General features: G+C 41.2%; 2 protein-coding genes across 11 annotated transcripts; both read right to left on the bottom strand.

Moving 5' to 3' along the window:
• Positions 1-11,781: 11,781 nt before the first annotated feature.
• Positions 11,782-62,028, bottom strand: LOC100700931 (regulating synaptic membrane exocytosis protein 1). 9 transcript variants are annotated; one of them, XM_019366957.2, is made up of 30 exons: positions 61,806-62,028; positions 52,901-52,941; positions 50,791-50,904; positions 50,561-50,660; positions 45,952-46,075; positions 45,025-45,042; positions 43,079-43,125; positions 40,701-40,816; positions 40,477-40,607; positions 39,744-39,915; positions 39,408-39,555; positions 39,107-39,163; positions 36,061-36,226; positions 35,507-35,611; positions 34,981-35,040; positions 33,119-33,196; positions 31,150-31,239; positions 29,874-29,957; positions 28,227-28,283; positions 27,827-27,892; positions 23,961-24,070; positions 23,751-23,869; positions 21,727-21,887; positions 21,421-21,635; positions 20,566-20,598; positions 19,424-19,589; positions 18,854-18,966; positions 18,650-18,751; positions 18,371-18,510; positions 11,782-14,180 (listed from the first exon to the last, which is right to left on the bottom strand). In XM_019366957.2, exons 1-30 carry the CDS (start codon positions 62,002-62,004, stop codon positions 13,962-13,964), a joined length of 3,351 nt encoding a protein of 1,116 aa, XP_019222502.1. In that variant the 5' UTR covers positions 62,005-62,028; the 3' UTR covers positions 11,782-13,961. The 9 variants fall into 9 exon arrangements, with proteins under 9 accessions (XP_019222502.1, XP_025753200.1, XP_025753201.1 ...); XM_025897415.1 differs by lacking the exon at positions 39,107-39,163; XM_025897416.1 differs by lacking the exon at positions 39,107-39,163 and having other exon boundaries at positions 36,061-36,223.
• Positions 62,029-62,101: 73 nt separating this feature from the next.
• Positions 62,102-128,330, bottom strand: LOC109204846 (regulating synaptic membrane exocytosis protein 1). 2 transcript variants are annotated; one of them, XM_019366967.2, is made up of 6 exons: positions 127,457-128,326; positions 123,343-123,417; positions 91,630-91,840; positions 87,897-87,908; positions 66,214-66,485; positions 62,102-62,499 (listed from the first exon to the last, which is right to left on the bottom strand). In XM_019366967.2, exons 1-6 carry the CDS (start codon positions 127,615-127,617, stop codon positions 62,139-62,141), a joined length of 1,092 nt encoding a protein of 363 aa, XP_019222512.1. In that variant the 5' UTR covers positions 127,618-128,326; the 3' UTR covers positions 62,102-62,138. The 2 variants fall into 2 exon arrangements, with proteins under 2 accessions (XP_019222512.1, XP_019222513.1); XM_019366968.2 differs by lacking the exon at positions 87,897-87,908 and having other exon boundaries at positions 127,457-128,330.
• Positions 128,331-130,483: the final 2,153 nt, after the last annotated feature.

Raw genomic sequence — 130,483 nt, 5'->3', positions numbered from 1 at the left:
CTCACCTGGACCGTGGACGCGCGCGGACAAGCATGTGTCCTTAAAGCGCGAGCTCGGAGGGTTTGAGGTGGGGGTGGGGAGGGGGGTATCAGACAGAGAGATGCATGTGTTAAAATGACAGACAGCAGCTATCCGGTTGCAGTGAACAGGACAAACTGGTCGGGCAGCTAAAGAAGCACAGGCACCGTCTATACATGCGCAAAGTGGGATGTATCAGTGCTGACCTCACGCAGTAATAATAATCACAATAATCATAAAACATACACTCCTGTTTTGGAACAGTGTTAAAGTGTCAGACTCCAAAAGCCTAAAAAGTTTAACAAATGATTTACACGAACGTTGTTTTATGACTGGTTAAGTGAGTGAGGCAGACTGTACAGCACAGTGATGCGCGATCATTTACACCAGCCTGACTTAACAAGGTCAGAGGAAATCAAAGCCTTCACTCCACCTTACAAGCAGGGTTTGATTTTTATTACTGATTGATTTTAAGAAACTGCTTCGTGTCCTGAAGATCATGCCGGGGTCATTCACGCGAGCGTCACACACACTGTGCAGAACTTTAACGGTGATATGAGCGTGTATTTTGAGTGGGGGTGTGGGGAGTATGTGCCCACACACGATGGGCACTACAGGGTCAACCCATTGCTTTCTTTCTCCCTATCCAAACTGCAGCCCCTCGCTGGCGGCGGGACAGTTAGTGCCCGCTGTAACAACTTTGAGATGAGCCTCAGGTTCGAGCTGCTTGCGGTACAGGGGAGGGTGTTTTGCTGCTGCTGCTGGTGGTGGAGGGTGGAGAAGAGGAGAAGGAGGAGGAAGAGGAGGAAGAAGAAGAAGAGGAGGAGGAGGAGGGGGAGAGCTTGTAAATACTCTGGTAATAAAGGGGGTTTGGTGATAGAAGAACGCGGGGCTTAAAACGGCAGCAAAGACGCGACTCCGGCGGTTTGTTCGGAGGACGCACAGAGGAGAGAGTACCGCCGGGGCCGGGCGGAGGAACCGGAGAAAGAGATCGTTGCGGTATACCGGGAGGGGGAGAGAGGCAGACGGAGAGGATCTCCCGGGGAAAAGAAGGTAGAAGCTCGCGAAGCACCAGCGGCTGCTGAGCGGGAGGAGAGAGGAGGATCTGGCGGCTGCTTCTGGAGACCCGGAGATACGCGCACTGACCGCAGAGGACGCGCACTTAATACCGAGGGGGTGGTGGAGGTGGAGGGAGGCAAGGCAGAAAGGAGGAGGAGGAGGAAGAGATGAGTGGGGGGTGGGGGGAGAAGAAGAAGAAGAGGAGGCGGAGGTTCAGCGTGACCAGTGAGTGAAATATTTCTGCAGGTTGCAACTCGGTGCGTGGCTTATTAGACCGACCGGTTGCGAGGCGAGTGTGTGTGTGTGTGTGTGTGTGTGTGTGTGTGTGTGTGTGTGTGTGTGTGTGTGCCGGGGGCGCGTGCACGACGATTATCCCACATAGGGTGATTATCCCGTTTGCGAGCGTGCGGTGAAGTTGAGGCAGATTTAAAGCTGAGCGGAGCAGACGGGTTTGATTTACGGCTCAGAGTTTGATACGAAACAGGAGAGCAGCAGTAAACTACAACATCTGCGTTATTATTTAAAAGTACAATAATAATATTTATAAAATAATCATAATAATAATCCGTGTTACGAGCTATTCTGTGTGAGTGTAAATAAGAGATTTGTGGATTATTTAATCCAGCGTGTCAGATTTTAACTGTAACCCGTGTGTGTATGCACTTGTGCGTGGATTTAAAATATCACATTAAGTGACATTTAGTTATTTATTTATTGTAGGTGGGCAGAGAAAAGCAAAGGAATCCAATGACGACAGAGAGAGGCATAAACCTTTCATTTTTCTGTCTTCACGGAGCGCGTTTTGTTTTGTTTTCTTAGACGTTACGTGGACGTTCATTGTGGATTCCCGGGTTTAGTCTGCACAGTTAGGGAAACGTTTGTAGCGATTTGTTGTTAGAAATTTACTCTTTTTTTCCCACTGAGGTGTGCATTAATCATTCAAAAGCTGCGTTAAAAAACAAAACAAAAAAAACTCCGTGCTGAATGTTTCCTCTCTGAAAGCGTTAAACACGGGTTAAAGTTGCCTCTCATTTGATAAATGACTTGGTCCGTTTCAAACTGGGATAAACCGGGCTGGGTGGGGTTGGGGTGGAGTGGGGGTGTTTCGCTCTCTGTCCGGGGCATCTGGTATCCTGGGTGGCCTGTTGCTCCTGTGCTGGCGACAGGCGGCCACCGCTTCCACTAAACCTGATCCTGTAACTGTAGAAGGTGACACGCGGAGGTGCACCTGAGTGAGAGAGAGAGGGGGAGAGAGAAAACACCCAGGAGGAAGCTGGGAATCTGTCACGTGACTGATCACTGCGGACAGGTTGTTCTAACTTCCTGATCAGCGTTTTTTTTGTTTGTTTGTTTTGTGGCGGGGGGGCGGGGGTGAAAATTGGCTCCGTGTGATAAACTCTTCAGGGTTGCGCGCGCACAGTGGGGCACGAATGTGACGTTAAAACTTGTCTTTGCTTGTTGTAAACAGGCCCGGACCATCAGCGTCCTCTGGCACCCGCACTTATATAAGGAGGTTTTGTTTTTGTGTTGTTTATTACCCCTGCGCGCAGATCCGAGAACGCCAACCTTGACCTCTGTCTACACCCATCTCCATCTGTCGGCAACAAAGAATGTCTCTTCCTCTTCCTCTGCTCCCGTACATACACTCTAAGTCACGGCGGGACATTGATCAAAGCCCGCAGAGCTGCTCGGACTCGGGGAGTGAGCCGGGGGGGGGGGGGGAGATATGTAAATGGCCGGCGCGTCGCCTGATTCCGTCATAAATCAGTCAGGCTGCATGTTTAATGCTGCAGCAGGAGTGTGTGTGTGTGTGTGTGTGTGTGTGGTGGTGGGGGGGGGAATGCTCAGGTGTGCGCGCGCAGATAAAGAGCAGACAGCAGGATGTTAGCTGCTCCGTATGTAGGCCACACTCCTCCTTCTTTAACTTCACAGTTTCGCGCTCAGCACTTTTATTCTCCGGGCACACCTCAGTACGCACACTCACACACACACCGGGTGACCGGACACTGGAGCACTTTGACGGGGGGGAGGGGGTACAGGGCGTCAGATCGTGGTGGTCACATGCGCGCCTTCCTCTGCACGCACGACAGCTCCGGGGAAATTGAGGTACTGGGGGCGCATTTCAATATATGGAAATGACCGGGGGTGGGGTGGGGTGCGTGAGTGTGAGTGTGGGGGGGCTCCGGAGATAAATCAGCTCCACACACACCCCCTGCGTCCCTTTCCACGCTCCTTTTTATCCGTTTCTCTCCTTCTGTCTCCTGCTTTGATGCTTTTTTAAAACAATCTTAATCTTATCCAGAATCCTGTGCGTAAGAACGCGCGATGTAAACCTATGTTACCCGCCTCACACACACTTACAAGGTTCCACCGGACACGTTCCACACGCGGATGCGGCCTAAAACGCTCCCGCTTGTGTAAATGAAAGGATCCGATCTCCATCCTGCCAGTAACAAGAGCACACACACCCGAACAATTCGCGCTCGGCTGTTTCTTGAATTTACACACAAGTGCGGATTTATTTGGAGAAGTCAAACCTTTCCATTAATTTCCATTAATCGTTAACTCGGTTAATACCTGCAAACCTGCTTCTCTTATTCGTTCTCTTCGTTCCTGATCCGACAAACCAAACACAACAAAAAGCTATAAGAAAAAAAAACAGAAAAAAAGCTCCAGATCCCTGTAAAATCTAGTCTCTGCCTTTTTTATAATTCTTTTTTTTCTTCCTGTCCTTCTTTCTTTCTTTGCGGAGGAATTTCAGGCTCTAGTCCCCACACATCCCCACGCATCCCCACGTATAGAGAGCACACACACACACACCTTTTTTTTTTTGATCCCACAAAGCTTTACAATAACGCGAGCGGGTTGGATTTTTTTCTTTCCACAGCGCGCCCATTATCACATCTGGAGATGTGCGCGCACGCCGTTGCGTCGGAGCGGTGGTATTAGATGAAATCAGGCGGGATTACACGGCTATAGGGCAAATTATCAGACGCCCCCCCATTACACGCACACACACCTTTATATGCTTTCGTCCTCCCAATCTCCTTTTCTTGTGTGTGATGTGACGGGAAAGACGGTTCTCAGTCAAATTAAGCGGAGATGAGAGATTTTAAACTTCCGGTCAATGTTTAGGAGGCTGTTATTAATGTGTGGCTCACACCGGAAGCAGACATTTATTGTGAGTTTTGCCGACCGATAAGGTCAACTGGGCACGCCTCAAAGGACCACAAACCATCCATCCACTTCCATTTACCCATCCTTAGCATACACAGGGGCGTTAATGGTGGCTAAGCCTAAATTGTTGTTAATTTTTCCCTAAATTGGTTCCTATGGGGATGAACGGCAGGAGGGGAACTGGGCACTCGGAACAGCCGAGTATTCGTCTGTCTCCGGGCCTGCAGATGCAGGGAGGGATGTCAGGATGTCAGTGATGTCAGAGTCTGGAGATTCCTGAGGGCATCACGGCTGCGAAGTAGCACCATTTTAAGACTCGACTGCAGAAAGCTGACAAATAATCCAAAGCCATTTGGAAAGTAATTTAGGACCAAGTATTATTGAAAACAGCTCACTGACTGAGTCACACTGGAGGAAACACACAAAACAAAACTCCAACAAACTTCAAGATCGCTGTGACATAACAGCATAAAGACCGCCATTCAAATCAACAAGCTTCCAGTTGCGGTCGCTCTCCTTCTTTATCGTGTCCAAACGCGGACTCTAGCGCCCCCTTGTGTCCAATTGCGATCAGTCTGAGCGCGCGTGTGAATATAAAAGGGACCCCCGCTTTACAAAGCGCAGAGGGCCCGGAGACTCAGGATAAAATATAATGGAGATTGATTTCAAATGAAAATAAATAAATACAAATAGTATTTGCTTTATTTATTCTTGTTTTTTCTCATATTAATAGCAGGAAAAAATACATTTTGGCAAATAATTAGGTGATTTTACTTTCTGATACAAACTGTTTTATTCATGTTTTTTTGTTTTTGGGGGTTTTTTTTAAACGTAATATAAATATAAATTCACTGATGCCTCAAATCACCGAAATCATTCAAAGATTAGAAACTTAAGAAGAAAAGCAGCAGCGTGAGAGCTGCTGTTCAAGCAAGAACAAAGAATCTCAAATGTCGTTTTTGTTTTGTTTGTTTTTCAGGAATTTTTTTAAAGAAAAAAACTAATTAATTAAAAAAACTCAGAGCCCAGAAATCCGGAAACAAATCCGCAAACAAGCTCACCTCTCTGCTATCTGCTCATCTTCACTGAAAACACAGCTTAACGGTTAAATGCGCCGTTTATGATCATATTATTCTTATTTGATTTTTTTTTTAAAGCGCCGAATTTAAATTGTTTTGAAGGATTTATAAATGAATATTTCAAGTAAAGGTACCTGTGCAGTGAGCTGTCACTGTGCTCTGAAAAATCTGTAAAATATTTTATTATAATAATAAAATATTTGCACATCTTTTATATATATTTTAAATCTTTTATATTATTATTATCATTATTATTATTATTATTATTATTAAGAAATCGTGATCAGAGGCTAAATGATAGCATACGCCATAAATCGGGCCGCTCATCGGAGAGCTTGAAATGATGAATCCTGCTTTTTTCCTCTTTCTGTTTTTGTATGAATATCAATATTTTGCAAAAGCCGCACAGAAAGAAGGGGTGTGAGGCAGAGGAGGCCAGAGCTGTACCCACAGTGAGCGGCGGTGCGGCCCGGCTGAAGGAGCGGGGAGCAGTGAGTAAGGACTGATCTCACGGCACCGACTTTCTAATGAGCTCTGAAGCGCTGACACACAGCCCTCCACGAGGGGTGGGTGGGTTTCAAACCATTAGCACCGAGTGGAGCAGTGTGTGTGTGTGTGTGTGTGTGTGTGTGTGTGTGTGTGTGTGTGTGAGGCTGGGACTGGGACTGGTGGAGTGAGGCTGCATGACAAATCTAATGTGACATGACACCCTTCTGTTTCAGTGTGCCTGTTAACCAGCGGCCGTCACACTTCCCCAATCAGTTGACTGCGAACACACAAAAAAAGAAAAAAAAAACTTGTGTGTTCGCAGACTGCGTCTCAGAGGACGACGCGCCACGGCTGACAACATATCATTATCATAAGTGCTCAATTATACGTTATATTGTAACATTCCACAGGACGGAGGCCCTCCTCCTCCTCCTCACAGCGGAACTGCGTCCAGCAGAAGAGGAGGTGACCACACTCACTCAGGTTAGAGCAGCAGATGGAAGCAGCCCAGTGTCCTGGTTATTACTGCCTGTGGCTCGTGCTGATTAAGGCCGAGCACTTTTCAACATGAAGTCACGACGTGTTCAATAAAAGCATAGAGAAACCACAGTAATATTATTAATAATAAAGAAAAAAAGGGGGGTGGGGGCGGCGGCGGCGCAATATTGGATCAGACCGACCAAATTTTAATATGTTAAATTTACACGTGGCTGCTAGTTAGCGGTGTCATTTAAAAGATTACCGGACAGGTGATCTGACTGGGACTTGTGATATGAAATTTCACTCCTTATCTTTGGCTTCTTCTCTACATTGTTATTTGTGCAGTAATAAAGTAGCTATTTATTTTATTACTGAGAGCCACAAACTTTTTTGTTTTTATTTGTGGAACCAGGAACCCACCACGACACTGTTCACGTGTTACAGATGTTCTGTAGTCGGTCTACAGTTCGGTACAAGAGCGCAGCAGGAATGGAAGATTTTACTTTTTTCGTTAAGTTTTTTGTCTCACTGCAGTGAGTGCAAACTGTAGACTTGTGTTTTGGGAAGCTAAATGGACTTTTCTGATTTGCAATATGTATATGAGACCAGTTTGTGCCATAACACCACAGATGCCACACTCGGTCATTTTAACAGAATAAAATGTAATGAAATCTTGTTTCTCTTGCTGTTTTTATTATTGTCTCTTTTTGTTTGTTTATTGCACTGAGTTTGACACATGCTACGCATATATGTCATATGGGATTGAAACTCAGTAAGTCTGTATTCCTGCAAACAAACGCTCAGAACAGTGGTATAAAAATAAAGATCACGAACAAAAATCTTTTGCTTTTTAATGCTTTTTGGCTCCACCTGCCCCCCCAGAGGTGAATCATCACTGCAAATGGGTACAAATTTGTTTGGAGCCATCACTTTGATCATTTCTGTCGATCATTTCCACATTGTAGATGTTCCACTTACGCGTTTTGGTGATAAAAAAAAAATACCTTAATGAGAGCTTGAGTATGTGTGAGTATGTCACTATATGAAGCATTTAGTATTTTGAATGAATTTTATGGGAGCTTTGGGATCGGGATTCACAAAGTAGCATTTTTATGTAAAAGAACAGAAAAAGTACTATCAAAAAAGCAACTATGAAAATGTACAGTATATGTATACAAGCTGGACGCATTCCTTCTGAAATATTTGTCAGGACAACAGTGCATCACCTGTCTTAGTGTAAACCACGCATGACAGAGGGAAAATGAGATCCAATGTTTCTGCCAGATTTGCAAATTGATTCGTTTCAAGTCACCACTAGATGGCACTAAACAGCTACAAATGTTGCACCTGGGGCTCAAGCGCTTCTTTCACTAACGTACTGTATGTGTGTCAAGTAGTTTAGTAGCTTTATGAGTTTAATTGTGAGATTTTTAAAAAAGCCAGAATATTTGTTTTTGTGGCCAGTGAAGACAAAACCCATGAGAAATAAAAATGAAATCATGACACAGGCTGAGTGTAAAGACAGTATTTGCTCAGGAGGCTGGATGTATTGTTTACTATCAATCAATCATAAATGCGTCAGAGAACTTTCCATCCTCTGTCTGCTCTCGTAAATGCACCTCCTTCATATCAGCTCACAGTTAGTGTGTAACAAGGTTTTTATACTTAACTAACACTAAACTAAAAACTAGAAGTGAAAATACATTTTTGTTAAATAAACTAGACTTTTGGCACTGTTGCTGTTCACAGCAGGTTTTTTCTGTGTGGATCGTGCATGTTCTCCTTGTGTTTGTGTGGGTTCTCTCCAGGTACTCCAGCTTCCTACCACAGTCCAAAGATATGCACCTAGCGGGGTCCTCCCGATTTCCATACACCTTTTGTCCTCAGGGGTCAAAAATGACCCGAGGACAACACAAGGGTTAACTGGTGATTCTAAATTGCACAAAGGTGCCAATAGTTATCTGTCTCTATGTGGCAGCCCTGCGACAGACTGGCAACCTCTCCAGGGTGTACCCCACCTCTCACGCTATTGTAGCTGGGATAGGCTCCAGTTATGGCAAGTCATCCATGTCCTGAAGGAGCCCCAGACCATCAGACTATCACAACCATGTTTGATGTTCTGTTCACAAAATGCTGTGTTAGTTTAACACCACATGTAATAGGATTTAAACCTTCAAAAAAGTTTGGCTTTATTTTACTGTCAGTCATCAGAATATTTTCCTAAATGTCTTGGGGATTATCGAGATGTTTTTTGTAACATGTGACATGTGCCATGAACTCTCCCATGGAGGCCATTTTTGCCCTGACACTGACCTTAGCTGAGAAAAGTGAGGCCTGAAGTTCTTTGGATGTTGTTCTGGGTTCCTTTGTGACCTCCTTGGTTGGCCACTCCAGCGAAGATTCAGCGCTCTTCCAGGTTTTCTCCATTTGTGGGTGATCACTCTCACCATTTCACTAGAGTCTCAAAACCTTAGAAATGGCTTTGAAACCCCTTCCAGACTGAGAGCTGTCAATGACTTTGTGTCCTAGCTGTTTCTTTAAAATGTGACACGGTGCATTGCTTTTGAGATCTTCTAGACCAGGGGTCGGCAACCCTAGGCACACGTGCCACCGTTGGCACGTGAAGGGTTAACTGATGGCACGCACGACCATAGCTGGACTGGCCATCGGGCATAAGGGCATTTGCTCGGTGGCCCGATTATTTTTTTATTATTATTATTATTTTTTGGTGGTGGATTGGCCAGACGCTGGTCGGTGTGTAAAAATAACTCAGTTGTTTGGTGTTGGCTATGGCGGAGCTTCCACAGATTCAGTAAAATTAACAAGTGGTGGAGGCCAGCAGGTGGATGAGGGAAGGGGAGGAAGGAGGAGGAGAGACCCTAGGCAGCCGCCGGTCGGAGCGTCAGGTGAACTGAACTTCAGGTAAGAAGTTATGACCTGCAGTCTATCTGGGTCAGATATAAACCGAGTTTAGGTGGAGTTTATTTTCGTTGTGCTGACTTTTTACAGTCAGTTACAATAACTCGTACTGCGTGCTAGCTAGCATGACGGAGTTTATATACTGCTGGGTGGGTGCTATGATTTTATTGATAGTGAACTTTATTTTATTCATAAGGTTAGTTAGTAGAGTTGCCAACCGTCTCGTACAAACGGAATCGTCAGATTCAGAGAAATTATTACGCGTTTCGTGTTGAGCTGAGAAGGAACACAGTTTGTCCCGTACTTCATCCAGGATGGAAAAAGACACAAAGCTGGAGTTATTGTGTCTTTGCTGCACAGCTGCCTCTTCTTCTCCTCTCATTCTCTCCCCTCTCTCCTGTTGCTACTTCAATCATGAAACTGATCAATGATCAGCTGATCGGCTTTTCTGTCTTGTTTATTTATCGCTCACTTTGCGTCAGAAAGAGGAAACCAGCGGATGTCGCGCTAAACAACAGCAGCACGTTTAAGCTTGGTCAGCTGTTGTTAGAATGTATTTAATATTAACTTCTAGTATCAGCTGATGTTTGCTGGAGCCACAGCTGTAAAAGCTGCTGGTCATGATATCGGTTTGTATATCTGGTGAGAGGGAAACATGAAGATGAAACCAGGAGATGTCCTTACTGAATCATCAGAGCTGAACAGGTGACGGAGAAACAGGTTTACCTTTTAGGTGACATGAATGAGTTGAAGGGAAGTTATGAACTGTTTCTGAGAGACAAATAACACCAGGATCCTTTTCTATGTAGCTGACAGCTGGTAACTGTGCAGGGGCGGGTCTAGCAAAGCTTTTGCCAGGGGGCCAGGTAGGGCATTAACAGGGAAAGGGGGGCACAAAGAAATACCTTCTTATTCTCATTTAAAATGTCTGGCTGTTATTAAATAATTATCTGAAGCTTACAACCAAAGTTTTTATCTGACGTAAAATGAATAGAAATCATACATTTACCAACAAGACAGTGTACATCACTGTCACAACAGCGTTTGTTTTCATTCAAAGGCTTTATGACTTTAATATCTGGGGGGCCGGTCTTTAGTCAAAATGCATCCATAGACTCGAGACACAATGCATTTTTGGGACTTTCAGGTGTATGGACCAATGTTTTATTTTCTGATCAAACCAGAAATCTTTAATGAGCAGCTAGATTTGTCTCGCATTAACTGGCTGAGTTAATGCCAGTTAATGCGACATCGAAGCAGCTGGAATCTACAGCTGTGTGTGTTCATGGAGCTTGCATTTTCACCTGCTGGACATCACTACCTGACAAGTTTAACTGTCTTCAGAACATTGCAGAGGCCTTATTGACAGTATTTGGCTCTACATATCTGTGTGAGCAGATTTTCTCTCACATGAGTGTCCTCAGGTAGCCGTCTGAATGTTGGACACTCGGAGACCTGTGTCTCTGAGTGGGAGACCAGAGATCACATTAACATGTGTGTCTCTGTATTAACAAACATACCCTACTGGCCCAGTTTATTTTTCTTATCATTGTTGTGAGGAGACCATAAATAGCATTTGTATTTTCTGTTGTACAGTTCATTTGCTGTTATGGAGTTCTTGTTATGAATAAAAAGTGTCTTTTTTTTGTTTCAAAATAGCTGATAACTACTCGCTGATAGCTGCCAACATTTGCAAACAAATATAATTCTATAAAGTGGTTCTATATAATGTGTAACTGTTCATATAGAGCGTTATTAAATTTATTGCTAATGCAATCATATGGCACACTGACTTCTGAGGAAATTTTAAATGGCACTCGCCATCAGAAAGGTTGCCTACCCCTGTTCTAGACGGCTTCACTTTATCAGACAGCTTCTATTTGATTGATTTCTTGATTCAACAGGTCTGGCAGTGTGGCTGTGAAAGTGAACTCAGCTTTCAAAAAAAACGTGGTTAATGACAGTTAATTCATCATTTAACAATGGGGGTGGCAATTAGGGCCAGGCTGCTGCTGACATCATTGGTCAGGTCCAGCCATCTTCTTGCCTGCCTTAGATGCCAATCAACCCGCACTCTGCATACTTTCTATCTCAGTGCTCCTCTGTCATTTTGTGCAACTCACCTCCTCAGTCTTTGCCTTGCCCTGGTCACTCAGAGCTCCATCCAACCCTCCATCTTCAGCTTCATCACCACCAGTAACTAGACCCCAGGGGGTCCTGTCCTAATTCTATTACCACTCGCATTGCATTGTGCAGTGATGGGTCAGTCTAATTGCCCAAAAGCTTAATTCATTTCTGCAACTCTATAAATTATGCTCAATAATTCCAAATGACCTCTCCTTATTGAAGCATATTTATAGCCACTTGGAACTGGATCTAAAAGTGAGACAGTTAAGACACAAGTGTACCATCATGTTGCTCATTACCATCATTCACCAAGTTTGTGCTTCGGAAATTGTGAAGAAATGCATAAAAAAAATCACATTCAGCATATGACATGTGCCTTTAGCCATCAGCTACACAATAACCTGGGAGCACTGGGTTCAAAAAGGCCACGCTCTTCTTCCACACAGTCTTTTATTTGTAAATAATAAAAATGAACTCTTGAATATAAAACATACACATCAGTAGAGCCACATCTGTTATACAAACAAGAACTGTTGCAGTGAATACTTCATCTTTCGTCTAGTATCGTGGTTTGGGAGTGGGGAGCCATGGGCTGTAAACAATCAGTATTCCTGGAGTAATACTGACAAAGGAAAGGGGCAGTCGGCCGTACCGCCAAGTGCTTCAACAAAAAAACATCTGCAAAATATGTCCGCAAAACCAGGTTTCTTGTTGGCTTTAGAAGTCCAGTCCAAACCAATAGTAATAAACGGGGGGAAAAAACATGGTTTTCAGGAAGAGAAAGTAAACTTTGCTCCAATTGGTTCTGCTTGTTTTTCTGCAACTGGGACAAAATCAAAATAAAGGCCTATTGGCGCCCACTTGTGTCTCGTAGCCACTCAGCAGCTCAAGCACTGGACGCGTATTCCCCTCAACAAGACCAGGAATGTTTGTGTGTCAGCGATGCTTTTGTTCGTTCATAACTTAAGTTCAAGCCTAATTTGTATGTACAAAGTGTGCATGTCTGCGTGTATTGGTGACGGGTGTACAGTCAGATACACTCTTTTTTATATTCATATATCTATATCTTTATAATTTATATCAAACTCATAATGATACTTCATATACATTTAGCTGTTATACACACATTCTCTATCTCTGTCTCTAGCCCCGACCGTCATAAACTACAGTTTAGACACCTACATCCTCGGATACGCCAGGGGTTCGAGTATGCTCAGTACTACAGAACAGCACTGTTGTTCAAAGGGTTCAAACAGAAAAATAATTCAGACAATTTCTTTTTTTTTTTTTGGGAGACTTCCTAATACGGATATTTAGACCCAGAGTGGTAGGCGAGGCCTGGGTGGAATTGTCACCCTCCCCCCCCATTAGATCCGCTCCTGTTAGGGGGCGGGGATGGCTTGGCTTTTCTCGGTTTGTATTCATATTCAGTACGAGCAAACTGTACAAGAACATGCAACATACAAGCTGGCCTAAAAGTATGTGGAACTAACACACATAGTCTAGTCTTTTTTTCTGTTTTTGTTTTTTTGAGAATTGTTCCTTAATTTGTCTCGTCTTTCGATTTTACAAAAAAGTAGAGAAACGAACCGAAAAAACGAAACGGAACGAAAGAAACGTGCATGCAGCTTGGGGGCCGGGGAGGGGGCGTCCCCGAGTCATGCTGCTCCCTCCCACAGGGGGAGTTCGAGGGGTTCGGGGAGGGGAGGAGACGGGCGGTGGCGGTCGGGCGGAGGGTATTCAAAGAAATGTGACCTGGCCTTTGTCATTGGCCATTGGCATGCCATCGCTCAAAAACCAAACATAGACATACACAGAGGGAGTCTGCACCATGTGGCACCATTCTGAACAGTAGGCAAAAACAAAGGCAGGAAAAAACAAAAGATCCAAAATCAAAAGTGAAATTCTAATCAGCAATTTGGTCTATGTTTTCTTTCCACATGGAAAGCATTTGGCCTCGATTCGAATGAACGAGTCCAGCTTTTCTTGTCAAGGCTAAGAATGTGCGAGTGCATGTGCAGGCTCCCTTTCCATCACGGTTAAACGGGGCCAAACGTCTGTCCCCTCGAGCTCATCACTATCGCCACGGTAAAACCTGAAGAGACAACAGCCGAACCTGTGAAGCCGCAACTATTTGCTACTTCCACACTTTTCCCCTGTGGCCTGGCTGTAAGCTCTACTCTGATTGGCTGGAGGGTTACTAGGCAGAGAACCCCACTTTGTTTGGGTGCTCTGATAGAGGATGCACAAGGAAATATGGAAAAAAGAAAACAATGTTGGACAGAAGCTTCCACTGCTGCAGGTCAGAGGAGAAAACAAAGAAAGCAAAACTTTGAACACAAAAAGGTGTAAGGAGGAGGGAGAGGGAAGGTGTGAGACGTGATTGTCAGACTCCAGCTAAGCTTTGATTGGCTAGTTCTATCTCTCCCTCTCTTTCTCGCTCGCATTCCCTGTCTCTCCGTCTGGCTTTTCATCGTTTGAACGAGGGCTTCTTGTCGACATCCTCGGGGCGTGTTGTCACCCCTCTGCTCAGTAGTGGTCCAGTAGCTGTGGTCCATTATTCTATTTTGTCACTTAAGGGGTGTTGAGGGGTAGGCGGTCACCGTCCGGTCACTAGGACCGAACGCCCGGCGGCGGTCCTGAGCTGTCCAGTGACGTCTGAGACGCCAGCCGTGTGAGCGGAGCTAATGTAGGGTCCACCAGGGAGGATGGTGGAAAAAGTTTGTACCAGCCGATCACCGTACTAGAGAGGTCCAGCTCCTCCAACAGTATCTGTGCTACACCCATGAAACATTTGTGGTCCAATCGTCCATAGTCACCCCACACTATCACCTGGAGGAAAGAATGGCAGATGAATTGATTTAGGATTAACTGAAAATACAAAGGTACAATTACCGCAACACATAACCTTAAAGATTTCCAGGTTCAAAGTGCAAAGGAAAACGAAATGCTCATCATAAAAGATTTTAAAATGCTTTATGCATCACTTTAAATGACTTACTTACCATTTCATTTTACTTACAGTTAATTATTTCTTTGTTTCCTGTAAAAACCTGATTGCAACTAAGTATTTGTAAGCAAATCAAATCACATTCTAATTTCTAATAAAATACACTGAAATTCCTTTAATTACAGGGGACTTATACCCGTAGTTGTGGCCCGTATCATAGTGTTAATGTGTTCAGTTCTAATCCTACTAATTAAGTCACTAAAAACAATGTACTTTCCCAGCACACTAATTTTTGGGGTTAAACAAAACCTTGTAATTCCAGGAGAAGGTTGTAGTTCTGGAAAGTTCTCTTTCCACAGAGGAATCATGGAGCTCTGTCAGAGTGATCATCGGGTTCTTGGTCACCTCCTTTTCTAAGTCCCTTCTACCTCGATCACTCAGGTTACCCAGGCGACCAGCTGTAGGCAGAGTCCTGATTAGGGATGGGTATCGTTTAGGTTTTATCCGATACCGGTGCCAAACCGGTACTTTTGAAACGGTGCCGGTGTTTAAACGGTGCTCAAACCGGTGCTTAAAGAATGGAGAACACAAAATTGGTCCAAAAACCTCTCATGTTTAGCTGTTTTTTGGTAAAAAGATAACAATGTTAGCCTTTTCTGCAGCTATAGGGCATATATGGTCTCACTCTTGGCTGGAAGCAGTGCTTAAACAATGGAAAAAACACAAACTTTGTCCAAAAACCTCTCATGTTTAACTGTTTTCCACTTTTTCTTTGGTCATTTTAGCCTTTTCGGCCAGGGTGAAGGGAGTATCTGCCATCAAACAAGAAGACAGCCGCATGTAACTACGACGGTGTTTGCTAGTTCACCTTACATGCATTAATTTAATAACGTGGTTAGCGTACTCAACGTTAATTACACGCGAACAACATGAAGCCACTCGCAGAGGAGAATGGCTGCTGCTGCCATCATCATCCGTCATCATTTCTGCTACGCTGACAGGGCTAGGGGGCCAGGACTCTCCTCTTCGGGTTTTTGGGGGATGTTGCTAACTCCAGGTCCGATAACAGGCACCACACCCGCAGTAGATGTGCATGGTGTGAGGTCTCGCAGCAAGCTATCAAACACGGCGCATTTCTCGGCTTTAAAAAAAAAACGCTATGCATCGCCAGGTGTTTCATCAGATTTGAGGTGTTACCTCCTTTGACAGTATCGCAGTATCAGCTTAAAGCACTTGTTGCAGGCTGCTGAGTTTGCATCTTTTGCTGTGAAGTACAGCCAGACTTTTGATCGCTTCGCCTTGGGCATTTTTAATCTGTAGCTCTGCTCTAAAAGAACGTACGTACCTGGCCCCGCCTACTATCCTCGGAAATGTAAAATGATTGGCTAGAATTGGCTCAGGAAAAAAAAAGCACCGAAATAAAGCACCGAAATGTGCGCTGCTTTTCGGTCTGGTTACTACCGTTTATGTCAGAACCGGTGCCATCATGGCACCGGACACCGGTACCCATCCCTAGTCCTGATGGTTCCAAACTTCTTCCATTTACAGATGATGGAGGCCACTGTGCTCACTGCGCCATTCAGTGATGGAAACATTTTTCCCCTGCCTGTACCCTGATCTGTGCCTTGATACAATCTCGGTGTCTCTGAGGCCTACAGACAATCTCTTGGACTTCATGGCTTGGTTTGTACTCACATGCACTGTCAACTGAAGCTGAATTTACCACCAAAATTTACCACATTCCCAATTTACCACTTCCCGAGCCTTCCCATAGGAACGCGAAAGGTAACCTTCCGCGTCCCTATGATACGCGCCGGATTGTGAATGGACTCCAATAGAATGACGCTCCCAGCGGTAACAAACGTTCCAGCCGTGTATTCCAGCCCTAACCCTAACCTTAATCCAAACCATAACCACAACCTTAATTGTATTAGCCAGTGTTTTCCAAAGCGATTCATGACAAAGTAAAATAATTGTACAAGTGTAGATCATTGCAAATGGTTCTCATGTTTCCGAACGCGTAACATACAGACGATTTGTCACATATCGTCAGTATGTTACGCTTTGGGATGAGAACGTGTTGCAGATGGACTGCAATCAATCAAACTGCTGACAGGTGATCAGTGGAAACAGGAGAGCGTCTCGGAAAAGCTTGTGAATGTACATGTTATATTTAGTTTTTTGTTTTCAGTAAAGCTGCAATAAACCTTATTTTACTTAGTAATTATGGGGTACTGTCTGCATGAATCTGAGGTGAAAAATGAATTTAATCCATTTTAGAATAATGTTATAACATGTGACGTGTACAATAACATTAATGTGGAACACGTTAAGCACTGTGAATACTCTCTGGAGACACTGTGAAGGCTAAAGACAATTGGAAAGTACCATAAGTCTATTGTTCCAAGAGATACTGTTGACCATAATATCCTATTAGAGCGATTAGAACATGCTGTAGGTATTACAGGTACTGCACTGCAGTGGTTTGTATCATATCTATCTAATAGACTCCAATTTGTACATGTAAATGGAGAGTCCTCTTCACCCACTAAGGTCAATTATGGTGTTCCACAGGGTTCAGTGCTAGGACCAATTCTATTTACATTATACATGCTTCCCCTAGGCAGCATCATTAGAAGACATAGCATAAATTTTCACTGCTATGCAGATGACACGCAGCTCTATCTATCCATGAAGCCATGTAACACACACCAATTAGTTAAACTGCAGGAATGTCTTAAAGACATAAAGACCTGGATGGCCGCTAACTTTCTGCTTCTTAATTTAGATAAAACTGAGGTTATTGTACTCGGCCCTGAAAATCTTAGAAACATGGTATCTAACCAGATTCTTACTCTGGATGGCATTACCTTGGCCTCCAGTAATGCTGTGAGGAACCTTGGAGTCATTTTTGACCAGGATATGTCCTTCAATGCACATATTAAACAAATATGTAAGACTGCTTTCTTCCATTTGCGCAACATCTCTAAAATTAGAAATATCCTGTCTCAGAGTGATGCTGAAAAACTAGTTCATGCATTTATTACTTCCAGGCTGGACTACTGTAATTCTTTATTATCAGGATGTCCTAAAAACTTGCTGAAAAAATGCTGCAGCAAGGGTACTGACAGGGACTAGAAAGAGAGAGCAGATTTCTCCTGTTTTGGCTTCCCTTCATTGGCTTCCTGTTAAATCCAGAATTCAAAATCCTGCTCCTCACATACAAGGTCTTAAATAATCAGGCCCCATCTTATCTTAATGACCTTGTAGTACCATATCACCCTATTAGAGCACTTCGCTCTCGCACTGCAGGCTTACTTGTTGTCCCTAGAGTATTTAAAAGTAGAATGGGAGGGAGAGCCTTCAGTTTTCAGGCCCCTCTTCTGTGGAACCAGCTTCCAGTTTGGATTCGGGAGACAGACACTATCTCTACTTTCAAGATTAGGCTTCAAACTTTCCGTTTTGCTAAAGCATATAGTTAGGGCTGGACCAGGTGACCCTGAATCCTCCCTTAGTTATGCTGCAATAGACGTAGGCTGCCGGGGATTCCCATGATGCATTGAGTTTTTCCTTCCCAGTCACCTTTATAACTCAGAATGTGTTAATAGACCTCTCTGCATTGAATCATATCTGTTATTAACCTCTGTCTCTCTTCCACAGCATGTCTTTCATCCTGTTTTCCTTCTCTCACCCCAACCGGTCGCAGCAGATGGCCCCGCCCCTCCCTGAGCCTGGTTCTGCCGGAGGTTTCTTCCTGTTAAAAGGGAGTTTTTCCTTCCCACTGTCGCCAAAGTGCTTGCTCATAGGGGGTCATATGATTGTTGGGTTTTTCTCTGTATTTATTATTGTGCGATCTACTGTACAATATAAAGCGCCTTGAGGCGACTTTTGTTGTGATTTGGCGCTATATAAATAAAATTGAATTGAATTGAATATAGAGTCTATGGCAGTTTCACTGTAATGTCCCCAATAACACTCTGACCTTTCACTATTGATACATTTTTAACTAGAGCTTCTTCTTTCAACGAGTTTTCCCATAAAAAAGTGATTCATGAAAAAATGTGATCATTACCTGAAGCACCTTGCCCTGGGGACTCTCATCGAAGAGCAGGTGCTGCTGGTAGAGCGGCTCCAGGGTCTTTCGTGCAATCTTAGTTTTCTTTTTGGCTTTACATGTTCCATTATCCAGCAGGTACACTTTTACATAGGGAGCTGAGAGAGTAGTGAGGAAAGGGTAAAAATAAGTTTTATGGGAAAAATCAGGGACAGTAGGAAGGTTGCTTTAGGTTGCATCCACCTTAATTTAACTGTAAGTGCTACAAGGAATTAGTTTTGTATGAAAGTGTGTTACCTGGGAGGGATTTAGAGCCTGGTTTGGGGGTAAGGCCTCGTGCCCTGATCACCTCCACCTCCAGCTGGCCTTTCTTGTCCATCAAACCAATCTGAACATCACCTGTGGAGGTTTTTACAAACAGACCATTTCAGAGAATACTGTGCAACACACAAAATCTATCTTTCTCAAGGGAGCAGCAGAGCTGATGAAGCTGTGACTAACCCATAGCTGGTGTCGCCAGCGTTTGTCTGCCCACTAGCTGACCGGGGCCTAATCCATCCAAGAAGTCGCTGAACTGACTGTCAGCACCCAAACGCATCCCTGAGAAGATCAAACTGACATACACAAACACAAATGAAACCTGTCCTCAGTTTTTGACTCCATCAGTTTTTAGAGAATCAGTAAAAACCTTTTCCAAAAATTGTTAACAGCATTTTGTGTTTGTTGTTTAGAAAGATAACTTTCTGTGTTCCCTGCAGCCAAAATAACAAAACAAAAATGATCTATTCTGATTGCTAAGAGTGCTACAAGTAAGTAGTAGTCGCAGAGTATTCACTGATGACAACTCAGACCTAAGAGGGTTAACGATCAATTTAATCATTATTCAGAGAACTAGTATGTTTGTTGGAGTTTAAATGAAAAAAAGACCCCCAAAATTGAGCTCTTAGAGGTTTGATAGCCCCCAATTCCTGCAGTGCAGACACAGGAAACATATAAATACATCAGAGGAACACTGACAGTGCCCTCTGTGTGTTGCCCTGTGTTTTGGCAATATTTTCAGCATGTACGTACTTCCCCTCAGAGCTGTAGCTGTTCATGCTGCCGTCGGTCGACTCTCTGCTCGCCTGTCGGTTCATGGCTGACCCTCCTCGTGGATACTCCACCGCCATACCCGTCTCCACACTCCTCTGGATGCTGCTGCTGCCGGCCTTACCCACCTTCTTACCTGCTGACGCTTCTGTTGCAAACACAGGAAAACGAGCTTTAGCCACTGGTCTTTGGATGTGCCATTCAACCCTAGGTCCTAGTAATCAGGCGTCTCTGATGGATTTCTCTTTTTTTTGTTGCAAAAATTCAACATGATAACTATAGCCTGAGATGTCTCTCTTTGCAGGCCTTCCCATGCAAAATAACATCCCGCGGTGACCTCACCAGCATTTCAGTAATACACTACTGTATGACAGACAAATCTATGCAAATCTTTAGACAACACTTTTATTTGGGAATTGTAAAAAAAGAAAATTAATGGTACTTAGGTGATGAGGTCACTGCAGGAAAATCTGACTAAATCTGACTCACACCTCAAACGTTTAGCAGGGATGGAAAGGCAAAACTCAGAGGGTTGAGGAAATAATACAGTGTGTGCATCAAAAAGGAAGAGTTCAGTCATTTTCAAAAGCCTGCTGTTTGTTCATTTGTTTTTATCATAAACACAAAGTTCTTTCAGACCCACTTTAATTTTAAATCTAAAATTCAAAGACAAATATTGAATTCTCAGCTCATGAGAACACTCTGAATTCACTGAGTCAGGCTTCTTCCACGACCGAACCAGCCTTTAAGCATAATGGTGAAACAAGAGGGTGGAGTAAGGAAGCGTGCCAGAAACAGGGTTCAGGAACGGCTTACGGAGTGCTGGGAACATTCATCCTTCCTAACTGAACCACTTCTCCTTATGCTTTCTGTGCCTGACTTTGCCCTGTTCTGCCTGGGTCTGTGAAAGTGGGACGTGAATGTGATGTTACATCTAACTGCTGCTATACAAAGTACTTAAGGACTAATGCTCCTCCTAGTGTACAATGTGGTGTCACGCTCTGTTAATGATCCTGTATTTACTATTCTGTGTGGGGCAATTACAAATCAATTACTATTATTACACAGTTAACCTTCCTCCTTGTTGTATCCTACAGTCTCTGACTTCCTGCCTTTTGCTTTACCTTTCTGTCTGTCCGCCGCCTTACCCGCCGCCTCTGAAATAACACACATAACAACAACAAAGCCAGTAAACAACAGCAACATCAGCACACTGGTTACACTGGTAAACTTGTACATATTTTTAAACTTATTCTTCAGGATTTAGTGACCACACTGTATTTATATATGTGTGCTTGCACACTATTTAAACCCTTTAAAATCAAATTACTACTTATGAAATCCAGCTTGCTTTGTGTAGATAAAGAAGCATCGGATTAAGGAATCGAGTTCAGTTTAAAATGTTATAAATGTTATAAATGTGTCCCTAAAGTCCTTGAATTGTGTATTGAAGCGATATCAACTAAAATTAAACTAGGGCTAAGCCATACTTTTGTGCAATGTGCACCAAAAGATGGTGCAGCAATTCATTGTAAGTCATTGTCATTGTAACCAGGTCCATTATTAAGAGTCTGTTCTCGTTTACAGTAATGCCTGGGGAAAGACAAAGCCTCTCGAGGAAAGCTGGGGCACGGCAAAAAGTTAAGAAAACCAAAAAACCTTCCAGTACACCCACCAGTACACCGCTGTCGTCTGGGGGTGAAATATTTAGCAAAATTCTGCAAAAAGGTAGCCTATTAGTAAGTTAACTTTTCTTGATGAGTTCTTGAGTAAAATTGAATTTTTAAGTGAAAACTGTTATTTAACATTCTTTCAGAGTTCATTTTTGTAATGTGGAGATGTATTTTGGTCATTTTTGAAAGTTAACAGACTCACAACACAGAAAGACAGAAAAAAAAAACAACATTCAAAAGCTTTTCCTTTTGGACAAATCTTTCCACGTCGTTTTTCTTGGACACTTGGTCAGTCTGTTGTCTGACCTGTCTGGCTGAGCTGCGAGGTACTTCGACTCCTTCTGGACGGCAGGATGGCGACAACACGCTGGCTCAGGCTCGAGCGCCGCTTCTTGATCCCGCTCCCCAGGCTCCCAAGTGCCGTGTCTGACTGGCTGCCGTCAGCGTGCTCCATGCCGTAGATCTCGCCACTGATGCTGGTGCTCTTCATCATGTGGCGACCCGATGCGCGCATGGCTCGGCTGATGGTGACATTATAAATGATTACACATGTTGTGATACCCTATTTCAAAACGTTTAAATGAGAGTGTGTGTGTGTGTGTGTGTGTGTACCTGAAGCGTCCCCGGGGTCTCTCTGACTGGATGGACATGTAGCTGGTGCTACTGATGCGAGAGGCACTGCTGGTTCGAGAGATGGCTGAGACGTCGCTGACATCACTGTCTGAGGACTTATGGGAAACATTTTCACTACTCCTCCTCTGGTCCTTATAGAGCTGCATGAACCACACATCATAAAACAGATATTTTAGAAAACTGCTGTGAAAATGAAGCAAGTAATTGTCAAGCCATTGCCATGGTGACTCGACACCAATCACATGCTCCAGGTTTAAAGCTGTAACAATACACAAGCAATAGATGGATTGTAATCACCTGCAATCATCCTCAATGACTAAATGAATGAAGCTAAATTTAAATAATTATTTACACTTGTCAATTTTTACACTTTCTTCTGGGAAAAACCCCCAAAACAAAACTGACATTTATTTTAGTTTTGACAAACTCAATCAATATGAATAAATTTAATATAAAACAACACGAACACTTATCTATGTCCTTATATGGAAGCCTACTTTCACTATAAAATGCTAGCACTCTGCTGCTGCATCCTGATTGGTGCATTTGCTGATAGCACTACACGCTGGTTGATAGAAAATTGCTGTTAGTTACAGAAAGGGATTTTACAACATTACATTTGGCGTACAAGCTATTAAAAATCTAAAACTTGAACCATATCTATTGTCTTAATCAATTACCAGGAAAAATAAAACTGCTGCTCTTTGGCTACAGCTCACACGCACGCTTTATAACACTGAAAGTGGTGAGAGCTCTTGACTGCCAGCTAGTAAACGGATCAATAATAGCACAGTCATCTTAGAAGGATTAAAGAAAATATTAAAGTGAGTTGCTACAGATAGTTGCATGTGCATTAAAGTACCTCAGCCATTCACCATAATATGTTAACTGCTAAACTAAAAGTTGTTTTCCATATAGACTGTGCATCATGATGCATCTTTTGGTCTGAAAAGTGAGTTTGAAGAGGAATAACTGCAATCTTTCTAATGACCAGGAGAGGGCAACTCTGAGGTTTTCATAAAGAAGTCTTCTTGTATGGACAGCTAAAGGGAAAGAACACATTTCACTCCATTTTTCATGGCCTCAGGAAACTCTTTCCTGACATGTTTATGGTCTCAATCACTAGTTTTAAGCTGGTTGTTTTGTAAATCATAGTACTCATTAGAGTGAAAAGGGAGGATCAAGCAGCACAAACCTACTGGTTGCTACCATATGTCTCCCTTGGTTTACCAGTCAGATGTGCTACTTGGGATCAGTGGGTGACATCACCTTAGCCATGCCCCTCTTTTAAATCTTTTTAAAGTCCATGCAAGCCTGTACAGTGACAGAGTTTGTCTGTTAGTGGTTGCAGTCAATGAGGAAGTAATCTGCTTCCAACTTTCCACCTGAACATTTACTTCATTAAGCAGCCAGACACTCATGCATTGCCATATAGGAGGATGACAAATTGCAGGGCAACCAGAAATCTGAGTTGTTAGGTGGGACGAGGCTACTGTACACTGGGAACTCCAGCTGCTGCTAATGTTTTTAGATGCTTAGATGCATCCAAGCTCTAATCACCTTCCACCTAAATGTTGTGTTTGTTTTGTCTGCTATATTAAAACAGCCTTTATTTTCTGATTAGCCTTCTGTAATGCATCACACAGGCAAAAAGACGAAGTTAAACTACTGGCATATACATATTTTTAAATGTCACAATATCAATATTAAACTATCTTTTCTAAGGGAAAAAAAATAGAGAAAGCAGCTGGTATGGATTATACATTTCAAGATTCCAAGCGTTAACTCAGGTCTTGAGTGGCTGCCCATTTGGAAATGATTCATTTTATGGAGTGGTCTTCACCATTACCGTACTGTAATTTATTACTTTCTCAGACAGTCAATGTAATTCGCTGCGATGCACTTGAGCAGCATTATGGTTCATTCTTTCTGTCTGGCTGGAACCTTTATTGTCCTCCTCCACTCTCCAGACGAGCTTGTTTTAAAGCGAACGGTCAGGCTACCTCTCGTTTATTCTTGAGCGCTCGGTCCAGGTCCTGTTGGCTGGAGGTGGCTGGAGCTGAGACCCGATTGGAATGAACCCTCATCTGGAGCTGACGGACACGCTCCTCTGCTACCAGGGCTGCATGGTGAAGAAAAGAAACTTGATAAACTAGTACTTAATCGGACACTGCACAAAAGTGAACCCTATGTGGATCAACCTTTATTTGTACCTTGTTCTACAGTGCTGCTCTTGGGGGGAAGCTGTGGGAGTTGCCTCACTCTGCGAGTTGACGAGGACGTCACCGAGGAGGAAAGAGACCCACCACTTTGGAGGTGTCCCCTAACACAAAACAACATGACGGAAAGCAGAAAACAGAAGGGAGAGGGGAAGGGGAGACATGGTGGAGAGAAGAAGTGTGAATACAAAGGAAGGATGAAAAGTGTGAGTATGGGAAGAAGGGAAAACGATATTAAAGTCATCACGTTTGCAGTCGAGAGTGCCATTCGCTGGTGGAATTTGACATGTCTTCACGTCATCCCATTCATACAGTGAACAAAATGTTGACAAGTACTCAACACCGGATGAACCTGCTGCAATTTCACATTTCTTGACGTTAGGCGAGTATCACTTAACATAAGGTTGCAAAACAAAGACATGACGACAGAAGCTATAGGAGGAACATCGATGTTGGAAACAAGACAGCAGCAGCAACATTTCGATCAAACATCATATTCACAGAGTGAAGCAAAGTGAGGCTTGTTTGGGGTTCACAGTGAGGGACTCTGTTGCCAGTAAGAGAAGCAAATCAAGATTTAAACAGTGAAACAACGCACTGAGAAAGTGAAAGCCTTCAAGCACAAATCCCACAATGACTGTACACATCCATCCATTCGACACATCCATTCTCACATAACACATATTCCCTCTCCTACTAGAAATCTTCAAAGCTCCTTTCCACTGGACCACTAAGAACAAGGGTTATTCATGACATTTTGTCATTTTATTTGAATTATAGACTGCAAAGAAGTGGTTTGCAGCTTTTGGATCTGGGAAGTGACACAAATGTACAAGTGCCTATAAACCAGCATTATTTCTAATGGCCAGCAGGGGGCGACATCTCTGATTGCGAAAAAGTCTGGCTGAGTAAAAGTCTCTTTTGACAATTGGATTGGCCGCCTTTTCACTCAATCTAAACATTTTCTTGATGAGTCTATGGTTTCATCCTAGTGTCAAGTCTTCTTGACACCTTCAGGTTTTTAAGTTTTATAACTTGGATTTTAGGAGACCTGGTATGTAAATGGAATGATTGAACACATTTAACACAATTTATTGGGCTATATGCTGAATTTAGAGGTTAGAAACAAAGTATCGTTCTGATACCAATACCAGCGTTGGTATCAATACAATACGCACCTCTACCGGGTTTGTCAATCAGAGGCACCCTTAGCTCACCCATGAGCAGATATATTCCTGGTCATTGATAAAATTACTGTTAAATGAAGCTTATTCATTGTCTGAGTATTAAAATGTTGAAATATGAACACTTACCACAAATTTCCACATCCACTCAGAAATTACACATACAAACAATGACTGCAGAGTCCACACAACACATATACAACAACTACACAAACAGCAGCAGCATCCGATGAGATGCGGCAAAGACATTTCACCAAACACACATACAAATGCTGACAGAAGGATGCAGCAGCAGCCCTGTGTCTTTCCTCTCCACGAGTCTCTACAGTGAGCAAACAAGACTCTGCCTCTGGTTAAATGAGTTAGAGGAAGGCTGATTTAAGGGGAATCCCCTTACCAAGGGGACACAGTGGGGCTTTCGTTCCCCTGGAGCCCATTTAAATGGAGGTGGACTTGTTTCTGGTGTACATACACACGAGAGCCATAAAATCCCAGAGCCTCAGCAATACAGTGTGTAAGAAGCAGCATGCAGGGACAGAAATGGGGTTGACGAATGGGAAAAATGCGGGGAAAGGAAGAATACATAAAATATACAAGAAATAATGTTAAATGAAGGCAAACCTAAGCAGAGTCGTTTTCTTATGAGTAACATTAGTTTAAATTTAATTAACATTTTAACAATACAAACTTCATGAGAAAAGCATGAAAACGTTTGGCACGAAAGCAATTTATACACTCTTAACCATGTCTCCAAACACAATGAGGACTATTAATAGTTTTATGCTTATGTGTTCGCAGTCTGAAGTCGCAAATGATTGCATGTCCCTCAGATAGCGCTAACCAGCATATGTCAGCTTTATGGTAGTAGACTGCACACTGGACCAGCTGGACCAAAATATATTAATGGATCTTGATGGAAGACAACAGCAATTTCAGATTCAGTCCCAACATTAAAACCAGGCAAAACAAGTAACACACTGATTTCAGGTGTTACAGTTTACAACCGCAGCCATCTCATTACGCTTTATATTGTAAGGTGAACATCCTATAACATTTATATTAGAGCACCCCAATGATGAGACAACCCTCTATGAGAAAGCACTTGATTGTTGATTATGAGAAGAAAGAACTCCCTTTTAACAGGAAGAGACCTCTGACAAATCTGGCAAAGCATCAACAGGAAGTAATAAAGAAGCAAACCAAAGGATTTGATGCCAGCATCCCAGTGCAACAGAAAAACTGTAGGGGCAGACTCCATGTCCCTACAGATCTCTCCCAAGGTGTCATAAAATTTTACAGGGTGGTTTTAATGTTGGTGTCTATATAAACATTACAGAGGGTAATGTATAACGCAGATGTTCTTATAATGAAAAAGTGTTTACATTATTTTTTAAATATGTTTAGCTGGGTGTGCAATTAAGGCTTTGATTCAGTGCATATTTCCATGTGCCTAATGAAGCCCTGACCCCTGGGTACTCTACTCAGTGTTAATAACTGGCATTTTTACACATTATCATGTATTATCAGCAGCTCCTATTTTTAAGAAAATATTAAACACAAAACCTAATTTCCTTTTTTATAAGCATTTTAGCACTTTCACTTTGGAGATGCTAATAGTAGCAATTATTCATCATATAAAAAACACAAAGATTTTTCCTACTACTTAACTGAAAGTCTTTAGTAGCCTAAACAAAGGGACATCTCTATGGTATACATGCAGTGGAAGAATCTAACACTTGTGTAGCACTGTCTAAAAAATAAAGCCCTGCAAAACATATGTGGTAAAACCAGCAACATAAATTCCTGGTGTGACACATAACATTTGTATCAGAATATCTACAAGGACCACATGGAGCCCTTGGGAAACATGTACTGACACTATGCTCCATATCTCTATCATTTATTGCACGATGATGTACTACACTGTCACTGCAGATCAGCAGATACATTCATCTCCACTGAAATCAATGTGCACTTACAGGCTCTTTCTGACTACGACAAGACAGAAACAGCCAATGAAAAAGGACCCTAAGTGATAACTGAAATTAAACTCACTAATTAGCTTGTGCTTGAAATTAGACAGTGGCAACCCCTTGAACTGAAAATCAAACTGTCAAAACTGCTGTTCCTGCAATGGTTCCTTGCATGTCCTACAATCTCCACAGACTCTCATATTAAAATGCTGATACAGGCAACTTTACTCAATCGGACTAGTGTCATTTGTGTCAGTGACCTGGTTCTCTTCATCTTGTTTGTGCTATTGGTGCTTTTTGGGATATTTTTAGTATAATTATATGACAAATAATATCACCTGCTGTCTGGTACAATCCATTAATGCTACTTTATTAGTCTGCTTACTTAGCTCTAATTAGCAGATATATATGATGCAAATGTGCCACCTTCTGGCTCTAGCAGCGAAACACAGTAGCAGCCAAGGTGCTAGCATTATGACTTTGAAATTTTAGAAATCCATGCTAGATTTCACAGTGGTTGTGTCTAACTGTGGCTAAGCATTAAGGGCCTCAAAAAATACTTGGACTTATTTATAACTTTCACAACTACTATCTGCTTCCAAGTACTAAAACACAGCTTTTTGCCAGCTGGTGAATGCATCTAACAAGCTTTGTGTGTAAACAAGCCACCTGAAATATGCTGAGCGTGCAGCACACGCCTTACCTGCCACTGTCAAAGAGCTTCCTGCCAAGAGTGTGACTTTCAGGTGTTTCCAGGGTCCGAGGCTTCCTGGAGAATGGTGGATGAGTAAAGAGGACAATACACCACAGAACAAAAAAAGATGGATGGATGGGTGAATGAGGGGATGGAAGAGAGCATGATGGTGGATAAATCATTTCAATTTAGAAGGGCCTGACTCTGTCTGGAGCAGTCACTGGCCTTATAAGTTTATGATCTGTAAAACAGGAAATAGGAGGAATCCTGTGATGGATGGTATGATGATGATAGGAATAAGGGGTGTTATACAGTCATGCTTCATCTGTAAGTGTGCCTGTGTGGGTGTGTGTGTGTGTGTGTGTGTGTGTGCGTGCGTGCGTGTTTGTGTTCATAAATGTGTGTGTACCTCTTCTTTGTACTGAGGTGAATTAAACTCTCTTGAGACGGAAGTAGCATCCATATTCTCCATTCACGGACATGAAGATGACAAGGATGATCCATGCACCGCCCCACGCACAAACACAAACACACCCACACAGACACACACACACACACACACACACACACGATCACACTTATGATGTGAATTGTGGATTGCATGAATTTTATACCACTAATGAGCAATACGCCTTCAAAAAGAGACTTCTCAAAGACTAAGAGGAGAAGGAAAGCACACAGAAGCTGCGGATGCAAATTCCTAAAACAAAAATGTAACTCGGAGAGACTGTGGGAAGCAAATGCATTTGGGCAGGATTTCACACCAGAGCCAGTACAAACTACCTTAACTTCAAACGAGCACAAACCTGATACTAAAAATCACAAAGAACAGAAAGTCAACTAAACAAAGATACAGCAACAACAATCACGACCAAAAACTGCTGCTACCACTCTTTGCATCAAAGGGCAAGCCAGAAAAACACAACCCACACACTAAAAGCCACACAAATAACCCTTTACACAATGTGAGTGACAAAGTTAAACAAAAAAATCAAACTTGTATATGCCTAGAGGACATTTTTTTCATTGGGACAAGTTCTACTTTGTAGATCGTATTCACTGTGATCAGCTCATCTATTACTAAAGTTTGCAGCAGAAAGGCTAAATTGCCAAAAGTGATAATAGATTGTGATTTTATCTTGTATTTGTCCAAATAGAAATGTAGTCAAAGTAAAAGGTAAGTCAATAGCAATAAACCTATATTTCTTGTGTATATTCTTGTCTGGTTGATGTGCAACTACAACTAGAAGGTTTTAGCGTAGCCTTGCATACAGTCTTAGATTAACGAAAAAGCTAGTCTGGCAAAGTCCAACCAAAGTATTACTGCTGGTGATATATTTTCATAAATGTTACCTAAAATATCCTTTGTAATTGATTTATGATGACCTCATGAAATTTGAAAGCCAAAACCTATTGCTCTAGCAATAAAGTTGTACTACATGCTACAAGTGTTGCCAATGTTTTGAAATCTTTTAAACTTTTTCCTGTTTTTAATTTTGGAAGTAGATAAAGTCATGTCCAGACTTCCCCTTTACTAAGGATCTAAACCTTATCCACCCACACCTCTAAAGCTCACTAATCAGTTGGCATTTGTTATTTATTGTATAATTAGGACAAAGTCAGGCTAGTTATTACCCCATGTACTGAGTTTAGGCTAGTTTGCGCTATATTTTACACTAAAATTAGTTTAATTACACTTGTTTTATATGATACAAGATAAAGTCACTTGCCAAACTTGAATTGTGGAGAGCTGAAGAGTTGGAAAGTTGAAAAGGTTAAATTGTAAAATCACTACTAGTCCTTCATAGAAATATAACAATCTGGCAAAAAGAGCTTGGCATTTGCCTCAACCCAATAGGGTTTGACAAAAATGTGTTTCTTACTAAAACTACTGTAAAAAAAAAAAAAGAAAGAAAGAAAGAAAGAAAGGAAAAGAAAAGAAAAAGAAAGAAACTCGGCAAACTTTTGTGTTTAGGTCATAATGGCGTGAGATTTTAAGGCACAAGTCAAGCTCCAACAAGAAGCAATTGGGTGAGAATGGTCCACAAAAGGGTACCTGTCATCTTCAGGGGAAGCATGTTGAATAAGAATCCTTGGACTTGCCGGACGTCTTCGGGGCAGGGAATGGGACAAAGATTTTCTATGCGTACACATACAAAATACATCACCCATAGGACCAAATTAGCAAGTCATTAAAAATTCAAGAGATTCATGCTTTTCCAGTGTCAGGAAAGCACACAATAAAAAGTTGTTTTTGCTTGCCATTGCTATGGGTACATTTTGACTACCTGGGAGTAACAGAACAGGCTGTAAACACAATATTAGCACGCTATCACCTTATAAACTGAATATGGCAAATTTGTTAGCAAATGTTTCCCCATTTTCACATTCCACATTAGCTTTATTTTGTGTTGTGTTTCTAGACACTTAAACGCAAGTCTATATTTTTCTTTTAGCTTTAGCTTTTCTTCTCATTTTCATGGACAGCAAAGATCATTGTTTGGGCATTTGTTTCTGCATTAAAAAGTGATACACGTATATGTGAATCCCATTGTTTACAGTGCAGTTATGTTATCACTTTACAACCAGAAGGAACAACATGAACAACACAGTGACTCTGAAGTAAATGGTCAAATGCCAACAGGACTTTTGTATTAAGCATTAAAAAGACAAAACTAACTGAAAAGACGGTCTACTACGAAGCAAGTTCAGAAGAACCAGGCTTTTTTTATCTTTGCTTGCAGGGTGGGTCTACCTTTGATTAATGCTTCGCCTGAGGTTTTACAAAGGGATTTCACTAACCAACAGGTGACATCACAGTGACTACGTCCATAACTTATATACAGTCTATGGGCTCAAGAGGTTTACTTATCGTGTCTCTTAGAATTAGTAAAACTGCATCATTTACACTTATTTTTGCTAACCAACTGATCTTGCTTCGTAGTACATCCTTTCGACCGTCTAATGTTGGGAATAATTTCAAGGAAGTGACAAATCAAAAACTGTAAGGTACAAGTAAGGTAAACTGATTCCTTTGTCTGATAGCTGGTTATGGAGTTGTCTTTAAACTGACCCGAATACTCAGAATGCTGCTTGCCAATGAGACTGTTGAAATGAGCGAAAATCACAACACCTTCATGCACAACCTTGAGGACAGAGGTAACAAAGGGGATTTGCTGGAATAGTAGAGTGGTGCATAATAGTGGTGTAGGTGGGGTGAGGAGGATATCAGGCTAGTGTAGGATCATTCAGAGGTGAAGGAACTACAAAGACCAGGGAAAGCTGAAGTGCAGGAGGACTACAGGAAGGGGGTTGGGTACAGAGGCTGGTACCTTTCAGTCTCTGGTGAGGGGGCATGATTGTTTGGAGCCAGACAGTTGGCACTAGCGCTCCTAACCCTGTCCAGAGAAGGCTGCAGATCACTAGAGGCACCACAGCACAACATGCCATCCAATGGAGGAAGAGGAGGAGGAGATGGAGAGGAGACAGGGTGGGAGGACAAAAACAGACACAAAGAGAAAAACAATGGACAAACAGAAAAAGTCTTTTAAAAGAAAGTCTGGTTAGATTTCCCAAATCATAATGTTGTTCTAAGAAATTAAACCATGACTGACCCAGCTGGTGTCAGGATGGGAGTGTCTGTACATTGTAATGGTTGACATGGAGATGGAGTATGGAGGAAAATGTGTCTTCTAGCTGTTACTGCCAAAACTAGACTGATCGATCTCTGCACTTTTCCCAACGCAGAACACTTAAAAATCCATGTTAACCATCAGCCATCATCAATGTGTGTGTGTGCCTTACCGATGTGTCACCTCATCATTAGACCACAGATGTGTGGTGGAGCGGCATGTCGCCATGACCATTTTCAGTCTCACTACAGAGTTACTTATTTAATATGCAAGCAGTGTGGAGCTACTGATGAAATGGAAATTTCAAAAAGTGGAAGCATTTGTTAACGAAACTAAAGAAATGAAAGAAAACAGGTTGGAAACTAATCAGAAGCCCCTGCTGTGATGGAAGGACTGAACCGTTAACCAATCCAATATAAGTTGACACTGGTACTACAAATTGTCTGATGGCTTCAGTATGCTTCAAATGGAGCGCGAAGAGCAAGAGCAACATCTAATAGCACCTCAAAGAACATTTCTGACAATGAAAATGTCATCTGAGTCGATTAGTTTGTTGTCTTTTTTCAATCTCACAGTCATACTTGTTCTCTGTCGCTCTTGGCTAGGAGTGCTCAAGTTATGACAGCAGACAAAAAGTAGGCACCATTTTTTGTAATCAAGTTCACACAAGTAAAGGTTCTGCAGAAACCCTTTAATAACTGCTGTTAATAAACAGTAAAATGATAGAAACTTTTATTAACGCCTTAATGACCATGAATGTTATGCTACATAACATTATACTGAAGCTCTTCTGGTTGTTTATCCAGTTATCCAAAAACTGCATTAGATCAGTGATCGCTAAAGTGTGAGTTCTGCAAGAGGTCATTTACAATAAAAGCTGTTGATGGTGAATCAATTTCAGAATGTGAGCCAAATGAATCTATGAAAACAAAAAGATGAATAATAGAATGTACTCATGTAATAACTTTTGTGGATGCTCCTGAAGAAGACATCCATGCAGGAAGCAACAAGGACTGATATGCTTGAACTTTCTCAACTTCAAGGCAAGTGATTGTATGAAATACCAAGAAGGATGCTGTTGGCTGGAATGTGAGTGCATATTAAATACAATATAGCGTTACTAAGGCAACTAAAGCCTGGATTGTCCTCAAGCGATTAAATGTCTGCAACAAAGCTGCAGGTGACGAGCAAATTGTTCCCTGTGCTGTTGCCCCTTTGGTATTGTGTGCTGATAAGAGATACTGCATTCTTTTAAATGGCCAGCAGGGGGAGACACCTGATGTCCTTTTGAAAAGAAACATATGGGGAAATGAGCAAACACATTCAAGTAAAGATCCTTCTGAAAACCTTATGGGCTCAAATAAACATCTGAAGTACTATATAATGCAATTAATATTTATTGGGCTTTTTTTTTTATTACGGTCCCCCTTAGAGGGATAACTTTATTTATTTAAAAAACAAAACGCAAAATGTTCAGCTTGAGGATTCACCAACAACAGGTGACAACTCTGGGCAGGTCAGTCTTTTACATACAGTCTATGATCTACCTTGGTAAAATACAAGTTTTCTAAAAGCAGCATGAGAATAGGAATATGACACAGGGAAAGTCCCTTCAGATTTGGACACTTTCTCCATTTGAACCATATTGAACTCGTAACTGAAGACTTACCTATTTGCCTGTTTGTGGAAACCGCTGAACAAAAGTGGCATCTTAGGTGGCAGTGTGTTATTGTGCCTAGTAGGTCTCCTGATGTTAGCATGCATGCAGCAGACACAAGCAGGAAAGGAAGCAGGAAGGAAAAGGAGGAAGAGCAGAAAAAAAGTGTATAGGTGTGCATGGACAACAGAAAGATACAAAGGGGGAAAGAAGTGGCATCTTATCCAGTGATTTCATTGATTTTTGATTTGTTAATTAATTAGATTTATTTATCAACATGTTTCTAGATATTGTGGTCATTGCAAAAATCACTGGCTAAGATTTTAGGGTGTTAAAGCATAAGTAAGCACATTATCTCTGCATTAAGAGCGTACAGTCAGCAGCAGCCAGATCTCTTCTCTACAGACAAACTTAACACTTTACACCCTCCTTCCCTCAAACACTTCTGTGTGTATAAAAAGTACAAAAAGTGTCCTAGGTTTAGACACTAACACAGCTACGGTTGTATATACCTCTAACAAAGGTATATATAGTGTAACTTACCTCTTTGGCTGTGTGCTCAAATGGCAATGTGAGAGTCATTACACTACACGTGAACTTAAAAATATAAATAATAATCAGTAAGAGTCATTACATGAAAACTGTCACGTTTGGGTTCCTAACATTTAAAGGGAAAAACAAAACCCCAGAAATATAGTTTCCAGTGACCAAACACACTAAATCCAAAAATGTCTCCTGTGTCTCATGTAATATATGTAATAACTATTTTGTATTTTGTTTAAGCAGCACCAACACTTGTCTCTTAATGAGAAATGTAGCAATCAAGTGTGAAAAAGAAGTATTTTTGGATGAAATAATATTATTCATGTTTTGAATTCATTTAAATTTTTCACGTAGAGCCATGCAGGTTTACATAGGTTTACAAACAGCACTGTATATGTGTATATGTGTGCATACTGGTGTTAACTTTGACCACATAGAGAAATTCAGACACATTATTTTGAATTTTTCTATCCTATTGATTCTACCTCGTCTCAGGCTATAGTGTTGGCTGTATTCCTGTGACTGGGCCAAGCTAACTAACTGACAAACGAGTGTATTAATAAAAAAGATATTTGACGAGTTTCTGAGCTTTCAAATCTTGCATTATTGCAGGTTTTAAAATATGCTATGAAACATAAAATTCATTGTTTGGCTTTGACCAGAAACAGGAGGACCAGTACAGTTTCCATGGAATGACCCAAAAGCCTTCAGACTAAATAAAGATATTGGAGCATCATGCAAAAAGTGCCCTAAATTGTTTCAGTCAGAGACAGAATTGGTGCATATTCATCATTTAGATGTATGAAAGCAGGTGAACACTGAGCAACATTTAGTTTTAAGTCTAGTCCCTGCAAACTGTACTGTTGGACTGATTCTTGAAAAGCAGTAAAGTCTGAAACCAAGCATGGTCCTGTAGTGTCCTCTTGTGGATCTGAGGCAGCAGTACAGCTCGATTACCACAGGATTTCAGCTCACTGGCCTCCTTTTAGTCTCGTTATTTAGAGATGACACATTGTGTTTTTCTTACAGTTAATACATTTAATGAACGGATTAAAACCAACTAATGTGTCTGTGTAAGGTCTGATATAACTCAGTTCTCTTTTGTAATGCTGGGAAGTCAAAGTTTGCATGGGATTTGTTCACATTTCTTTTTCTGTATACAGTTTACATTACACAGGATTTTTTTTACCTTGATTTCAGAGGCATATTTGTTTCACTCTTAAATCTTTTCCCAAACAGTCTTGAGCGACAGACTGCAATTAGAGACAATCTGACAAAAACACACCTCATCCACAACCAACATGTAAACATGTCACGATTGGCCAGTTTACCTGGTGTGCAGGCACTCAGCACTTTTGCCTCGCATTGATTGGTGGATCGTGAAGACCTCACTGTGGTAACCATGGGAATGGATGACATATGAGGAAATCAACAACAGTTAAAAAAAACCCAGAAGAGCAGAGGGGAGAAGAGAGTGAACAGGAAAGAGAGCTTTGGCTGGTTCCACACAGTCACACAGATTCAGAAATTCAGTTTTGCAACCGAGAGCTTTCAACCTAAACACTGCGGTCTGAGGTCACCTCGTGCAACATGAAACTCAGATCAAACAGATAGCTACGGCATCAAACACTTTTCAAGAAACAAAACAAAAACAGACAAAAAGCAGCAACTATTTAAATCTAAAAAAATAGAGACCAGTAAACAAAATTAGACTTGGCAACACTGATACAAGCACTCACACTCTGTGCACACTTTTTCAGCGGATGCGGATTTGCACAAAAAACTAGGGCCTCGTACAACATAAAGCAACTCTGATGACATTTACACTACAAGTGGTGACCAAACACAGGCACGCACCTGTCGTCCAGATACCCTTCCCCTTGATGGCGACCTCTACCAGCGTCGTAGTAGCGGGACGGAGAACGAGAACGGCGACCGTGAGAAAGCTCATCATCCAGGCTCCTGAAGGAAATGTAAATAAATAAATGGATGGATGGACGGATAAATGAGAGACTGACTTGTGAGGTTAGTGGTCAGGTGGTATTGCGGCACACTGCTGCTCGGCTTCATTTAGCTCAGTCACTAAAAGCAGAGCTGGCAGCACTGCATGTTCTGAGCCAGACAGACATTTCATTAGTAGATGGACTCAGTTTGCTGGCTTCCACAAACGCTCATGTCCTGTCTGCTTTTCCTGAATCTTGGTTTTGCCTCTTCCATGCATTCACTATCCTCTCTATCCTAGGCCGATATCGGTCTTTTTTAAGTAATCATCGTCAGACATGAATCGACAGAGCTCTTTCACAGGACTCAGCAATCAGTCCAGGGCAGTGGCGTTCAAGACAATTTATGGCTAAAATATAACCATTTGGGAAAATAAGGGGGAGTAAAATCCTGCCTTACTCAACCCTCACCTCTGGGGGGGGACATTGGGTGGCCGCGACCGGATGCGCCCCTGCTCCTCTCGATGAGGGGAGACTGAACGAGAACGTATGTGATGGGTGGGGGTCCTCTGCTGCTCAGGCACCTCCAGGGTAGATGTGGGCTCCCGCTGCCTCTCCCTGCCACGTCCATCTGCTGCTATGGAGAAATGGCAGCACACATGCACACATACATAAACAAGGTCATAGCAAAGTAAGTGCAATTCAGAGTCTATACTTTAATACTGACAAAAACTTTATCAGTCTGTTAAATTCATAAGAAAGGAACGGTATTAAGTAGTACTATATAATCCATATACAGTCTCTCGTTGAGTGAATAATATTACTAAAATGGGTTTGTTAACTCTAAGGTTTCCCATATGATCCTGGCAAACATTAATGATATACAATGACTGTCATTATGCATACATGGGAAGATGCGTGGGCCTTGAAGTTGCAAAAATGTGCTAATGGCTTTAAAATATGGCTGCTAGTCAAGATCAGTAGTGGAACATAGCCAATATAGCCAGGATGAATTAGAGTGAAATTTATTTCTCTACAGTATCTTTTTTTAATCTGCATTGTTCCTTATCCACCACCATATCTGCATGCCAAAAATTTATACCAAAGCCATACATTAGCTACAGTCAGGCCGAATTACATTTATCATTTGCCTACAAGACAGAGAAATGATCAACTTCTGAACTGTTTCCACTTATAAAGAAAAAGAAAATCATATTAAATCATAACATCTGTGACTAAATCTGTTAACAGTCTGCTGTTTTTATACCATGTACATTTAATTTCATTCTAGTCACCTGCTAAGTTCTGAACTAAACTAATGTCTATTACCCTTACAACATGCTATTAGCCTTCTACCCATTAGCACTAAAAATACAAAGGAATTCATGATACTGGCTTACTACCTCATATATGATATGTATGTAATGTCTGTGTTGTATGTGTAAGGTCGGGGGGATCCCATTTCACTGCAGGGCAACCTGCATGTGACGAATAAAGCTTTGATTGATTGATTGATTGATTGATTGATAATTAAATTCATGTTCATTTTCTGCTACCTTACAGCATTTGTTTATAACTAAGCTAATGTCTGCTACCCTCACAACACATTCTCACCAGAGTGATCATAGTGTATGTATGTCTGTTCCTTAACTCTTCCTCGATGCATTAATCAGTCTGGATGAAACTTATTAAATAAACCGTGTAGGGTACCAGGATTACATCTGTATAGCTTTTGGAATAAATCTGTATACATGAGGTTGACTGTTATTAAATTTAGCAAAAAGCCTTTTATTTCGGTGGCATTTTATGGTCACTGGAATGCGTTGTCATGCATGTCTGTAAATACCTGTTAATCAAACAGTGATGCTAACACTGCCTTTAATTGATTTGTCTTATTACATGAATATGTAGCTTGCAATGAACAAGAAGAAAGAAATATATGTAATTTTTTATTCATTTGGTGTTTATGTACAGAAGTTTTTGCATTCTCACTATATACACTGATATAGATAAAATAAAAACAACAATTTAACATACGCATCTGTGTTTTAGCAAAACACTGCAGGCCTAGCTAGTTTAAGTTACATTTTTATACCCAGAGAGGGTATAAAAAACACAAGAATTCATGCTCATAGCCCTCACAACATGGATGATTCACTTAATGTCAGTAACCTGTTAGATGCATTCCTCTCTATAATTATGTTCATGTCTGCTAGCCTCACAGAATGTAAGTTTAGCTTTATTCCACATGCAATTTACTTATATGCCAGTAGCATGTTACCTTAAAAATCTTATGTTAAAATACTTATAATTTTTAAAAATTTTGCTAATAGCCTATTAAATTACATTACTTGCAAGTTTAAAATGGATGTAGCCTCCGGATTCGAATAAAAAAGGCAATATGTGCCTTTGCCTGCCTTCTGAAGGCCAATACACCAAGGCCAACTGTGGTTGTAAAAACACTTTATTCCTACAGAAGGCTGTGGGAAAACAGCCTTCTAACTAAACACTTTCCTGATGAGTTTATGTGCTCAGTAAATAATTTTTAGTCATAAATAAAAAAATATGATTTATTTTGTAACTCTTGTTCATACTTTGTTTCACCATAGAACAATATACAGGGCATGGTCATTGGCTAATGACGTGTGAATGACTGATTGTCGTTAGCCAATGACTGAGACCCCCTCCTTGTCACAACACTTTTTCTGGAAATCAGTGTGGTGATGGTAAAAACGCTAAGCCCATGGCTTCAAAACAGAATGTTATAAACCTGTGGATGATCTCACAGTACACACATGCATCTTTTAAACAAAACACTTCTGTTTTGTTTGAATTTTTTTTGCAAGCTTTTGCAGCATTTTCTTTTTCTGTTTCCCCTGTGTTCAACTACTCTGCGGTTTTTTTTCTTAACTTGCATTTGACCTCTCAGGGGAATCATAGTTATCTCCAGTATGGTCCTTTCAAGCACACAGGCCCCACAAAAAAGCCCCACTCACCTCACCACGTGATTTTTCTGTTTAGCAGCCAGTAAGCTGGTTTTAAGGGTTTGCACTGGAAGCTAAAACCACTTATTTTAGACATAAAATAGGCTGAGGGACTGTACCAAATACAAGTATAAGATAAATGAAGATGATTTTAAATTGTAAATCTGACAGATTTGGTAAAGTACACAAATATGCAGTTATCTTTGTACACTACTAAAGTACTACTGCACCTACTATCCACATTGGACTTATTGTGAAATGACCACAATCGGTCCCTATTAATGGATAATTTAAAAAAAAACAACAACAACAACAACATCTGGTGCAATCTAAGAAGTTTTGGGGTCATTTTAAATCTCAAGTTATCACTTTTTAACCAAATAACTTAAATTCTGGATTACGAACCAAGTCTAAATGTAACCACTCTTCAGCAGCTCTCATTTTTTAAAAGCTATAGTTACAAATAACACCAAGAACAGAAGTGCAAGCTGCAGAAAACCTGCAAGTAAAACTAAGAAACAGTCCCAACCCACCTTTAGATACTACTGCTGTACCCTCATCAAATTCAGCCTCTGTTACACGCTGAGAACCTAAACAGTAATAGACACACACACACACAAAGATACCCACAGATGTGTACACACACCACAAACACATATATATGGATGCACACATCAAATGCAGTATGAGGGAAATGGAGTGAAAGCAGACATTTACATAGACATGCATGTTAAACTTTGCTTATGGACAGGATGCGTACACTTACAAGCAGAAATATATGAAATAGCTTATGCATGTCATGTTGCACACGACACGAGATCTTGACAGACTTACGCTGCAATTTCTTGCCAGGGGCGTCTATGTGTCGTCGGGGCAGGTATGGGGAGGGCTGGGGCAGTGGTATGGATGAGACATCATGAGTTTGGAGGGGATACCAGTGAGGCTTGTCATCCAGTAAGGCCGTCTCTAGCTCCACCAGGACCTGTTCAAGTCATCAACCACGCAGTAAATATGTGCTTTATAAAGAAGTTAGATGTTTAAAGGTTAGGGTTAGGCATTCGTTTTTGATGGTTAGGGTTAGGGTAAGGGGCTAGGGAAAGCATTATGTCAATTAGATGTCCCCACAAGATATGAATACCCAGCATGTGTGTATGTGGATGTGTGTGCTACCTCTCCCAGAAAGATGCTGTCCTCCTCTGGAGACCTGGGTTGGTCCCACACGGTCAGCTCCAGCATGTGGTTTCGGAAATCCCTGCGATGGACGTGACTGTAGACAAATGTCTGGTTCCACTTAGGCTCACAGGTCTTCTTCACTGTTTTTGTCCTTCGTTTGCTCTTGTCGCTGTGTTAAACAACACAGATTCTTGCCTTTAAAGTCAGTTGAATGTTGATTTTGATTCTAGTCCCATTTGTGCCTTATTCAGCTGAATGGAACTGCTTTCCTTAAATATAAACGAGATGCTAAACTCACAGTGTCTTTTCCCAAAAAACCCCTCTTTGATTGTGTTGTATAACATGATTACTGAAGATGTATTTTATCCATGTGAGGTCAAGGTCATCATCTGTGATCACCCTAACCCTGACTATACTATCAGAACATGCAATTTTTGTTCTTTTTCCAAACTGTTCTTCCGAGTCTAAGGGACTAAACAATACTCATTCAATATCAAAAACTTGTGCATATTGTATTATATAAGTATATTCGACCCCAAACTCCAATGTTTTACATTAAAAGTCAGGTGCATGATTTGTGCAGTTTGCATAAAAGAACCGTGTCCTAGCCTTCGTGTCACAAGGGTTGTGGGGGTTTTTCGCAGCTCTTTTGTAAATGGCCATAATTTTAATGCCAAATGAGGGCTAGGCATTGTGACTGTTCAGAGTGCCTGTGTCAGGGTTGGCATACCTGCGGTCAGGGAGGAAGTACATTTTGACATAGGGGCTCCTGGGCCGCCCATCAGGCCGAAGAGAAAGCTCCACAGCCTGCAGCACGTTCACTATGAGCTGGTGACCCACTTTATCGTACCACAGCTTCAACTGGATAAGAAGCAAACAAAAACAAATTCGATGCCATGTCTTCACATTTGGCAAACTTGAAAGGTCCGCCACAGTTCAAGTGCCCATACTCACTGAGAGTCGCCCTGGCATTAACTGCGGAGCATCTTGGAGCATCCCGGGACTGGAGGGAGACAGGACATTTAAGGATGGTCTCTCCATCTTCTGGGACTCAAAAGAACTGGAACCTGCTATGAAGGCAGGGAAAGCAATATGTTTGAAATCCCGAGCAGGAAACGCCAGCTGTCTTTCAGAAGGGAGTCAGACTGAAAATGTAATCTGCTCCAAATCCAAAACCAAAGGTGCGTTTGTTACAGAAACTCCAAACTCCTCAGAAAAGTTCACACAGAAACAGTTTAAAGTATAAGTCAGCTAACCTGTCAGCATGACAAATCACCACACTTCTGTCCTAGTTAGAGTCCAGCAGGCTTCAGTGTAACTTGGGTCACAAAAGCCTTATATTCAATTACATGATCAAATGTCATCTAACTAACTGCCTACAAGGAAACCGATCTTCTTCCTCTAACATTCATCACAGATGTCAGACATCAGTTAGTTTCAGGAAAAAATGAGTTGTCTAATTAGTCACTCCATGCAATATTAGAGGACATTATCAGCCACATGTTCAGAAAGGGAACAGAAAACATCTAGTACTCATCAATCTCCCCGTGTTTCAAGGGAACCGATTATGCTCATTTCAAACATGAGATTTTTATTCTTAGACTCTATTAGGAGGGGCGCACATAAGTGGTCCGCAGGTGCGCATTCGCTGTCAAAATAAAAGACGCGCACCAGATAAGAAGTTGCAACACGCGTTTGCGTACATAAGATTTTCTGGAGGAGGACAGACATTTGTTTAGGACTCTTAAAGATGTCGAAGAAGCTCCTTTAAGCAATTACTTTGGTGTTCCTCCACCTCCAAAGAAATGTCAGAAGGAGTCCAAACCGCAAAAGAAGCGCGTATTCTCAGAAAAGTGGTTGCAGGAGGTGAGCTGGCTTCAAACAGATGATGAATGCACAGAGATGTGGTGCAGAATATGCCGTGAAAATCCCACTCTAGCGGACAAAAACAGTGCCTTTTATATGTACGCAAATGCGCGTTGCAACTTCTTATCTGGTGTGCGTCTTTTATTTTGACAGCGAATGCGCACCTGCGGACCACTTATGTGCACCCCTGTCTATTAGAATACCTTTGCATGATTTATTATTTGAAAAAAATCCTTATTTATGTCATACTGGGCTTTCTGGGCACCCCTTCATTATCCTTTGTCTTAGCAAGAGCCGTTTGGCTTAGATGATCATATTAGGACTATCTGCCCTTAGTGATGTCTCGCAGAGCCACAGATAGAAAAAAACTGTAAAGCAGTCTGAATCCTGAGCTCTGCAATCAATTATACATACATTTACCTCATTATTTGATACTCTGGCTATGTTTAAGATGAGTGTCTGTTTTAAAGAAACCACTCAACATTTTAAGGGCCAATATTTATCTTTCTTGCTGGGAGTTAGATGAGAATATAAATACCAGGAAGCAATCAGTTTAATTTAGAATAAGAAACGAGGCAGGAAAATTTCACCAATAAATTAGCTCTTAATTTAAACAATTCCAAAACAGAAATAACTGGCAGAACCACTGGTGGATGTCATCTATTTAAAAAAGTATAATTTATCTATTAATTAGAAAAGAATAGGATGGGAAAAAAAGCACATAGTGTACAAATGGCAAGGCAACGCAACTAATAGTCTTTATACCTCACCTTTACAACTCTACTAAAATACAGAAGGCGATATTTTTTTAACCAGTGCCTATGGTACATTTGTCTGACAGTACTGTAAGTTCAAAGTATTATTATGATGACTTTTACGCATAAAAAGCTACTTTCAGGTGCCCATTCGTCACAAAGGGTCACCACAGTGGGCAGCTGTGCATGTTTTGATTTGGCAGAATTTTACACTGGATGGTCTTCCTGACACAACCCCAAAATGATCTACGTCTCCAGCTAGAATCAAACCAATAACCTTTTGGTTGCCAGGTAAATTTGTAAACCATTACACTATTGAAAGGACATTTATGACTTTTTTAATTAAGTGAATTTGCTCATTAATTTTTCCACTAATGAAAACCACAAATGTTAGTTTTTTACATTTTTGTGAACAGTTGAATAGTGTTTTTTAAAAACATTTGAGGTAGTTCTTTCAGTTTTTCTTGACTCATTCACACAAAACCTAATTCTTAGAAAGCAAGCAAATATTTCAAAATTTTGGACTATTCCTGTAAGTTTATATGACATAATATGACATCCATAACATAAAGTATATTAGTACATCGACAAACTTATTTTTTGCTATAATTCATATCATACAAATGAAATCAGCCAGATATACAGACATACGACATACATAGGTGGCAAACAAATACAGAGCTGTCTCAACATGTCAGAGGAGATACCTACTAGATTCTAATGGAGGGTGGGACGTGTCGGGGATTCTTGGGATATCACTGAAAGAGAAACAGCAAAAGCACATGAGTCACAGTTGTACTAGCACTGAAGTCAGACTAAGAATGTTGGATGTAAAAGTGACACACAGGTGTGCATGCATATTCAGACAGTAGTTACCACGCAGGGAGAAAGCAGCACTGTAAACAAAGGTTATTTGGATGTTGAGATTAAAGGATCATGTGGTTAAAAAAATGGAGAAGCAAAGGGAGATGTGAGTAGAGCAAAGCTCTTCCCGTGACTGCAGTGTTTCCCAGACTCACTCAGTTCTGTTCGACCAATCACAACTGGAAATTATAATGGGTGAAAACCATTAGCTCATTAGCGTCTATCCACACCGCCATCTTTTCTTATCCATCACCACAACCCATGGGAAACACCAGAATCCACTGCACCAGCTCAATGTAATGTAAAGGAAAAGAAATGGTAATCTGTGTAACACTTATCAGTGTAATTTTCTTTTTCAGTTGAAATTTAAAGTGTGCTAATCTTGGATTCACACCAGGTATGTGATGGTTTTACACATGAAGAGGCAGTGTTTTAGAGTTTTACTTACCAAACAAACCAGTATTCAACAATCAAATCCCTAAAAAACATTCTTTCTGAGAGAAATTCAATTCAATTCAATTCAGTTTTATTTATATAGCGCCAAATCACAACAGCAGTCGCCTCAAGGTAAACTAGCATAAAGTCTGGAAATAGCTAGGCTAGTCATCTCCTACCTTCAACTTTGTACTTAATGTATAACTGTCAGACTGAAATTTTCTTATTTCTATTTCAAGTTGAAAGAAAACTGCTTCATTTAGTAAATTTTTACTAGTAAATTCAAGTATTAAACTGATAAGTGTTTCATGGATCATAGGTTGCCTTGAAACACATTCCAAAATCAAAAATAGGAAACATGTATATGGAAAAAAAAATATTGCTTGCTTTATGAAACCCAACTTCAGTAATTCAGAATTAAGGTACCAGGGATACCGTGTGCTGGATTTTACTCATAGACTGTATATAAAAGACAGACATAGCCATCACAACATCCAGTCTTTAAGTGATAACGTGATGAACCCTGCTTCCGGGCCCAAACTACTGCGTTTAATAAGGCTGTTGTGTATTTAATATGTTTTAATGATGTCAGACTTAAAGACCAGATTGGCCAGTGCTTTGAAAAGTCCTGTTCTTCCAAGTCCTGAGGATTGCTTAATGTTGCCATCCTTAATTTTTAAAAACAGAAGTCGCAGCTGCGTAGTCATTCTAACTTGTCAATCACAAGGAAGGCTGTTTATCTGACATGCCATTCTTATCGCCCTTTTTGACTCCAAGTGGGACCAAAATTTAACAAAAAAACCCATCATGTTGCATTCTATAACAACTGACACTAGAGACTGAGACCATAAACCCGTCAGGAAAGTGTGGGCATAGAACAAATGAGCAGCAAGGCCATTTCCTCAAAGACTTCAATACAATAAGACTTTTGAAAGCCAAAGGAGTCGCCCTCTTGTGGCCATTTAAAAAAATGCAACTTTACTGGCTTGCTGTGACCATCTTTTATATACAGTCTATGAATTTATTCAAGGGTAAGACTTAATCAGGAGTTTAAAAAATAGGAATTCCAGATGCTGCACAAACAGCTTAAAAGCTTGCGAAAACACTGATACATTGATGGATGTTTTCCGCTGGCCGTTTTGCATCCCAACAGGTAAACTTGCAGTTTAATTTAGCACACAGTGCAGCTACTTTCATAAAACCGTATAGTGATATCAATTAGATTTTTCACTTAACAGTATTACAGTTAGTTCCTTTAGGGATGCAAAATGGCACCAGCAAAACCAAAATAGTTTCCATAAGCGTGGCAGAATTAAAGGTCCTAAAAAAAAAAATTTTAAAAAAAAAAGATTACTTACTGATATTTTCTATACACCCTTCGTGAGTGTTTGGAGAGAAATTCATATATTCAACTTTTTTTTCCATCAATAAGCAGAAAGGTAAAATTTGAGAGCTGCACCAGTGGGCACTTTACTTAACCCACTGGACTGACCTTATTACACACAACAACAAAACATATTCAAAATACCTGAAACCAGCTTGCACCCTGGTTTGTGTGACGTTTTTTGGAATGACAGCTCTTGAACAATAATAAAAAATGAGAGGGTGACACCTCAAAGTCCCTCTCTTTGAATTAAATTTTTCCAATGCTTTGCTAATGTTAGCAATGTAAGAGTTAGCGAGTCTGCTAAATATAAGGCAAAGTTAGTGTACCAGAAAGCATCAAATTCAAAGTATCTAGAGAAAAATGAACTTTTTTTTGTTTACTGATGACTTTTGATACTAATGATTTGAAATGATACACTTAGAGTTAAAAATAAATTTTACTCAGGGACGTCTACTGCCTTCAGAAGTATGTTCATAACTGTGCTTGTTGAGTTTTGCAATCCATCGACTAAAAACCTCACATGCAGCTTCTCTTGTCTTTAATGGAGCTTACAGACAGTTTTATTTGGTCAATAATAATTCAGCTTTTACCATCCGACAAATAAAAGCAAGTGCTTTTTTAAAGGGGACATATGAGACATGGCTATCTCCCATTCCAAAACTTGGCAGCTGCAGGCAATGGCCGGTTGTTTTTAATACGTTGAATGCAGCTGTACACCCACCATCAGAATACAAATGTGCATCATAACCTCCTGCTTTGTCTGAGGTCAACTCTGAATCCAAATAAATGTTGCCTAGTTAAATAAGGGTTTAAATTTACAAATAGACTAGTACCTGACAAACCAGGCAAAAACATATGACTCTGACAGTATATTGGACGTGTTTCATGCCTGACTTACCCAATAGGCCTGGATACCACCAACTCCACTTGAGGGTCAGCTTGAGACTCCAAGATGATGTTGTAAACCTCCTTCATAGTCGCTCCCGGTAACAGCTTCCCGTTCCACTGCAAAACCTCGTCACCTGAAATCAAATGTCCACATTGTCATAACTAGCTCAAAAGCCATGACAAAGTAATGACTGTTGACAGGATTAATACAAAACAAACTTTTTATTTGAAATTAACAAAACTAAATAAAGTTATCAAAGGACAAAAAACCTTAACATGACATATGTCAGTAAATGAGTCAGGAATATTGGCATGTTTGAACGTGTGCTAATGTAGCAAGTGAAACATTGTTTGGGAAAAGGAGAGCACAAAAGTCTGCAGCAATAATAGCTTAGGTGCAAAGTTATTCTTCCCCCTGAGGTAACAAGTGGAGCATGCTTTTATACAGGGGAACACTGGACCTAGGTGTTCCCAATCCATCACCACCCAACCACACCCCACTGGACACCTGCAACACAAAACACAAAGACAAATACAACCTCCCAGCCTACGAGTCAAAAGAGACAGTGTCGTCAACTGGCAACCTACACCACCACAGCCTACATACTACCTTAACCTTAGCAGCATGATCCCACGTAAGAACATCTGTCAATATGTGTGACCATGACCACTTCCACATTTTTAGATCTCTTGATTAGCACACACTAGAACTACAAGTTCAGAGACCACGCATCGTATACCACAGATATATAGCATGTGCCTTCCTCAGACTGGTAAGGGAAGTGACATCTTCCAGTAAAAGTTCCAGCAGAAACTGTGGTAATATCCGACCATGCCTAAGAATTACATCAGCTCTTTTTTTTCTTCTGTTCTCTGGCCAGCGCCTTCCCTTGGCACCCCTTGTTGTGGCCACAGCTGACATCGGCCAACAGCATGCCCGTTGTAGATTACTAATGGATAGCAAATTCACATTTAGCCAAGTCAGTGTTCAGTCGGACTGCAGACAGACATTTAAAAAAGGAATAAATACACAACATATGAATGCCACAAATGTGATTCTATACAACAACATCATCCAGACAGACAGTATAGCATTCCAGATTTTTAATCAATAGGACCTGCCAGTATCACTCGAACAGATAAACTTTACTCATAAACTTTGCACATCAAACTTGGTCAATACAGTCATCCAATCATGGAAGTGGAAATGTAACAGGCTTAGTGATACTGACCTTGCCAAAGGTCTAAACAAAACCTGAGAGTGTTGTCACATAATGGGACAAGAATACAAGGGCGCTAGAAGCTAGCCAGCTAGACGATGATGGGTCGATGATGTTGTTTTAAAGTATGAACTTGACTTCTGCATCCAAGTACTTACACTTGTCAGCTGACACCTAGTAAAAGTGCTGCTTAATGGGGAATATCAATAATCATATGAATCATCAAATGAATATGGTGAGTTTGTGAACGTGTGTCAGCAAATAAACGTTTGAAATTTTTCCAACTCGTCACACAGAACTAACAAATTATTCACATTTCTGAGAGTTTTGGTGCTTTAAACCAACCACATGCCTAATTCCCAGTACCAACCTTTTCCCTTTCTGTTACTACTAGTGACTGGGTAACCACAAAAGTGTGGTTTCAACAGACAGAGCTGTGTTTTCTTAAGCAACTCTGGTGTAGAAATTAAACAACTCTTTCGTGAGATCTGCTTCACCACTGTGGAAGGACCTGGCCTGAAAGAGGCATCCAACAACAGGCAGCACTTGATCATCAGGACTGAACTGGCACCACTCAGCCTGCTTCGTAAATGAGCTTCATCATTCCTTGCAATGCAGCCAACTTCTATTTTGCCAGCTGCCTTCCAATGTATAAACTATGCTGGAACTCATTCACATAGTCAGTTTAGTTTTTTTGGAACATTGTCATCCTTAACCCTCAACAAACCCTCAACACCGTATACAGAACAGGCAAACACCGTGTCATTGGGGCTAAAGCCAGTTCTCACTTGTGAAACGTCTCTGGCTGTCAACATTAAGCATTGAAAAACCCTTCTCCCAAAATCTGCCTAAGAATAGTGGCTTTAGCATCTGATGAAAATGCTCCAACAACCCTGACTTTGACCTGTCCAGGGTGTACCCTTCCTCTCGCCCTAAGACAGCTGGGATAGGCTGACCCTGATCCTAACAAGGATAAGCACAAGAGAATGGATGGACAGGCCCTGACTTTGTGCTGATAGGCTGATGACTGGAAGTGCTGCACCTGAACTTGTTTTAACAACTGGGCAAACATGGGAGGTAAAAAATAGAACCCTGATCATTTTTGGATCACTTTAGGGATTTCAAAGATAGAAATAAATTGTCAGCACGTCACTACAGACCTGGTTGTTACCAGTTGTTAAGGATATGCAACTGGGTGATATGACATATGACAGTAAAAAGATATTTTAGCTCCAACATGGAGGGAGGCAAAGGACCCACAAGTTAAGGAGCATATGCTCAAAAGGTTCTTCTGAGAAGGATATTGGGTATTCTGTCATGAAAATAAAACCATCCGGTGTAAACGGTAAATAAGCACCATCACAGGGAAGTTCTTCACATAAGGAACACAAGTGGAGTGTAGCCTGATGTGTTTCAAAACAAGGTAAGTTCGTAACCATACTCTCAACTGAAACAGCTAGTCTAGCAGACAGATTTACTTGTTTTTTTTCTTCATAGCTTGACAATATGCCTTCATATGCCCTTTTTCCTGACAGAACTTTTTGAAGTGTTCTTCCAAAACAACAAGACCCAAAAACTCTTAAAGAGATTTTATTTCTGAAGCTTCACAACACAGGTTGATATTATTCAACAAATCAAGCAAAAACTCCAGGTAGTAGCTTATAACCTTTCCTATCATTCCAAAACTCCTGACGATATGAACCATCCCAAAACAGCTGCTTTCACTAACTCAGTGAGTTGGGTTTGATGCCTACATTTGGCTTCCCAGGTACTTGCCATGAGCAGTATGTTCTAATATATTCCAACACGATTTTTGTTAGTTTTCTTGCGGCCAACAAAAGTATCGCAATATTCGGTCAAACTCCCACATACTCTGACTGGTCACAAGACAACTGCAGCACCAAGGTGTAAAATTTGGATAGAACCACAATCTGAAAGGCACCCACTTCTTTATCAGTAGACCACTGTCAAGGAAATAGCCAAGTGACTTGTTCCTAATCACTGCCACACAACTCTTCAAGAGGTTTTACCTCTGAAGATGCATGCCCAAGGCTGATATTATTTAACAAATCACATGGGAACTCCAGGTAGGGCTGCTTATTCTCTTTCCTACCATTTCTAAACTGGTGGCGACAGCCTCTGAAATGGTAGGAAAGCTAGGTATAGCCAAAAAGTTGCATCGCTTCTAACTGCCTAAACAACACCTAACTAACTCAGGCCTAGTCTTCAAATTGAAAAGGATAGAGCAAGGAAATAACTAGCATCTGGCAACAACCTCACACCGATGAACATGCACACAAGACAAAAAGTTAAACTGCATTCAGCCTGACACACAACCTAGCAAGAAACACAACCTAGTAAATCCCAAAGGAACGGTGCTGCTATGCCTTACAGGAGAAAAACTCCAATTCAAATTGTTACACATCAACATGTCAACACTTACGTTTCTTTGGTCAGGCAAAAACATGATTGTTCCAAACAACAGAAATTTTTCTCACCCTTAATCAATCAGGTGGAAGGACAAACCGGAAAACACCAGCTAATTGGGAAATTATCAAAGACCAAGGCCCAACTTGTTAAGACTGGTTCAAAACCCAATATAATTAATGGGACGTTACACCATTAGTCAAGTAAATGAATAGAATTGTTCTTTTTGAAAAACTACATAAAGTAACCAAAGGGGAAAAAAATGCTATATGTCAATCAATGAGTCAGTGGTGCTAGCATATTTGTGCTAGCGTGGTGTGCGAAATATTATTTAGGTAGAACAGCTAATTTTGGCTGGTCCTCCAAGGAGTTGCCACAACGGGTAGCTTTGCATGTTTGATTTTTTTTTACACCGGATGCCCTTCCTGACACAACCCACAAAGGGATTTGTGACTGGATCAAACTAGGAACCTTTTGCCTGTTAGCCAAATGTGTAAACCACTACACTAGAAAAGCAAAAAGGTCTGCAGCATATGGAGTTAAGGAACACACAGGAATACTGAGCCCAGGTGTTCCCAGTCACTGATGACACAACTACACCACACCGAGCACCTGCAACACAAAACAAAAAGATACTAGCTCTTCTAAACGTACTAGCGAAAAAGCGAAAAAGACAACCTGCAGCATGCAGCAGCTGAATAGACGAGGTCGTCAGAACGTACAGCGCATCAGAAGTTGTTATGGTAACAACAACTAAATTTTCACTTTGTTAGGCAGGATAAGTGTCAGGGTATCAGGTAAAAAAATTTTTTTTCTTATATCATCTATTGCAAGACATACAATAAGACTCTCTATGTGACAAAGCTTATTAAACAATAGTAGTTAAGACATTTCGATATTTATAAAGACCTTACATTTGACATTTGACTTCCCAGCATTTGTGAGAGGCTACTGTGACAATTTAGTGGATACCTGCTCTCAGATGTCCCACCACATCAGCTAGGCTTCCCTTCTTAACCTTGGTGATGAAGGCACCTAATCTCCCTGACTCTGTTACTCTGCCTCCCACCACCTGAAGAGAAGCAGACAGCAACAGTTAGTGAGAAACATCTGACAAATGGACAACACAGGATGTCTCAGTTAGAATTAATAGACAAAAAAACAATTTAAGAAACTGTTTGCATGTCTGTGTGACCTCTGACCTTTAACCCCAGTAAAGCGCCAGCTTCTTTAGGCATGGCAGCAGTTCTCTTGCTGAGGGTGATCCGTCCAATCAGATGGTCTCCCTCCTTGGATGGCTGCCAGGTTACAGGATGCTGCAGCAGGACACAGGAAATGGTAATAAAAATGAGCAAAGTGACACTCAGACATATTCACAAATATGCACACTTATGTCACTGGTATTTACTTCATATACACTTTGACACAACACTTTGAAAACTATCAATAATTCAAACTGATTACATAGCTAGAGTTAGCTTTAAAAGACATAAGATGTAGCTTTTCAATTCAAATTTTAAGTGCACAAAAGTCTTGTTTCCTAAAAGTTGTTTCTAAGAGAAAAGTGGATCCTACTCATAGAGCTAGGGTCTGAATGGTAAGCTTAACTAAGATAATTACCTCCTAGCTTCAACTCAGTACTTACTGTAAAACTGTGAGACTGAAATCAGTTTTTTATTTTCATTTTTAAAAACTTTGATTACCATTTTTTATTCTGGATTCATGTACTAAACTGATAAGTGTTTAATGGACAAGGCTTGAAGGCCATTCCAAAATCCAAAACAGGAAGCATGTATATGGAAAAAAAAAAAAAAAGTTTTGCTTTATTTTTGTAACAGGCTGAATTTCTGTCTATACTGTAGCTGTAAAAGATGCAAGCTCTGACAAACCAGGATTTCTTTTGGATTTTTATCTTACTGACTGAACTTCTACTGGCCACAGTACACAGACATTGCATTTAGCTCTGCTCTAAGAAGCCTCGATACACCAGAACTGACTCATTGCAGTGCAGCTATAACGATAATGAGTGTAACTCTCCCACAGGTACAAGAAGAAATCATACCACACTTAATGTTTTAATAATTTCAGGTACCATAATAAGAGCTGTAAGCCCATATTAGACTATTTAAAACTTCATAAATTATTTATCACTCTCAGTTAGCTGCCACACAGTCCAGATCAGTCAGGAGGACCTCAGACAGCTGAGCTGTGTTTATTCATTCAAATAATTCAAAGTCAGTATCTGCCTTTGTAATTATAGCATCATTGTTTTGGCATGGATATTTACCACAAATAGCATGACCTCTCTAGACTCAGCACACAGTGATTGTTTTTGACCAGGGTTTTTAAGTCACTGGTCACCACCACGGTCTTTAACAACATAAACATACTATCCGTGTACTTCACAACAGTAAAGTAACCATAGTCTTTCAGTTTTGCTCCTGCTGTAAATGCTAAAAATCCTGCTGTTCATTTTCTAATATTGTTTACACAAGACATCATGTGTTTTACATTAATAGATTCTTCAGAGTAATTTAAAAAACAAACTTTGCGGTAAGACATACAACCGACGATGCTAAACGAGGACAGGAGGATCAGACTGAAAAGAGACAAACACTCCATTTGGCACTATTTAGCACTCCAGTACAAGGAATCTTGACCGTCTCCAGTTAGTCCAGAATGCTGCTGCAAGGCTTTTAACCAAGACACGAAAAAGAGAGCACATTACACCAGTGTTACGTTCATTACACTGGCTTCCAGTACATTTTAGAATTCATTTTAAAATCTTGGTACTGACTTTTAAAGCTTTGAATTGTGATGCCCCTGCCTACATTTCTGATCTTTTAGAATCCCACACTCCCTCTCGCAGCCTGAGATCTTCTAATCAAAGGCTGTTGGTAGTCCCACGAACTCGTTTTAAGACTAGAGGTGATAGATCTTTTAGAGCGGTGGCCCCCAGGTTGTGGAATGCTCTCCCTCCATCTTTACGTTGCCTGGATTGTATTTATTCTTTTAAAAAGCAGCTTAAGACTCATTTATTTAGATTGGCTTTTAATTAGATTTGTGCTGTTAGTTTGATTATTAATGTATTTTATGTATTTCTGTTTTATATTACTGTGAAGCACTTTGTGGTTTTTATCCTGTGAAAAGTGCTATATAAATAAATTGATTTGATTTGATCCACATAAATGTAGACACACTTGGGACTTTAATTAAAATACAACAATAACACCTGAACAACTTCATGCTGATTTTCAAAACTAGCTTTAATGTATGAAAAAATATTAATCAGAAGGAAAAACACTGACTTACATGCCACACAGTGGGGTCATGTGGGTAGCATTCCCAGTCGCCTGCAAGAGAAAAGAGATCAGTTCAGCTGGATAGATGTGGAAGTCGCAGAGGAAACAATGACCTCCCTTATATCTTCTTCTTCTTCTTCTTTTCACACACACACACACACACACACACACAGACCCTGTATACACAGCACATACCAGGAGTCCTCACACACACAGCTCAGCCAAATTTGGGGGCTCTTCAGAAGGTACTTGTTTACAATGGGGAGGCTTAAGTTTATTGAAAATTCAAGCCTGGGCTGGAATTAGAAATGTATCACCACGGCAGCAGGTGGCCTAAAAAGTTTTCCACCGAGGCAGCGATGACACCAAAGGATGGTTAAGCCTTTTAAAACGCTTTAAATCCATCCAAGACACTTCAGAGATTAGGTGTTATTGATCTCCTCCAGGGGTAATGCAACAATGTAAGGCGAAATGAAAGTACAAAAGCGCGTCAATAACAGATCTTTTCTCACATTATTTAGGTATCAGGCATAGGTTGAGCTAATGAAACAAATATAGATATGTGGTAATAAATTATATTTGTTGATAAATATGTTTTAATAACCACTAAATTGATTAGCTTATTAGGTGATAATAATACTAACGATCAGTTTTAAAGCTGCTATACATCATAAAAGTTCTCAGATAACTTAATATTGTTAAAGTCTAAATCACGAAATAATTTCCAGAAAGTTCTATTGTCTTTTAACATGGAGCATTTATTCACCGTTCTGACAAATTTATAAAAATTAAATATTATTTGCACATTATTCGCACTTTTTCTACATCCAAAAATGTTTGCAGTTTATTGCTTAAAAATGTATCATGCAATTTACTTTTTTTTCTGGGCAGGCCAACCGGTCGCAACAGATGAACCACCCTTGCGTCATGTGATTGTTGGTCTGTTCTCTGTTGTCTTTATATGATTGTAGGTCTATGCCTTTCAACATGTTGCTGTGATTGGGCGCTGTATAATAAAAACTGAAGTGAACTGATGTAGTCTTAAAAACTCTCAAAAACTGTATGTATCAAACATGATACATGAGACGTTGAGGGTTAAATGCAAAGATATTGTTATGAAACTTGAGAAAATTGAGCTAAATAAATGCTAAAATTAAAGCTATGTAAATATTCATTCAAGTGCTTTTCAAAAGTATACAGTGCAAGAAACTGAGCACAAAAGTAAGAATAAAGTTATTAAAATGATCAATTAATGATTAATGTTTTCTTTGTGTCTTTAAAATGTAAATTGCAGAATCATTTAAAACTGAAATGCAAAATGTTATTTCAAATTAATAAGCACAGAGTTTAAAGGTCATTTTTTGTAAAAAAAAATCTATAAATCTTCCAAAACAAACCTAAGGCATCAACAGGTTTTAGAAAAATAACAGATATGACTTTATGCCCCCAAAAATCTATATATTTTGTTGAAGAGATATCAGCTGAAATCATGAAATCAAACTAGCCCCAGCCATACTTTAGTATAACATTTATCTATACCACAAGTAGACGTAGCACGTCAGTGTCACCTTTGTTTACGAAGGCAAGGCATTTACATATTCAGATTTACAATGGCAGCCTCCTAAGGCAAAGCCTCTTTAAGAAAAGGACTAAAAATAAATATCAGGAAAGGCAGCTGTCTGGTGTCGAAGGTTTTTGTTATACTTTGTGGATAAAACTTACAAAAGCAACTTTGAACCAAAAATCAGCGAGTGAGTAAGTTAAAAAGAAATTTTATAGCACTTTTCACAGATAAAAAGCCATAAAGTGCTTCACAATAAAACACAAGAAATAAAATCATAACATATCATAACAATGTAAAGCCACAGAATAAAACATAGTCTGTATAAACATGTGCTCAATTGCTTTGTGAAGGAGTTAATGGAGGCTATACAATGTAAAGACAGTGGAAGAGAATTCCACAACCCCGGTGCCACTACCTGAAATGCTCATTCTCCTTTTCTATTAATTAATTATTAATTTATTCCTAAGATTGTGTTTAGCTTCAGCTGGTGACGTAGACCAAAATCCAAAGTCTGTACACACGGGCTGCAGGGCAGTGCTGCACCGTGCGCAGGACCTCGACGACACTGTTATGACCCGGAGTAAAACAGAGCCGAGCATTCCTAGGAGCCGGGGAAGCTATGAGGTTAATGGCTTGTGACAACTTATAGTGATATTATGTAATCTTAAAGCAAATGCTCTGGTGATAGACAACCCAGTACTTAGTTTCATAATTTGAGCGTGAACATAATTTAATGCAGTGGGTAAGCCACATGGCTGAGTGTGTGTTTTTGTGTTTCGGCACTTTTAATGGCAACAAAGAAAGAGAAAACTCCACTACGATCCTAATAATAAAATATTTACAGAAACCCATCAGGGTGTTTCATGGCCTACAAGGAGCCTTTGTGGAGGGTGAATCCACACATAAGGTTTGTCCACGAAATTAACAGGCAAATAGTCTGAGTTACCGTGTGTTAATTTTATGACATTTCTGGAGATTTTACTTTGACTGTGGCTAAAAGCGCTTTGGGAAGGTGGCTATGCAGGAACAGCCTTGGCCACATGGCCTAAATAAAATTTATTCTTTATAAAGAAGAACCTGCACTTTGACCAAAACCACGGGAACAGAATTTATCCAGTCACAGCTCAACAAGACTTTGGCATTTTGTTTTTACAGTGTTGTTAAAACCAAACAAAGAGGAGAAAAAGCATTTGGAATGGAATGTCAAATAAAAGCTGCAAGTGTTACCATGCACGGTTAACTAGCTTACTATGTCTAATAGAGCGTGAATTGGTCCAGGATCAGTATTACAACTCAGCAATTACATTTTCTGAGCATTCTAGAGCAGGAGTCAAGAAGTTAGCCAATTCTTTTTAACTATCACTAGCAAACCAACATGAGTACCCTAAATTTGCCTAAACCAGCAAACCTAACTTAATAACATATTTATTATGTTGCATAAATTAATAAAGAAAACATTTGCAATGCTTACCATTTATTCCAGAAGAAAGTTTTACATAAGCACAGACTTTTTTTGTTGCAATGCTATAACATCATAATAATGTGATTGGTCAGTTGTAATGCTGATCATGGACAAACATTATTACGAAAATACAAGAACAACACCAACACAGGGATACAGATACACCCTCTAGTAGTACTGTAAGTTATAATGACTTTTTGACATTTATCCATAGCAAGGATTGGAGATTACCCAGATGGCCACTTGAGGACTCGAAACAATAAGCTCCGTTGGAGCAGCCTTTCAACGCCTCTCTCTGTCTCTCGCTAGCAAAGTTGACCCAGAAAACAAAGTAAAGCTAGTTTTCAGCTACGAGCCCGACACAGAATCCAATGTATTAGCCAGAGGTCCCTTTACTACAGTTCGGAGACGCGGACCTTTTTTATATACACGCGGAATAATTTTCTATACGAGATTGCTGCAAGTAAGTGCAGCCTTACCTAATGTCCACCCTACTGTTACTCATTTTATATTAATATTTAAAAATCTAGTTGGTATTGGTATGGCGAGTAACCTTAATAGTAATAAATCACACAGAAATAGCACATTCATGTAGTTGTAAAAAGCTTGATAACATATTAAGTAATCCAAAGTATTCAGAATACAGTACTCTAACGTAACAGAATACGTTACAAAATACATTTTGGGGCATGTATTCTGTAATCTGTAGTGGAATACATTTTAAAAGTAACCTTCCCAACACTGGTTTGTTAATTAGTACAGACAACATTTAGTACAAAGAACATGGAAATACCCTACACTGTACGAGTACCATCTACTGTTTATGACTGTTTATTCCCAAGTACCAACTACTTGACATTACTTACCCTATCACTCAAAAGTCAGTAAAAATCAAACAAGTACCAATATTGTACTTGTTGTACAGTGGCTTGCAAAAGTATTCGGCCCCCTTGAACTTTTCCACATTTTGTCACATTACAGCCACAAACATGAATCAATTCTATTGGAATTCCAGGTGAAAGACCAATACAAAGGTGTACACGTGAGAAGTGGAACGAAAATCATACATGATTCCAAACATTTTTTACAAATAAATAACTGCAAAGTGGGGTGTGCGTAATTATTCAGCCCCCTTTGGTCTGAGTGCAGTCAGTTGCCCGTAGACATTGCCTGATGAGTGCTAATGACTAAATAGAGTGCACCTGTGTGTAATCTAATGTCAGTACAAATACAGCTGCTCTGTGACGGCCTCAGAGGTTGTCTAAGAGAATATTGGGAGCAACAACGCCATGAAGTCCAAAGAACACACCAGACAGGTCAGGGATAAAGTTATTGAGAAATTTAAAGCAGGCTTATGCTACAAAAAGATTTCCCAAGCCTTGAACATCCCACGGAGCACTGTTCAAGCAATCATTCAGAAATGGAAGGAGTATGGCACAACTGTAAACCTACCAAGACAAGGCCGTCCACCTAAACTCACAGGCCGAACAAGGAGAGCGCTGATCAGAAATGCAGCCAAGAGGCCCATGGTGACTCTGGACGAGCTGCAGAGATCTACAGCTCAGGTGGGGGAATCTGTCCATAGGACAACTATTAGTCGTGCACTGCACAAAGCTGGCCTTTATGGAAGAGTAGCAAGAAGAAAGCCATTGTTAACAGAAAACCATAAGAAGTCCCGTTTGCAGTTTGCCACAAGCCATGTGGGGGACACAGCAAACATGTGGAAGAAGGTGCTCTGGTCAGATGAGACCAAAATGGAACTTTTTGGCCAAAATGCAAAACGCTATGTGTGGCAGAAAACTAACACTGCACATCACTTTGAACACACCATCCCCACTGTCAAATATGGTGGTGGCAGCATCATGCTCTGGGGGTGCTTCTCTTCAGCAGGGACAGGGAAGCTGGTCAGAGTTGATGGGAAGATGGATGGAGCCAAATACAGGGCAATCTTGGAAGAAAACCTCTTGGAGTCTGCAAAAGACTTGAGACTGGGGCAGAGGTTCACCTTCCAGCGGGACAACGACCCTAAACATAAAGCCAGGGCAACAATGGAATGGTTTAAAACAAAACATATCCATGTGTTAGAATGGCCCAGTCAAAGTCCAGATCCAAATCCAATCGAGAATCTGTGGCAAGATCTGAAAACTGCTGTTCACAAACGCTGTCCATCTAATCTGACTGAGCTGGAGCTGTTTTGCAAAGAAGAATGGGCAAGGATTTCAGTCTGCAGATGTGCAAAGCTGGTAGAGACATACCCTAAAAGACTGGCAGCTGTAATTGCAGCAAAAGGTGGTTCTACAAAGTATTGACTCAGGGGGCTGAATAATTACGCACACCCCACTTTTCAGTTATTTATTTGTAAAAGATGTTTGGAATCATGTATGATTTTCGTTCCACTTCTCACGTGTACACCACTTTGTATTGGTCTTTCACGTGGAATTCCAATCAAATTGAATCATGTTTGTGGCTGTAATGTGACAAAATGTGGAAAAGTTCAAGGGGGCCGAATACTTTTGCAAGCCACTGTATATTGTGCATTTATCCGTACCTGTTAAAGGTTATTAAACACAGAAAGATAAAAGAAATTCTCTTACATTTAACAATATGTAGTAATTTAAACTAATCCGTGATCATGTGGTTAAAAATTCTTTTTTTAACTGCTGGCTGCCTCGGAACTGAAGCTAATTTTAGCTTTACACTTCAGTAACTCCATTTAACTAAGATTTAACCACAAAGAGACAAAACTCCTTTTATTTTGTAGCCTTAAAAGGCTACTCTTTAAACAGACTACATTTTCAAAAACACAAATACGTATCTATGCTAAACAGGCTATGCTAGAACATGACTTTACTTGTTTATCTTAGCCTACATCTTACATAGGGCTAGCTAGCTCTACAGCAAAGGGGCTGTTTGTTTATTTCTGTCTGGTGCCTGGTACAAGGAGACTACATGTAGACATTGAGTACATAAAGGACCTTTTCACAAGGTTCATGTTTATAACAAGACTAATGGAACACCAGCACACAGAGTAACTATTAGTTAGCTTTTAACTGTAGCTGATAAAACCTGCCAGCAACAGTTATTTTACCTGGCAAACTTGACTATAATCAATAAGTCTGCCTTTATTTACATCTCTATAAAATCCAAGTAAAACCATTTAATCTAAAATGCAATAAATTAAATACTGCGTGACAGAATTCTCATGTGTTTGTATCATGTTTCCCTTTCTTCTGTTGAGAGTGTGAGTTGGTAGCGCGTGTTTGTATGTAGGACAATACTTGCACAGATCTACTGTGCCCCGAATTTACAATGATTTACATGCCTGGATGCTCCTTAGCTGCCAGCAACCACATCTTGGCGCTGACCTGGTCTCAGTCTCGAGCTAAAAAAGGAAGCAGCGAATTGCTGCCACACCAATGTGTTTAAAACCTGGCCTGACAGAACACTCTCATCCTAAACCTCCACATGATAAATGTCACAGCGGCTGGTGTGGGTCCAGGATGGCGCTCCACCCTTTACTCCACTTGACTCCACAGAATGCTCCACACTTTTGTTGGTTTCCAGTGAAAATAAAATTTAATGTAGCATGAGAATACAATCAGTGTGATTGTTGGGTTCTGTTAATTATTATTAGATGAGATGAGGAAAAGAGAGGTGAACTCTAAGAGTCATGAGTGGTCTTTAAAGGCCCAAAAACCTTTTTAGAAAATCTATGTATCCTTATGTTATCATTTAGCTGAATGACATTACTTAAGCTTGCTGTTACAGTACATGTCTCAAAGGGTCGAACTGCTATCTAACTGCTATTTATGACTAGCTACTAACTACCTAAGAACCCAACTCTCATCACCAGCTACGATCCTCTGGACTAAAATTCAGGTAAGTTTGTGAGAGGAGTTTGCTCTCTACGCAAATTTCTTGATCCATTTTGAAATGACAGGGCCCACAGGACGCTAAAAGTGGCAAAAATGGGACTCCCAGGAAGTGATATAAAAACAGCAGCTCTGAAATATGAGACTGGTCATATTTAAATCAGGCAATGCTTTTGTAGCACTGGTTACAAGCTGCTAAACAGTGAAAAATATGACTTCCTTCCAGCTGTGTATATTTATTTATGGCTTGTATTATTTTTAACACAGTTGGATACATAGCAGCCAGCCCAAATGCCTTGGAATGGTTAGTAGTGAAGTGACATAACCCAGCTTGGACATGACAAGGTTAGAGTGTAAACAGTTGTGTGTGCTCAAGCTTGGGGACATAGTTGGCTACGCAAAGCCACAGAAGGTCAAGCCTGGGATTAACTGGGGTCAAACTGCCGCTGTCACAAACACACTACACACACACACACACGTACATGTGTGCTCAGTGTGGGATTGTCCTCCCTCAGGGCCAAGCTGAAAACAATACAATATGACACACAGGAAAACGTTCAGATACACACACTTGTTAACGTGCATGGCAGTTTATTGGGTAGCTGCTCATTTTGACAACCCGGACTGCCGGCTACAGCCTGCTGCATGCACGGCACACAAAACATTAGAGAATATCACAGGACTTGCCACGTTTCTGCAGGCGCAGCCAGACCACGCCTCTCAAATGTTATCTTTGCAAAGCTTGTTCTCAAGCCGTTTGGTGTGTAACACATGAGGTTTTAGCGCTTCACTAAGCATTATAAAAAAAACTGATAAACGAGCAGTGCTTCTCCAAATCAGGAGGTTACATCAGAGTCGCCTCACCTGTGATCAGCAAGCACACGCTGTTAAAGAAGCAAAACGTTTGTAGACTCAGAGACTGACAAAGTGCAAGTGAGGATCACAGATGGAAACCAAACAACTCTCTGCACTTCTTAAATTCATTTCCCATAATATATTGGTCAGATGGGAGCGTTCATACACACTACAAGTGCAACACCAATACAATGAAATGCATGATGTGAAATAAATTCTGTTAGTAATGTGGGGATTTTTATGTGCCTAACGCTAAAGACCAAATACAGGTGACCCACACAGTCTACTGGGTGCCCTGGAGACTGGAATATAATAAAAAATAATATAACATTAACACAATGACCTCCAGGGATCCCACTCTGGGTTGTCCATCGGGATCTAGTTTGGTTTTTTTTTAAGTAATTGCTTCACATGTTACTTAGTATAGCTACAGTCCAGCATTAAACTCTTTACAAGTGAGAAAGCACTAAATGAAGATTTATGTTCATTCCAAATATTCTAACCGATGATAATCCAAAATCAGTGGATGAATGTGAGCTAAGAAAGTAAAAGAATATAAAGTTTTAATCTTTATGTGGTGGTCTTTATGGACTTTCCAGCTGATTTTATATATGCAAAACATAATAATAACAGCCGGCTAATAAAATATATAATAATAATAATAATAAATAAAATATATATATAATATATAAATAGGCTGTCAGGCTTATAATACATACTTTTATTGTGAAAGGCAATTTTTAAAAAGCTGGATTTTTTAAATAATTGAAAATGAATGATCATCTTATTTTATTTATTTGATCTTAACTTACATCTTACTTACTAAAATGCTTTATTATTTTGCATGACTATAAATTTCCATCTCTATATTATATTGTCTTCCTGGTTGATGATAGTTCACAGCAAGAAAAAACACATTAAAACACAGATTTTGGTTTTAAAATCTAAATCAAAAATGTTGTTGCTTGAAGAACAAGGCTAATGTACCGCTCTGACTTAAGATGCCATAAACAAAGGGTAGGATGGATCATTTCCTCATCTTCTGTCAAAATAAATATCTCATGTAATTGAATGGACGGATAAACAAACAAATGACCAGACAGATATCAATATATGCCACAGTTTCTTCATGAACAGAAGGTAATGATGGATATTCTCTCACCTCTCTCGCTGACACTTTCAATCTCAGCATCCTCACAGCTGCTGTACTCAGGCGTGGTCCCGCCCTCCTCCTCTGAACTACTGATGCTCGTTTGTCTCTTCCCTCCGGCCCCCTGCCCTCGTTTTGACTTGTAGGGCCGCGGTGGTGGCGGACGCAGAGATTCCGATTGGTCAGAGCTTAGCGAATCGTTACGCAGCATGCTCTCAGCTTTGTCCCGTTTGGTCCGTTTCACTGAGGGTCCCTGGCCCGGGGCTGAGCCAGGACCTGAATCAGGAGGTTCTCTGAGTTCAGGGGGAGGGGCTTGCTGTGAAAGAGCATGTTCATGCAGCCCGCCTACCCCACCCGCCGTCCTCTGTCCAGGTCGGGCACCGTCCCCGACCTCACCTCCCCTGCGCCTGTGCCTCGACCCTGCCCAGGCACAGGATGTCCCCTGCCTCCAGGAGGGATGGGCCCTGCTTGTCGAGGGGGCGCACCGGTGTGGTCCATGTGATGGTAATCCCCCTCTTCTGTCCGTCTTACTCCAACACCTCCCACAGGATCGTGCTCCAGAGAACGTCCCTTTGTCAGACGCCGACTTTCCCTGCGTTCCCTAGACTCCCCCCTGAGGTCCCGATCCATGGAGACTTGGGTCTTCAGCCTGGGCTGGCCTTGCCGCCGCTCTCCCCGACCAGCTCCTCCACCCCGTCCATTCCTCCTGAGGAGGGAAAGTATACAGAAGAGGGGTGATGGCAGACAAGATACTGGTTTGCTTAGAGAACTGTTCAGCAGGAAGCTTACAACGGCAACGTGTTAGTGACAATGTTACACAGGTTAATGCAAACTGAGTCATTGTTTTAGCCTTCACTGCCAATAATAATTAACCTGTAAATCAGTATCTGTCACTCAGGGTGTCACAGGGCATTACATCATCACTTAACAAGTCAGCGATAGGGTGTTTTGTCAGACGATCTGAAATTCCAAAGTTTTCTGTTCCCATTGAGCTAACAATAAATCATCACATTTGCGCGTAAGAAGGCGCTTCAATGAATATGATTCATTTGGCGGAAAGTGAGTCACAAACCGAGCATCACAGACAGCTGTGACAGCACGTGGAAGGTGGAAGACTTTGGTTAATGTATGTGGCTGCTTTTAGCTTCTGCTTATACAATGTATCCACTTAAGCCATGTGTGACAAATGCCACTGGTGTGATTTGCATCTGTTACCATTTCATTGTTAACATTAGTGTCCACTAATAGAATGTCACAAGTGAAAACTCATTCTACTATTAAGTGTGCTGGAAGTAGCCTCATTCTTCCATTACAATGAATGGCATAGGAAACAATGCTAAGAGGCATAATCCATCATTGTATAATGGAAGCAAATGAGGAATGTGGGAGATGGTGCTCAATAACACAAGCATTAGGACTGCTTTCTTTCTGTTGGCTGAGACAACACAAGATAAAATGGGCACTTTTTAACAATTTTACAAATTTCAATCACTTGCTATAGCTCTGAAAGCAATATTTTCACTTGCTCTTGAGGAGGTTTATGAAGTTTAATTATCTGCTGAATCCAGGAATTGATGGCTACCAGTACATTGTGGTTCTTTTGAAAGACATGGCTCTTGAAGAGGAGCATCTCAAGAAAAGCAGTATTAATCAGTGAACCCCACAAATCCCAAATTATGGAACTAGCAAAGGTCAGAATTAATAGAGTAGAAAATCAAGATATCTTTGGCTCTGCCTTTTAAAAAATGTATTGTATGTATGTATTGCTAGTTCTCCAGCTATACATAAAGGGAGTGCTGAAATGCCATTAGTGCAATAAATACAAAGCAAACATTTGGTCATCGAACAACCATTGGCTGGCCGTCCTTTCCACACATCTGATGTGGGATTTATGGTTGTGTGATGATGTCTGCTTGCAGACATCTCTGCAGAGATGCACTTATGTGCAGTGCTCTTGGAAGCCAGGAGTGTGATGGTGATGACAATATAAATAGGTCAGAGACTGACTGGTGGAGAACGCAAAAGGATCAACCATGAAGAAGAAGAAAACAAATGAAAAAGTTACAAGAAATATAGAGAATGACTGCCATGGACACTTTAGATAATAAATAACATTTTGCTTCACCTCATCTATCCATTCTCCTCCGCTTATCCTTATCAGGGTTGTCGGGTGGCTGGAGCCTATCCTAGCTGGCTTCACCTCATTACAAAGATTCTTTGCATAATATGACTCCTGTCTTCTCCACTCCACTCTGCCCCCTAGTGACAACTCTAAGATCTAGTTGAGGATCTGCAAAGCTCCATGAAGGAGTAATACGTTATGTAACATTAACATGTCTCTGCTAAATTTCAGACAGGTAAGCACATGTAGATATATGAACATGTTATTTTTAAATTGATTTTCAATACAGGTATCTGATCACACCTCTTCTTAACCAAAAAGGCTGTAAATCAATTGGGTTTTAGTTTTTTTAAAGAAAACAAAAAGACATGTTTTTGCTGTTTATTGCAATAATATGAGAAATATTCCTGGTGTTAGAGGATTTGAGTGGACCCACTGCTGTTCATGGAAACAATGTCAACATCTGTCTTTTTACAGTGTAGTTTTTATTGTTCTGTCAGCACCAGCTCTGGCGTGGGAGATGACGTCCCAGTAAATATTGTCAGTAAACATTGGGAAAGGATATACACCAACAGTATATTTTTACTTGCTTTACGTGTTTGTTTGTTTTTCTGTTTTTTTAATTCTTCAAAACAACCTAATGCAGCGATGTTAGTGGTCATTGTCTTTGGAAGTGATATGATCTGAAAGAGAGTACCATCACTCCAGAGTGAGTCCAGCGCGTGCAGCACCTTCTCATTTTTCAAATTAAGGTGGACCCCTCCATTACTGAGTCACAGTATCAGAGAGTGACAAATTAAGGGTGAATCATATGCTGTTGCCTTCACAGTACTCAGACCTTAGATGGATTGATCACATTCTGTGTGGGAGTTTTTTGAGTATTGAGCTCTTGTCACCTCATTATGTACATGTAGCAGCAATTTTACACGTTGATCTTCATCTCTGTATCTGCATGCTACCATAAAATCCACAGGGTACCTGCACAGATATTAAATGTTGCTGCAAACAGAGGAAATGTATAAAATTGAGAGGTGTACATAGACTCATCATGGGCATGGACACTTAATGGAAATATTGGGCTTTTAATTGTGTTTAATTAACTGTTCTTTTTCAGGGATAGAAAAAAATCGTACAGCATACAACGTTAATTACTTTATAAAACAAGAACTGGGTGCACATTTTTATTTATATTAGTATTATTATTGTCATTATTAATATTATTATTTTCTCTAATCCACAAAAGATCTAAATTATACACACAGTCTCAATTACATGATTCATGTAGAAAGAATGATTGATTACAACTGGTAGTTTCTCTTTCCAGCATAACGAGTATTTGTTTTAGTATTTGGAGTATTTGGACTGACCAATACACAAATGGAAAGTGTGCTGCCACATGAACAAGTCAAATGCCTGAAACGTTTTATGGTCAGACAAATTTAAGCTACTAACCACAATGACAAGAGGTATGTTTGGAGGAGTAAAAGCGACCCTTTCAGAGCTAAAAAAAACTGTACCAGCAGCCAAGCATGGTGGTGGTAGTGTTCTGCTCTGGGCTAGTGATAGCAGTACACTGTAAAAGTTAATAATGGAATAATGAAGAAGAAGGACTACCTCCAAATTCTTCAACTTCCCCACAGATCAACAGCTGGATGGTTGAAACAAAATTGGGTATTCCAACAGGACAATGATCCCAAACACACATCAAAAGTGGTTTTGAGATGGTTAAACAGGGTCATATTAAGCTTGTGGAATTCCCAATGCCCCAATCTGAATGTGGACTACATTTCAAAGCTGGGTTCATCCCAGGAAAACAACCAATTTGAGTAAAAAATATCAATTCTACCAAGATGAGTGGTCAAATATCCAGCTAGAATTAAGTCAGAAGCTTATTGATGGCTACCAAAAGTATGTGGTTGAGGGACAACATGCATATAATTAAACCTGTAAGTCTACTTTGACCCCATGTGGATTTGAGAAAATCCAAAATAAATGCAAACCTGTGCAGCCAATTCTTGTTTTGTAAAGAGATTAAATCAATCATTTCACCTTGGGAAAAATAACTTCTGACCACAACAGCATTTAAAAAAAACACTTAACACATAAACAACTGTTTATGAGGCTTTGTCAGGAAATTACTGTCTCTCCTTTATATTTTTACATTGAACATTTCATACTTTTTCAGTGATGTTCGTCGCACCCATTAGGTAAAAGAATAAAATATGTCTTTTGTTTGCCCATGTCTGCATATGCATTCTGCCACAGAAACACAGGTTCTACTTTATAGCTCTGCCTTACGTGTCTCGTGGTGGTTCACTGAGCGACCGAGCATCAGTGCCAGGTGTGGTCCCAGGTGCGCTCGGTCGGTTGGGGTCGTAGATTGCAGTGGTGGACCCCGGTGGTGCTTGGGAGCGAGATCTGAGCTTCTTATCCCCCGGAGCTTGGCACACTGACGGCTCGCTGACGGCTGAACCGAGTCCAGCGGGCTTCCCGGGCGGCCCGGTGAACCACTCCCCTGGCTTGGTCAGAATCTCCTGCTGCTTTCGGCAGTTATTGCACACCCAGATCACCTAAGATAGAAGGAGCACGGGTGGGGATTACAATGACAGCCATACGACACATATATCTTTATCAGCTAATCTGCCAACAAGCTGTCGTCACGGAGGTTCTGCACAAACAGATCAGATAATATATGACATATACTTGCATAACGCACCAGTGGTGTAGTGGTGAGGAGCTGAACGCTTTTCACATTAGTATCACAATAAGGTGTCGAAGAGAAAGGAACTATACTTTACTGCAGTTAGTAGAAATCATCTCAGCCAAGTATTTTGCCAAGCACTAATCTGAGGCACGGCTGTGACTGTCAAACAGGAAATGGAACAATGCACTTCCTAAAGAGCTGTTCTGCTGCCCAGAAAAAGGTTTTTATGGAAGCTTTTTAAGATCAACATCAAGGCAGTTATAGCAGGGAGCAGCTTTGCTTCCACTGTGGGCCGCTCTTGGCCTCCAAATGAGGAACACAAAGCCAACTGGATAATGAAAGGATATTCAAGTCGCTGCCAAACTGATATCTCCTGTCTTCTTTCCTTCTATTTGTCCCATCACACATATGCACACCGACTATACATTGGCTGTGCTGATGCACTACGGCAAAGAGTGAGTCCAAACGCAGACACGTGACACACGCATCAGACCCACACAGCTGAGTGAATTGCATAACCACTTCGGGATGTAGTGATTACTTGATGTTAACCCTTTTTGACAGTGACAGCTAATTCAGTTTCAAGCGACCAACAGACTTTGTACCACGTACAGTATGTGGCACACTCACGCTCCAAACAAAGCATCAAAGAAGCCTTTGACGCCAGTTTCCACTACTCAGCTGCTGTTAGATACTGCATTCATTCTATGAACAGACTGTAATCACTACGTTAAAGAAATGGCATCAAGTATAAATTGACACTTTTCCCCTCTCTGGTCCACTTGTGCTGTGCAGCTAATGCCTAAACCTGCATTTCCTTCTAATGGCCATCAGGCGGCGACTCTGGTTTCAAAAAGAAGCGTGATTGGAAGCTTTCAGCTACTTTGGACTGTAACCTCAGTAACCTTTATAGTTTAAAGTCTTGATGAGGACAACATAATGTTCATTTTGTGCACCGTGGTCCCCATTAAAGCTGAAAAGCTTTAGGACAGGCCTACTGAGTGACTGACTAGTCACTTCTATAGACTGTATATTAAAGATGGATGCAACCCACCACCATCCTAGCGCTTCCTATTTATCATGTTTTTGACTATATATGCTGGGTTTATAATTGTTTTTTTTAATTGTTTTTAATGATCATTTCTGCTGTGTAGCTATTTTATATGTTTATATGTTTTTTTGCATTTGTTGTGGACAGCAAAGAAAAAATATCATTGCACAGGGCAACATGTTTTCCACTGTGCATATAGCAAAAAACTTGAAAACTTATTCAGTGTCTGTTCCGGACTTGGCCTTTCTGTTGCTCTCCCCAACTTCAGCTTTCCATGTATCCACTATCTTCAACCGTCTTCTTTTGACTATATTTCTAGTCAAAAGAAGACTTCAAAGAATCTAAACTTCAGAACAGGGTATTGCGAAGATGAGTCAATCTATGGTGTTGAAGTATTCAATTCAGTTCTATTTTGTTCTGTGTTTACTATACCAACACGTCAGCTGTGAGTCTTCACTCATAACACTTTGGAGGTATTTCATACCTGCTACAGTAGCTTTTCTTTTTACATCTGTAGAGCTTGCGAAGCTTGCAGTCGTTTTTTGTGGTCAAGTGAAAAGCTCAGGAGTACACAACTCTTTTTCATGCTAGCTTCTCTTTCATTTTGGTCTAATACTTAGATTTCGATTTTGCATTATTATGGTAACATAAGGTGTCGTAAAACCACCTGATGCTATGTCATCATCAATGTCTCTTGTCAGCTCCACTCCACGTGCTCAGATGAGGAGGTGTTCTCACAGTGAGAGCAGGGAAAGCACCCTGTCTGTAAATGACAGCAGTAAACATTTAAGACTCTCACACTAAGACTTTTTCAAATAAATTAGGTGAAAAAGATTAACACTTGATTTATTTCGATCCAGTTCCCATTTATTATTTTATAAATAAATACCAGAGCGATACACATTTATACCTGGACATATTTATTTTACCTTAGAAAGTTGCAAAAACAGTATAACAGTGTAACTAAAGCCCGATGTTGCTTAACACATAAATTTTTAACAGTGCTATAGGACTGACACTTGGTATCTGCATGGTATCTTGGTATCAGCATCAAAATTGGAAAAAGTTTGCTACATTTTTGTACACCTGACTCACCTTTCTTGCTTTCACTGCTAAACATGGAGAGATCACTTTCTGATACCTTGAATAGTTTTTCTATCATTTCTTTTTTTTCTTAAAAAATAAAATGAAAAAGATTCAAGCTGAGAAAAGGCAAATGTAACATCTTTGGAGCTTCAGCTTTAGCCTAACTAGATTTGTCAAAAATTGAGCAGAGCAGCAGCTGGTAACATCCATCCACCCATTCATTTTCTTAACTGCTTATCCAGTTCAGAGCTGCGGGTGGGGTGGGCTGGAGCTTATCCCAGCTGTCACTGGACAGGTCGCCAGGGCATCACAGCAGCTTGTTACAGTAAACTTTACTCAAAAGGTCACTAACAAAACTAACAGAGGGCTCTGTTCTTCTGCTGTGCTACATGGCGGCTGGTCTTAAAAACAACAGTTTCTCTGTGCGCATTCTTCACCACCATCAGCTCATATTGATAAGAGGTGTGGGCTACAGCCCAGAATAGAAAGGCAGAGAGAAGCAAGGACGGCTCGCAGTGTGAATGTAGCCTTACTCAAAGTGATATGAGAGCCAGAATGAGGAAGAAGGAGATGACAGAGGAAGTGAGGCTGGGCGGGAAATAAAGAGACAGTGAGTGGATGGAGGAGGAGGAGGGTGAGTGGAGGTTAGAGCCGGTCCCACTCCTCCAGCCACCAGGGTTCTCATTACTCCTGAGCACTCCCCAATGACTCTTTAAAGAGAGCTAAAATAAAACACTCTGGCATCACCCCGCTTTCCCAACTCTTCTTCTTACCATCTCTCTCGCTCCTCTTCCTCCTCCCTCCTTCCCGCTCCCTCACCCCACCACTTTCCCTTCCATTCCTCCCTCCTCCAGATTGCTTTTGATTAAAGCTACAAAAGCCGAGGAGAAAACAGCTTTACACCAACGCAGCTATATTTATCCTGCCAAACACCCCAGCACCACCGGGGAGAGAGGGAGAATGTGTGCGCACACAAACACACACATATACACAGAGCAAAGAAAGCAAAGAAAGCAAAACACTGCCTCATGTGGGACATTATAGCTTCGGTGAAAACATCCACCAATCTGTGATTTTTCTGCAGCCAGACCGCCAAGGCTGATGGCTGCCAGATCGACACTGCAACGCTAGCCTATTCGTCCGTACATTGACAGGTGGGCCGACATGCCTCGCAGTCACACAGGGAAGTTCAGTGCTTTCCTAACAAATATTATTGGAATATCTTTATTTCATTTCTTCACTTGGTCAAAAAATCTTTTGATGTTAAAAAGGTGAAAAGAGAAATTTAATTTCAATCTCAAAATTAATGAAAAAAACCCAAAAAACACCTGAGTCACATTTGCCAGCAAAGCTATCGTTTATGCTAATGTGCTAAAAATCTCTTCAAACGGGACCAATTAAACTTTTACTTATTATCTGGAATGTAATGTTGTACTTCTAAATTCAGACATAAGTGATTCTAAGAAACACCATGTCTACTTGGTCTCCAATAACACTGTGAGAACATTAGACCCCACATTAACAAATGTTCATGATGTCTTTTTTCTTCTGCACAGTATTGCTAAACATCCTGTCCCAGAATGATGCAGCAGGAAAACAAATTTGAGCATTTGTTATTTCTAAACCACACTTTTGCAATTTCTTTTTATCAAGTTGTTCTAAAAGCTCCTAGATAAGCCTTTAGTAGAGGTGTCAAACTTATTTTTCATTGTTGGCCACATTGAGACCACTTTACTTTTTGGTCCCATTGTAAAAAACCTAAAATTTCTATAGTAGGTAGTAAAAAAAACTATCAGCAGGCTTACTTGTGGTTCCTAAAAGTAGAATGGGAGGCAAAGCTTCCAGCTTTCAGCCCGTCTTCTGTGGAGACAGCCACCCACGCTTCTTTTAAGGCTTAAAACTTTCCTTTCTGATAAATCTTAGAATTAGGACTGGATCAAACCAAACCATCCCTTAGTTATACTGCTATAGGTTATGTGCTAACCCAAATTTTGTTTCCTCTGTCATAGACTACAAATTTTAAAAACAACTTGCCTTTTAATTGGGAAATTGTTTTTGAAGCAAAGATGCTGTTGAGATCTTTCTCTCATCAGCTGTGTTTGGTACTGAAGATGACACTGAGACATTTTGCAAATTACCTTTGCTGATTTACTCATTCACAGGGTGTGCTTTATACTTACAATACACAATTCACAGAGAAACTTTTTTTTACACTTTAGAAAGTATGCAAAGAAAGCTTGATCAGAACAACACCATTAATACCTTTGGCTTGCTTCCCGTGAAAAGAAATAATATGGACAAGATGTGGACAATTGTCATTTTAGTCACATGACAAAAAACTATGGAAAAGTGAGGCAGGGAAAGGAAAGTAGAACAGAAAGTAGAACACTGGTGAAAATCTATTTCCGAATCCCCGTTTTATGTTCCAACTTTAAGTTTAACACAGACTTCTAAATGAGCATTGTTCATGATAAAACTAAAGGCCTTCAGACAAAGAGGATAATGCAACATTTAACAACATTCTGACAGAGACGCCTGCCGCATATTTTGCTGTCAATGCCAATTACATTTGCCTTGATTTTACAGTGTTTCATCTGATAAAACAGGCTCCTACACCACCAACTACAGCTGATGATGGGGTGCAAGGTAGAGGGCTGTTGTAACGAGGACCTGCAGCCGTGAACAAAAACAAGCAGTTGTGGTCAGAGTGCACCTGTGGGGTAAGACTTGTTTGTGATACTTTTTCTGACACAAAGTACTTCGAAATTTAAATCTCTGCAAAAGAGAAACTTCAGAAACAGTATTGTTCAGTGTATGTGTTCCACTTTACAAGTCTTTTTGAAGTCCTCCCCCACCTACTACCATGAACAGAATCCAAATCTGTGGGAAACCTGCAAAGATACATAAAACGTACCACAACTGATCACTTGAACAATTTTACACTCTTTCTCTGAGCGATCCCTTTTTTAAATACAGCCAAATTGTCAGCACAGATGCTGCTTTTAACATATACCAACAGTTAAAAACATTTCAGCGGTGCAGCATCGTGGTAAAAGCTTGCATGTGTTAGTGGCAATTTTAGGTGTAGCGCATGATACAACAACATAACGCGTTACTGTTGTCACTTGAGTAATCACGTTTTGTTGTTGCTAGTGTTACAAAAGTTCTTAAATGGTCTGCATGACTGGCAGATAGAAAAAAAACATCAAACATGCCATTTTCTTTCTATTTATACATTTACAGTTTGTGTGCAGGGAAGAGGAAACTAGTGACGTACTCTATAGTTTTTTAAGGGTGTGGAGATATGGATACTTACATTTTGTTTGCACTAAACCATAAGAGTGTGATGGTGAAGTGCAAACTGCATCAAGGACATGAACAACTGCATAATACTGCTAACATAACATCAGGCGAATCTACATGTGGCCCCTTAAAATAATCTCTTGCCATCCCTTGTGCCACCCTAGTGTTGCATATGACAATGCCTATTTAAAAAAAGCTACCATTAAGCTAGCATTAACACTTTGAGCCTAGTTACATGTAACACAGAATATGTAGATTACATAATGGTAACCCCCCTCCCACCCTCACCCTTTGAAAAATAGTCTAGCCTACAGTGTCCCCACAAAACTGCTTTATTAATTGTTGCCAATAGCAAACAGTGTCTATGGCTTCGGTGAAAAATATATAATTTAGTTCATGGCAGTACAGATTTATGATTTTTTAATGTAAATGTAATCATGTAACACACTTTTGAATATATATCTATTAAACAAATAGTGTGAAACTTAAATTGGGCTATTTTTAACTGATTCACCTTACGTTGTTCAGCTTTCTAGATGTAATACTTATTGGGCTTTATCCTTATTTGTAATGCTCTGAGATGCAGCTTCCGCATCTCTGCCTGTGCCACTTGGAGTAACAGTTTCTATATGGCATTAGACACAGGGGCACCTCACAACTCTGGCACATCTAAGCAATGTTAACTGGTGCCTCTACTGGACTTTGCAGTAGATGCACCGCATATTCCCAACAACCTAGTACCACTTGGTAGGCTCAGTGGTTACAGGAAGGTATCTTGACATCCATCTCCTGGGCCTGAATCCCTTGATATGTATCTTCTAGGCCAGTACCCCGTTGTTACATATATTCTAGTTCTGTATCTTCTTCGGCAGCAGCAGCATTAGCAGCAATGCCTGTATCCTAAATAAACAGGCTCCCTAGATGCATTATATCCTCTCCAAGGTTTTGACGCAGTAGCTCTGCGGACACTGGGCTCTGTTGGGGTGACAGACCTGGTCCTTGGGAGCCTGGCGGTGCAACGACACTGACACTTCTTGAAATGGAAGTGAAGCACTTGATGGTGGAAGCAGTTCCAAAGGGGAGGGGGGAGGAGCAGAAAGCCACCAGGCATCATCCTGTGACATCACAGCACCCTGTTTCTCTAGAGTTAAACTACGCAAACAGAAAGATAAGGTTTGAATGACTGGACTCAAACTAGCTGTGTACGGCTACTTTCATATCTCCTGAATTTTTAGCCTCCCTCAACATTAGAGAAGCACTGTGGAATCATTTTGACAGAACAAAAGGCAGCCAACATCCAACAAAGTGCTTTTGCTATCCTCCAAGCAACCCGGAAACTATTCCTGAAGACCACTTAAAGAAAATACAAGAACGCTATTCAGGCTGTGTTAAAGAATAAAGGCAGCCATAGCAAATATTGACTTTCAAGCTCAAATTGTACCAAACAATACAAATTCAGTTTCTGTCATATATGCTATACTTCACTGTAGGTCTTTTGTAGCTTTTGTTTTTTGTCCTGTAGATTTCGTGAGCTACAAAAGAAGAAAGTGCCCCTTCCCCCCAAAAAATAGCTTCTCTTCTTCATTCACATTTTTTTTCTCTAATAAGACCTTATATATCGCGAAGAGTGGCAAACACAACTCACTTTATAAAGCTTTGCAGATCAAATACTTCTGGTTACTCTAACATTAGCTGTTTAATATATAGTTGAATTCTCTTGTTAGCAAGAAATTTGATGTTCACCTTCTAGCTAGCTAGCCTTCCACAGGCTAAGTGCAGACACAAGGATGTCGCCATAAGCCCATGGACCAATGACTGTAAAATGATTGTACTGTACTTCTACAGTCATTGCCACAGACCTGTAATACAACACTAGTGCATGTTAACACATAGCTAACCAGCTAGCTACCTCTACTAATAACTAAAGTTGAGCAGAGACTAAACAACGAGCTCATTCCTCATCAGTCACACTGCCACACTAGCCGTTGGGGTAAAATAGTCCCGTGTTATCAGTGACATTTTTTTTCCTTTGAAATGATTCCTGCGTGTGCTGCACATCAGTTACCAGTAAAAGAAAAAACTAAAAAACAAATTGCGCATGTCATGATACTTACTCCTCTCAGTCTCCAGCCATGTCGGCGTCATCAGAATACTGCAGGTTTTTAGTGCGGACACCATAGCATTCCTCCCATGTGGGTTTCATATCTGCAACCATTCTGACGTACCTGCCTGGCATCGTCCTTGAATTCAGTATAGCCGCTACGTTTTGTTTTTTTGTTTATTATTTCAAGTACATATACAAATATGCTAATTAGTGTTGTACAAATTCAAAGGGTACAATGAACTGCCAGAAGGAAAAGCGATTACAGAATCAATATAACCATATAAAACAGAGATAATGAATGTTGACATAGATACAGATGTTCACATGACCAAGATGCAAAATGTGTATCTGTGTTAATTTGTATTTCTGTAGTACTCCTTAAGTATAGCGTTCCATGTCAGCTATTACTGATATTATATATTTAAATAATAACTACACTACTTCTTTTCCCCTTTTGACTGAATAAAATAAACAAAAAACCTGCAGTCTTTTTAATGCTCACCAGAGACAATCCCAGCCTTTGCAAGAAGGCTATGATTCTGCATAATGAGTACTTTTAAGACACTATAGGTGTGAATTTTATTCAAGTAAATAGTCTAAATATGTACTTGTTTTGTAATTTTCCAAAACAGTCGTTTGATATAAAACAAACATTAAACTCTTTTCATTTAACACATCTGTTAGGACACAAGGCTGCACGTGAACCGTCTTTTATTTAAAATATTCTGACTTCCAATGGCCCAGAGTTTTCCAATGTCTGCATGTAAGATTTTTGCTGACATCATTAACTCATACATCACAGCCAATCATAGAGCAGGATTTTTAGTACGCAGTAGTACGCTCTGCAGAGATATTTCCCTTATAAATCATCTCTTTAGAAGACAGTTGACTGACCAGAATGAATTTAGGCAAACACAGTTTTCATTATAAAGTAAAACATGTGAAACAGAGCCACGCTGCGAGCAAAACAGAGCATTTTCATTGTACACCAAGCCACAGTTGGCATGTTTCTACATCTACATCATTGTGTGGGAGTGACATGTTTTTGGAGCACAGTATTCAGAATGACCCCCTGACCCCAACCCTAACCCCCAAACTCTGGCTCTTTGTAATCACATTATGATTAGCAAGAGCATTCAGAATGCAGTTTTCAGAATACAAAGCAATGCATAATGTTGTCTGTCTTATAGTGTGACAACGGTGGCCTGTCTTGTAATCTGTATTCAATACTCATCAGGTTATAACATGTCATCACTGACTAAAATTTAGGAAACCTTGTCCTACCCAGCAGGTCTCGATGAAATGAAGAGCCATAATGGATTTTTAGATCTTGCCTGGTATCTGAAATCTACAAAGAAATAAGACGGTTCTTTGCTGAAGTGTTCAATTCTCCACTGTGTTCACCATCCCCTTACTTACTTCGCAAGCTGTCATTTGGAGCAGATAAGGAGCGTGGTTTTATTTGTGCTATTGGAGAACGAACCAAACCCTTCTCTGTGGGTTCAGCACAACATGCAGCACCTCTTGTTTCCAGCAAAAACTCAAGCCAAGATCCCAGGAAATCAACAGGTACAAAACCACCGACTGCTGACCAATCAGTTCTCTGGAAAATACCATCACCGTTCTAGGAAGAGCCCATGGCCCTCGATGCACAGATAGTAAGAGAGTGTACAGCTTTGTAGGTTCACAGTCAACCACGTCACGGCAGTCTTAAGTGGTTGAGTTGAAGGCAAGTGCACTTTTTTTAGGTTCTTGAAGACATTTCTCCTCTCATCTGAAAGGGTTCTTAGTTCTAGCAGCTGATGGGTTAGTCCCATCAGGTTTATTATTATAGAAATGATATTATATATATATTATTATGTTCTTGTTATATACCTTCATATAGTTACATACAACAGGTTATCACACAACAGGTCACCCAGTCCTGGTGCTTGACCTTATTTCGAATTTACAAGTAAGCCTACTTACCATTTGTTTTTTACTTTTTTCCTTACTTACTTTTAGACTCTTTCACAGTCCCAGAGCGGCCGCTGAAAAACACTGAACTACAACTGAAACTTTCTTCCACACCATAACAAAGTATCAAAGCACCACGTACACAACTTTAATTCATGTAAGACCTCCCTGTGTCTTCATGACAGAGCAGTAATAACTTACTAACTTAACACAGTCAGTGTTTCTGGCCAGTTTTCCAAAAATAGAATTTGTCATAAACTGCATGAATGATGAATGTGTATATGTGTGTGTATGTGTGTGTGAAAAATGAAACCATGGAGTTAAATTTGCCGGTTGGCTTTAAGGAAAAACATGTTTTAGGTCAGTTTCTGAGGCTGGTCATCTTCCCTGCCGGTGTACTTCCTCTCTTGCGAACACTTGACTCCTGTCTGGAGCGTTTTTCATGTTTCACTCCTATGAGATGTTCTCGACATGTTGATACTCCATAACAAATGTCCAGTCTTGTGGAGATATAGAGCCGGTGAGCTGTTCTTTTATGAGAGACTCACTTAATCCCAGAGTAATCCCTGTATTAGATCACACTCTGATGGAGAAACAATCAGAGAAGAAGGAGGAACTGTTGGCAGAGAGACTCTTACACACACAAAGAAAATATATATAACCGGCTCCTCACAAGAGCAGTGATGCAAACATGAAGATCCAAACGTCTTCTCTTTTTCACACACACACACACACACACACACACACACACACACACACACACACAAATTGCGACAACAGCAGCAACATGTCATGTGACCACAATGAGACCAACACCAACACCCCCCCCCCCCCCCCCCCCCCTCCTTGAGATGAGTTTGTGAGTGAAGGAATGAGCAAGAGCAGGAGAACAGCTCCTCCACAGATGGAAACTAGGACACCAAACCCCTGTGTGTTTGTTTAGCATCCTGCTGCATCTGAACGTGTTTGTGCGTGGCCATCTGCGCCTATGTGTCTGCTCCTGTCAAGGAGAGTGGCTATGCATGTGTGCATCATTACTCGCACACATGTGTGTGTCTACATATATATATATGCGTTTGGATAACAGTGAATAATCCAGTGATGGAATCTTGAAGTTTGAATGCGGCTTGTTTGTTTCCTGAAGAAAGGAAGCATCCACCAGGTCACTGGCAGACCTCTTCAGCACAGATTTAGGTATGTTACAAGCTTGTCACATGATCAGAAACTTGAAACATTTCAAATCAACTCTTTCACAAACATTTCACCTTAAAATTCCATCTGGATATGATAAGTTAAAATTCCATAAGAAGGAGCAGATGTAAACTTTTAACCCCAACCGTAAACAGGTCTCTGGTGACCTGGTAAAAACGTTAACACTGGAAAGAGAGGCTACCTGTATTGAGCCAGTCAACATATTTTAAGTCAGATCTGAGTGAACCAGAAGCTTTAATATTCTGGTCATCCTCCAGTTTATTTCCATCCAGTTTACTCAAAACATGACTCACTGTCATGTTACCCCTGCCAGCCAATATTCTACTAACATCTTCCGACGCCTGCTGCTTAACAGGTGAAACAAATAGCACATTAAAACCCAGGGAGGGAAGTGGGTGGAGAGGAGGTAACCAGGAAGTAAGATCAACCAATGACAGCTTGACGTATTGCACTGGCAGCATGCGAGGGCGTCCATAAATCCTGCAGTAAGGATGAAAGACTGCCACAAAGGAGATTAGTGTCCACAGCAGCTAATGAGGTACTATATCAGCACAACCCGGCACCCGCAGCAACACATACACACATACATTACACACATCTCCATACACAGAAAGCTCACACACTAATAAATGCACTTGCAGGCACCCGAGTGTATTGTATTTGTACCCATGAAACAGTGGTCTCACAAGCAAGCACAGAGCATGACAGGCTGCACACACTAGTACAGCACAGGTGTAGATACAGGAGCCGGCTTTACCTGCACCTCATCTCTGTCTCCAACCTACAAATATTGGGGTTCCCCTAAAGTGAGAAAATTATTAAGGACACTGTGCCTTATCGTGGCAGTTAATGTTTGATTGCATGTTGGAACACTTTGTCCCCAGTCACCAACACAGTTTCCACTCATACACTGAGTTGTAGTACTGCAGGTGAGTTCAGTGATGACGCTGTGCTTACCTTTTTTACCACTGTATAAAAAAGGTAAATTTCTAATCTAATCTCTAATCAGCACCTGTTAATGAAGGTTTGCTTACATGAGAAAATGAGTAGCCATTTTCTTAATCCATTATCCAAACAGATTTGCGTTGGGGTCGAAGCCCTTCTCAGGCGATATTTGGCAGGAACCGCAGTGCGCCCTGAACAGGCAGTCAGTCACAGAAAACTCACACAGGCACAGAAAGGACATAGTCAAGCAACAAGTTCAAACCCAGAGTGTGAATGGTTGTCTGTCTCTCTGTGTTAGCCCTGTGACAGACTGGCGACCTGTACCCCGCCTCATGCCTTATGATAGCTGGGATAGGCTCCAACCGTCTGCGACCCTGATAAGGATAAGTGGATGGATGGATGAAATAAAGTGAGAGAAAAAGACGTTCACACCTCCACAGTTTAAATCATGAATTTTAAGACAAAAAACCTACATAAATAAATAAACTAGAATTTTAAATAAAGTTGAGATGTACTCTTCAGCCCTGTTCACTAAAAACACATTAAAGACTTGCATTTGAGAATCTATGAAATCTGTGCTATGAACCTATGAAAATCGATTCGCCCCTCCCTGGACAGCACCTGTTCGACCTCATGACCTCTCGTAGGAGGTACAAGTGTTTAAAAAGCAGGACAGCCACGCTGAAAAGCTGCTTTTTTTTCTCCCTTGAACACTAAGCCCAGTGAGTGGACCCAGTGAGCCACACTCACCATACTTTTATATTTTTGCACATGAGACATTGGGTCTCAATGGGACTACCTCCATAAATAAAGGTTAAATTAAAAAAAAAAATGCTTTTTTAATGTTAATATAGTCACTATTTTTCTCACCATTTTAATTTTGCAATCTTATTATATTTGTAAATTAATTCAGAGGAATGAATGGTGAGTGCAAGCAAATAAGAATGTATGCATGCTAGTCTGCTGAAACGTAACCTCTGCTCCAATTTCACTGTTCAATGCTCAAGTACAGCAACAATCTTTATCCTTTTATCTTTTATTTCATAAACTCTAAGATAAAGTATTTCTGAGTATTTACAGCTCACAGTTTTCACAGACTAGTAGGTGGTGGCTTTCAAACTCAGTCTCATCTATATATTTTTACAATTACAGTATCCCTCAGAAGGTTTTCCAGCTGGGTGGTATCTGGTATCCCCAACATGGTGTTGTTCAGATATTAATCATCATAATAATGTTGATCCAAAATCAACATTGCAACTGCCCAGTCACATTTTTGTGATCTCATACCTTTGCAGGGGGGAAAAGAGAAAAAAAAAAGAAGATTTTTTTCTTTATTAATTTATACAGTGTAATAAATATATTATCAAGTTAGGTTTGCTGACAGCCAAATTTAAGTTCCTCATGTTGGTTTACTAATGATAATTTTAAGAGCATTAGCTAACTTTTTGGCTAAAGCTAACTAAATGATCAGGCCATGTTACTGATCCTGGACCCACATTATTATGATTTAGGAACGATACTAATATGAGGATATCAGATCGTGTGCTATTTCACAAAACTCAGAATTCTACATAAAGGGGTAACCACTAACCCAAAAACTACCGCTAACCCTCAATGGGCAGGGTTCAAATGGATGTTAAAAAATTAGCCTCAAGCTACAGGATTCATGCCTACTTGCCATAGCAAAAATGAAAAGCTTATGAAAGACTAACTTTTAGGCCAGTGTGCATGCTTCAGACATTATTTGAAAAATATCAATTGCTTGCCACTGCTGTTTCTCAAAATGTGTTTGATTAGCAGGAGACTAAAACTACTAACTAAACCCCTTTTCCACAACTAAATAAATCACCTACTGTAAAATCTGATGGATGGTAACAAATTAATCCTCCAAGATCTAAGACACCCCTGACCCCAACCCTAACCCCCAAACTCTGGCTCTTAGTAATCACATTATGTCATGTTTGTTATTATAATAATGTTTTACTAAGTATTGGCAATCATGGAACACTGAAAACAATCATTCTAACTAACAGAAGTGCATCAATTGTGCTTTTCTTTAAAACATAGACAGTTTTCACCAGTGATGACTGAGACTTGACAGAAAGTTAAGCCTATAATAAGTAATTACTCATTTGCTAACTTTACTGAACTGATGAAAGATACAGACACTAAAGGCAGCATTAACTGTCTATATATGATTTTTATATGAATAATTTTTTACATTAATTTCTATGAATAATGTGCCTTCCTCAAGTACAAGGTGTCTGTGTATTTGTGAGTGTTTGCTCTTAAGAGTGTGTGCCGCAACAACCAGGAAAGAGATGGCCCCCTTAAGGCCGCGGAGACGGACGCGGAGACGGACGCAGTTAGCAAGACTGGCGATCAATAGTAATCATGAGGCGCTGTGGCGTTTACAGCGGATGACACATCGCTCCGGCTTTTACAGCACTGCACACCGACACACAGTGGCGGTCCTAGCCTGTTTGGCGCCCTGGGCGAACACTCACTCTGGCGCCCCCCCCCCCCCCACACACACACACACACACACAAAACATGTTAAGGATTGTACATTAACATAAAACTGTTGTCCACACACACATATGAAGAGAGAGTATGCATAGTATGCAAACAGCTACCAAACAGCCATCATAATTCGTCATACAATGAGAACAGGACAAATCAACAACTGACAATGACTAATTAATATTGAAATCTGTAACATAATGTATTGTTTGGAGTTTAGTCTGTTACTGTTACTATTTTTACCATTTCTTCTTGGAGCAACTGTAACCCACATTATTTCCTTAGGGATTAATAAAGTATTCTGATTCTGATTGTTTCAGGATGACCTGCCATTATCCAATGATACATCTGCTTACCTGGATCTTTTGTTCGTTTCTCCTCCTCTTCTTTTCTGTTTTTTCTAAACTGAGCACCTGATGGCTTTGAACTTTTCTTGTCCATCTTCCATTGGTTTTAATTTTGCACTCCAGTATGACCCAACCCGAGGATCACCACAACATAACCTAACAGACCTACACCTTAGTTCACAGATTCACTTTGTCTAGGGTGCATTTCTGAGATTTCACACAACCCAGGATTCAAATCATGAATACATAATGGGCTTGGATTTACAACATTATAAATGAAATGTGCTCTATTTGGAAGCAGCAGGTCTCCCTCCCCTTTCGACGGGTTATGTGTGAGACTTTAAATCATCAAACTGTAAATTATAAATTTTAAATTGTTATTGATCCCTTTACCCCGAGTCCTAAAGCGTATATTTATTTTCTTACTATACTATATTTATTGTTCGTTTACTTGCACTGCTGTAACTGGGCCTCGTCGTCTCGTCTCTCTATATACTGGACTGTATGTAGCGGAGATGACAATAAAGTTTACTTTGACTTCAGCAGCGCGCAGGCGCACCGAGGGCTCTCGCGCTCACTTTTCGTGTATAGAATTTCGAAAAAACATCGGTGCAAATTATAAGTCTGTATCATGATGTCTGGTGTTTTCGTGTTTGTTGGATTGTTTTTATTTTGTTTTATTTTGCGAGTTGGCTATTAGATGCTGCTCCAGCCAGCCAGAGAATCCCCCGCCGCCCCGCCCTCTCCTCCCTGTGCCGCAAGCAGCAGGTGCACCCTGCAAACGGAGGGCGCCCTTACTCCCAGCGAATGGGCGATAGAAAACCGATCGGTGCCTATGCCATTCCCAATATGCGCTGGCTGCCGTTGGGGCAGCATGAGTACGAGCATTTTTATTTTTTATTTTTTTATTTTTTTTGCCGATGCTCGTGATGCCGCCCCCCATCACGATGCCGCCCCGGGCAACCGCCCGTGTCGCCCGTATCTAAAACCGCTACTGCCCAAAGCAGCACAGAGCCATAATTCCTTGTAAGCCTAAATCAATAGATATACATTTACACAAGTGTGAGGCACATACTATTTTTTTAAGTATCTTGGATTGGATTTTATTTCATAGGATAAAACTAACTTTTTGCCGTAGTGGCCAGCAAATGGAAGTAGAGTTAGCTACACAGCAAAATCTCCAGTGTTAAATGAACACTGTTGAGTGTTAAATGAACACTTTTGACAGTGTTGTATTTTTAAAAGTAACCTAGTCAGTTTTCAAGATTTACAATGAATAAAACTGAGCAGTGCTGATTTTCTGAACACTGGAAAATAATTCAAAATGTTAGAAATATTCCAGTGTTAGAAAATCAGCACTGCTCTGTGTTAGTCATTGTAAATCTTGAAAACTGACTAGGTTACTTTTAAAAATACAACACTGTCAAAAGTGTTCATTTAACACTCAACAGTGTGGACACATATAAACACTCTGTAGTGTTAATTTAACACTGGAGATTTTGCTGTGTACATGCTGTCCACTATACAACATCGTGATGCTTCTAATAAATCAACACAAGCATGACACAAGCGTGTCCGTGAGCTCATAAACAACACCCTCAGGAAAAGATAAGTGTTACATTATCATGAGGGCAAGATAAACTGAGGTGATGAATGTACATGCTACCAGTCTTAAAGATAAGACATTGGAGGAGGCTTGAAGGGAGGGGAAATACACTGCTAAAAAAATTAAAGCAACACTTTAAAAACACATCACATCTAAATGAAAAAAAAAACATGCTGGATATCTATACCAACATGGTCCGGGTCATGTGTTAGGAATGAAAGGATGCCACTTGGTTTGATGGAAATGAAAGTGATCAACCTACAGAGGGCTGAATTCAAAGACACCCTGTAAATCAATGTGAGAAAAACTCATGCAGCAGGTACTCAGTAGTTTGGATGGACCGTGGATACTGTCCTGGAAAATCTCCTCCCAGTTCCGGACCAGGGGATTACTGAGATCCTGAACAGTCTGAGGTAAAACCTGGTGGCTGGATGGAATAAAACATGATTTCACTGAGGTGTTCTACTGGATTTAGGTGAGCCAGGAGTGGGGGGCAGTCAGTGATATCAATTTCTTGATCCTCCAGGAACTCTCTGCATACTCTTGCCACATGAGTTCAGGCATTGTTGTGCACCAGGACGAACCAAGTCCCACTGCAGTAGCGTAGGGTCTGACATTGGGTCCAAAGATTTCATCCCAATACCTTAATGGATATGCCTGCCCAGACCATCACTGATCCACCACCAAAGTGACCATGCTGAACAAAGTTATAGACAGCCTAACATTCTCCACGACTTCTCCAGACCCACAGGGTGCAAGTGGAGGCCTGCTGGAGATCATGTTGTGGATTGGCAGTGCGCATTCTGTTCCTCCTTGCATAAAGGAGCAGATACCGGTCCTGCTGATGGGTTTCTGCAGCCCTGTCCAGCTCTCCTAGGGTAGAATCTTCACCACATTCTTGAGACTGTGCTGTGAGACACAGCAAACCTTATGGCAATGGTACGTATTGATGTGCCATCCTGGAGGAGCTGAACTACCTCTTCAGCCTCTGTAGAGTCCAGGTATCACCTCATGCTATCAGTAGTGACAGTGATCCCTAGCCAAATACAAATCTAGTGAACAACAGTCAGAAATGATGAGGATGGAGATTGGGGGTTGTCTCATTGTTGCACCTGTTGTAAATTTCAGTAATACTAAGCAGCTGACCCTAACCTTAAGCAATCAGAAACGATTTATGTTAATGGTCATAAAAAACAACCATATACAGTACAACCTTCAATTTAGGTGAACAACAAATTCATTTTCAGGAGACACAACAGGTGGTATTTAGTAATTGTTTTGACACCCAATCACGACTGGTGTATGAATATTAGCTGCACTATTCATACATGGGCACAATCCAACATGACACAGAGATTGTCATAGGGGCCTGACAGGTTACAGACTGGCTCATGTCTTTAGGTGGAGTTAATAATGTTAAAGCTGGCCTTTTTACAGCCATTTAACTCCATTTCACTTTAGTTTCAACCTCAAAATAATTTAACTCCTAAATGTATTACTAAGAAAAAGGAAGGTATAATGTCTGCATTCTCTCGATTTGCCTTTAGAGTTCTGAAAGTTTTGTATTGTTTTGTATCCCTGCCAGTAATTCTGAATGAGAACTGGTCTAAAAAGAGCAATCTACCAGCACCTAGCTGGGTTACAGCCACATAAAACCCACCCCCCTGATAGAAATACAGCCCTGGACATTACCATGAAAGCAAAGGGAGAGAAAAGAGGTGTTTGTGTATTTGTGCATGTGTGACGGTGAAGTAACACAAACAGCTCTCCTGTAGTTCCCCATGAGAGGAAGAATCAAGACTTCAAAAATGGCCCTCTCTGCAAGAAACACTTGGCTTCAGTACAACAATACACACTCATCTCTCCACTAGAGCACAGCTATCACTGCAGATAATGAGCACTGAATATCATTAGCACAACACGCTAGCCTGCGTGCTACATGCTCCACATCCCTGCGCCTATTAAAACTTTATTTATCCTTGTATGCATCCATCTACTTTCAAAAATGCTCTTTGAAAAGCAAAACAGCTCATTTACCACACTTCAGAACACGAACACGTGTGAGAATGACAGGGAAAAATATAGTGACTATTAGTGTTTTTTTCAGTTTCCTGCTTTATATTACCTTGGACTGTTTAATGAAAAAAGTGTTCATTTTTAAAAGCATTAGTATTTTTGGTTGCTGTTATGAAACACCAACAACTTTGTGCGGTAAGCGCTGCCAGTTCAAACATGGTTATAGCCAAAGTAGTACAAAAATGGCAAAGTGGTGTTAAAGCTGTTACGAGAGGAGAATTAAGAGTTGTAAAGACAGAATGATACAAAAACATCCTGAGTGGTTATGAAAACAAAAATTATATTCTATGCTTTAATCTTCTTCCTTTGGCTGCGCCTTCATCACACCCTATACCTAGCATCTTCTTCTGTCACACTAAGCTCCTCCTTCACTACACCCATGAACTTCTCTGTGGTCTTCCTCTTTTCCTTCTGCCTGACAGCTCCATATTCAACATCCTAGCAACTCCAAAATTGAAGGAGCACAAAAAGTAAAATTTAAAGACTGTCGTATGCTAGCTAGCTTAATGATTGTTAAATCAATTGGGTGTGATTTTAATAGCGACTAAGGAAATGCTGTAGTTAAACAATGGAAATGTCAAACTGTTTTAGAAAGACTGATGAAATCTATGCAGAAATACAATGAGTTGTGTTTACTAACAAAAACCCTTTTAGCCTTCAAGGTTTTTAGACCTGAATACCAAATAATGATTAAAACATAAATTATAGAAACTAGAAAAGTGACAAAGTAGTTAAAAAACACATCAAAACGTTTTAATATAAGCCAGTTAAAATCTAAGATGACAGACTTGCATTCATTCCTAATATACTTCTTGACTTGTCCACTGCCTGGGGTGCATGCGCAGTTGGTGCATTGTAAAGTCTCTCATGCTCACCATGTGAAGACGAAGCTTATGCGTGGAATCACAGACACTTAAACTGTAATTAAACTCTTGGTGGTCCCAGGAACAGCACTGAGCTTGTAAGGTCATATGACACGTCCTGGTCCAAAGAAACTGCAAAATTCAATTAACATGAATACAGTCCATTCTAAACTACACCCTATATCAGGGGAACCTGCTGTGAAACTTATTGTAGAACAATTTACTGTTTGACCAAAATTCCACAAGGATAAGGACAAAGAAACATTCTGCCACCTACATCTTCAGGAAACCATCATGACAACAACTAGGACTTCATCATGTGATTTGCCAACAACTAATACTGCTTCTGCCACTGAGAGCGCCCGCTGGGGGTGCATTTCAGAGAAAACTGTGTTACGTCCATGGAATGAAAGATTAATTATGATAATGACAATGGCACAATATGGAGTATCATCTGATAATATGCACTGTCAATTGTCACTTTTGCTCTCTTATAGTTTTTTCATATTTTTTGTCATTATCTTGAATTGCTAACCAGTCATTGTTTCTATGAACTGAAATAAATTCAAGTGTGTGCGACCTCATAGACCAAACACGACCCTGTTTAGAAACACTATTAAAAAACATTTATAGTGATCTGGGCTTTACAAACTACATATCATTATATCACTCAGAGCCAGAATTATACTTGCCAGTGCTTTCAATTTAACTTTGAGCGTTATATTTGAGTGGAGTGGACAAAGCAGGGAGTAACTTTCGGTTCACTGTGCCAGCCAAAATTAAAGTAATTAAATGAATCCGTGTCAAGAGTAATTCAAACCTGGTCTAGTGTCCGGCTACATAAGGTCTCCATTCTGCCAAAACCTTCCTCTTTAGAGCCGGTGCCTCGCGTACCAAGCTTTAGCAGGGAGGGACCACTATGTACAGCACACCAAAGCACTCTTGGACACTCGTGGCAATCAAGCCCAGCCAAACATCAAAGTGCTGGTTTGACAGCTGCCCTAAGGAAAGTCAGAAAGATGCTAAACCCACACACAACTACACAAGTAGGGGAAGATGTTAAAGGCATCTCCACCAGGTACACCTGTGATGCAGCATCATGTTGTTGAACAACCAGGCTTAATGAGAATGAGGAATTTCTCTTTACAGCAGGGGACCAATGCACTGAAACACTTGGGTCAGTAATCCCAACATACAAGCCACATATGACAGCCAGTAAGGTGTTATTTAAGCTAGGCTGCAAGTTCTGATATGTTTGGCCCATTTTGACACGTACAAGAGTTAGTTGTGGGTTCTTTGGGTTGGTTTTAGTGTCCAACAGTTCAACATTTGGAAAAACTGGGCAATTAAAACTAGATTTAGAAATGTATTATATCTCTTGTGGTTGCCTGACAGCTTAGGAGACAACACCAAAGGGTTAACAGACAAACATAAATCAGATACAGTTTTTGTTTTTTGCAGGCACAATCTGTGAAATTATTGTAAATCATTACTATAGCTAGACAGCTAGTGAATATATGCTGAATGTGTTGACAGAAGGTGTTCACAAAAAAGACAAATCCTGCTTTAAAACAACACCATAAGCTAGCTACAAAGCAAACATGTCACAATCAACAAATGAGAGATGACCATGGATAGGTAAAACAACAACAGACACACCAGCTACCAATATGTAAACACAACATCCATTTCTTGCAAGAATTAGGATTTTGTTAACTACTTGTGAACATGCTTCCAGTTAACTACTAAATCCCTTTCTAAACGGATATATAATAACTAAGCTCTGTCCCACATTGACAATATTACACATCTTAAATGTCAAGATGATGAGTATGTTTCTTTTCTGGGCCTTGTAATCTCCCTATGTTTGCCTAGGACTGCTGCCACTTCCTCCCACATGTTTTCATTTGCAAATCTAAAGTTGTCCATACAGTGTATTGGTCTGTGTGCATCATCTGCCTCTGAGGTGGCAGCGTGCATCTGACTGCAAGAATATCTTTAAAGCAGATGAGTGTTTAGTTTTAGTCTCGTTATCATGCAATAAATTAAATTGTAATTGTGCTGTATTCACAAGGTAATATTTTCGCAATAAAACTAATAGACGTGTGAAGACAGAAGACAGGGTCTGTTTTATGTACATGCATTTTCTTAAAGGTTTTGAGTTATGAGCTCCAGAAAAGAGAGAAGAAAAGATGCATCACTCACCACTTTGTCCTCCTGCAGCCCAGTCAGCCATCCATGTATAATGAAAAGAAAGACAGAAAGAATGTGAACAAAAAAATGGTATCTGAAAGCATGGCAATGATCCTACTGTGCAAGCCTGCAAGTCACAAACACTGTCATACGCAGATATTTCAGTTTCCAATAATATTCCCATCACTGACGATGAAAGAAAATGCATTGCTCTTTAAAATGCCTCATTTACATCCACCAGAAACCCAAATACCTAAAGGTTGCTGGCCTACAACAGCACATGACAAGACTCTTCCATGGTTTTAGCCTCACTAAATTAACAACGCTTTCAAAATAACTTTTTTACTTAGCCTCTTAAAAGCCACCAGATCATTTAGTGTTACAGTTGGATTGATGTTACCCCCATTTTATAGACTATAATCTGTTTAGAACACTCCAATGGAAAAACTTTAACTAGATAAATCTGAAATGTCAAATGGCGTGAGACATATTTTAAAACGTATGATCTTCTGGTTTATGAAAATGAGGTTAAAGCAAAACTATAAACCAACTTCAAACTGAAAGAAGAATACAAAAATCTATATGCTCTCTTCTCAGTTCAAATATGAACATAATCCATTTCATTGTTTAAAAGCAAGTAGAGCTAAAGCACACAGCTTAGATGCCATAGGAATTAAAGGCAGGGAAAAACTGCTGAAGCTCTTTACTCTGTCCAAAGGCCTACCTACCAGCTCCTCTTGAGTTCACTAGATAATATGAATGAATATGAAAATGAATCTTTAAGCCACTGAGGCGACCCAAGTGATTAACAGACTACAGACTGTCCACAAACATTAGCAACAAGTAGTAGCAATCTCTGGTTACAGCTGATTCCATCTAAAATCAAAACTGTACTGTTTATGTACAGATTAAACCAACACTTAGTTTAATATTGAGTTTTAGAGGTAGGCATATATTTAAATTAGTGTTTGGCTAAGTGTTATCAATCTACAACCTTTAAACAAACCTAAGCTAATCTGCTAATGAATCTGGCTCTAGAGAAAGAGACATTATAAAAAACACAAGGCTCCAACTCTGCAACAGAAACTGTAACAGTTAAAGCAGAACTTCTCTTTAAAACCCTTTCCTGGGTTTTGGTGATGACCATCTTTGATGATGACCCGAATTTGAGCTGTATGCTGTCAAAATGTATATTTTTAAGTGTTCTATAAAGTCTTGACAATCACTGAATGAAAAATAATCATCAATTCTTTGTCTCCAAAACATAGGGTTGGGGTTTGGGGCTAGGGTAAAAGATGATGACTAGAATTCTGATATTTTACTCAAATTCCCAGAAAGAAGAAAAAATAATTTGTTTATTTTTTAGGGTTTTTTTGGTTTTTTTTTTTGTTTTTGTTTTTTTACAGTGGCCCTAATTCTTTTTCTCTAATTCTTTTTCAACAAAATACATGCAGTTTTGTATCCTAATGACCACTGAATAACAAATTATTACTAATTTTTCTGTTTGACTCTCGCGTTAAGGAAACTGATAAAGATTTGCTTCTGTATAAATGATTGTATTCCTTTAGTTATTAGAGTAAATGTCCAGTGGTGGTAAAAATCAAGCCGGTATTCTTGAGTAATTTCATGTCTTCCCTGTGTCGTAGTATACATGAGTTAACGCATGTTTTCTGTTCACACTGACCAAACTTAACAAAGTATAATTAAACAGAAAGTCAAACACACTAATAAACAGTGCTGTGCATCTGCTTGTGTGTATGTGTACCTTAGATACATGTACCTTTCAAACAGGTTCCACTAAATGTAACACCCACCTTTTCCTGCCCCCCACCCACCAGCTGAACTCTCCCCACGTTAGCCACTAACTAATTAGGATGTACTTTTGAGCATTTGTGTGTTTGTGCATGTGAGGTCATTAAATGCCACAGCGGCAATTCAGGCAAGGGGGGGGGGGCAAGAGACGGGATGTCACTTATTTCAGAGGAAGACTTGCCTCCCAGCATCAACACACATGCACATACACCCCACTGTGTGTGTATAGGGCACCTCCGGACCCCTGGCAGAGCGAGACAGAGTGGGAGACAACCCCCCCCCCCACTGCTCAGTCTAATGCCCAATTAACCTTTACCAGGTCTCTCACACACACACACACACACACACGGTAACACACACAGAGCTCATATACAGTACATTTCGACACACATGGCGAGCACATACAGTACGACCCATGGCTCATCAGCTCCATGTGAGTTCCAACACCTGAGGCCTGATGTGATGTTCAGTGTGTGCTTTTATCACCAGCTAATTGTAGGAAGTATACTGAGTGTAGATTTAGGTTCAGTTGCTTATGTGTGTTTACAAGGTTACCATAATTAAGATAAAACCCATTATATTGTATAATATAAGACTTGCATCTTGAGGATAACAGCATAAACTCAGCAGGAAAGCGAACATGCGTAGGTTGTGCACAAACAGCGTCAGTCCATCTAAAATCAAACAAGCCTGCTGCTCAACCATCTCAAATTTCCTAGCAATAATTATACATGTCCAAACTTTGGCTCATTTAGTTTTAATGCAAATCAGAGATGGTCGAGCAGAAACTATTGTAAAAATGTGATGATTTGAGATTTTAGCGACCCAGGTCTTTAATGAAACATATGCACATATTTACATACCTTCTTTTCTGACTTGTGATTAGAGCGCCATCTGGAATCTCCAGTATTTTGTTCCTCCTGAACAAGACGACATGCTGATTTTTGCTTTAGTGGCACAACTTGTCGTACTTGCTCAATCCAGCAAATACAACAAGTCGATTCATGCTGGAGTCATTTTTGCAACTAAGAAGTTTATGTTAAAAAGTATTGTGCATGCTTTATTTTACATTAAACTATATGCCAATCAGAAATGGTCACAGTCTTTTTCAATATTTGTATTAAGGTGTGCTCAAATATGGGATTTTGCAGGACTGCTGGAGTTTTATTTTTTCATATTATTAGTAGCCAATACTTAGACATCTTTTGGGGAATCTGTCCCAAATGACAGATTGTGGTTCATTTTGATGTTAAGAAAGATCAGTGAAAATGTCAGACTTTTATCTTTGAAATATTCCTGTTCTAACGTTGCCATGTCTGAAAAAAAGGCTCGAAAGTGGGTCAATGGACGCGTAGGAATAAAACTCAGCATAGCTCTTAGTTCAGTATAGTTTACACACAAATAAAAAAAAGGAAAATACTTCTGTGTTTATATATTACTGTGTTTTTTTACATTAACCTATTTAATTCTGTATTATGGTATCTGTATACTGTTCATTTTACTAACATATAAAGCAGTTTGGGTCGTAGGATTGTGATCATGTTCTTTTTTATAATACAGAAAAGAATCCATATTGACTTTAAGATATACAAATTAAAGAGCGTGTATATCACTCGATCTCATACTTATGATACTTTTTAATATCAAAACTCTTCAAATGTGACAGTGCTTTATTTCTTCCAGACAGCTGCAGCTCCATCCGGGAACTGATGCATGGTGTTGTTTAGGAGAATGAGTTTCAATTCAACCTTTAATAACGATATAAGTATTATCTTTTGTCCTCCATTCTTTTTGCCCTTAGCACTGAAACGTGTGGAGGATACTGCATTACACTTTTGTGAAGGCAGGTTTAATATTTGCTATATTGCTGTGTGCTACTTCACAAGGATAAAAATATGTGTTTTTGTGCTGAGAAAGTGTAACCTTCCCTCACCGTGTTGGATCGCAGGGACACTCGCCCCCCACAGCGAGCACAGAACTTGGTCTGGCAGTACGAGCACAGGTTCCCACAGCCATCTGCGAACTTGGTCTTGTGGCAGATGCCACAGGTCGGCGCATCGTCCCGGTGAACGGCCGAGCCCGCCGCTGCCGTGGCCTGTCGGATCACAGTCTCTCTGTAGCTGGATAACTGCTGCTGGATACCTCTGCAAAAAAATCAAACAGAAGCATGAAGACTTCTGCATTTTTGAAAGGAGGTCACATTATAAGTTACCATCTCGGGATACATCTCAAAAACTAAATGTGCAAGTAGACTTAAAGGAAAGGATGTGTCAAATGTCACCCAAGGTCTCTTGAATTTCACAGATGTTTTTTTCACTTCAGTCCAAGAGTATTTCACTCCTTACTGTGTCGTAATCGAGCTCTTTACCGTTTCAGTTTGTGAGGACATGTTTTACTTTCTATTTCACCATCCTCAGCAACAATGCACGTCTCTGTGATGCTAAACACAGCAATGGTTTGAGCTGTGGATTTATGTGTCACCAATGCTACAATTTACTAATCAGAACAAGAGTATAACTTTTTTTTAATGCTAGCATCCACAGCTTCATTATGAAAGTTAATTTAATTTATTAAATGTGCACTCATCCCACTCTGTGAACTGGGAGGTAAAGTATAAGTTTGAGGTTCTATCCACATTAAAAACCAAGAAAGAGTCCAGCATGCATATTTTAATCTAAACCATTAACTTTTCATAAACTTAACCAGGAAGATTTGTTTTGTAAACCTAAGTAAAAAAGAACTGTTTTGCAGCACCACCACTGCCTTAAACTTTCTCTAACAACCACTTGAGGCTGGTTAATCTAACTGGCTAATACTCAAAGTATCACACTGCCTCTGCTGGTTTAGTCCTCATGCAGAAGTGCATCCTGCTTCCAGGTGTTCGCCAGGTAAGGGACACAAATGCACCTAGCCATCCATGTGAAAAGAAAGCATGACCAGGACACTTTCTTCCATTGCTCTGGGGTCCAGATCTGATGCTCTTGTGCACATTGTTGTTACTTTTGTACAGGGGTTTAGCTTGGGCAGCCTGACTGGTCTGCAGCTCTGCTGCCCCATGCACAACAAACTGTGATGTTCTGTGTATTCTGACACCTTTCTACCAGAACCAGTCGTAACTTTTTCTATGGTTTGAGCTACAGTAGCTCGTCTGTTGGATCGGACCTCACGGGCCAGCCTTCACTCCCCATGTGCATCAGTGAGCCTTGGTCTTCATGACCCTGTTAATGGTTCACCACTGTTCTGACCACTACAGACTGGGAACATCCCACAAGAGCTGGAGATTTGGAGATGCCCAAAGCTGACCCAGTCATCTAGCCATCACAGTTTGGACCTTGTCAAACTCACTCAAATCCTCACAGTTGCCCATTTTTCCTGCTTCAAACATCAACTTGGAGGACAAAATGCGCACTTGCTTCCTGATATATCCCACCCACTAACAGGTGACAACATAATCAGTGTTATTCACTTGTCAGTGGTCATAATGTTATGTGTGATCGGTGCAATGTTTAAAGTGGCTAAAAATAGAATGAAATAAAGATCCTGCTGCATCTGAACAAATTCAACTCTTGTAAAAAAAAAAAAAAAACAAACAAACAAATGGTATGAAAAATCATGAATCCACAGACTACTACTGCTTTGATCCACTAGGTTTCAGCCTTCCACAGTAATCCCACACACTGTGGATCACTGCAAACGCAAAAGGTTAAAGGACAGAAAGATACAATACGGAATTACAAAAGAATGATTGTTTTATTGGATAAATAATAAATAAAGGGGAGGAGAAATGAACTGAAACCACAGTATGAAGGAGACAGTTGTTGCATTAAGTTCAGTCGATATCAGCCGCTCTCCATACTCTCTGTGTTTTGGTGCAATCAACTTTTTTTGTGTGTGTGCTTTTGTTTCAGGCTGCTTTGCCAACACAAGAAACTCTTCAAATCGATATGAGAAAGAGAGGGGAAGAGTATTGGTTTTATCAAAGGCATTACAGTATGCTGATTAATTGGATTTCACACTGTGGAGATTGAGGAGAGAGCAAATAGAGGGGAAACAGACCAAAGAGGAGAAGAGCTGATGAATAAGGTGAGGACACAGAGGATATACGTTTTTATGTTTCACTTCCAAACACTACTCGGCAATAACATGTACTAGGCCACAGGCATTTATTAGAGCTGAAGAAGACCAGCCAAATTACACATAATTAAAAACTACATTGAGTGAAATGACAAAAATCATAATACAAAGACACTGTGATTTAATCTTAAAAGCCAGGAAGAGCACGCAATTTAAAAAAACAGCAACAAATGAGGGCAAACTTACAGACAAGGAGACAAAAGTAGGACAAGCATGGTCCGGAGCCCCTTCTCTTCATCTTTTAACACAGGGTACCCTCCTCAATGCCATTTTCAATGTGCTTAAGAACAAAAACCTTAAAAAAGTGCAAGTTGGGAGGCAGGTAGAATTCAATTCATTTCAATTTTATTTTTATAGCGCCAAGTCACAACAACAGTCGCCTCAAGGCAGACTGGGACCAGTTTTTTCTGTTTTGACTCGACGTTAAGTTAAAGCTAAAATGACAAAGTTTTCAGTTCAAATATCAGTTGTCTATCTGCATCATGGTTAGACTCATCATGACAACACCATCTTTTGCCCAAAACTTCACGCCTTCCATTTCAGACATTGAAGGACTCCTACAAAATTCTGTCTGCCTGCCCTGCATGTTTAAGAAGAAAACATCCAGTGGGTCATAATGTGAATCCGCACATCCACACATGTGCTCCTGACCAAACGCCAGTATGTGATGACCTGCAGGTGAAAGCGGGTTGACTATTAGTCCATTCACTGTTTCACGACAGGAAGCAGGTTGAGCATTTCCCCGTCTTGGTCTCATGAAACTGAATTTGTCAAGCGACGGGTGGACAAACCATACTGAGGTCTCACGTACATCTTGATGGTCACCAAAATTTGTATCTGCAAGGGAATTTCATTCAACACACTGCTAAATATGGAATGAAGAATGAGACATAAAGTCCTTTAATATCACGGACATATAGAGCAGCTTAACAGTTCATCAAGGTAAAGCTCAAGACATTTTTTGACGACCATCAGGACTGAGTGAACCCTGTGGCAAGTACTGCTATGATGATATGTCATTTAGCAGTACTTGCCCTAACTTTATTTTTCATTGTAAATGAAAACAAAATAGAGATGTAGAGATTTATATAGAGATATTTATATAAAATATAAGCAAATTACTATAAATGCAACAATCTGGGGTTTAATTATCAGCCTGCAGGTAAATTTAGATGTGAACTGAGTAGGATACAATTTAAGGTTTTACAAGTGGAATCTTAAATTACTGACCAAAGAAATCAGTGCATGTGCTGTGTCCCTAAATGCCACAAGCCTGGCAAAAAAAAAGTGCCTGTAGAGCGGCTTTTTGCTAGTAATGAAATAAGACGCCAGTGAGCTTAGGGATGATGTGACATTAATATTTATGATATGTTAGAGAGGGAAAACAAAGAGGAAAGGAGCAAGTCGTCAAAGAAGAGGTGGGAAAGGGAGAAGAGACCTTACAGGAAGAGAAAATAGATAATTAGAAGAATAGAAGAAAAAGGTAATAACTGGGAAAAAGGAGAAAAGACCAAAAAGATGTAGTAAAATTAGAAGAAAGGAAGGAGGATGGACGAGAAGAAAGACGACAGGAGAGGACATACAGTAGGGAGAAAGAAAGGGAAGAAAACAAAGAGGTGAACTGAGGGCGGAAAGCAAGGGGAGGAGAGATGAGGATGAGACGAAAGAAGAGGTGGGAAGAAAAGAAAAAAGGGGAGGAGAGGAAAACAAACCAACAAGTCACAGAGACAGAGAGGATCCATGAAGAAGTCAAAAGAAGGAAAAGGGGACATGAGGATTAAAAAATAAGACAGGAGAAAAGGAGGGGAAATGAGGAAAGGAAACAAGGTGGAATGGTGGGGGGAGAAAGTGAAAGGGAAGAAGAAGAAGAAGATGGAACAGGAAATAAAAAGAGAGATGAAATGAAAAGTGAAAAGTGAAAGAATGGAGCAGAGGGACAAAAGAGAAGCAGGCAAGTGGTTTATATAAGAAACAGCAACTGTTTAATCGCACTGTCATAAAGACAAACTGCTCCTTATCCCAATCATCTAACAGAAATCCATGCCTTTGTGGCACCCTGGTAACAAATCAAGGGGAGAAAAAGTGCATACAGAGATGAGGTTGTGGTGGAGGAATGGATCAGACACAGGACACACCAGATATTAATGTCCCGTTGTTATTTTTAGATTTATTGCTCTCAGTTTAAATGTATTTTTATCTCTCCATCATACTTTGGGCAGTTCTGGTTACGTATAACAGCACTAACCCTGTTACAGCACTGTCTGTCAGACAGGCCTGCTCCCATCTGATATCTGTATCAGCAGATAACAGAAGACAAGATACTGGTACTGTGTGACTGTTCCCACGTGAAAAGTCACAACATAACTTCTCCGTCCCAGCGGTGGTCCTAGAGCAACGTTACCTCAGATGCTTCAGGAACAACATCGAGTGTAGCTGCTAAACCCAACAGAACACGATTTTCTGCAGCACTACTTACAGACCGGGGCTCAGCGGTGCAGGATGCTCCCCCATCGGCTCAGGCGGTAAAAAAAAAATACAAGTTCCAGCAGCTGAGGCCCAAGTAATCAAAGTCCAACAACTAGTTGTTTGCTTAAGATTTGGCCATTGCTCCTTTGGGTGCAACAAGACAAACCGTTGCCTCTAAATACACCCTTCAGAGATGTCAGGGCCCAGTAGGTGAAATACAAGCTTTGCCTCTGTAAATGTTAGCACCTGCCCACACACACACACACACACTTCCTGGGAGTAACAGGCAAAGGGCACAGAGAGGTCACCTGCTGCTGCAGCGCTGCAGGATTTACTTCCTGATCCGTGGCTCTCACTGAGCCCGCCCTAACCCACGGCTCCATTCAGCTGCTAATAGATTTAGACCGGTATCCAGTACGGACTTGATTTATGGAGCCTGCGTGGTTGATTATGCGTATTGTCGATCTGATCAATATGACACCAGTTGTCCGTGGGGAAGCCTTCAACCTGAACTGAATGAGACGCTGCTGTTCAGATTCAGCATGAGAGGGATTTACATTGAGCCTTTTATGACGATTATCAGCATCTTATTTGTTATTTCAGAGGTGTTACTGTTGATGACGCATGGCTGCAGTCCAAAATAGCTTCTACTGGTATTAGGTCTAATAAATCCATGTTGGCTGGAAGTAAGTATTCCGAGTATTAAATGCACAGAAGGTGATCGGGGCATTTGCTCATCCTTATTACGTCTCATTTTCCTCCATCCTCAAGATCATTCTTTGTTGGGGGTTCAGTGAGTTCTTTCATTTTTGCCCCCAAACATTTAACTTCTACCTTTCCACACATTTTGACACATTTTACCTTTGTCTGTTATTTTTCTATTATTTCAATGTAATAGGCTGTATATAAAAGATGGATGTAGCCACTGTGAAGTCACCCATTCTGGGCCAGTCGTACGGTTGGATATATTTACAACTTGTGATTTTTTTTTCATTCAGTGACCAAATATATGAAAAAATAAGAGGTCACACCCCCACTCTCACATCCACAACTGTGGGGACTTTAGTTAAGCTAAAGTGCAGCTAGATTTGATTTAGAAAAGCTGAGAGTAGTTATTCTAAAGACAGAGATACAGAGAGCCTCACTGAGCCATGCTGAATTGTCAGCTGGTACCAAACATTGTGTTTTCCAGGTTGGGTCTAAACTGGTGCATAAAACTTCAGCAGTATGGAGGACCACAAGAGCCACGCGCATCGAAATAAAAATTTCTGTGCTTAAATAATATTATTTAAGCACAGAAATTTTTATTTCGATGCGCGTGGCTCTTGTGGTCCTCCATACAGCAGAATGTATAAAAAAAGTATGTAAAACATTTTATTTCATCCCAAATGCTAAAACCAAACCTATGTCTATGCTGCTATCTGTCGTCTATTCTGAGAGTAGTCATTTCCAAAGTGTGGGTCGATGCCCCCTCGTGGGCCGTGAAGGTACTGTAGTGGGCCACAGAAACAACAGAAATTCAGTTTGAAATTAAGTATGTACAGTTACATATTTATATAAATGTATTTGTATAAAAAGTAGATGAAAACTGGTGATAGGAGGTGGTTAGTTTCTGATGTTACTCATTACTCTGACATAAATTTACTGCTCTTGTGTTAAAGTTTGTGTGCCAGTGGTAGGTGGTAGCAACAGAGTAGCAATTTATAGTTAACAGCCTGTGTTGTTTGCATTTCTTAAATTAAATTTTCAAGAAAATTCATCACTTTCTCTTATACTTTGAGTAAAGTGAAGATTTCAGATTGGCTGGGCCCAATGGGATTTTCTGGTTTTTAAGGTGGCCGCGGGACTCTTGGCTTTGGGAATGGCTGCTGAAGAGGATCACAGGGGGGATGGGGCCCAGCCCAGCTGTTATGGTAGCACGGTACGACGACGACAAGATCACCCAGAGAACATCGAGAAAACACGTAGAGTAGGAACATACAGTATTTACACAAAGGCCACAGCTAACCTGAAATGTTTTTTTTCATCTATGATTTACAGTTATGGGTCAAAGGATTTTGATCACATGACATCCCAGCTTGTGTAAGCCCATAGAGTGAGGGTTCTCAAAGTTCCCCCAAAGTCCCCAAACAGCCACTAGAGGAATTTTGCGCAAGTGAGAAAAGGAAAAGATTTTAATTCATTTAATACATTTAATTCATTCAAATTCATCCACAGTAACCGTGAGCACAAAGCCAGACTCTACTCAGATTAGCTAGCCATCACGTGTTATGTAAAAACTGTAGAGTGCCCTCTGGTGGTCAAACTATGCAATGTCAACACACATAACACGGTTGCAGTCTCATCTAATATCAACAGAAACTCAGCAGCAGGAACAGTAATGTGCTCTTGTTTCTGTGTGTTTTTGCTACAAATCTGAAAAATCAAGTTATCAAATCTTCTGTCACAGGTGAGAAAAAAAACATCTCCATCAAATAACAGCCCTGGAAAATGCAGACATGGATGGTAGTAGATTTAATGAGAGCAAGAGAGGGAGAGGACAGAGAACAAAGGGAGGGAAAGAGAGGCAGTGAGCGAAAAGATCAGAGGGAAACGTACAGAGCGACGGAAACACGGACGGCGAGCTCATTAAGAAAAATATCCATATTCAAATGTAGTGAGACACAAGGTTAAAGCAAAGTGAGAATAAATGCTTCACTTTCTTATGCAAACACACACATGCTCCAAACAAACTCGCCTCACTTTCCCATCACAACATTCGATGGAGCTCACTGCTGAACAACTAAAACAATAAACCATGTGTGTGCGTGTGTGTGTGTGTGTGTGTGTGGTGGGCGCATATATAAATATTTTAAACAAAGGATCCATGATTCAAAGCAGAAAACAGCATTAACATAAAGTGTCTCATAATTAAGCTTAGCAGTACTAACAAACTCTGCTCTCTGACTCTTTGCATGAAGGGAAACCAAAGTTTTGTCCGTTAGAATCTGAAATGATTTGGATCGCATACGCATACCAGATACAGACAACAAAAAAAGGATTCATCATTTAGTCTGGTACTGAGATGGACAAATCCTGTTTTGGTCTGTTTCACTTGTATCCAAAGAAGAACAATTCCAAACTTGGATTATTTTGTTTAACCTCTTAACATCTGCCAGGGTTAGGACTGAGGGTAGCTTTTATGTGTGTGTGTGTGTGTGTGTGTGTGTGTGTGTGTGTGTGTGTGTGTGTGTTTTCCTTTCTGAAAGCAAAATGCTAAATAGGAACATTTTCAGAAACTAGACTGTGTAACATTTAAATGATGTCACACATTTGGGATTACATTTTTCTGTTAAAGGCTTTTTCCAAACAGATGAAAATTCTAAAAGAGCGGACACTAACCAAAGCCAGGCCCTCCTTATAATACAATACATCATGTCTGGGAGAGAATATATATATATATATATATACATATATATATATGTATATATATGTATATATATATATATATGTGTATATATATATATATGTGTATATATATATATAATATATATATATATATATATATATATATATATATACGTATATATGTATATATATATATGTATATAAAAACACCCAGCACGCCCCTGCGGGCGGTTTATCCTTCAAGCTCGGGTCCTCTACCAGAGGCCTGGGAGCTTGAGGGTCCTGCGCAGTATCTTAGCTGTTCCCAGGACTGCGCTCTTCTGGACAGAGATCTCCGATGTTGTTCCCGGGATCTGCTGGAGCCACTCGCCTAGCTTGGGAGTCACCGCACCTAGTGCTCCGATTACCACGGGGACCACCGTTACCTTCACCCTCCACATCCTCTCGAGCTCTTCTCTGAGCCCTTGGTATTTCTCCAGCTTCTCGTGTTCCTTCTTCCTGATATTGCTGTCATTCGGAACCGCTACATCGATCACTACAGCCGTCTTCTTCTGTTTGTCTACCACCACTATGTCCGGTTGGTTAGCCACCACCATTTTGTCCGTCTGCATCTGGAAGTCCCACAGGATCTTAGCTCGGTCATTCTCCATCACCCTTGGGGGCATCTCCCATTTTGACCTTGGGACTTCCAGGTTATACTCGGCACAGATGTTCCTGTACACTATGCCGGCCACTTGGTTATGGCGTTCCATGTATGCCTTGCCTGCTAGCATCTTGCACCCTGCTGTTATGTGCTGGATTGTCTCTGGGGCATCTTTACACAGCCTGCACCTGGGGTCTTGCCTGGTGTGATAGACCCCAGCCTCTATGGATCTTGTACTCAGAGCTTGTTCTTGTGCTGCCATGATTAGTGCCTCTGTGCTGTCTTTCAGTCCAGCTTTGTCCAGCCACTGGTAGGATTTCTGTATATCAGCCACCTCCTCTATCTGCCGGTGGTACATACCGTGCAGGGGCCTGTCCTTCCATGATGGTTCCTCGTCTCCCTCCTCTTTCTTGGGTTTCTGCTGCCTGAGGTATTCACTGAGCACGCTGTCAGTTGGGGCCATCTTCGTGATGTATTCGTGGATGTTTCTTGTCTCATCCTGGACTGTGGTGCTGACACTCACCAGTCCCCGGCCCCCTTCCTTCCGCTTAGCGTACAGCCTCAGGGTGCTGGACTTGGGGTGAAACCCTCCATGCATGGTCAGGAGCTTTCTTGTCTTTATGTCAGTGGCTTCTATCTCCTCCTTTGGCCAGCCTATTACCCCAGCAGGGTACCTGATCACGGGCAGGGCGTAGGTGTTAATGGCCCGGATCTTGTTCTTACCGTTCAGCTGACTCCTCAGGACTTGCCTGACCCTCTGCAGGTACTTGGTGGTTGCAGCTTTCCTAGCGGCCTCTTCATGGTTCCCATTCGCCTGCGGGATCCCCAGGTACTTGTAACTGTCCTCTATGTCTGCAGTGTTGCCTTCTGGTAGTTCAATCCCCTCAGTTCTGAGTCTCAGCCACCCTCTCCAGTGCCAAAGTCCCTCCGTCTAACCTCACACTACAAGAAAAGAAGGCCGTTGCTTCCCTGAGCAAAGACCACAACATCACTATATTACCAGCGGATAAGGGAAGGTGCACTGTGGTCCTGAACACAACAGATTATCACACAAAGATCACTACTCTCCTCAGTGACAACAACACCTACGAAGCTTTAAAACGAGACCCCACAAGCAGCTACAAAAAGAAAGTTATAGCTTGCCTTCAAGACCTTGAAAAGGACAAAATCATTGACCGCCTCAAATATCACCGCCTTTATCCAGGGGATGCCATACCCTGCATTTATGGACTTCCTAAGATCCACAAGGAAGGGGTCCCACTCAGACCCATAGTCAGTAGCATAAACTCAGCCACTTATAACATTGCAAAACACCTTGCTACCATCCTTGCACCTCTCGTGGGGAACACCCCACACCACATCAAGAACTCCACCGACTTCACCGACAAGGTCCAGAAACTTACCCTGGATCCAGATGAAACCATGGTGTCCTTTGATGTAGTCTCTCTCTTCACTTGCATACCCACCACGGAGGCAGTGGAGACTGTCAGAAAACGACTACAAGAAGACAGCTCCTTGGAAGACAGGACCAACTTCACACCCGATCAGATTTGCACACTGTTAGACCTCTGCCTTACCACAACATACTTCAAATACAACGAAGGCTTCTACAGACAAAACCATGGCTGTGCCATGGGCTCCCCCGTGTCACCTATTGTAGCCAACCTTTACATGGAGGAAGTTGAAAGAAAGGCTCTTGGCTCTTTCAAAGGAGGAGCACCCAGCCACTGGTACAGATATGTAGACGACACCTGGGTCAAAATCAAGACACAAGAAGTGGAATCCTTCACTGCGCACATTAACGCCGTGGATAAAAACATCAAGTTCACCAGGGAAGACACAAAGGATAACTGTTTGCCTTTCCTGGACTGCGCTGTGCACATTGAAGAGAATGGCAACCTCAACATTGAAGTTTACCGGAAGCCCACACACACGGACCAGTACCTCCTCTTTGACTCCCATCACCCTCTGGAACACAAACTTGGAGTAATTAGGACCCTACACCACCGGGCAGAACATGTTCCCTCTAAGCCTGAAGGGAAAAAGAAGGAACACACACATGTAAAGGAAGCACTGAAAACATGCGGTTATCCTAACTGGGCGTTCATAAAGTCAGCAAAGAGGCACAGAAAAGAAGATCAGACACCAGCGAGGGAGGATAAGAAAGACAGACGCAACAACATTGTCATCCCCTATGTAGCCGGTGTATCAGAGAAACTCAGGAGAGTTTTCTCCAAGCACGACATCCCAGTGTACTTCAGACCAAGCAACACACTCAGACACAAACTGGTTCACCCGAAAGACAAAACTCCAAAACACAGACTGAACAACGTGGTGTATGCGGTACAGTGCAGCGAGGAATGCCCGGACCTCTACATTGGAGAGACCAAACAGCCACTTCACAAGCGTATGGCACAACATAGAAGAGCCACCTCCACAGGACAAGACTCAGCAGTCCATCTGCATCTTAAGGATAAAGGTCACTCTTTCGAGGATGCCAATGTTCACATTTTCGACAGGGAGGACAGATGGTTTGAAAGAGGAGTGAAAGAGGCCATCTATGTCCACTGTGAGCGACCATCTTTGAACAGAGGCGGTGGTTTACGACACCAACTGTCTGCCATCTATAATCCAGTTTTGAGTTCCCTCCCCAGACGCCTTAACGCCCACTCACATCCTGGGCCATCTGACCTCAGGAATTCACATGACAAGGTGGGGCCAGGTTTCACAATGGGCTCACCCGAAACCCTGGCTGATTAGGTCCCACACCCGCTTTCACACCTTGGCGCATGTGATTAGAGGATCACCAGGGGGTCCTTTGTCCCTCCTTGGGGGGATACTCCCACTGGGTTTAAATCTGGGACTCTCGGCCATTTGACCTTAGAACTGAAGAAGCTTCTCGGATGAGAGGTGAAACGTCTTCAAGCAACTTAAAGAAGTCCAGACGCCTTTCTTTGCAAACTCCTTTGACCCTCAGTTCTGACTACCTTCCCTCTCTTTGTTACCATCTGACTACACTTCTCCAGTCCGAACGACATTCCAATGTCATTGCTGTATATCCTGGTAGTGTGTATCAGTGAATCGATGTCTCGTTCACTCTTGGCATACAGCTTGATGTCATCCATGTACAGGAGGTGGCTGACAACTGCTCCGTTCCGTAGTCGGTATCCGTAGCCAGTCTTGTTAATGATCTCACTGAGGGGGTTCAGGCCTATGCAGAACAGCAGTGGGGACAGAGCATCTCCTTGGTAGATCCCGCACTTGATGGTGACTTGTGCTATGGGCTTGGAGTTGGCCTCTAGTGTTGTACGCCACATCCTCATTGAGTTCCTGATGAAGGCTCTTGGGGTCCTGTTGATCTTGTACAATTCTAGGCATTCCAGTATCCAGCTGTGGGGCATTGAGTCATAGGCCTTCTTGTAATCAATCCAGGCAGTGCACAGGTTGGTCAGTCTGGTCTTGCAGTCTCAGCTGACTGTTCTGTCTACCAGTAGCTGGTGTTTTGCGCCTCTGGTATTCTTGCCAATCCCTTTCTGTGCCCTACTCATGTATTGACCCATGTGCCTGTTCATCTTAGCCGATATGATGCCTGACAGGAGCTTCCATGTAGTACTGAGGCAGGTTATTGGTCGGTAGTTGGATGGGACCGGTCCCTTCTTGGGGTCCTTGGGGATCAGGACCGTCCGACCTTCGGTTAGCCATTCCGGGTGTCTCTCGTTAACTAGCAGCTGGTTCATTTGTGCTGCCAGATGCTCGTGGAGTGCAGTCAGCTTCTTCAGCCAGTAGGCGTGAACCATGTCGGGCCCTGGTGCTATCCAACTCTTCATACTGGAGACCCTTTCTTGGATATCTGCCATTGTGATGGTTACTGGACCCTGTTCAGGGAGGTCGCTATGGTCTGCCCTCAGATCCACTAGCCACTAAGCATTGCCGTTATGGGTTGCGTCCTTCTCCCATATGCTCTTCCAGTATTGCTCCGTCTCCAGCCTCGGTGGTGCTGTTCTCTTATTGTTCCCCTGCCACTGAGAGTACACTTTTGCTGGTTCTGTGGAGAACAGCTGGTTTATTCTCCTGCCTTCTATCTCTCTGGTGTACCTCCTCAAGCGGCTGGCCAAGGCTGTGAGTCTTTGCTTGGCAGTTTCCAAGGCCTCAGGTATGGACAGCTTGCTGTATTTCTTATGCACCTTCTTTGTCGCACCTTTCTGCAACTCCGTTAGTTGGCTAACCTCCCTCCGTGCTACTTTGATCTTGCCCTCTAGCCTCCTTCTCCATGGAGGGTACTGCCCCTTGTGGCTGTTCAACTTGTAGCCAAGCATCTCACTGATCACTGCTGCCGTATTGTAGATCAACTTGTTAGTGTCGGTAATCGTGGTTGTAGGTATCGTCCGTAGTGCTGCATTAACATCATCTAGCAGACCTTCTGAGGGTACTTCACGTAATCTTGGTAACCGGCTACGGGGGATCCAGGTTTCAAGCTTGGCCATGATCCTATCTTTCAGGTCAGTTCCTCTCGCACTCAACGATCCTTCAACTATCGCATTTGGGGCTGTGTACCCAATCTCGGGTGGGGGTCATGAGATATATATATACAGCCCCAAGGAGTTAAATAATAATAACATACAGGTCCCCAAACAGAAGATGCAGAAGCCACCTAGTATCAGACAGAATTGCCACCTTAATACACTCTTGCGCCCATGTCCACGGAATCAGGCAAACATGAGAGACGTACCTGTGTGTGTTTGTGTGTGTGTTGACTCAGCAGGGATAATATCTAACGAGAAAATGTCAGAATAATTCATTGAAAGTAATACAGAAAACCTCCAGTGCATTTTAGCCTGTGCCTGAGTTTTATCTTTCCTGTAATACACATCTGCACCATGAGCTGATGGAGATGCAGCACAAAGTGGTGTGGGACTATTTTCTTCTGTGGATAAATACACATTTAGTCGTGCCTATTTACAGAGGCAGGATGGTACAGGTGGGAATTTGAAGTTTGTCACCTAGTGTTGCAGCGTGTGTTGCTGTAATATTTATTATAATATCTATTATATTTTGCTCATTTACTTTTGAAAAGTAAGAAAGCATTTGAGTACAATCCAGCATGTATTTTTAGTCTTTAAGTCTATTTTTTGTTTGTTTGTAACTACAGCCATACTGGGCTCAGAGACAGGTGACCTTTGCATTACACTGCTTGAATTCCTCCTGTGCGGACACACAGACTGAACTCCAGTTGGTGCTACCCTTTAATAATTTGACTTTGAAGTTGTATGTCTATTAGTGTAATTGATATTCAAATGTTCCATACAAATAAAATCCTTCATTAAAACATCCCAGTCAAGAAAACTGAATGCAATAGCACTGGCATGTGACTTTAGCACATAAAGTTTTCTTTTGAGTGCTGGCTACAGTTTGGAAACTGCAGGCCACTGTCCTTCTCAACTGCTCAGCTCACAGGTTCAGAGGAACTGTGTGTTCCAACCTGTGTGCCTCTCATGACCTCCCTTGAAACTCTGCTGCTAAGTTGTGATAATGTATAAATATATAAAGCTTTACACAATATAAACAGATACATAAAATACACAACCTATTGCTAGTTGGCTAAGCCTATCACCAGTTGGTTTCTTTTCTTTCTTTTCCTTTTTGGAGGGGGGGAGGGGGTCATAGGTTGTTAGCTATGACAAAATAGCTAACAAGCTAACCTGAACCTCCTGCGTGTTAGCTATTTTTTTACTACATCTGTCAAAAGTTTTAAAAGGTGCATTTCATCTGGCAAGGACAAGCCACACAAGTAGTCCTTGCCTAGAAATTTAAAAACAGATTTCGATTAAAATCAAAGTGAAAACAATCGCTGTCATAAAACTTCTCGCTTGCCAACATCCATTATACTTCTCACTTGTTTGTATCCATTCTTTACATCACTGCCATCTTGTGGCTGCAGTTGGCTATTGTCTCTGGAAGCAGGATTAATCCTGCTTACCTTTGACTCTACTGACATCCGTAGTATGCTTCAGTTTTATGGGTATGTTTGCGTCTCATTAACAATGGACTGAGCTTGTCAACCTATGAGGCTAGCAACTTTTTTCTGGTTATTTGTACATGCACATTGTGGACAAATCTATATTCTTTCATAGGAAATTGCTAGAAACCACTGTGCTATGACGTTACCTCTGGCTCTGTTTTCACTGCTCTGAGATCAGTTTCTCCACCTTTTACTAGAATTACAATTAAATTAACTTCTGTCTTTCATTGTCATAAGACATATGTTTACTCTTACTTGCCATGACGTAGCGAACTTAGACCAAAATAAGACATTTTTAATAATTTTTAATAATACATTAGCAAAGAAAGCCTTGATGATGGAGAGGGGATATCAACTGCAGATGTAGGCTCCACCAGCATTTTCAAATTAGCATCTAGAAAAACCAGTGGGTTAAATGAATGTATGAAGTTCAACCACCTGTTTTGCTATAACACCATTTTCATTTTTAATTAACATTCTAATTCTCCTGTAAATTTTAACAGTTTATCATGTCCCACAGTGCTCAATGCTTTTATTTCAGCTGCAATTTTGTACAATATTAATAAAATGCTGGCTTGGGGCACACTGTACACCTCCAATGAGCTGAAGGAGGTGGCTGAGAAGAGGGAGGTCTGGTTATCTCTGCTTAGACTGCTGGCTGGCTGGCTGGATGGATGGGCAGTTTGAGTTTTGAAATCTTTTATTTTCAGCAGATATTTTCTGGTTGGTTTCCTTATGTTTATATTCTCAGGCCATCTTAATTCTAGTTTAGTTACAACCTACAAGATCTAAAACACGGGTGCCAGTAGGTCATGAGCAAGACTGTGTAGAACTCGACTGCATCCTGAGGTGGCAATTCAGCCATTTAATTCATGTTACAGCAGCTCATGAGTGAAAGAACATGGTGTAATAAAAGTACTTTTTTCCAAACACTTACATTTATTTAAATTTACTTGAGGGAGGTTAGGGGTTGCCATCTCAGCATCCTGTCACATTCATCTCTTGCTAATGACCTACTAAATTTTATTCAGGTGTGTTACAGCAGGGGCACATTTAAAAGTTTCAGAACAGCAGCCCTCAAGGACTGGAGTTTGACACCCCTGATCTAAAGGATCCACTAACAGTGTCAGTGGACAGCAGCCAGTGGCAGACACCACAGGCCTCCCCTAGAGGGCCCTTGTTCACGCTTTGATGGATCAGAGCTGTTTTAGTGGCACAAAGGTTACTTAAACATAACTATGCAAGTTTTATTGTGGTCGCTGTTGGGTGTATATCACATCTATTACTAGAATTGCACATAGGGTTCTTGAGTTCACTGCAAAAACAACAATTAATCTTCAGGCTAATTGCCACAGAGTGAACGAGAGGCTTTTGGGACCTGATGAAGTTGCCCATATAACCTTATTACCAACAAACAAATGCACCAATTCTTCACCAACACTGTCTTTTTGATTTATATCAGCTGAATCTAAAGCAACCAGCCATTTTAAGAACTTAAATTACTAGTGTGTTTCATGTTTTTTTAAATAAGAATTTAAAATGGGAAATCAGAAATGCTACACAGCTTTGTTGAACTTTTACACAGAAATGTGCCAGTCTGCACAGGCTAAGATAAAACATACTAAGCAACTATGCAGTTTTAATGAAGATTTTCTTAAATTTTAACCACAGTTGTTACAGTGTGTCCTCTCTGCCTTTCAATTTCCCCAAAATGCTTCCAAAATGGTTCTGGCCCTCTTTGTCTCTCTCAGAGCCTGGCACCTCATTCAAAGCTTAAAGTTACACTTAAACAACTCCAAAAAAAGTTAAAGACCCCATCCTTGACATGACAGTCGATGTGTCCAAAAAATAAGGCTGATAAAACAGCTGAGTCCTGCAGTCCTTGAGCGTCATTACTGCTTCTAAGCCAAACGCTGGCACCGCATTCACTCGTCCTGGGCTTTCACAAAGCGTGGGGGTTGGGGAGGAGGGATGGGATTGGGAGGGCATCAGGTTGGGTATGGGTGCCAGCTTCAACTCGTTTCCTGTAGTGACTCAGGCCTCTACGGCAGCGTATGAGTCACTCCTCTAGTTCCGGGATCGATATTCAAAAAAGCAGGCAGACATGAATCAAATAACAATGAGTCAGTGTCAGAGAAAACCACCTCATGGCCATTTAGAAATTAACCACTCCAACTTTTCCTCGTCTCATTTGCTTTCTAACACTTTTTGAAAAGCATTTTTTTAACTGACTTCAGTCTCTTGTTACTCCATTCTGTTGTGAGAAGTTTCGCTCTCTCCAATTCTCAAACTCTCAAACTCTCGCTGTCACCATCCTCTTTTCCTTCCTTCCCTCTCTCTGCTGTCTTCAATCTAATCCACACACACATGCGCACACACACTTTTACTGTAGTCATCTACAAGACTGATTGAAACTCATTTGGTGTCCTATAATAGATGAGTATTAAAAAACTTTCCTCCTCCTCCATGCTATTTGTGAGATTGAATAGAAGGTAAAGTGCATGCCAAAATTAAAGACGAGTTTCCTGTTTGCAGCAGCCGTGTGTGCCTGTGTGTGTGTCTGTATGTGTGTAATGTGGCTACACAAAAGGCATTTGTTGGTAGACAAAAGAAAAAAATCCTCCTCCTCTCCCTTTAACACCTTATTCTTTGCAGAAAATACTTTATCAACTTTACAGGCTTCAAATTGTGAAACAGTCACATGCACACTGCAGTTATTAGGCGAACATGAAATGCATGTAAGAAACAAATGACAAAATGAGTCAAAATTATGGTGTACTATAATCTACATATAAAAAAGACATGTAGGATCCAGGTAAAGTTAGCCATCTAAACGCTCTATTCCAGAACTTCTAGTATGCACAGTCAGAGACATTAGAAGAGACAGACACACAACAAATGGAAATCTGTGGACATTAACAAGGGAAAACACTTTTAAAGAACTTGTTTTTTGAGGGAAGTTTGGGCAGTTTAATCAGGTTGAGGTGACCATTGAACTCAAAGGATTTTTTAGATTAAAAAAGTGAATAAGTGCCCAAAAGTGTTTCCAGACGGCTGCCCAGTTGCAAAACTATGTCCTACAAGGAATTTGGCACATTAAATGTAAAGTGTTCTGAAAGCAACCTCAATCACATTAAGCTTGAATGTCACATAGTAAACAATACTAAACAATTCAAGTGTTCAACCCTCCAGCAAAACAAGCTCAAACAAGTTCAAAACCAGCTAGGCTTTCAATTATTTATTAATTTGTTGGGTTTGTATCACAGTCTTATCTGTGACTCCTGAAGTGGATCCACAGTGTGAGGGTATGAGTGGAGAAGCTTGCTAAAGGTGGTGGCCAGCAGGCTACCACATACATAGATATATACAGTGGCTTGCAAAAGTATTCGGCCCCCTTGAACTTTTCCACATTTTGTCACATTACAGCCACAAACATGAATCAATTTTATTGGAATTCCACATGAAAGACCAATACAAAGGTGTACACGTGAGAAGTGGAACGAAAATCATACATGATTCCAAACATTTTTTACAAATAAATAACTGCAAAGTGGGGTGTGCGTAATTATTCAGCCCCCTTTGGTCTGAGTGCAGTCAGTTGCCCGTAGACATTGCCTGATGAGTGCTAATGACTAAATAGAGTGCACCTGTGTGTAATCTAATGTCAGTACAAATACAGCTGCTCTGTGACGGCCTCAGAGGTTGTCTAAGAGAATATTGGGAGCAACAACGCCATGAAGTCCAAAGAACACACCAGACAGGTCAGGGATAAAGTTATTGAGAAATTTAAAGCAGGCTTATGCTACAAAAAGATTTCCCAAGCCTTGAACATCCCACGGAGCACTGTTCAAGCAATCATTCAGAAATGGAAGGAGTATGGCACAACTGTAAACCTACCAAGACAAGGCCGTCCACCTAAACTCACAGGCCGAACAAGGAGAGCGCTGATCAGAAATGCAGCCAAGAGGCCCATGGTGACTCTGGACGAGCTGCAGAGATCTACAGCTCAGGTGGGGGAATCTGTCCATAGGACAACTATTAGTCGTGCACTGCACAAAGCTGGCCTTTATGGAAGAGTAGCAAGAAGAAAGCCATTGTTAACAGAAAACCATAAGAAGTCCCGTTTGCAGTTTGCCACAAGCCATGTGGGGGACACAGCAAACATGTGGAAGAAGGTGCTCTGGTCAGATGAGACCAAAATGGAACTTTTTGGCCAAAATGCAAAACGCTATGTGTGGCAGAAAACTAACACTGCACATCACTTTGAACACACCATCCCCACTGTCAAATATGGTGGTGGCAGCATCATGCTCTGGGGGTGCTTCTCTTCAGCAGGGACAGGGAAGCTGGTCAGAGTTGATGGGAAGATGGATGGAGCCAAATACAGGGCAATCTTGGAAGAAAACCTCTTGGAGTCTGCAAAAGACTTGAGACTGGGGTGGAGGTTCACCTTCCAGCAGGACAACGACCCTAAACATAAAGCCAGGGCAACAATGGAACGGTTTAAAACAAAACATATCCATGTGTTAGAATGGCCCAGTCAAAGTCCAGATCTAAATCCAATCGAGAATCTGTGGCAAGATCTGAAAACTGCTGTTCACAAACGCTGTCCATCTAATCTGACTGAGCTGGAGCTGTTTTGCAAAGAAGAATGGGCAAGAATTTCAGTCTCTAGATGTGCAAAGCTGGTAGAGACATACCCTAAAAGACTGGCAGCTGTAATTGCAGCAAAAGGTGGTTCTACAAAGTATTGACTCAGGGGGCTGAATAATTACACACACCCCACTTTTCAGTTATTTATTTGTAAAAGATGTTTGGAATCATGTATGATTTTCGTTCCACTTCTCACGTGTACACCTTTGTATTGGTCTTTCACGTGGAATTCCAATAAAATTGAGTCATGTTTGTGGCTGTAATGTGACAAAATGTGGAAAAGTTCAAGGGGGCCGAATACTTTTGCAAGCCACTGTATAAGAGTGGAGGAAAAAAACAGATACAGCACAGTACTGTGATAATTATAAACATGTCGCCTCCTCTCAGGCTCGTTTGACCTGATAGGAGGCGATTTTTCTGCAAACAGCTGCAGTTTGACTTGTACTGACTGCAGTCGCTCTCAGAGAGATTTTTAAAGGTTTGCAAATAATTGCTATCGAAAGTATGATGCAAACAGCAGTACAACTCCAGGGGACTCAACTTAGCTGGATGCCAGCCGGTTGTATTCTGTTGAACAGGAAGGTTCTTGAGTGCAAATGTAATACTTACATAGATACATAACACATCTTGACTATTGACTATTTACTGTGGGTAAAGTATTGTGATAATATCATATCGTGAGGTGTCTGGTGAATCCCACGTCTTCAATAATCATTTTCATTAGAGCACCCCATAAGCAAAATAAAGGCTAGATGACTATCCCACCTTTGACCTTTGTAGAAGACGGGGCTTTAAAATTAGAAAAATTGAAGGGGCTGCTTTGTGGCACCAAAAGCTGTACCATGGTAACTGCCTTTGAAATCCCTCTTGGCTTGGGGCCATGGGACAATTCTATTAGCGGTTTTAGCCTTGATCCAGCCTTGTATTTACTTGTGGGTGAATAGAACAAAGAACTGAAAGTAAATCTACATGCACACTTGGAAGAGATCAAATCACAGGCAGTTTTGGGCAGGAGGAGGGATTACCGTCAGCTCTCCATTATGCCATGGGTGTGGTGTGGAGCTCATAAAAGACAGGAACAGACTTGTTGGAGGAAAATAAACTACTTGAACGCAGTGTGCACAAATGAATTTTCAAAAAATGAGAGAGAGATCTAGTCCACAAGGGACCCAGAGCCACTATCGAGCCATTAGTTAGAGAGGAAGAAGAAGCAGAAGCCAAAGAAAATCTCTTTATATTGTTCAGAGACAAACTTACAGTGAAATTCAGATTTTCAGATTTTATTCTTAAAGGGATTCACACGGTGGTGTACACATTGACACACAGATCCAGTAAAACAAAATTACCCAAGCTGGCTTCAGTGCAGCTCTGGTCCCAGACTGGGTCTGGGCTCCATAGAACTGGTTGGACAGTTCAAGGTTCAAGGTTCTTTATTTGTCACATGCATAGTTATACAAGTATAACACACAGTGAAATGCAACCTGACACGCTCCTCGACATGTACAAAAAAAACCAAAAAACTATAAGACATCCAGAGTCTTATAGTAACATTTTGCCATAAAACCTGTTTTTTTATAACCTATTATTATCCACCAGCTTGCCAGCGATCTGGTTAGTGTCATGGTTTTCCCCTTATTAGAATACCCTAAGGAACATTTTATACAGTTAAAGATACTTTTTTTTAATAACACCACCCTTCTTCTGTGCCTGCCTCTCCATTAGAGCATGTATGTGCTGTGCTGTGGCATGACTGCTCACCATATGGCAGCAGGGACACGGAGAATCTCTTGCTCTCTAGTTTTCTCTCTGTGTGCCAAGCTCTGCTGTTCCTCCTCCATCCCTTCCCCTCCCTCTCTTCCGTCAGAGAACTCACCATGCTGAGCTGCCTGGGTGTACTCTCACCTCCCCCACTCCCTCCATCTATCTATGCTCCCATCCTTTCCTTATATCACGCTTTCTCTTATGCCCCTACAGTTTCTGTTGGAAATCATAACTTTTTATGAAGCTGGGTTTGAAGGTTTGAAATCTTATAGAAAAAGAACAGATTATAGTTTCGGGAAACCCCACCAAAGGGAGGAGGGAGGGGGGATTATTCCAAAACTGACAGTGGTAATTTAGTACGCATCATGATGAGCATACAGTACGCACTGCTTCTCAGCTTGCTAAATGATTTTCTCTTTCTTGTCATTTCTTCCTCTACTTTTCTCACCTCCCGTTCCTGCTCCTTCTCCTCATATACTTCTCTGACTGCTTTTCCACCCACTCTCTCCTCATCCTCGCTCTTTCTCACTTCTTGCCTCTCCTTTTCTTTACCACTCTAATGTGCCTTCCTCATTCTGTTGAAATGATGCTCATCTTGCGATCGGGAAAAGCGTCTCTGGAAATAAAAATGTATCTCGACTCTTCCGACTAATTTCATCACTGGTTTGTCACCGTCTGAAGCAAGCAGCTCTCGCTCACGAAGGCCTCTGCTGCAGGGAATGCCTGTGCGCTCAATATAATTTCACTCCTTGGTTTATCTCAGTAGAAGTAAGAAAGCCTGCTTTTAAACTGCATTCAACAACAGTCAGCCAGTGTTTTGTCTTGTGAGCAGCCCTTGTTTCCAATCAAACAAGACAAAGGGCAAATTAACTGTACAGAAAAGATGGACATAGTCGTGACAGACTCGGACATGTTTGGAATTCTCTGTCAACATTACTTTCAGTACTTTTAAAGTATTTATAGCACCCTATAAATCTCCATTACAATGTGAGGGGCGTTCTCTCAGTGTTGTTAGTCAAGGTCTGTGCCTCATCCCGGTTCTCTGCCGAGGGGCTGCTCGAAAAGCACAGAAGCAGCGGAAAAATGGCTAAAAAGGAAAAAATGTGAGGAGAGGAGTGAGAAGAAACTCTGGCTCTGTCACATAGACTTAATTACTCAGCTTCACACACGCTAACATACAAACACACACATATAAATAGACAAATACCAAGGGATGACTTTTTGGGGGGGAGGGGATTATTTTTAAGATGAGATAAAGCACCGAGTGTAGAACAGTGAAGGAGAGTGAGTGAAATGAAGCCAAGCTGTAAGACAAAAATAAAAAAATAAAACACAGAACAAAAGATAAATTTAAGGAGAGAGCGAGAGAGAGAGAGGCGGGACAGATGGAGAGAGCACCAGAGCCAACAGTGGAGCTAAGTGGGTAGTGTGCTCCCCAGACAGCGCTCCATATGGCCTGGCAATGCCATACACAGCCAGGCAGCACAAACACACGCATACACACTGCACTCAGACACACACAAGTACCCAAACACTCCCCACACAAACAATCAAATTCGCACACGTAGTGCATATTGACACATTAATTACCATGTACCCACACATGTACAGAGTTCAGTCTGAGGAGCGATGCGACTCCAGCCACTCTTTTAAAGAATACTAAACCATCACGTTTGATGTGTTGATATCTGGTGTTTAAAGGCACCAAATTTACTCCAAAATTAGGTTAACAACGGCAGAGATTTGTCCAGCTGGACAGATTTAAATTTTACCGTGTAAAGGGCACTTTTTTGCAGCCTTCAGTTGTCTGTTCACAGAATACATACTGTATGTACAACATTTGTTCGTGTGATGTCGAGCCAAGAAGTGACAAGAAACTTTTTTTTTTAATCGTCACTCTCAGATATTCGTCAGATATTGCGTACTCTTCGTGTTGCTCCCAAGCATTGAAAAATTTGGAGGGTTGTGTCAGGAAGGGCATCCTGTGTAAAAGGTTTGGCAGTTCAAATATGGAGATCACAGTGATTCCATACCCGATTGGTCCGGGCCTGGAAGGAGGCGGCTGTGGCGACCTCTGAAGGGAGCAGCCCAAAGAAGAAGAAAAACAAAGATGGCTTCTAATGCAGTTTTAGTAAGTCCTATAAAATTTGCCAACACCACACGTAGCAGAAAACAGGAAGGTAGATTTTGCCCATTTATCTGACAGAAAAAGCAGAAGGTGAGATAAAGTGACCAGCAAACTTTACAGCCCTTCACAGTTACTACTTTGATTTTATGTTCAGAAAACCTCTACACATCGCAGCAGTGAAGAATAATAAAGTAATACTTGTATGCTCCATTATTTAATCTTCTAAGGTCTAAACCATCATCTGTGACCCTACACCTAACCCTAAATTATTATTTTTTTAATCTATTTTGGTCTTTCCCAATTAAGGTGCTTGTTGGATTGTCTTTAGAGTTGGAAGCCCTGCTTCGGAGGGTGCAATCATTATCTGAAACCGCAGTTTCAGAATCAGAATTAGAGAAACTTTATTAACCCCAGAGGGAAATTAAGTTGTCATAGCAGCAAATATACAACAAACATCAAGCACTTATATAAAATGAGTGTAGAAACAGAGATATTAGTAGATAAATATTAAGATAAATAGACAAATATAGGGATATAGGTATAAATATACATATACAAATAAATATAAAAGGACAACTGTGTGCAGATATTTGTTTGTTTTATACCTCGGTTTTTGGTGATGGTTTTGATTCGTAAACTTTTTTGAAGGGGGGGCTGGTTGAAAACTGGAAGGAATGAGAATATTTGTCCTGGTCCTGGGTCTATAGGGCTACCCTTTTGATTTTTGACTTTTAAGTTTGATGAATTATGTAGCTGGGAGGGACACATAACAATGGGGGAGGAAGTAAAACTAAATGCCAAACACACTAAAACAGGAACTAGTGGATATATTAGAAAAGGATGTTGAATATGGAGCCGCTAAGCAGGATGAAAGGATAGACTACAGAGGAGATTCATGGATGTAGTAAAGGAGGATATACAGAGGGTTGGCGTGAAAGAGGCACACAGGGATACGGTGAGGTGGAGGCAGATGAGTCGCTGTGGCGTCCAAGGGTAGGGTATATTTAAATCATGCATCTGAAACAAATTCAGAGCTGATCTGTACAAGCCTTATCCCTCCAGTAACAATTCAAAGAAATTTTGACCCAGCACCCTTGCATAATGCAAGTTATTTTGCTGCCTCCAGAAGCTTCTCTTCCCTTTGCATTGTGATTTTTCTAGTAGTTTCTTCACTAAATTTGTCTGCTGCTTTTTTACATATTAAAGGTGGCGACTGTTCAAAGGTTTAAGGGCAAATAAGTTGATTGTTTCTCAGTGACAATCAACGGATTGTCACTGAGAAAAAGAATGAAGTTTAGTCCCCTTGAAAACCACAAATGGACCCTCCAAAAAGCACATGTGCATGGTCCATGTGTGATGTTTCAGAAAAAGGGTTCATATTTGGGTTCATGACAAAAAACGTTCTCCAGTGCAACACTAAGCTACACACTTGAACGTCTTTGTTTGAGTCACACTAATCATATCATACATTTTCCATCCTTTCTGCTGAAGTCTGTATAGCAACTTCCAGTCAAAACTATTCACATAACTGATGCTCACTGTGAGTCTTATCCAGTACACATGGAAACCTCTCACACATACAGAAATGTGAGCGTGTGTCAGGTCCCTTCCAGATTCCCGCTGGAGCAGAGACTTGCAGGAAGACCAGGATAACAGCCAATCCCTGAAGGGAGTAAGGAAGTGACTCCTCGCCAATCCCAGGGCTCACCGAGGTTACTACGGGGCTGCTGGGCCACTGCCATGGTACCCTGCCATCAGGGGACACCTGGCCAACCACATTTGTTGATGTGAGGTGTAAACATCCTTACACTACAGTACGTCCATGCTGCCTCTACATTAGCTCTGAGGGAGCGATGAAGATGTAACCAGTCTATGGGAACTGTCCAAAAAAGTGTCAACCCTAATCAGAGACAATAATCACTCAATATTATGAAGGCTGTACTTCCAAATGTCATGTAATTATTTCAACAACTTTACACAAAAAAAAGCTGAAATTCAATTTCATAAAAACCTGGGTAATTATTAAGACCATTAATTTTGGCAAATTAGTATTCTAATAAACACAGGGTACTGCACAAAATATGATAAAATATTAATAAAACAAAATGTACTCATTTAAAATAACACAAGTTCTTTACTGACGTACATGTGACAATAGTAAGATAACTGGATGAAAGCCCTACATATGGTGATTAACTACAGCTGAAGGGTTACTTGTTCCCATACAGACAGAGAAAACGCTACAACTCCTGGTTTTATTTTTTTTATTTTTGGGGGGGTGGGGTTTTAAATAGATTGAAAAAGAAGACATGAGATTAACTGAAAAAGGGCACAGTATTCAAGTTTAGAACAAAATGTTTTTTCTCACACAGCTTCCAGATTACCAGCAGCTCCACCAGCAGCTCACCAGAAGTCCATTGCTGTGACTACTGAGCTAATCAACCTGACAAACGGTTGGCATAAACTGACAATAACGAGCCAGGTTTCCTTCCTACGGTTGTTACAATAATTCTGTGAGTTATAGAGATGTCAATCCAGAACCAGTTCTTGTATAGAACCACTTCCCAGTAGTCTGTTTGCCTAACGATTCCGCTTATCGGTTCCACTTGTACTTGAGCTACAATCAGCTGATTACAGTTGGGCACCTGCACAGATAGCATGCTAAGGCTAAATTAGCCAAGAACCCAGAGTGATGTTAAAGCTGAGTGAATGCCAACCCCAGCCCAGCAGCCAGACCCTGAACTTCAACAGGTCACAAACGCATGAACAGTCAGACTGTAGCCTCCATTTCTACAGCTCATTTTTCGACAGTAAAATCACCATGGCGATGGCTTTAAAGTCTCTTTGTGTTGGTTTCCATCTTTGCTTTGTGTTCACACCTAAATGCTAGGAGAAAGATCATACGTGTGTCCTCATTAGGATAGGGATTTGTGTTAGTGTTGGCCTCTAGCCCAATGGCTTAAATTGTTAAATGCTAATTATAAAACAATGTGTTTCAGGTCATTTTACAGAAAAACGCAAAAGTAATGTATTGAGTAGTATAGTGAATTATTGTCTCCTGGGAGTAACGAACTGCATTACTTTTAAGAAAAGTGATGCAGTCCACTCCACATCCACTCCACTCTGATCACAACAAAGAGGGGGAATTCCTCCAACATGACCACACTTTGCAACGCAAATGAGCCAATGAGAATCGATAAGAGAATCCAATGAAAATCTCTAAAATCTTATGAATTCCCATTCCCAGTGAGTAAACACTATACCGAGGTGTACATAATAACTAGTTGATCAGCTCGTATCGAGTTGCTCAAAAGCCTGCCGCACCATACCATAATGTTATTTAAATAAACAAATCGTATTCTCTCAACTTCATTAGACACATATTTAAATAATAGCAAAATTCCACAGCTGAGATGCCTTATATGCTGCTAACTGGCAATAGATCCTGTTCATCAGACTTAATCTTTCTGGCTAACAATGCTAACTCAACTAGGTCAGTAGGTGATCAGCTTATTAGCCACTATGATAAGCTACAATAAGCTAAAAACACTTCAAAAGTCATAAACCAGGTACCACATTATCTAGGTTCTTTAGACTGTCTGTGCTAGACGCACTGTTTGAATTTCTCTTGCTGTAGCTTTTTAGCTGCAGCTAAATATTACTGACACTATGTTTGCAAAGAGGAAAATACAAAACTTTTGATTCTTTTGGAAAAGATCATTTTTGAGTAATGTTAAGCTATAGTACTACTATGAATTCAACCCAAGTGCAGCCTAGTGTTTGGTGAGGAATTAAAAACTTCATCCTATCACGAGCCAGTTACGGCTAAGGACAGATTATCAATCACAGTAAAAATTAAAAGCTGAACAATTCAAGGCCTAGCAGACAGTGCTTGGCTACAGCTCCCTCACCACACCGGTAAATGAAAGCACACTGATCTCTGAGTTTAAGTCTTACCACTATCCAGGTGGACGGGTTAAAAAATAATCCAACAAAATAAAGTTATTATGAAAGAGGAAAGTATCATTTACTCACACCAGGCTGTACTTAATTGTTGTTTTTATTGGTATTTTAATCCTATGGTGTCTCTATTGGCCACTCTAGGAAGTGAAGTTTTTGACATTTCCACATTTTGTTCATTTTTTAGGCCCCAGATGCTGCTAGGTGGTGTCTGCTCAATGCATTTTTATTTTAATTTAACCAAATCTCAGAAATTACATGTATGTTTGAAGTAGCTCAGCAGTTATTCCGGCGGTTGCTTTACAGACATGATATTATCTCTGTTTATCCAGTGCCCATGAAAGGCTGAAGGAATAGTGCTGTAATGTCTGGTGTTCACAGGAATTGCGTGGGGAACACGAACCGGAAAAGCGCAGATTGTATAATGTTAAAAATGAGGGTCATATTGTGGGATTCCTCAGAGAAGCAGATGTGCTCCAGCTGACTTACTCTGTAATCCCACCTCACTTTCTGATCCAGCGACACACTCACACACACTCCAACACACATACAGTGCAAATAGCACATAAACAAGCTTTATCCTTTGATCATTGTGTGGCAGAAAAAAACAATTTCTGGCTGCAGACGTCACTGCAAACAGGAATGCATGGAAACCCGGTTTTCAGCGCACAAATAAGCCAGCGAATACGGGGGTCCTCGTATGACATCAAAGAGTGTTTTTAAAGCAGAACTGGCAATTCAGGTCTGTATTAACGACTACTGATCAAATAAGCAGACTTTAAAACACACACACAGACAGACACACACGCAGCGGTGGAAAGATGATCACTGAGCAGTTCCATTATAAAGAATTGTTTCTGACCAACCCATCAAGCATCCAATTCCCACTAATTGGAGATGAGATGGGAAGGGTTATTTCGGAGAAAGCTAACCTCTAACCACCTGCACTCTCAGTAGGATGTTTGCTGGAAAGCTTGCAAATGAACTGGAGTGTTCAATTTACAAGTTTGTAGAAGTAAATAGGCTTTGCTGGCAACGCTAAAGCCCAAAGTATATTTCACACAATAAATCTACACATGAAAGTTTCGTTTTTGCAATAGAACCATTGGAGTTTCCTAGATAATTGATTGACGCGAGTATCATGATCAAGCTTCTGCCGTACTTGGATTGCCTTGTTATCGTATTCGCCAACAAACGACTGCACAAGCTCAGCAAACAGACGTTCCTTCATACAATCCTGCATCAAACTCATAGGTGACTTTTTTAATAATAGATTGCGTCCAGTTTTTCATAACTTTGTACTGTTTTAACTAAAGGATGCCAATTGAAAAGCTGAACATTATTCTAGTGGTTAATGTTGAGTTTTTACTTTCACTTCCTTAAGAAACCAAGAAAATACTACAACAAAAAAATTTGCAGTACTATTCTTGAAACCTGATGCAAAGTTGGAATAAAGATGGCAGGAAGAAGCAACTTTACTGATAAGCATTATTTGTAGGTATGCCATGAAAACATTTAATCACATACTGAATAAAAGGACCTTCACCCTACAGATGAAAGCTCGGCCTGACGATATACCATTTCTATTGAAAAGTACTGACAAGGGGTGGAAGAAACAATCGGTACTGTATATCTCGCAATAATTTCTGCAGCAATACAGGGACACCAAATATCGATATTTTATCAAATAAAACAAAATACAGTGGGAATACGATGAATAAGAGGTCTCATCTCATGCACCCGTAAACTTACATTGAATCAAATCTGAATGAGTCTTGGCAAATGAGCATGACTCAAGGAGACTCGACTTAATGGGCTCAAGTTAGTTGTATTCTGGTTATATATCTATAGAACAGGAAGATAGCTTACAGATGATTTAACATGTCCGTCCAAAATCCCCAGTCATTATACACTGGGTTGAGATCTGATGATTTTGACACTAATCAAACCATTCAGGGACCCATATACCTTATAGATGGGGGTAGTGTTATTCTAGGAGACCACTCCATTGGGATAAATGTGTCTTATAGTCAGAGGATAAGGGTGATCCCCCCAAAAAACTTTACTTTGATTTGCAGTGGCTTTTTCCCCGAAAGCTGGGGTATCAAACATAGGGATCCCAAATCTGGCCCACTACATTAGGTTTTGAAAGAGGGCATACGTTTTGGACTTTTAACTGTATTTTAAAAGGTGGAACAGCTTTTGCTACTGATAAAGACCTTCCCCATGACCATTCATATGACACAAAAGTAAATAAGTAAGTAAACACTGAAATGACAGGAAAGTTCCTGTTTTTTCACTATCTACTACAGGAGTTTCAGTTTTTTACAGTGGGGCCACATAGAAAAAATGAATTTTTAGTGAATTAACAAAATGTTTCTATTTCGTGGCTCAAGAGTTGGGAGTTCGCCTTGTAATTGGAAGGTTGCTGGTTCGAGCCCCGGCTCGGACAGTCTCGGTCATTGTGTCCTTGGGCAAGACACTTCACCCGTTGCCTACTGGTGGTGGTCAGAGGGCCCGGTGGCGCCAGTGTCTGGCAGCCTCGCCTCTGTCAGTGCGCCCCAGGGTGGCTGTGGCTACAACGTAGCTTTCCATCACCAGTGTGTGAATGTGTGTGTGAATGGGTGAATAACTGGATATGTAAAGCGCTTTGGGGTCCTTAGGGACCAGAAAAGCGCTATATAAATACAGGCCATTTACCATTTACCATTAATAATAACAGGTTAGTCTGGCCAATGAACTACTAGAACTTTTTCTGTAATTTAATAACTTAAGATGTCTCAGGGATTAAGTGTGTAGTTACACTTCTTTACACTTATAGAAAGGGGGAGTTTCACTCATCCAGCCCACTAGAGATCAAAGTGGGCTGTATGTGGCCCACAATGTAAAATGAGTTTGACATCCCTCCTCTAAGGGGTCAAATGTACCCAAACCATGTCAGCAAAATGTCCCACACAGTAACATGACACTGGATTCACCTAGCAAGCAGCCAGCAAACAGCTAACAGCCAGTTAGCTTGAAGAGCATTTCAGACTGTATGTAGGGAGAGTGTTTTCCAGGTAGAAAGCTGCATTATGCTAGCTAGGGGACAGTGCTTACCTTCTCTATGTTACATAGTAGGTGAACATAGCAGTTTCTTCTTTTCATTCTTCATCTCTACCTAAAACTGTTTTATGTGTCTTCAGAAGCATGCATCCAGGCTAAAAGTTTGTGTACAGCACCGGCTTCCACCAACAAATCTAGTGAGTAAACATGACCAGAACTAAACCTAGTTTAGATACTCCACTGACATTCCCATTCTTTCTAAAGGAAACGATAAAGCCTTTCAGCTGAGACATTGCTGCTAATTCAGCTTTTTAGCAGTCTTTAGGATGCACCATTTCCCATAACCCTCAGTGCTTTGTGGCCTCAACGTCACAGCTCAACAGAAGAGTACAGGGATCACAGCTAGCTTACAACTCTATAAAAAAGACCGAACACTTATAGGTTACTAGACAGCAGAGATTATATACAGCTAAAACAAAGAGAGGATTGCTAAGCATTTGAGATATGGACGAAATCAAATCACTATACTCTCCCTGACAATCTTCAAGGTTTTTCTAATGAAACCTGAAGTTTTTTTCTGCCATCACCAAGTTTGAAATGCCAAAGATTGTATAAATTCAGAAATCCGCATCGAAACCAAAAAAATGTAACATTGCATCTGATTTTAGAAGGCAAGAAAACAAAACATAAATCCCATTTGCTTTTGAAACTTGGATTTAAGAATCTTAGGTGGTTTTTTTCTAAAGGAAAATGATGCCTCATGTTGCATAAATTTGTTCGAACATGTGAGAGGAAGATGACGCAAAAGTCACACAACCACATGATAGAAGTCATTCCTCCAGACGAGCAGTTTTGGCAGAAGAGACAAGCAAATTGTGAGACACGCAGAGCATCTGAATCCAGCCTTTAGCCAGCCACTCTACGGAGGAGGAAGATAACATCAGCTAGTCTCTAATGACTCAGGCTCTGGACTGGACTCATCAGACCAACCATGTCCATCTTTACAGCGGAAGCTCTGTAGGTTGCAGCCTGACAGATGACAGACAGCAATTGGTCTGTTTGTGTGTGTCTTAGAGACACAGAATGCTAAAATAAAAGTTTAATAAATATAAAAAATAAATTTAAAAGTCTAAATGATGTGCCGTGTATTTCTGTTCCACTTAAGGTATTATGCAAATTGCATAATAATGGCTTGAGTCACACTTGCAAAAAATAGTCACCATCATGTGTGTTTATCTTTAATACCACTGATTCATCTGAGGTGTAAAACTGAATTTCACAACAAACATGAGAAACACCGTCTTGATTGGAGATTGAGGCCAGAAAGGCAACGTGACCCTAAAGTGACGCAAAAGCAAATGTTAGCTCGCATTTTTAGCAACTTAGGGCCAGTTCCACATCGATGGGGTGGTATTGACCTGGTGGTTAAAGAGCAGCTGTTGGCACTCACCGGACGTCATTTTGCTGCGGGGGTTTCTTCTGTCCAACCAGGTTCACTGTTCGGGCTTGGATAGGCTTTTCTTCTCTGAAAAAAACAAAGTTAGAAAAGTGCAGTTAGTCCAGCGTTTTGCTATGATTTTGTCTGATTTATGTGCTTCGTCCTCCTAACATCCAACAAGTCACCAGTGGCAGCCTTGGGGTAAGGGCTAGGGTTAAGTTCACATCTGTCCCTTTATAACTTCTACGAGGCATCTGCCCTGAATCCTACTGTCTGACAAAGCATGGCAGACTTGTCTTAAAGTTTCTCTCCTATAAGTTGAAACACCTAAGAATGACAATTAGTCCAGAATTCAGTTACATATTGGTTCATTTTGGTACATTACATGCTAGCTTCCTAATGTGGCATTATTTTCTCAGTCCTTATTCAATTTTATTTATTTATTTTTTCAAATTTACTTGTTCAGATTTAGCAGAAATCTGCTTGAAACAGGTTTGAATCAACACTTTTTATGTTGGGAGCGATCAGGATACGGCCAGGCATCGATGACGGGCCTTAGACAACACTGACATGCTTTCAGTATGTCCACTGACACATCCACAGTGTGATTCAAAACCATCTCATCCATAAACATGAACAGCAGGCTCTGATCAGTCTGATCACAGAGGGAACTCAAGAGAGAATTCCCCGCCAACACCCACGCTGTCTAAAACAGAAGACGTTTCTTTTTATTGTCAATACCGTGGGTACCCCACTCGTTCATTATAAGACACTTTTGGCACATCAGCAATCGAGATATATCTTCTACTGACTGTTTAAGTGCTTATACAGTGACAGTAAAGGTAGCTTTGAGAACCTTGGGTTACCCTGGTATAGAATATGACATTTCTTTCAAAAAAGGGGGTAAAAAAAAGTACTGTCTTACTTTGTACATGGTACGAAACTCCTAGTGAAACATCCTTGGGTTGTGTAATCCATCATAGTAAGCATCAAGGCTGAATATTTCATGGTAAAGATTCCACTGTGTTAGCTTAAAATCACAGCCTAATATTTGGTACAGTAATAGATTCAATATTATATGAAACTAAAACTTATTTGTAATTCATACAAAAGGCAGAATTCAGCGCCCTCATAGCCTACATGACAGTTAGAACTACTAAGCTGTATCTTAGGCACAGGCTAAGCAAGCACATCTTCAGAAGCTAGAAGATGTCTTTCTAGAAGGTGTTACTGTTCAAATAAACTCTCATACATGCACAGTTCGTCTGTTAAATATGTCAGACAAGCAGAAATTCCATAAGAGGTGCATGTCTAACTCTAACCAGGTCAGCAGTCAAATTTGAGAACATATCACATATGTATAGAACAAAAGATTCTTCATCTATTTGAGCTTCTGGTGTTTCCTCTGTTTTTTGTCTTCAAGCTGAGACAAGTAACACATGAGAGCCCTCTATAAAAATAGAAAAATAAGTTATCAATTTGAGGAACCTTTAACATACAGTACTTCTACACTGTACACCCATTAGGTGGTGCATCTAGGATTAGAGTTAAGTTGACGTTTTTGCCTGTTTGGAGCAGCCAAAGTCCTCCCTGTCACGGTCCTTGACTCGGCATCCAGGGAGCTGTGGGAGGCTGCGGTGGCCACACCCTCGGGCTGGGCCGCCTCCAAACCACCTGCGTCCCATCTGAGGCAATCACCGGAGGACTACTTCAGCCAGCTCTGACGGCTTCTCCTTGCCAGTCCGTAAGTCTCCTCCCAGTGTGACCAGCGTTCACTCCACAGTCCTGCTCTACCTGTAAGCGTCGGCAATTTATGGAGTCTAGCTGTTTCGCTCCTGGCAACCTGCTTGCTGTTAACTGTGTCTCCCCTTTCTGTTGCAGTTTCCCCACGGTCCCGATTACGGCGCTCCTGGGCTCCATGCTCCTCATCCCCCCCCTCCCGCGGCATGAGCCTTAGTTTTTCGTTTCCTTAGCTTTGTTAAAAGATTCCTCAGTTAAATAAAACTTGTACATAGTTCTGAGCTTTGGTGTGCTGAGTCTGCTTTTGGGGTCCTGTTACCTGTACACTCCGTGTTTTGTGACACTCCCATAGTCTGGTGACTTGTCAGGAGTGTACCCCAGGTCTTGCCCTATCACAGCAAGGACTGGCAACTCTGAATTAGACAATGTTTGAGAAAATGGATGGATGGAACACTGAAATGAAAAAGCTTTTAGAAGAAAAACTGTAATACCAAAATGGATGTATGAGACTACAATTTAGCATGTGGCTTTGAACCCAACAATAACTCTAAACCTAGATGGGTCACCAGCGACCACGTTTTAATGGGTAATGGCCATGGAGTTTCTGCTTAACACCGGATAAAATGCACACATTTATATTGAATTTAAACCAGAGTGTGGCCAGAGACACCACTCATCGATTATTGAACTGTGCTACTTTCCTTTGCTTTTGATTTCCATTTTTCTACCTCAGATCATTGAAAGCAGAATACAAATCATGCCCATTATTGCTGTGGCTTTAAAGTGAGGTTTGTACGCATGCACTGTGAACATACGCACATTAATAGAAAGTAAACTGATGTGAGTATATCTTAAACAGCTCATAAGTGGAGCGTATTCTCTGCCTCTCTGCATTACAGCCCACACTTCCCTACTCCTGGTACACTTAGCACGCATGTATTAGTCAACCAACCAGTGCAGCTTTTCAGTGCAGACCCAATCGTACGAACACATACACACACACACACATACACACAGCTTTGCTAACTCAATCCAAACACTGGTGAGAGGAAACAGTGCTGAAGCCTATATAGGCTTGGACATGTGTGTGCTGACAGCCCGCCTTATCCGCATCTTCCTCACTATGACATGAGTGAATCCACAGCTCTTTAATACATCACTGAAAATGATGCATAACCACTTAGGGCCGCAGCTATATACTGGACATTTCCTTCTTTAGAAGCAATGAATCGATCTTCCGTTCCAGTGCTGGGCCATCGTTCCGCACAGAGGCTTAAAATAGAACAGGGACGTAAAGCTTGAGGAGCGCCTCTCTTAGGTGGGTCATTCTGCCTTTCTATTTGCACATGTAAGCGTGTGGCTCCCGTGCATAACATGCAGAAAACATGAGAAAAGGCGTCGCTTAAACTTGATGCATTTTCTGGTCCTGGGGTGGGGGGGGTAAGGAGTGTGGGGGATGGTGGAGGGGGGTGAACATATAGGTTCGTTCCTGAGCCTATTGCTGCAACAAACTGGAGCAGACTTTTCTCCATTTAATGTGGGGGAGAAGAGGCAGGATACACACAGCGATGTAAGTCACTCTTGATTCAAAATAACATGACACAGGCACCTTTTCCTTCCCTGCTAGAGGCCCACTGTTTCTTTAACAGCCTGTGTGATGTCTGCTGCAAGAGCACTGGCCTACATACAGTGCATAAGGCTGGGAAAGGCTCAACCGCACCCCAGAGCTGAGAACAGCAGCTGTTGAGATGGATGCTGCACAGATAAAAGCCAACAGGGAGGGCTTTACTATTCTCAGTGCCAGGCTTCACTGAGCCTCCTGCAATTTCCTGCTGCAGCTCTGTCAGTGAAATATTTCAGGGGAAGTACAAATACTCTCCACCTGACTCGGGCAGTGGCGTTGGGTGATGATGACAATCTCAAGGAAAGAAGTGCAGAAGAAATGTGTATGATTCATCTGGGAGGGGGATGCTGCTGCTGCTGCTGCTGGGTGACACACCCCTTCCCCTTCTTCTTCTTCCCTAACAAGTTACACCTGAGCCCTCACATCCAGCGGGCCTCCCCACAGAAGAGTTCCAAATCTGTGAACTTGGACATGCATGGACTAAAGCCTGTGAGGTTCCTCCGGCATAGAGCTGCAGGCTACGTGGGCCTGTGAGTGAGTGTGTGGAGGGACCTGCAGGATGTACACACACACATACACACATGCATACATGATCACATACAGTGGAGAGGAGCACGGGTCCTGCAGCTGTCACACTGTGTCCATACAGAGCAGACTTTCATGGACTTCAGAATGGAAACTGCCCAGGCCTAGTCTCTCTCTCTCTCTCTCTCACACACACACACACACACTCACATTATCTTTTTGCTTTCCCTCTCTTACTTTAATATGGCCTCCTCTTTCGCCTCTTCCTCCCGCTGCCGAGCCAGCACAGCCATGATGATCTTCCTCTCGTCCTCCGTCAGGTGACTGAGGTCCGGCTCCGGGATGGCCGGGGCGACGGGTGGGCGCGGGCCGCCCCGAGGGCCCACCGAGGCGAACATCTTCCCCGCCGCCGCCGCCACCACCACCACCACCTTGCCCCCCCTCCTCTTCCCTCTCTCCCACCTCCTCCTCTTCCTCCTCCTCTTCCCTCCTAGCCTCGGTCGGGATCACGGATAGAAAACCCGCTGGCGGAGCCCACGGATCACGACATGGCCCACGGACAAAGCGGCGGTTGGAGCATCTGATGCGGAGTTCCCATGACGGTGGCGGGGGGCACCCAGGGCGGCGGCGGCAGCGGCAGCGGGCTCGGCGCTAGCTGCGGTAGTAGTAGTAGTAGTAGTAGAGGAGGTGGTGGTGGTGGTAGCGGTGGATGTGGCGCTTCGGTTCCCGGTTTTAGCCGCTCCTTCTCCCTCTTGCTGCTCCGCTGTCTTCTCCCCCCTCCCACCGCCCGCCCGCCCGCCTCTCCCCTCCACCGCCTCCGTTTCACGGGGAGCCCATGTCTCCGGCGGTCGCTCGCACGCTCGCTCGGGATGATGACACGCGGGAGGAGGACCTCTTTTCCTTCCTTCAGGCCGGGCAGAGAGGAGGAGGAGGTGGAGGAGGAGGGGGAAGCGGGGGGTGGGGGTCCCCCGAAGGCGGCTCAGGTCTTCGCTCGGTGAGCCGGGGCCGGCTGTTTGGCTGCGGGGCGAGGCGGCGACTTCTTGTTTTCCAGCGCCGCCGCTGATGCTGCTGTCAGGGAGACGGAACAGTCAATGGGACCGCAGCCCCTCGAGCGCGTTCACTCCTCTTGCGGCGGGAGTGCGCAGCCCTCATTTGAGAATGGGGGCTCCACTCACTGTTAAGATGCGCGCTCACGGCTGTCTATAGCACACACGGGAAATAAAGGGTTCCTTTAAGGGTCCACTGTGAGGGTTTAATGCTGTGTGACCGCATCCAAACACGAATCCTTTTATTCATAGCGTTGTGTTTTAAAACAAAAGTTCTGGTGTATTTTTCACTCCATACCGGTTCATAATCCTAATTAAAATGTGGGAGAAAAAAATGGGTAGCTTCGGGATATTTTGAAGGAAAATATCTATTAAAAAAAGTGAGTCGAGGTTGGGGCTAACCTTCCCTTTGATACACTATAATTACATATTACTATAGAATTATATGTAGCTCTTAATTTATTCTTGTTGTCTGTTTCAAGAGTTTAAACCACATTTAGACTTGATTAGGATACATTTTATATTTCATTAAGGAGCTTTAATTGATGGTCAAAAAAACTGAGGATCCCTTTAATAAAGGAAAACTATGCCCGTTTTTAGCTTAACTTAGAAAAATACTTTTTTAAAAAAGCTCCTTAAATGGCAAACTCAAAGCTACCATGATGTCATCCATGAGTTGGCAAAGTGCTGTTTTTGAAGACTCAACTGATCATTTTTGGTTTTCACCATCTTAGCTTTTTCAAACCAGATGTCACAATCAAGGAGTGGAGAAACAAAAGGCACTGTTTTGTTACAGTAAAGCGGCTTGTCACTCACAAGGTAGGCCGGCCCAAGCTGCACTGTAGCACAAGCTGCTTTTAGACTCCAGTGGGGGCCACAATTGACCAAATAGATATTATGTTGTTATTAGTAAGACTTGAAAATAGTGACTGAGATCATAAAATCTTCAGAAAAGTCTTTAGTAGCAGCACATAGAGCAAAGGAGCCAGAGGCTAGTTTCCTGTGGACCTTCATAGAACCAGACTTCTTTTCCAACCAAATAAGTTGCCCCCTGCTGGCTGTCAGAGACAATTCAGTTTGGAGGCATATGTGCACTTGATTCACATTTCATCCATTTTCAGTATACAGTTTATGTAGCACACATAACATCAAATTTACAGGTTACACCAAGAGACGTCAGCAAAGGTACAATTGTATTACAATGCATGCAGGCAGAAATATGTTTTTAAAAAGATGTCGATGATATAATAACAGGTTTACAGTAACATGTTAATCATGTTTGGGTCTTCAAGTTAACAATGAGAGGTATTTACACCTTCCATGACTCCAAATCTAAGCGATGCTGTTTCTTCCATTGTTATTTCTAGGCTTTCTCATACAGAACAGAAAAATACAGTGACAGAAAGATTCTGAATCAAAATTCTTATAAAAAGGGAGAAATCTAAAACACACAGGCTGGATTTAAATGAATGAATGCAGGGCTAAAGAACCCTTTTCTAGCACTGCAGGAAACCCTTTGCAGTAAGAGTGCAGGGACTCTTCTCCTCCTCCTCCTCCTCTCCCAACAATGATTGCGTGTTAGGATGACGCGCATCTCTCTTTTTTCTCCCTCGTTCCTTCCTCTCTTCCTCTCTCTCTCCTTTCTATCCTCCTTGTCTACCCTTCTAGCAACCCTTACTCCCGCTACACACAGTACTTCCCCATGCTGAAAAATAGTCAGAAGGGAGCGTGAGGTTTACCACATAGCCATACATGTACGCTTATAAGGTGACAGTTACAGTATGTCAGTATGCAACCCTCTAATTACAGAATGTGTGGTCTGCCCAAACACCCCTATTCATATACGGGAAATAAACCGCAGGTGGGGAGTGTAGATCACACAAACTGTGTAAGACAAGATCGTGTGTTACAGTGATCTAAATATAGAAACACATCTGGTCTATTTTTATCCCGAAATGCAGATTTGGCAAGAAAAAAAGAATATATTTCGCTTTATTATTAAGCATATTTTGATTCCGAAATAAACAAAGTTCCATAAGTTGCTCATTAAGTTCCTCTCAAAGATCTCTGCATGTTGCTTTGTAAACCACACGAGCTCAGACCTCACTGTAAACGCACAGTTTCTGTTTCAGCACCACGGTCAGCGCACTGGTGGCCTGCTGCTGTTAGTTGAGAGCCAGTGGCACGCTGACACACAAGACACCAAAAACATCCCTGC

The sequence above is a fragment of the Oreochromis niloticus genome, linkage group LG13, assembly GCF_001858045.2.
Source record: "Oreochromis niloticus isolate F11D_XX linkage group LG13, O_niloticus_UMD_NMBU, whole genome shotgun sequence".
In the NCBI taxonomy this organism is placed as follows: domain Eukaryota; kingdom Metazoa; phylum Chordata; class Actinopteri; order Cichliformes; family Cichlidae; genus Oreochromis; species Oreochromis niloticus.
Note: the sequence above shows the minus strand (reverse complement) of the source record. Positions and strands in the feature narration are given on the sequence as shown.

What these genes read in the sequence shown, in the direction of transcription:
- LOC100700931 (XM_019366957.2), bottom strand. Translation starts at nt 62,004, where the DNA reads ATGCTGCGTAACGATTCGCTAAGCTCTGACCAATCGGAATCTCTGCGT. An exon ending in CGCTCAAGAATAAACGAGAG is followed by an intron (nt 21,888 to 23,750) that starts GTAGCCTGACCG and finishes TGGTTCATGCAG; the next exon opens with CTCTATAAGGACCAGAGGAG. An exon ending in CTCGCAGCTCAGCCAGACAG is followed by an intron (nt 20,599 to 21,420) that starts GTCAGACAACAG and finishes GTGTTATTTCAG; the next exon opens with AGGCGGCGGGTAAGGCGGCG.
- LOC109204846 (XM_019366967.2), bottom strand. Translation starts at nt 127,617, where the DNA reads ATGTTCGCCTCGGTGGGCCCTCGGGGCGGCCCGCGCCCACCCGTCGCC. An exon ending in CCGCAGCAAAATGACGTCCG is followed by an intron (nt 91,841 to 123,342) that starts GTGAGTGCCAAC and finishes ATTTTTTTGCAG; the next exon opens with AGGTATCCAGCAGCAGTTAT. An exon ending in AGTGAACCACCACGAGACAC is followed by an intron (nt 62,500 to 66,213) that starts GTAAGGCAGAGC and finishes TTCCCTCCTCAG; the next exon opens with GAGGAATGGACGGGGTGGAG.